The 129,252-nt window shown below is 36.3% G+C and overlaps 11 protein-coding genes across 12 annotated transcripts; 3 read left to right on the top strand and 8 right to left on the bottom strand.

The window, feature by feature from the left end:
* Positions 1-448: 448 nt before the first annotated feature.
* LOC146158206 (uncharacterized) lies at positions 449-4,454 on the bottom strand. The gene is made up of 4 exons (XM_083385567.1): positions 4,217-4,454; positions 3,587-3,748; positions 2,488-2,624; positions 449-1,214 (listed from the first exon to the last, which is right to left on the bottom strand). The coding sequence occupies exons 1-4, from the start codon at positions 4,400-4,402 to the stop codon at positions 986-988; spliced, it is 714 nt and encodes a 237-aa protein (XP_083241693.1). The 5' UTR covers positions 4,403-4,454; the 3' UTR covers positions 449-985.
* Positions 4,455-11,900: 7,446 nt separating this feature from the next.
* LOC146158205 (guanine nucleotide-binding protein G(I)/G(S)/G(O) subunit gamma-8-like) lies at positions 11,901-12,708 on the top strand. The gene has a single exon (XM_083385797.1). The coding sequence runs from the start codon at positions 11,901-11,903 to the stop codon at positions 12,105-12,107; it is 207 nt and encodes a 68-aa protein (XP_083241923.1). The 3' UTR covers positions 12,108-12,708.
* Positions 12,709-16,208: 3,500 nt separating this feature from the next.
* LOC146158204 (transmembrane protein 53-like) lies at positions 16,209-18,550 on the bottom strand. The gene is made up of 6 exons (XM_083384781.1): positions 18,524-18,550; positions 18,218-18,272; positions 17,485-17,631; positions 17,125-17,273; positions 16,730-16,939; positions 16,209-16,457 (listed from the first exon to the last, which is right to left on the bottom strand). Exons 1-6 carry the CDS (start codon positions 18,548-18,550, stop codon positions 16,209-16,211), a joined length of 837 nt encoding a protein of 278 aa, XP_083240907.1.
* A 3,453-nt stretch (positions 18,551-22,003) lies between these two features.
* Positions 22,004-25,696, bottom strand: LOC146158203 (transmembrane protein 53-A-like). The gene is made up of 6 exons (XM_083385735.1): positions 25,594-25,696; positions 25,060-25,114; positions 24,679-24,825; positions 24,186-24,334; positions 23,329-23,535; positions 22,004-22,635 (listed from the first exon to the last, which is right to left on the bottom strand). The coding sequence occupies exons 1-6, from the start codon at positions 25,675-25,677 to the stop codon at positions 22,378-22,380; spliced, it is 900 nt and encodes a 299-aa protein (XP_083241861.1). The 5' UTR covers positions 25,678-25,696; the 3' UTR covers positions 22,004-22,377.
* An 18,136-nt stretch (positions 25,697-43,832) lies between these two features.
* Positions 43,833-50,394, top strand: LOC146158202 (KIF-binding protein-like). Its single transcript, XM_083384773.1, has 12 exons — positions 43,833-44,064; positions 44,591-44,687; positions 44,955-45,061; positions 45,555-45,742; positions 46,046-46,246; positions 46,313-46,423; positions 47,027-47,169; positions 47,280-47,378; positions 47,691-47,830; positions 48,737-48,859; positions 49,664-49,777; positions 50,164-50,394. Exons 1-12 carry the CDS (start codon positions 43,865-43,867, stop codon positions 50,363-50,365), a joined length of 1,725 nt encoding a protein of 574 aa, XP_083240899.1. The 5' UTR covers positions 43,833-43,864; the 3' UTR covers positions 50,366-50,394.
* Positions 50,395-51,688: 1,294 nt separating this feature from the next.
* LOC146158201 (uncharacterized) lies at positions 51,689-60,647 on the bottom strand. Of its 2 annotated transcripts, none has more exons than XM_083383449.1 (10): positions 60,350-60,647; positions 59,674-59,752; positions 59,368-59,437; positions 59,014-59,146; positions 57,868-58,045; positions 57,440-57,611; positions 55,676-55,840; positions 55,188-55,304; positions 53,840-54,014; positions 51,689-53,448 (listed from the first exon to the last, which is right to left on the bottom strand). In XM_083383449.1, exons 1-10 carry the CDS (start codon positions 60,604-60,606, stop codon positions 52,971-52,973), a joined length of 1,824 nt encoding a protein of 607 aa, XP_083239575.1. In that variant the 5' UTR covers positions 60,607-60,647; the 3' UTR covers positions 51,689-52,970. The 2 variants fall into 2 exon arrangements, with proteins under 2 accessions (XP_083239575.1, XP_083239574.1); XM_083383448.1 differs by lacking the exon at positions 59,014-59,146 and adding an exon at positions 58,339-58,471.
* Positions 60,648-61,623: 976 nt separating this feature from the next.
* Positions 61,624-67,548, bottom strand: LOC146158200 (uncharacterized). Its single transcript, XM_083385391.1, has 3 exons — positions 67,255-67,548; positions 63,238-63,384; positions 61,624-62,532 (listed from the first exon to the last, which is right to left on the bottom strand). Exons 1-3 carry the CDS (start codon positions 67,503-67,505, stop codon positions 62,226-62,228), a joined length of 705 nt encoding a protein of 234 aa, XP_083241517.1. The 5' UTR covers positions 67,506-67,548; the 3' UTR covers positions 61,624-62,225.
* Positions 67,549-68,124: 576 nt separating this feature from the next.
* On the bottom strand, positions 68,125-78,859 carry LOC146158199 (fanconi-associated nuclease 1-like). Its single transcript, XM_083384421.1, has 13 exons — positions 78,300-78,859; positions 77,671-77,838; positions 77,382-77,548; positions 76,902-77,023; positions 76,408-76,550; positions 75,725-75,865; positions 75,491-75,582; positions 75,052-75,274; positions 74,741-74,871; positions 74,142-74,265; positions 73,319-73,519; positions 70,336-70,464; positions 68,125-69,549 (listed from the first exon to the last, which is right to left on the bottom strand). The coding sequence occupies exons 1-13, from the start codon at positions 78,852-78,854 to the stop codon at positions 69,418-69,420; spliced, it is 2,328 nt and encodes a 775-aa protein (XP_083240547.1). The 5' UTR covers positions 78,855-78,859; the 3' UTR covers positions 68,125-69,417.
* A 1,999-nt stretch (positions 78,860-80,858) lies between these two features.
* On the bottom strand, positions 80,859-83,611 carry LOC146158198 (uncharacterized). Its single transcript, XM_083383928.1, has 10 exons — positions 83,605-83,611; positions 83,365-83,487; positions 83,047-83,223; positions 82,888-82,956; positions 82,384-82,476; positions 81,893-81,949; positions 81,648-81,689; positions 81,318-81,374; positions 81,052-81,108; positions 80,859-80,905 (listed from the first exon to the last, which is right to left on the bottom strand). The coding sequence occupies exons 1-10, from the start codon at positions 83,609-83,611 to the stop codon at positions 80,859-80,861; spliced, it is 729 nt and encodes a 242-aa protein (XP_083240054.1).
* A 911-nt stretch (positions 83,612-84,522) lies between these two features.
* LOC146158197 (uncharacterized) lies at positions 84,523-94,738 on the bottom strand. Its single transcript, XM_083383925.1, has 13 exons — positions 94,594-94,738; positions 93,372-93,477; positions 92,805-92,896; positions 92,413-92,495; positions 91,743-91,825; positions 91,040-91,095; positions 88,185-90,170; positions 88,042-88,101; positions 87,901-87,925; positions 87,314-87,384; positions 86,824-86,935; positions 86,249-86,407; positions 84,523-85,914 (listed from the first exon to the last, which is right to left on the bottom strand). Exons 1-13 carry the CDS (start codon positions 94,683-94,685, stop codon positions 84,523-84,525), a joined length of 4,317 nt encoding a protein of 1,438 aa, XP_083240051.1. The 5' UTR covers positions 94,686-94,738.
* Positions 94,739-99,146: 4,408 nt separating this feature from the next.
* On the top strand, positions 99,147-107,709 carry LOC146158196 (high-affinity choline transporter 1-like). Its single transcript, XM_083384328.1, has 9 exons — positions 99,147-99,336; positions 100,462-100,610; positions 101,328-101,448; positions 102,228-102,376; positions 104,124-104,258; positions 104,719-104,872; positions 105,373-105,596; positions 106,047-106,193; positions 106,487-107,709. Exons 1-9 carry the CDS (start codon positions 99,162-99,164, stop codon positions 106,865-106,867), a joined length of 1,635 nt encoding a protein of 544 aa, XP_083240454.1. The 5' UTR covers positions 99,147-99,161; the 3' UTR covers positions 106,868-107,709.
* The last annotated feature ends 21,543 nt before the right edge of the window (positions 107,710-129,252 follow it).

Below are 129,252 nucleotides of genomic sequence, written 5' to 3'. Positions count from 1 at the left end.
CGCCGGCCGGATTTCAAACTTTGCTTTGAACTTTGAAATAAGAGATTTCAAGGATTTTTTTTCAAATTGAGTTTTTCATCTTATGTTTGCACATAAAATCAACTTACTTGGTATATGTTGCGTTGTAGTTAACTTTTATTTGAGTAATCAAATGACATCAAACGAGTTTCCGATTTCCGATTATTTTAAACGAGTTTTCCAATTTTAATTGTCTAAAGTTTTATTTTTACTACAATCACTTGACTATGAATTGATTTGCTCTAATTAGGACTTGACATGATATCTATTCAAAAGGAATGGCGTTGTACTTAAGTTATTTTACAAATGACATGACCGGGACATACGTCATTTCAAAGTGACTTGTTTACAACACTGGTTCTTTGTAGTTTACGAAACTACGGAAAAAAAACTTTGTTATTTTACTTCTTCTTGGCACATAAGCCTAAAGTTTAGGCCTTAAACAATAAAGGACGCTGTATTAATAACACTGTAAAAACGCATATTTACTATTGTTAAATATCTCAAAAATATACCAAACATGATTGCAGTATTGGGCGACCACGAAAACCATTCAAGTATAAAAATATTTTTTCAAGAAAATATTATTGACAAAAAACTACTAAGTAACAGCCAACACTCAGATAAAAAGGCAAATTTAAACTTACAAACAGAATTTATTAAAAATCATCAATTTTGCGAAACATTTTGGCGTGTTTTACTTCCCTAACCCAACGAAATAAAACCACGACATTATATTTATTGGATCTTTAATGGAATGTTGACATTTTGAAAACAGGTAAAATAAGTCTTAACAAAAGTGATACAATTGTTAGTTGTTTACGATGCTGGTGTTAGTCGTTTACGAATCAAATTTATAGGACAAAAAACATTTTTTTATGATAGTGTATAGCACTGCCGTTACATATAGATAAAAAACTTGCTAGAATTGCAAATATAATTAGGCTACATTAAAGAACAAACACAATTACATCCACGACTTGTCATCGAGATCAATTACAACGGTTTTACCAGAGACATGAGGCTCTTTGCATTTAGACATGATTTTTTCGCCGGACACAGAATCCTTGTAGTCACAATAGGGAATATCTTGGATGATTTTTGCTCCTGCTTTGCGGAATATGATCGCCGTGTAAGCCGATGTCAATTCAGCAAAGAAATACTTGCAACCTGCTTCTTTGGCAAGCTCCCACGATCTATGAAAATAAAATCAATTTATGGTTCTCTTAGAATTAAACAGTGTTAAACAAAATTTACAATTTAAAAAAAATTAAAGTCGTTTTCACTTTATCGTAGCCTACGTATTTAACCAGTGTGACATTACGTCAGGACGCTTAAAACATTTAATATACAAGGGACAAATCAAAACAAAAAGATTGCCCATTTCTGAAATTGAGTTTTTGCAGTTTTGTGTAAATTTTAGGAGGTTGAAGGTACACCAAAAGTCACAAAAAAATTGTTCAGTGGCGACAGAACAACAATTTTCAAATTAAATGCATTGGTACGATTCGAACAAATGAATCTTGATTGTAAAATGTAACAGAGTTTGGTCATATACCCTAAGGCCTAGGCCCTACAGCTATGAGTAACACTTATACCTACAGCTATTGATACGGTAAACATTATCCAAAACCATATGGTTCTATATAGCAATAAGCACTACAGCTGCAACCACGCGAATCTTGCCTGCCAGCTCCGCTTTTTGCATTTGAAATTAAACTTTTTTATGGGTGGCTGCATTCAGTAGCGTATCCAGGGGGTTGTTGGGGGTTCAGAAAAAAAAACAAAAAACGTCGAGTTAGACGCACGTAACGTTTCACGCTGTTCGCTGTCTGCGCTAATATCCGATGTGGGTGTAACAACGGAATTTTTGTAACTAAAGCAGATTCTCTTACAAGGTGGTCTAACTGTGATATTCAAAGTCGGCTTTTTATGTAACGATTGTTATCGCAAGATTATTCTCTTTAAGCAAAGACCATGTGTTTAGTGTGAAATTGACACAACTTATTTTCTCTTTACAGCAGCTTGTAATTTAGCTGACTTGGCACACTGCACGGCACAGATGTGCGATAATCGTGGCATAATAATACCAGGTAAACCGATCTTCATTTAGTATTGCAGGTGGCGAAATGCGTGCTTGTAATTTAGCGTGGTGAAACTTTACTAGACTGCGCTGATAGTCGAAACATGATTTTACCAAAACCAATCACGAATATTTCACCGTCTTTGGTTTAATTTTCAAGATGTTATAACTATATGAGAGCACCATCAATGCAACTCTTTTTTGAGAAAAATGCCTTAAAAATCTAGCGTCGTTTGGGAAATAACCAGCCTTGAACATTAACAAAACATTAATATTATCATTTTATGAACAATTTTTTCGACTGTTTCTGCATATGATGATCAATTGAGTTGTTCTCAGTTAGTCCAGCAACATTCGATACAGTAACGTGACAAGAAGAAACTTACTTTTTAAGGATTGCTCTTCCCAGGCCCAGTTGAAAACATTCTTCAACCACTGACACCAGTACTCCTTTCACGAACTTTTCATCACCCGCATATTTCTGGACGACTTGTTCTGGTCCAAATGACATGCACTCAAGGAACTAAAGTATGTATAGATCAAAATGTCACAAGGGTGGCTATAAAATTCATCTTAAGCGATATAATAATTGGTGATATATGAAACAAGTTTAAATGTTCTAGAAGCTTCCCTTGAACAAGGGTCCGCAAATACTCTTTAGCGCGTCTCTTTCTTTGACTCGAAATTACTACTCACAAATCTGTTCCATCGAATTTATTCGCTTGTTGTTTTAGGTGAATAGCTTTTCAAACACCTCCAACCGTATAAACACACAAACCACGTAAAGATTCGCGCAAAGCGTAATATAAGTTGCGAGTTTATGTCGGCAAAGTTTGCGAACACTTTACGTTAGTAAAATTTGTAATTATTGTTCACTCTGCATGGCAAAGATATAAAAGATTTTGCGTTTTAAGCATACAATTAAATACATTTAGTTTGTATAACTTTTAATCGAAGAAGCCGAATTGCTTGCGATACTTTGACGACAGAGAAAAAGCTAAACAAGATTTCCTCGAATAAAACAAACTATATGGCTAAATAGATTCCAGCTAAGTGTACAGTTTGGTTTTTCAATAATTACAGTTGGTCAAAAACAAATTTAGGGTACAGGGCCTCGTCTAGTTTATTTGTGTCCAACAAGGTAAGCTCGAAAATTTACGAGGCCTGAGTATGTGTCGTGTGACAACGCTAGACGCGATTAAAGTAAGTATAAAAACAAATGTTGGGTCGCCACCAACTATATTTGCGAACCACTGCTCTAGAATTCCGCTCTTACTGCAATTGCAAAAATAAAACTTAAAACAATAAAAGTTGCACACATTTTGCTGTGCTAGTATTTTTATATTTTGTGGCCGAAAAACAATACAATGTAAACTTTTGTATCATAATTTTGTGGGGTTGAATATATTTGGGAAATTTTACCTAAAGTATAAACATGTAGACAAGTATAGGCATAATATTGTTTTTTTCCTATAGTGGTCTTACTCTGTACATCTGCTCCAGTTGTAATGGTAGTTTCTTTCCTTCTCCCCATGCTTTTAATATTTTATCTGGCGAGTAAGGACCGGATGCCGTGCGAATTGCAACAATCTTGTTGTTGTCCTCAGGTTCGTACGCGCAGATTGACTGGCCATCTTGTACACTTGCCTGTCACAAAACGGATGATTAATGAGACAATTGTCTTACAGTCTATACTCCATAGATTGCTTTTGTAAATTGCCAAGTATTGGTCTTACACCCAAATATATATAAGCGACGTTTGTAAACTATGGCCATCACATTTGGGCTCGGTATTTAAGATACATCAACAAATTTTACTTATTTTTGGGTTAAATGTGTGGGCATTTGATACGATACAAAATGACGTCATTACTGTGGTCAAACTGGAAAAATTTATTCAATTTAATCGTGCAATTGTAAAGATAAATCACCTCCTTTCCGCCGAAAGGAGGAGTAAATGTGTCTTGATTGTATATGCAGCATACGAATCGACATATAAAACCCTGTCGGTACAGCATAGCTATGGTTTTTAATAAAATTAAAACTAGTCTTATTTCGCAGTTGTCCACATTTCTATTAAGGGTTTGAACCTAATATTTCCTGCATTTTATTTACCCATGAGTCGTTGGTAAGATCCAATGCTCCGGTTTCAGGAGTAACTCCTATCGTGGAACTGAGCGGTTCCCACTTCACGAAATGGTTTATCATGATTTGTTTCACCTCCTCGTAGTCGCTTGGAACTATTTTTCTCCAGTAAAACTTGCGTGTCGGGTTTTCAGTTGTTAAAAGCAAGTTAGACATAATGGTGGTTATAACAGTGGATGTCTTTCCGGGCCAACTGATTTTTTTCCGGGACAACTTAACAAAATTTGAGTAGGTTAATTTCAACAAAGTTTACTACGTTGAAATATCAATGGCGGTAAAACAAAACAAATAGCAGCGTCTAATGTCAACCTTGTTGTAACGCCTGGTAGAAGTCGCGCAAAATGTTTTAACCAAATCGGATTTGCAAATGTGACACCTACACAAACTTTATATGTATTTCTGTTTGGCAAAAAATTAAAAGTTAGCATTTTTGACTAGAAATACTCCTGCTTATGCTTGTATCCATTTGAAACACTGCTTTTTCGCTTTCTCTTTCTCTTTTTTATCTTCGTTAAAAACTATATGTTTTGCCTATCCAAAATGTGTCCCGTCCATAGCTTTCTAAATCTGTCCCGCGCAACATTTGCCGCCACTTTAACGTATATTCAGCATTTACTTCTATCAATAAATACCTCGCTTGTCGTAACACCTCAATCCGGATTGTGACCAAATTGCCCCAAGCAAAACAATTGGGTTTGCTTTGGCAGATGGCAATAAACTCCTTTTACAACTTGTAACAACAAATGTAACACACGTCACACGGTCGACTAAACGACCTGCGCGAACTTGGCGCGCTGGAATAGGTTTTGGGCAATATCTCTGAAAGTTGTGACGATACAGAGTTGAAATTTTTACACAGTCCTTGTATTGGTTACATCTTCCCAGCAATCACACTTTTAGCAAAAAATATTGAAAAAAAATTATATTCAAAAATATGAATATTAATATTCAGCGATATTAACCCTTAACTGTTGAGCCAACAAGTTCAAATTTTAACGATATAAACTAGGAGGCACCACCTTCAAAATGAGACATAAATCATGTTTAAATTCATTCGGACTGGGTGTTTACTGTTTCTTTGAAAATTTCATAATTGTTGGCTTAACAGTTAAGGGTTAATATCGCTGAATATTAATATTCATATTTATGAATATTAATTTTTTTTCAATATTTTTTGCTAAAAGTGTGATTGCTGGAAAGATGTAACCAATACAAGGACTGTGTAAAAATTTCAATTCTGTATCGTCACAACTTTCGGAGATATTGCCCAAAACCTATTCCAGCGCGCCAAGTTCGCGCAGGTGACTAAACGCAGGCTGCGCAACAGACAATTTTGAAGAGACAGCATTGAAAGCTTTAATACAAAAGGACTCAAATTACAACAAAACCTCTGCGAGCATGACAGTTCGTACTTTAACTGTCAGCAATTTACAAGGCCACACATATTTGACGTGAGACCCCTTTGCACATATAATCAGACACCTTATAAGAATGTTTAATACTACAGGCCTAGCGGCAAATATCACCACAGATGGCGGTCAATGGTGAGAATGGGTATCAATTATAAAGGTAACAAACATGTTTTTTGGTTGGGTTGATAAATGGACCACTGCACACTAATCGCCACTTTTAGTGATCATGATTAGGGACATTATTATTTTACATAAAAAGGAGAAAATTTAACCTACAAAATTAGCATTTTAACCGGTTAAATGTTGTTCGATGTAAATCAAAACAACATAATGACATAAGTTTAAATTGAACGACAATTTCAAATCGCTCATTGAAGTTTTTGTTTTTGTGCCTTTCATCAACGATTTTGACTTAAAATTATTTGACAAACTTCGACTTAGGCTAAAATGCAAATTTTGTCAATTTTTTTACTTTTTCGCCGCTAAAAAAAAGTAATCTGCCGAATCATGACACTATCGTTTTATTACTCGCATTCATTTTTTTCGTGACATTATCTTTGTGGATTTTTTTAATAGTAGGCTTTTTATACTTGGTTGTTGTTGTTTTTTTAGAAGTTATACGGTGGTTTAGGAATATTTAAAAATATTATGTCACATATTATTTAAAATGTAGAAAAATTTTATGTTGCATTTAAAGACACTATAGTTATAAAACCGTGTTAAACGTGGTCTACGGCTAATAAAAAAAATGCCTAACTCATCAACAAAGCGAACAAATTCTGTCAGGGGGGCGGTGAAAGCTTTCTCTGCCATTTTAGACATGCACATTTCGCTAAAGAAATGCATTTTTTTCTAAATTGCATTACCATGAATACGCAGCTTCTGTTATTTGCCCTTGGGCGGTCAATTCGTGAACAAAATATTTGTTGTGACAGAAATACAGACGCAACATATTTTAACGAAAAATAAAACAAACCTAAAGAATTGCACAACCTCACGAGCACGCGCTATATCTCAGCTTTGAACTTACATCTAACCTTAAACAGGCCAGGAACATACTAACATGACCATTCCCTCTGCTGGTTTAACAACTGTGCAAATTGACCCAGGCTTCGATTGAATAGACACGACAAAGCCAAAGTCATCTGCAGCCATGCGTACCGCGTTCTTGCACGTTAATAATTGTCGACGCGAGGTGCACTGAACTTGGTACCTGTGGCGAGCCAAGTTTAAAACACAATGTTTATCGACCTTGACCCTAGCTGTGAGGGTAAGTGATGTAACGCACAAACGAAAACATCGGTGGGTCATTTCGGCAGCCAAGTTTTAAGGGTTAAATTAAGTTCCTACTTTTGATTTTTTAGACAACCTTGCCACCTAAATTCAAGAACGCTAGAACCTAGCTTTACACTAAACTCCCCAGCCACGTTGAGGCTACATGCTTGTGGTATATTCTAGTCACTGAGCGAGTTCACGTCTGGCTTGCACAAAAGGCTATGACCATTGCCACAAACCTGGTTAAGCAACAAACGCCGCAATGCTAAAGTTGATTAATGCTATACACGATAATCCTGATCCATGTGGTGTATTATACGGTGCTGTTCGCCACGCGCGAAAGTAAACAAATATATCTGTGACAACGACATAGAGATGAAATCAACGATAAAAACTCTCTACCTGGATTGCATGAAATATTTCAGAAATGTCTCCACAATATTACGTCAAAATGGGACCCCTAAAACAAGTAACCTTACAGGAAACATAGGTTAATTATGAATGTCGTGCACAAATAAGCAACTGAAATCTTAGTTTAAATACATTCAAAAAGATGGCGGATTGGCCCCTAAAAAATGACACAAACTGGTTAAAAAAAAGCATCACCAACGCATAATTTAGAACAGGGCTCGAAAACATCTTCAGCTAAGGGAACCATAAAGGCCAAATATTCTTAGTTGTATTTCTATGAGAGCCAACACTTTTTTAACATCTAGTGATAGGTTGAAAAAAAAAATAGTAAATTGAGCAGGGTCGTTTATTTGTTCATATTTAAAGGACAGAACATACCATACTTAGCACGAAGAAATGAATTAGCTAAGTTTGCAGAACTTTGATTACTAAGTTTCGTTGGAAACAACAGGGCCTTTTGAATGTAAAGAGATGATAACAGTTGCGAAAAACAAATAAGATTCACGCGAGTATCCAACAAATTTGCCTCTATGTGTGTTAAAAGGAGAAATAAGTTAGGAAAGCGGTCGTGGCCGCGTGCAGTTTTATTCAGATTATGCTGAGAAATCATTATATTTATCTGCAAGCAATGTTCGTTCATCAAAAGAGCCATATGGCGTCACAAAAAAAGCCATATATGGCTCGCGAGCCATAGGTTCCCGACCCCTGATTTAGAAGCTAATGCAAGAAGGCCAGCACAGAGTTTGCAAATATTTCCTGTCGCGGAAGCTTAATTGACAGACTGCAAGGTCAAAATTCCACTTTTACGCACATTATCGCGCAACTCTTATCTATGTATGTCACATCTTTGATTAGAACACATCTTGCAAACGCCATAAACGTATGGTATAGTACTGTGTATTAATATATGTATAAATAATGTATATATTTTAGACATATTTCTGTCTGGGTACAAGTATGAGGCATAATTGGCCATGTATATTGGGGCGTTGTAAATGTTTAGTGATTAATGTATAGATAGCAACAGTTGATGTTTAATTTGTAAATCCGCTACGTTTAATTTGCAAAATTTCGTCTTACCATTAACTTAATATTACTGAACAAAATTTAAACTATTGGCAACAAAGCAGGACTTTGCTTTTTCGAAAAAAAATTAAGTTATAACTTAACTCGAAGTAGGGCTGCATAGCATGTTAAGATTAGACCACTGGTCCACATTTATTTCCCTAACGAGAGATAGCTGTGGTGTTTCGGCGCTTCATATTCCCATTATAATAAAGAATATATTTGGACTGTTTCAATGTAATTTAATGATTAGTAATCGGATAATTAAACCCATTCGTGCCGACCCCGGGAGATTATTTTATCTGTAGCTAACGAAACTGTACATTACTTTAAAAAAGCTAAATATTTTTCTTTATCGCCTAAATTTCGGCTGTTCGTGTATACAAAAATTTTAACAATGCACACTAGATTACTAGAAGCGTCAAAAGATTACTAGATTAGACATTTATAAAACAATCAATAAATTATATTGCTGCATAATAAGCTGACAATAGGGGTCAACTGATCTATAGCCTACAATTAACAGACAATTTTACTTCAATAAATTAGCTTTTCATCCTAGCGAGTGCAAAAGATTTGTGCCATACATTTAACCATTCACCCTGTACTCCAGCATTCCACTGTCTGCTTGATGTAAAATCCAAATGGTAAAGTCCATTTAAAACAATACACGGCCAATGCAAAAATCTCGCTTTTTTGTGTAAGAAGGAAATTACGCGTTCTGTTTTACATATTTTCGAAAGAGGGAAACACGGTCATATGGCTAACTAACATGTACACGATTAATATTTCGCTTAAACGACCAACGCGTTCGAGTTAGTATAGATTGTGATGTCGTTTAACAGATGGCACCTTCATCGCAGCCCTAACGTTCTCTTGACCAAACATGGCGTCCAAGTGAGAGAAAAGAAATGATGGGGCCATTTAGTATCCGGGGTGACGCGCATCATTTAAACAACCGTGTGGATTTATTTGGCTAGAGGTATGTTGGGGCTTGAGTAAAAGTAAGACTGCTTGTTGGGAATTACTTTGAGTGGATTGCGGCAAATTATTTCTATTTTTGTTACGGATGTGGATGTAATAGTGGGCTTTGGATTACTAGGGTTGCTTTTAACCGACTCCGCCCCGAAACACTGGTTACAACACTCAAGTACCTCCTGCATTTCAGGAATGTTGTGTGAAATCGTGGCCAGATGAAGTAGATATGCACAGAGAAATGGGCACGTGGAACAAGCTGCAACTGTACTTGACATTCCCAATTCATTCACCCTTTATTAAGTCGCCAACAGATTGGGCTGCACCGATGGTATTGGCATTTCATGACTGCAAAATAATAACAATTTGTTTGTCCAATGCAGGTTACGTAGCCACCATTTCAATTGGCCAAATCGTGGAAAAAAATATTTTGACTGAAGTTCACCTAAACGGATAAAGCTATCCAGCTGCCACGCTTTCTATAAGGCATATTCGAAAGAGGCGTGTCTGCGCTGATTTCCTAGAACTATATTTTAGAACTGATTTCAGAATTAGGCTGGTAATTGTGATAAGCAAAGGAATTTAATTAGTAAATTGGAGGCATGTTTTAACCTAAACTTTTCAAAATGGGAGAATACTGTCTTTGGGAGCTTATATGGGTTACGGGTTAAATAAACCGCATACGAAATTAACGCAATATACCTCTTTTGCGTCGTGCTATGCAGTGTGCTATACGTTATTGTGTTAATAAGTCTTGCTAATCAAAGGAGTCCGTCAATAGGTTACTTTGCGTTCATTAATGTTAAAATATAAACTGCCTTGTAAGATATATAAATGTCATGCAGATGTCAGAAAAACAGCGATACTACTGAACATGCACTTTATCATTGACAGTAGATTAAATCAGAATTTGGAGTACGTTGTGATGGCAATTTTGTATCTACATTTGAGGATTTTATAATGGTATTTTCATTGTTGCCTATAAATTGACCTTCTTCGATATACGGAACTTAACAAGCTCAGCTTAAGCCACACATAGAACGAGCATATTTTGACAGAGATATTCGTGTTCTGACTTGCGGAGTGGTGTCACTTTACGCAGCGCATACTTCCTGGTAAACCGCTTTTTGCGCGCCTTTTAAGAACTGGAAGTGGCAATATGTTTTTCAGCAATAACAATTCATTGACACTTTCTGAAAATAAAATGTCTATTCAGACAGAAGGGTTACTTTTTAGTTTTGTGTAGGCGTAGTAGCCAAAAATCTTTGCGGTGCAACTTTTTCAAGAGATTACCTCTAACAGTACAGGCGTTTTATAACAAAACACAAAATGTCCAGGTCAGTGCCGAGGTTGTACCATAGTATATGTTTATCGGTTTATATAATCCAAGTTTATTTTGATTGATGTTCAGTCTTCAGAGAGCCTGCTTGAAATCAAACAGTGAGAAATGAGCTTCCGACTTTTAAGTCCCGCTAAACGCCTTTATCGAACGGTCTTTCATACCGATACAAGTCTGTAGATAGCGGAAGTTAGATTGTAGGCAGTGTCGTGAAATGTGTAAAGTCTTCATCGAGCCGTCACTCGTTTTGTCCGTGTTGAACGGGTTTCTATTTAACCAAAAATGCCACACATTGACTCTTGTATTAGTTCCGCGTATACAACGTATTGTTACAGGACAGAATTGCGACGCGTGTTAGTCGAAAATGTTGTCTGAAATCTACGTGTTTTTTTTCAGTAGAGCAAACGGCAGTGTATTCGATGTGCGACGGTTATTTGAGTTTTTTTCGTGCCAGACAGTGTCTTGTTCAGACCGGTAATTCTCATTCGCGCTTGTCCTGACGCCGTAGTACGCTATGTAAACATTGTCGGCACGAAGCGTTGTTTACAGTTGCGTATGAAATGTGTAAAACTAAAACGGGACTGTATACCAATGTACTTGGGTACACTATGCACGGAGACGTTTCGATACGAACTTGTATCATCTTCAGTTAGTGTGCGGGACTGTACTGAAAATATTAGAATCTAACACAGTGATTTTTATACACTTTATAGGTGGGGAACACGTGTAGAACTATAAAAAATGCACACTTGGCGATCATTGTTTTTTGCGTATATTCGTATTTCCCTTGAACTGCTGCAAGTTTTAGAAAAACGCAAAGAGTGACTAAAAAGTAACAATTGGGTTGAGTTGTTCCAACTTAAAATTTAAGAAATTCTAGGCCTATATCCCGTATCAATTTTACTGGTGTGTTTTGGATGTCTATACATGTCAATATTAGATGTATAAAAGTGTATCTAAAAATCAGTTTAGTAAATATAACAACAAGTGAAAGACTGTATATGACAATCTGCGCAATCCTGGATCCTTCCCTGGCTAAGACTTTAAGTCATTTCGAAGAAAATTCTTTTTTAATATTTAACGCTGGTAACGTGAACGTTTATTTCTTTTCAGAGTTGCGTGCGAATTGACAACTTCCAAAAGTACTTTCTTGAAATGTTTAATTAAAACTGGTAAAATGTCAAACAACAAACGCCTACAAGCGATGGAGAAGCAAGTGCAGCAGCTGCGAATAGAGAACAGTGTTGAAAGGATACCAGTGTCGACAGCGGCTAAACAACTGGTAGATTTCTGCACCACGCACCAGCTGAACGATTACCTGGTTACCAAGCAAGGAGACAACCCGTTTAAAATTGGCAAGCAGGTGCATTGTCCTTTTCTATGACGGCCCTGTAAAACGGACCCTGTCGGCACTGTAAATCTGAACCACGATTTTTCCGGGTTTCGGGAAGAGGATTTTTATATTGCCTGCCAAAATATCTGCAAGTTTTAGCGCCTTGTCTGTTTCTAACCTGTTTTGTTTTCGCATAACTAAATTATTGGTAATTATCTTCAGGAAGATATTTTTTTAACAAAATGAATTGTTATATTTAAAAAACATCTTTTAAATACTCAAAGTTTAAACAATCCGTAGCAACTGTAACTCAGTTTACTGAGCAAACTAAACTTACAGTTCTGTTTCATAAACAAACGATCTAACAAATATAATTGCGCCTATAACCCATTAAAAACCGAAATATCGGTTTAACAAAATCTCGTAGCATTGCCACCTTTTTTATTGGCAATAGCGTGTTTGGCTATTAACCCCCAGCCCAATAAAATTAAATGATCGATTTTTGATGTTTGAAATGCATTTTTTATGTATACGGAAAACTTTGCACTGCTGGACACCTCTTGAACTTTATCACTACACTACTGCAATGGTTTTCGTAACAAAGAGTCCAGCCGAATCCGAACCGGAGTTTTATGAACCGGTTTCGGCCTAATTTGACTCGAACCATAACTGAACCTGTACTGTTTTTTTTTTTCAAACTGAATTTCATTGTTTAGTTGTTGAACCTAAACTGACTGTAGCTAAAAAACACATACTTACTTATTTGATCAATAATCGTATGGGACCTTTACTGTTAAGAGTTCTGTTCGAGCAAAATTAATTGGAACTATACTTAGATTATTTTGTAGAAAGCCCGAAATCATTGAAGAGATTTTCTGCCAAATGTAATATTAGAAGAAGTTGAGTGAGAAAATTCATTATAACACAATAGATCAAGCTGAATTATTTTTTTCTTGAGGTATGAACATCATGAAAATATTATCACCATATCGGAGAAGTTAAAAAGCTATAAAATTTAAGTATTTGTGTAGGCTCTTCGCTTATGGCAAAGGTGTATAAAAAACGATAGTTCTGATTTTATTTTGACATTAATCACATTCAAAAGTAGTTACGCTTATACAATATAAAACTGTTCATATGCGATCTAATAGTTTAAGCCAGTATTAGACACTGCACTTAGGACAGCCTTAAGAAACGCAATCTAGATGGTATCTAATTTCAATCAGGTCCTAATCAAATGTTCATTGATTGTATATAGCTGCTGCAATATAATATTTACAGTATTAGAATACTTTCTTCTCACAAAAACTGTGAACTTTTTCGTTTCGCTTGCCAACATTGCCGTTCCATTATGTTGAACATATTTTTCAAATACGATTTTCGCATAGTTGAACCTGTATAAAAATTAGTAAAATTAATAGCTCGAGGCATTCTGTGGCTTGACTGAAAAATCCACCATTCCGAGAATGTATTAGCGCAGTGATTTTTTCACATGCACCAGAAGTCGAGTAAATTCCGCCACTGGGCATGACAAACTATTAGCGCGCAACAGAAGAGCTGCTACTAATTGAAAAATTTTAATTGAAAATTCGGTGTTCCTATAGAGTTAGTCTGAGTATTGCAGCTTTAAGCATCCGAAAGCAACTTTTTAAATGTGCTGGAAATCCTATTTATGTACAGCTATTGCAATAAAAATCATGAGTATGTATACTACCATTTTATAAGTAAAATTTTGCCACAAAAATGCCAAATTTAGCCACAAAAGCTTACAAATTGTGCGCGAACTTTTGAATGCTGACACGCGATTTTTACTGGAGAAAGTTGAATACGGGTGATTACGAAGAGGTGAAAAACGTGGTGCTACATCACTTCGTCAAATGGGAACCGCTCAGGTCAATGTTGAATATCACCCCGGAAACTGGTGGTTTGGAGTTTTACCATTAAGATTGATTTACTTTACAGCATATTATTTGCCGAATGCCATAATATAAGACGATATGTATGGTTTGTACTTTCTTCCAAAAAAAAACAACATAAAGCGACGCATTAAAACAGTGCTTCTCAACCTATGGGTCGCGACCCAAAATTGGGTCGCTGGTTAATTTAGTTGGGTCGCCAACCACAGTAGTTTATATGTTTATTGAGATTGGTTCTGAGAAATATTTCTCAATTAAGAAAATTAAGAAAGCAATACAAATAATGTATTATAAAATAATTCTTAAAATTCGATATTCTTTATGCTAATGCCTATTTATTTGTTCGCTTACAAGAAGCTAGTTATTATTTTGCTTACAAGAAAAAACAATTGGGCCGCCAAAGCTTAGTCGTCATACTTACGCCTAATATTTGGGTCGCCGGGTAAAAAGGTTGAGAAGCACTGCATTAAAAGTACAAGAACAACAAAGTTATGCCATGCGTTATACCTGTCTTATTTTAATCATGTGCGATTATAGGCATGAGTTATTCATACTAAAGCAAAATATTTAATAATAGAGGCGAATCTTGATATAAAAGTCATTTATTGTTAAAAACAAATGTTCAAACATATTTAACGGTCTATCTCGATTGAGATAAGCCCAGATTTAACAAAACAAGTATAGGACAAAACAAGTAACTTAAGGGGAATGTATCCTATTTACGGTAACGATTTAGTGATTTTAACCAGTGGTTTTCCAACTTTATTCGCCTGCGGCACAAAAACATCAATAAGTTATCACGCCACACTTTCTACGAAACACCAATTTGATAATTGGCAATGGCGCTTTATACATGACAAGTCAATATTTAAACGCAATAATACCATGGGTTTGCAACCAGTTAGTGTAAATTCAATTCTCGCGTGACTGCTTGTTATTATAAGGTATTTTCCAAAATAACAAATGGTTACAATACAATTGAGAATCTTCCAAAGCACACTTGTGACCGGCGGCATAGTATCAAAATCACTGTTAAACTGTACATAATTAAGGCAATGTTGTTTTAGCGTTAACTGTCTATCGTTTAAGGGTGGCACGTTTTCAAATAAATCGCGAGTGCGTTGTCAGCTGTCCAACTCAAGCAGGAACGAAATACTTATTTTCTTGCAGTCCTGTCGGGCATAAATGCGATGCGTCATATTTTGATCAGATATCTTGCCGCCTATCTGCATTTCCAACTTTTACTCATATTGGAAGAACGCGATTAAAAACGAGAGAGCATACAACTTCACCATCGGATATGTGGTGTTATAAAAGTCAATGAAACGATACCAAAGCCCACGCCAGCCACAAGCGGCTTGCGTGCTTGATTTTCAGCTCGGTATATGACATTCATAATGGAGATATTGTACAGTGGTCTTTATAAAGGATCCACTTGGCTCGTTAACAAGACGATGAGCTGTTCTAGTACATTCAATTATTGACTTTCATTAACATGCCTGTTATTTTTTTAAACAATTTTCGTTCTAATTTTAATTATACTAGTTCGCAAGATGCCTCTCGCAAATATTTATCTGTTCGTTTATTCTTAACGCCTGTGCTATTTAGCAAATTTTATTATCATCTAACCCATTTTGTTAGTACAGAAATAACCAATTATTTCAGTTAGGAACTGAAAGTTAACAACTTGTGCAATGTGCTTTCCGCTAGAAACATTTTGCGAAACCAGGGAGTAGATTCAAGACGGAAAAACAGTGGCATTGTTGCGTCATCAACATAGAAATTAAATCACGGTTCTCGCTGTATCGTATAACATTGCGGGATGAATAACAGAAGACAATTATTTAATTAGCTGACATCCTTAAACAACGACACAAAAACACCACATAACTTTATCCAATATGCGTCTACTGCAGCAAAAAAAAGAAGAATAAAGTGCATCCCTGAGCAAAATCTATAGTAGGCTAGACTGTTTTTTACAAAGCGACCAAATGACGTAAAACACAGCTTTGAGAAAACATAATACGCTCCAACGAACAAAAACGGCTGTATTAAACAATCGTCATTCAATATTTACGACATAACAATATCCAATTTGTGTAGATCTCGAATTAAAAATGTAGGTAAAACCTGATATTATTAACAAACATGACAGAAATAACTGCCTTCACGATCGCACATTTAAAGAGCATATTGCAAGGCATCATCATTCTGGCAACCGAGAATTACAAATGAGCTATATGTTGCATTTATTGAAACGACACGACTGTAGAAAGGCTTCGCATTCTTCTTCGTACAGTTGTGGATACTTTCGAAGATGAAGAACATGTTTGGAGTCCTTAAAATCGACGCCTTTAACCGATGTATTGCCGTGTACACGAAGTTGCTTCATCGCAGCCATAACGTCCTCTCGACTAATCATGGCGTCCAGTTGGGAATAAAGAAATAAATGGGGCCATTTCATAGCCGGGCTGACGCGCATCATCTGAATAACGGTGTCGGTTAATAAATTACATACACGTTATGTGGGTGGGTGATTTGTTTGAAGACCCTAGGCATGGATTGAAGTCCCTAGGCGTGGAAACACATTTTAATACGGGTATGGGTGGGTATAGAATACTGGGCCACGGAACCAGACACGGGACTCAACCGAGTCAGTTAATTTGACAGATGTCAGCATCAAACTTACTATTTCGGACAGATTCCGACTATAAGGTTGCAACCATCACCGCAGCCCTGGTTCCAACATTCAATTACCTTTTTCATTTCTGGGATGTCGTGTGAAATTGTCGCCAGATGAATTCTATAGGCACAGAGAAGTGGCCACGTGAGTAGAGCTGCAACTGAACTTGATATTCCCCAGTTCTCCTTTAAACCAGCCGTTATTGAAGCGCGACCAACCTCCAAAGAAAACTCAGAAGGACAGCTGTCCAGGACTGCACCGATAATGTTGGCATTTCCCGACTGCTATTAATTAATCAATCAATTTATACAAGATCCCTAATTAGGTAAATATAGGTTTAACATCAATAACGAGAAACATTTACTTGCAAAATTAAGAGCTCTATGGTTTTAAATTCCTTTTTATGGGGCGAATCCCGTTTGCGTGATTAAAACGTTACGATAAATACCGTACTATATTAAAAATATACCTGTAACAGTACTTTTATAATGTTGTGGTAAATGTTAAATCCACCATTACTTAAAGCGTGAAACAATATAGGGTTGGAAAAGAGCTTGTTTTCTTTAACCACTTTCCAGTATTCAGTTGCTCTCTCCTTTCGTTTCGTTGAGTTTGGATCTAAATATTTTATAAAACTAATGTTAAAAACGGCACATGTTTTATCTAATATAAAAGATTTACTTATGTAGGCATATATCTGCACTGCTCAACAAACCTTATTGTGATATATGCGTAGTGTTATTTAAACAGGTTTTTTCAAACAATGTAAGATATATGGTCCCATCAGTCCATGTTTGACAGTATGTGAGTGTTAATTATAGGCACTTACATCGACTAAATTCAATGAGGCCGGGTAAACCACAGGTTATTGTGATGCAATCTTTCCTGAGGTACAAGTCCTGATATTTGGTCATCTGCCGTGTTTTAGCACCGACCCATCCAAAAATGAAAACCACCGGGGTTTGGTCTGTGGTGTCTGAAAATAAAAATATTTCGGCGAGATAAAACGTTTATTTGCTAGTTTACATTTTTATCCTTTGTAGACTTTTACAATGTACACATAAGAAACACATTGTATCAGCATAAACATACGCTTTACTTTAACGCCTAAAGCAGTAGTGTATACTTCGTAGTACCGGTACCGTCGAACATGCAATGCGCCTAATAAATTTAATTTACATCTTTGAAAACGTTTTAATCCGCAATTATTACAGCAACTAACATTAGAAAGACTACAATAAAAATATAGAAAATTGAAAGACTTAATAATAATTTTGGATTTTTATTGGTGAAACAAAGTGTAGCAGTTTGGCAATGTGATTGGGTAAAACTCCGGTCATTCTGTGAACAGCTTGGACGGCTGTATCGCTCAAGCTGCCATTGGACTTCCTCCGCGTGTTGTAAGTTCGTTTGTCGAAAGCCTGATTTTCTTGTCGTTTAATATCTCGCGTATGCTAATCGCAGTTGAAATTATTGACAATAAGTATTAAATTGCAGTTCGACAAAAATATATCATATCATTCGAATTACCCTTTATATTGAATTTTACATTATTAACTCACCTCTTGGAAACTTTATCCTAGGCTTTATGTCTTGAACGAGGAATCGCTTGGAGATCTATAAATATTAAATTGCAGCAATGAAAAAAAATCCTTAAGGCTAATATAACAATTTCCTGTTGGACGGAACAGCGGAATTGTGAAGATATTAAATACAAAAAGCGCTTAAGGTAGTTCAAAATATTTCATTATGTTCGTACTTTATACGAATACCAGAAAACTTGAAGCGAATTTTTAGCTTTTCCCGTGATTTAAATTTCGCGAAGCTTCTTAAACAATGATAAAGATACAGACATTAGAGTGGTTTACCTTTTTGAAGAAGAGGGCTAAGCTCATCGTAGCAAACCAGTTAGTCAAGAAAGCAGTTTGGATAAAATCGTAAACAAAATATCAAAATTTCCATTTAATCATAAATCTAACCAACAGCTGGAAAACATTAGACATGGATTAATACTGTTGAGCAACGCTTCACCCAATTCCACTGTTCGAACCAACTGGATAAAGAATGATACCTGATGTGCGATTTTATTTCCGTGTTTAAAATGTGAATGTAATTGTTACTACACTATAGCTTGTAATTCTTTCAGTGGTGGGTTGATAGCTAACGCTCAGATCAGGGGCCATGAACAAAAATCAGGAATGACGTCACAAAGTTATGTCAAAACGTGGCGTATGTTTTATAATAAAAGACGGAAAGCACCGGCGTGAATCGTGATAAATGCTTTTGTATATAGTTTAAGTTGTCTTAATGTTCATTTACGAGGGCGCGATGAGACGTATACGGCGCATTCTGGCTAATTTGGTTTTAGCAAAAGAGGCTAGAGCAGGGGTGAGCAACGTGTCGCCCGCGGGCCGCATGCGGCCGTTTACCATTTTTTGTGCGGCCCTTCACCTTCATCCAGCTATTTTTCAATAAATAAGGCTATATGAGTGTGCATCATGTTGGGACTTTTGTTCTATCAGTTTATCCTGTTTGAAGTGCTATGTAACCCACAGACTACACGCTGCATTATTGCAGTTGAACTTGAATGGGAGGCATCTATTACAAAACAATCTTCATTCATTAAGTTTTACTTGTGTCACGTTGTTATGATAAATAATTGTTCCGCAAAAATTACACTTGTCTGGTACCTTCAGACTTTTGCCACGCATAATGACTGAAATGTTATGTTAAACAACTGGTTTTGAATTAAGGCTGCTAATTGAGTTGTACTGCTGAGTGTTAATTGAATTGTACTCATTGCAATTGTAATTGTACTCATTGCAATTGTAGGAAGAGTTATTTCCGAATCCACAAGTAGACAGCACTGACAAAACTGTCGTAGTTGCAGCCTAGTAGCTCATTAGTTTTTCTAGTAAAGGATGAAAATATGAATTAGTGTTTATTTGATGTGCGGCCCTAGTGTAAGCATTACATTTCCTAACTGGCCCTTGTGTTAAACAGGTCGCCCACCCCTGGGCTAGAGTATCAGATCAGATTTCCATTCTTTCTTTCTCCGAGTTTGTTAGCACTTCGATAATAATAATAAAGTTGCTTGCTTTTTCTACTGTTTTAATAGGTGTGTGAAAGACAGCCATTATGGAGTGCAAATGCCAGATGTATATTTTACATATTTCGTTGTTAAGGATTTGTTTGAGGATTGTAGTTGGTTGTTCTTGTGACAAAAAATATATAACATTTCTGCCAATCTTTTGATTCCGGGAAATAAAGAAAGCCAAGTAAGTCTTGCTATAAAAAAGATGCTTTTCTATATACAACCTCTACAAATCACAGTACCCTTTCAGTTGTCCAGTGCTTTGTAAAAGGAAGCATATTGATATAGTTTGTTGATAATTTTTTTAATATTGTACATGAAGGCCCAAATGATGTTTACCTGCAATTCCATATTTGCTAAGGAAGGCTGTATAATATTGCTTGTTTAGGTTTTGCCTTCATTTTTCTTGCAGTATAAAAATGAAAACAACAAGCTGATTAAATTTTTCTAACTCAGCTGACTAAATAGAACACGCAATGCGCAAAACCTCTTTTCGACAGCGAAAACAAAATGGTTAAAAAGCGGCAGCCCTATAGTCGTTGCGACGTAACAATGAATAGCATTTGCAGTCACGAGTTACTTCCTGTGAATACAAAGCTGTTTACTGAACAGTACAAAATTTTGAAACAAATTGTTACAAATATCGTTTTCAATATGGTGAATGTTTTGGCGATATATTTCATACAGCACGGTTAAATTACAGACATATAAGCATATTTTGCCATTTCACCCTGACGCAGCTTTGGCAACCGTAAGCTAGTTCGCATGGTGGTTTAGGTAGGTTTTTTTTTGCAGTGTATATTAAGTCGAAGAGCAAATTTTTTTCGCGCGAAGTATGTTGACTTTTTAATTGGTCGTAAACAATCGTAACGCGTATAGTCCTATTTTCAGTTGCACATTGGCACGCGAAATTGACTAGCAACAAAATACCTCTTGAAGGTTCATGCTTTGTGGCGTCCCTCTATGACGTATTTTTTGACGTCAAACTAAACCGACGACAAAAATGACGGATCGGGTGACTGTTAGAGGACGACCAGATTTCAGGGCAAAATATGGAAACCCCGCAATTTGATATTAAAATAGCAACATAAAAATTACTTGTTTACATATTATATCAACTTAAATGCTTTACTCATTAATTATAAAATGATTGACCTTGACTATACTAGCATTGCTGTACCACTGATGTCCATTATCAGGAGGTTTTAAAAACTGTATAACGAACTCAAATAGGTCATTTTGGGCAACAAAAGGCTTGCCACTGCAGTAACGACAATTCAGTCTATCTGCATTGTAAGTTGGCGCTAAGCTTCGTACGACAAACCACTGTAACTATAGTTGCTTACACAACAGCTGTCCTGAAATGCAACGGAACTCTTGAATAATAACAGACAGATGGTTCGTCTGTTTGCATGACAAACGAACTCATCTTTGTTTTGGTGTGTTAAACTAGATCGGGCGTAACCAAACTTTTTATAGAGGGCCTGATAACTGTAAATATATGAGATTGCGAGCCGCATTTACAATTTTGCATTCATACAGTTTTACTTTAATATTAAAAAACAAAGCAAAGACAAAACAGACATTTCTATTTTTACCTAAGTTTAAAATTTCATTCAAACCGCATTACTACTACATATTGGCCTAATTCCTGGTAAATTTTATTTTCAAACATAAATTGAGTCAGCGGTGTTCCAACCTCTGCCATCTCGATTACAAAATCGCGTTATTTTTGTTTATCTCATTAGATTATTTGCAATTTAGCAAAGACAGCATACATACATGTAGGAAAGACAACCTATAATAAAGTACATTTGCATCACATTCGGGCTTTGTACTTTTAGTAGGGGCAGTTAATAAAAAAGAATCGACTGAATAGTTTAACAACATTTCACTAGTTACATTTTTAACTTGTCAGATATCGGCTCCGTTTCGTTATGTTGGGATAATTCAATAATGAATATATTGATACAAGGTAATAAATTGACTATACTATTAAGGATGTTCATTAAATCTTTCTTTGCAAAAATATGTTTAAATTGGTTGACCGTTGCCAAAGAACCGGCTTGTAAATATTTCTTCACTGAGTTGACTTCATCTTATTTGACCAATTATTTAATGTCGATGAAACAATGTTTGTCGTAACCATGCGCCTTTTTTATCTTATACTCTTATGACAAACTGTGATTTAATAGTTCGTTAATTTTTGTTTCATTTTTATTTTATAGCTGTAAAAACATATGTAAATCTCACAAAATAGTTTATTTTGAAATAGGTGGTTATGGCAGTCCAAAGAAGTCACTAATATATGGCACGTGGCCAGAAAAGGTTAAGAACCACTGCGCTTAGCCTTAAGCGAAAGCATGACTTTGAACGAAACCAACAAGTTATGTGCTCAAGCAAATAAAGTGGCTGCAGTAATAGTATTTAACACTGGCATTTTACATTTAACACTTTTTATACTTAACACGGGCATTTTATATACAAAATATAAACTGAAATTTGTGTATATTTAACGTGTAAATAAGTGGCAACACGCAATTAAGTTATCTTGTACTCAGGTCTCGGAAATCAAGCTGAATATTTTGCTTATCATGACGCCATTGACGCCACCATTTTGGTATCTAATCACAGCGGAGTTGTGCTGCGTTTATCGGAAAGACACGACTGTAGAAAGGCTTCGCATTCTTCTTCGTACAGTTGTGGATACTTTCGAAGGTGAAGAACATGCTTGGAGTCCTTAAAATCGACGCTTTTTACCGACGTGTTGCCGTGTGCACGAAGTTGCTTTATCGCAGCCTCAACATGCTTTGGGCCAATTATCACGTCCACTTGAGAATAAAGAAATAGATGCGGCCATTTCATATCCGGTGTGACCTGCATCATCTGAATAACGGATACAACACGAAGTTTATAAACCCGTATAAAACAGAATGAGACGTTGAATTTTAATGACTACAGCAGTGGTACTCAACCGGGTTGCCTTTGTTAACGCTAAGCTTTTTGTTAACGCTAAGCTGGGTGCCAAGATATATTTGCTACAAGTTTTTGTGTACGACAAAAAGTGCCAATGAATAAAAAAGTTTTTAACCTTGCTGCACAGGTAATATGTTGTTTCAATCTCGTTTATTGTAACATTACAGTTAATCAGCATAAAAACGAGCAAGGGTGCCGCGCACTATTTATAGTTTCTATAGGGTGCGAAAAAAAGTGGTGCGAAACACTAAACTATGGGTAGCATAAGTTGTTATAACGTAAAAACAATCAAGGCCTGCCAACAACCAGGCAACATTGACAGGCACAACCAGCTATAAAGAAACCTATACTATAAAGGCCTGGCCAAGTATTGTATAGATGTACAGATCATGTGACAAAATAGATGTATTAAAAATGTATTTAAGGAAACTTGATAAATTTGGCGGCTCCTATTTTTTTGGGCCATATGCGAAAAACTTTCGCGCTTTGCACAAATGTTGTTCATATCTAAGTTGTTTCGACAAAAGCGTTTCTATATAATTCGTCAATAAAGACGATAAAAACAGAAACGCTTGCTATCACTCTTTCAAATATTTAAATGACCTCTTTCATTTCTGGGATGTCGTGTGCAATCGTGCCCAGATGAATTCGATATGCCCAAAGAAGTGGCCACGTGATTAGAGCTGCAACTGAACTCGATATTCCCCATTTTCCCTTTAAATCAGCCGTTATTGAAGCGCGACCAACCTCCAAAGAAAACTCAGATGGACAGCTGTCCAGGACTGCACCGATGACGTTGACATTTCTAGACTGAAAATTATTCAAGAAGTTTGTGCTATGTATACGAGATGAACTTCATAACAGAAAAACATAACACTTAACAGGCAAAAATAATTAATTTTTTAATGTTGTATGTGGATTTTGAAAGTTAAAGGTCCCTTTTTCATGGTTTTAATAACTGTTTAGACCAGTGGTCGGCAAACTGTGGGCCGCGGCACAAATATGAGCCGCAGAGCCATTTTGGTGGGCCGCGAGTTACTTTCGAATATTTTAGTGTTATTATGTAGTTGTGGGCCGCGTGATAGCCGTACATTTATTGCACTTTGTTTTAAAAGTTCGTGTGGTCTAGAATTTAAATGCGTCTTAGCGTGGTTCAGACCCACGTCCCAAATGTGGTCTTAAGAGTGCCTGTCGAACTATATTTTTTGTCAACTTTAACTGTATGTTCGCGCATTTATTCTTCGTTTAATAGTATGTTTTACACATCTAGAACACTGCTTTGGGCATTAAGGCGCCGTATAATACTTCTATCTTAAAATCAAACATCCTGAACCCGCCACTGTTTCCGTAGAGGTTTTACATAGTGGGCTTTCAATAGCTCTGAAAAGAGTATTTTGGGCCGCGACATAAGTTTGCCGACCAATGGTTTAGGATATGCTATTGATCGAGTTTTTCAATACCTGTAATAGTATTTTTATAATGTTGCGGTAAATGTTAAATCCACCATTACTTAAAGCGTGAAAAACAATAGGGTTTGCAGAAAGCTTGTTTTCTCCAATCAATTTCCAGTATTCAATCGCTCTCTCCTTTCGTTTCCTTGAGTTTGAATCTAAATATTTTATAGAAAAATAAATAAATAAATAAATGTAAATTTTTGACACATATAAAACCACCATTATTCTTTAATCCAATAAAAAGGGTATACTTGTAAGCGACAACTGAATAGATAACTTGATTATGATACATGCGAAAACTAATAAGTCTTGATAAGTAACGAAAAAACAAAGGTGAGCTAAATATTTACGATGTAGGCCAGAATTTATCGTGAAACGTGCCAGTTCTGGCCCATAGGCCATAGTTTAGCAATGAATGTCTTACCATAAAAAGATTTGCAAGTCATAAAGTTATTAAAAAAGTCATAAGTCACATTTAGTTTTACTGAATAACACTTACATCGAGTGAATTCTATTAAGCCGGATAAAGGACAAGTTATTGTGATGCAATTTTTCCTTAGGTACAAGTTCTGATACTTGGTCATCTGTCGCGTTTCAGAACCAACCCATCCAAAAATAAAAACCACAGGGGTTTGTTCTGTGGTGTCTGCAATAAATATGGCATTATGGTTACATAAAACGTTATTTTTTTTCGTTTTACTATGTGTTCTTAAGGTTGTAACTTTGACATAGGACAATCTTGTTTAATAAACGTTTATACTGGTTTAGGCGCTAACCTTAACCAGCGAACCCTTTTTGGTGCCATTACCTCTTGGATGAGCCTAAATAATTGCTTAAACTCAAATTTATTAATAAATTTTGGTCTAGATTATTGACTCACCTGCCGGAAACATTATGTTGGATGTTATGTCTTGAATAAGGAATCGCGAAGATACCTATAAATATTGAATTGCCCAACAAAAAAAGTGTAACAAAAAGTGTAAGGTTTAGCTTTTATTTTATGGGCACTATATACTTTGAATGAAACGATTGGATCTAAGCGTGTATGGAATATAAAGGTTACCTTGTACGACATTCGTTTTAGCGTGCATGAAAAAAAAATAAGGACTGGTGAATCGTTTGCGGTAAATAGTGTTACACACAAATCTGAAATCATCGAGTTTAATAAAAACAGCTGCATTTTACGATGAACGAAAAAGCGAAATTGTGTGTGTTTTGAAGATTAAAAACGCACTTAATGTGGTTAACAGTCTTAACACTTCTCCCTCAAATAAATACCTTCAAAATGCTATAATCGAAATCAGTCGACTTATCAGTGAGTTTCAATGCAAGTAAGGCCAGGTTCTAAAACTGTAGTGAAGTGCATCCTGTTTAAACGCAAAAAATAAAGCTCTAGATCTAAAATGTGGCTTACCTTTTGAAACAACAAAACTAAGCTCATCGTAAAGTATCGAGCCAAGTATAGGAGCTTGGATCCAATTGCAAACAAAATATCCATTTTGTCAAAAATCTAACCGACACCTACGAATGTTGCACTGAATATGTTAAAAATGGAAATCACCTTGACCCTTGCAAGATAAATATCGACCTTAATTCCTGATCAGTAACAGCAAAATAATCTAGCAAAGCTAGCAATTCAGGTCAGACACATTAACCAGATCTTAAAAGATAAAAAAAAACTAAGGCATCGTCAGTATATCTTAATTCGAATGAAGGATTAAGATATACTGACGATGCCTTAGTTGGCGAAATATATATATATATATCTTTTAAGATCTGGTTAATGTGTCTGACCTGAATTGCTAGCTTTGCTAGATTATTTTGCCGACGCCTACGAAAACATCAAAAGGCGAATCATTGTTTATTCTGAGATAAGCTTCTAATAATTTTTATATTAAAATCGCAATTATATAAGAATATTGATAGGTAGTAGACTTTTAATACCTAAATATAACTGATAGTTACGCTTTGCAACCATCAATAATATCACATAAGAATCGTTACAGGCTGCTTTGACCGATGCCACTATTTTGCTAGTCTATTGGTGGCCAGCTAAACAGTACTGAAAATAATGTAGTAGTTGTAGCTGATTGAACATTACCAAAAGCAGTGTACGCCCAAAGCCCTCGAGCCAAATACAGTGCGCAGATCAATTCTACTTCGCGGCATATTGCCCTAATGAAATACAATAGAGATAAAATGCAGGAGATCAACCAAAATTAAAATATTAACTGTATGACAATTATGATCCATATAGTTATTTCCTATAGTTTTTGTAAATAACTTTCCTCGTTTAGTGTTATTCAAAAACTTAACACAATTTTTTATATCCTTCCCGCGATTGCCAAAGGCCTCTGCTCTACAATGGTGCTAGTCATGCCATGACTTGCGTTTATAAGGTTAGGCGCATTAAAAACAACAACAACAACAAAAACAAAGTTGGCCTAACAGCAATATCTTGCTTTTCATGGTGAAAAATGCTTTTCTTTCAAACAGCTTCCCAAGATACTTCATTTTATCGGGCTACTCAACCAAAACAATGATATATAAGTCTAAGAGACCAAATAACATGCCATTAAAACCACAAGTTGTTATGCTCCGTGGTTGTCATACTCGAGTCTGTGAGAAAGTTGGGTCTAAACAACATTATTTAACCACATTAAATTATGGATTCTATCTACTGGAGCAAATACGACTTGTTGAGATGTATGGATAATTAAACCTTGACAAGTTTTGTACAGAAGTACCTAGTTTATAGGAGTCATAATATCAGTGTTAAAGTAATTATTAATCTGTAATTTGTTTGGTTTCCTTATTAAAATATAAGGGGGTTTTCAATGAATTTTTACCAAAAAAAAATAGGGGCCAGTCCACGAGCTGAAAAAGTGTGAGAAACAGATAGTGTATCATTTTATTTCCATTTAAATGATTGAAAAAATATTCCTTTTAAACTTACTACTTTTACATAAATACACAATCATATAATTCAACCAGTTTTAGTTTCAAAACTGCAGCTGTACTACAATAACTTGAATCACTGTCAGCATCACTGAGCTACAAATGGCTTCCTGTGAGCTACAAAGGGTTTTGCTTGCTAGCTACTGTAGTGATAATTAAGTGTTTTTTCAACTCAGCGTTAAGCTTTGCGAGTCATGCTGTTCGTATTTAATAGCTGCTTTATAACGGAAGTTACGAATTCACGAATAACAACAGGACTTTAAATGGCTCGTGTGTTAGCATGACAGACCAGCTCGCGAATGCACTTCCATTTGTAAAAGGGGGAATTAGGCTTGCTGCAACATTAACAAACTATAATAAACACAATTTGTCTTACTACATGATAAAATAAGTATATATATGAAAAAGTTGAAAATTATGCCTACCAAATTAATTATAGATTGTGAGTTTCACTGGCAACAAATACAATAGCAATGGCGACTAAAGTTCGACAATGGCAGTTTTAGCCGAACAATGTGGAAATTTGCAGTGGGCAAAAATTTTTTCGCCTGAAACTGAATCTTCATACTCGGAATATAGTATCTCCTTTATAATTTGTGCGCCCGCTTCTTCAAAGATCATAGCCGAGTAAGCTGAAGTCAACTCCGTGAAAAAATATTTGCAACCTGCTTCTTTGGCAAGCTCCAACGATCTGTGTAAAACAAACTTGATAACTCTTGTAGGACTTAAAAGTTTTTCTTGAGTACGGGACAATTGTTGGTATAACATGTATGAAGATATGACGGTTGTTCTAACATATTATTCCTGATTCCTTTTTAAAGATATTTCCCAACGTAAATTACAGCTAAATCTTTAAATGTGTTTAACCAAAATCATATCTAAACTGTTAATCGTGTAACGTCGGTTTAAAGGGAATGTTAGTTTTTTGTCCTGTTATGCTTATGAAAACATAAACCTACTTGTGACTAAGAGCTCTACCCAAGCCTAACCGAAAGTAATCTTCAACGACAGAGAACACCATTCCTTTAAGAAACTTTTCTTCGCCAGTGTACGACTCAATGGGTTTTTCCAGACCAATAGACATACAATCAAGCAGCTGTAAAACAAAAAAACTTTATTGTTTCAAATTAATTCCAGAGTTCGCGCGTATTTAAAAAAAAATAGGCGATACATTGCGAAATTTAGAAACATAATAAATAGAAATTTAAACTGTGCGTGGGAATGTATATTGGCGTTTGGTACTTGGCACGGCAAAGCTTCCTAACCTATAGGAATACATGGGCCGCTAGAATACGAATAGAGTAATCTATCCAAGAGTTGCTCAGCAAATTCTGAAAGTAAAACTGCCCGTATTGTGCAGCGATAAAGTTGGAGCTGCAGTTGTGTACAGAAATTTGTAGTTAGAGGGCGCATTTTAGATGTGAAGTCTTGGGCCTACAGAGTTATCTGAATAGACATGGAAGTTTATGTACAAGTACTAATTGACAGACCTATAATGTATGGCCATTTGTATTTTACGAATGCTTGAATTTATGACTTTGCACAGATGTAGCAACTGTCAAACACGATCAATTAATTTGCTCAAGTTGTAAAAAAAATTGTTTTGTTGGAAAAAAACTTGACAGCTTTTCGCTCTTGCCATCCGGAGTATTTAACTTTTAGCATTTTTGGCTACTTACAATCTAAAACGCATTTTCCTTTAACCAAGACAGTTTTTGCAACACTTCGTGTAAAATATAGCCGTGCGTAGTCCGCCCGATTGTTCCAGATTTTGTGTACAATACCGTAATGTGCCGCCTAGGCCTTATATATATGTATCACAGTCCTAAAATATAGCGTCAATATATTCTTGGGTTTGAAATCGGTCCAAATCCACCCAGTCACCAGAGTCATTTAAGATGGCGTCAAAAAATACGTCATAGCGTGACGTCAAAAAACATTTAACTTAAAGAGGCTTTTTGTTGTCAGTAAAACAGTCAGGCGAATGTGCAATTACAATTAGGATTAAATGAATTCCGATTTTTTTGCGACGAAATAATATGTGCGGAGAAAATTCGCATTTCTTCATTACAATTTTGAGACACATTGTTCATACGAAAACGGTTCGCTAACAGCTAAAAACTGGCTTTTACCGTGATAATCTTAAAAAAAAGAATGCCATGTTTTACTACAGAGTTTTTCACCCTTTTTACGTGGCCACACAAATACTATTAGCGTAAGAATAACGACGAAGCTTTGATAACGCAATTCTCGAAACTTTCAAGAAAAAAAAAACATAAGCTACCAGCATAAATATGCTTGAATTTAATTGATACCATCCATGTCTTTATATTGTTTCCGCAATTGTCTCAAGTTTTGGAAAAATCCTGCTCTGATATATAAATTACTGCAGTCGGCGACCCAATTAAATCAGACGGCGACCCGAACTTTGGTGTCGACCTACGTAGGTGGAGAAATGAGAAACACTGTTCTATTAGACCAGGGGCCGGCAACCTTTTTGGCACTGCGGACCGGTTTAAAACTAAAATTTGTCGCGGACCGGCCTTAAAAAACAACAAATGTTTAGGAAAGGAAATTTGTTACAACTTTCAATGCGAGCTTTATGCTTGCTTTGCCGCAAAGAGATGCTCCCAACTAGAAATTAATAAACTAGCGAAAACCCGCGGGCGGCATCCGGCATGCCAAGCAATTTAATTTAACCCAGCCCGCTGCTCATTTCAATAAAATTTTTAGGCATTAACGTTCTTTCTTAAACTACACTTGTATACCATTATTACCAATTCCTATACTCTTACCAGCTTGTCAAACTAAGGTTATTTAACGCATTCTTTGAAAAGAAGTCACACTTTTGTATAGCATATAATAATGTATGATTCCATTTCCAGGCCTTACACGGCACTTTCAATAGTTAGCCTATACGTAATATATATAAACCATTTTTATAAAGTCTAAAACTAATTATTACACATACGTTTTTTCGAAACCTTTCCTGTCTAAATATCAAAATAATAAATTATTTTATTATGGGACATAGTTTATAAACATTGTTTGCATGAAATTCTATTGCACTTTAAGGTGAGCAAGCTTACAATTAAAACACGTGATATTTATGCCCATTTTTCGATATATTGTAAGTACTAGAAGTTAGGTTTTGTAATAAAAATATGCAATGTTGTGAATGTGCTATGTAACTCATATGGCCACAACACACTAGTTGTTTTGAACCTCACGAGAGATTGATACTATAATTGAGATTTTTTATCATACCAATCAACCATGGAGTAGTAGGCTATATTGAAACGAAGGTAAATGTGTTTTAAATATAAAAATGCGTTTAATTATTTTTGACTTTTTATCAGGTTTTTACCTACAGTTCGTGTTTAAACAAAATTTTAATCTGACGACACTGCTACGGACCGATAACCAACTCCTCGCGGACCGGCGTTTGCCGACCACTGTATTAGATACATTTGGAACACACTATTAGACATTTTAAACAAGGAAATAAGACGCACATAAGGTATCATACCTTCATCAAGTTAGCAAAACATACCGATCACAAAAAGCCAATATCCGTGTAATATAATGTATAAAAAATGTTGGCAGACTTATAGGGCCCTATAGGACAATTATCTCTAAATATAGGAATGTCCCGGCTAAAAAACATGTACAGTACCGTATATGGTAAGCCTAGCAAAAGAGAAAACTTTTGCAAAACTGATACAGCAATAAGTTCGCAGTCCGCCTATAACCGCCTACCCATCGTTGACTTGTTTTATTGACTTTTCATTACACCAGCGATATCTTCATTTTGCTAAGTTAAGCGTTTACTCGGTATGTATTTTGGCCATGATATTTTAATATTTGAGATCAACAGAGAATGTGGACATGAGTCTGTTAGAAGTATGATCTGTAGCTTTTAACCCGAACGGCGATACAAGTTAATAATTGTTCTTTCCATAGAACGAATGATTAATTAAGTTAAAGAAAAGTTGCACAACTGACCAAGATGTAAGTAACAAGTTAAGGCCACACAAAGGTGTCATCCGCCGAGCGTTTTTATTTGAATAGCCGCTGAAAGTCGAACATTCGTTTTATTGGCTAATGTTTTGACTTTTTATTTCGTTGATGAGATTTAGACAGATCCACTCCAAACTATACTAAATATTATTTTCTAAGACAAATATATATATTTTTTTTCGGTTCAATTCAATTCATGTGTTTTTATAGCAATATAGGCGTTTTAAGGATATATCAAAGTAAACTATTGAAAGAAATATCAGTTATTGTTACCAAAATATCGATGGTCATCTCCAGACCACCGGTTTCAGGGATGACCATCAACATGGACCATAGAGGTTCCTATTTGACGAAGTTATGCAACACAACATTTTTCACCTCTAATCACCAGGATTCAGCTTTCTCCAGTAAAAATCGCGTTTCGGGTTTTGTGTCGTTAAAAGCAAGTTCGACATGTCCTACGTTTATTATTAGGCGTGAAATACAAAGTTTAGCGTACAAGCAACCGAAAGCCCTTACCGAGACATCCAGTATAGGCTACTTAATGCATAAGTTAAAAAGTTAATTCTGAATAGCAAAACACTTCAGAATCACACAGAAAAGTAAGCTCACAATCTCACATGTATATTCACGATGCAAGTTTTATATACTTACAGTCTATTTACAAACTCATATAAAAGTTTCTCTCTGCTGGCGAAAGCTGCATAGCCCAGGCCTCAGGCTAACTAGAGCCAAAGCTAAGTTTTAACAGTGAACAAAAATGACGAGTCATCAAATTGTAACGCGTCATAACTGGGCCGTTTCGCACCAGTAGTTTTCATGACTGTGCAAGTAAAACGCCATGCCGTGCTACGGTGCTAGAGTTATTTTGTCAAACAACTAAATAATATGGATGTTTTTCGTTGGTATAAACACGATGTGACTTTAATAACTGAGGGTGGTATTTTACTAAAATCAAGTTGGTAAAATTACTCAATGTACCGTACTTAAAGCTATATCGGCTTGTCATTTACAGCAGTGGTTCTCAACCGCCGGCCCGCGTCAACTCTATTGCCGGTCCGCCAAACATATTACAATTTTCTATCTCAATTGCAAAATGAAAGATGTTAAAAGCTTGTCCATCAATTTAGAACTTCGCTAGTTCCGTAATTTGCAGCATTGTGACATAACATAGAGTTTATAGTCTACTTCCGTTCTCCGCAACCTTTTTTCCACTAGTGGAACACAAACAGAGCTAAAACAATTAGGCGGCACACCTACGAAATATATGTGGATCGACAATAGACGACATAAGCAAATATCCTAGGCTGCCTAGATAAAATAAAGCAATTTATAGATTTTAAAAGCGCCGAAGGCGTGGAAAATTTGCCGTAAGATATTCTTTTACATTCTAAGTTTGCGATTTACTGTCATTCTTAATTACCTTAGTCAGCCAAGTTTCTGAAAATCCTGGCAAAAACGGGTCAAAAAACAAGGGTATTTAATAGCATATTCGAGAATTAAACCTGACAATTTAGTGGCTATTTGCTTTTTTATGTTTTGGAGCAGAAGCAAAACTATAGTTCAAGATTAATTTCAATAATCACAAAATGCCAACAATACATTTACAGTGATATTTTATATGTTCTGAAGGTATGAATAAATAATCTCCATTTCTACTTTGGTGTAAGTTTGAAAACTGCTGTATATTTATACTCCTGGTAGGTGAGTTAGTTTTTACTGTGTCGAAATTTGAACGTAAAATCGGTTTTAAAAAAGTTATAAATATTAAGGAAAGATCAGAATGATACACATAGATTATCGTATAAGGTCAAAATTCCTTTCCATTCATGTTAATTCTACTGATTATTAAAAGTAGCCCTAAAAGTCAAATATCTCCAGAAAAGTCGCGGCACACTGGTTGCGGAGCACTAGTCTACTTCAGACTTTATCATACTTCACAATGCTGCAAGTGTTGTGAACCGTTTAAAAGTGGGCTACAGCTGGTTCAAAACTTAAGACCAGTTGTATGTAAAAGCTAATAATACTCTAAGTTGCTATTTTTGTTGTAATTACATTTTGGGTTGATTTTTGAAGGTCCACCGGTCCGCAAAATTTGTTTTTAAATTTTACCAGTCCATAAGCTAAAAAGGTTGAGAACCACGGATTTACAGTGTACATATAATGTGATATTGAATTCTATGCTAACATGCCTTAAAGACAGCGAAAATTTTCGTTTATTCAAAACAGTTAAACATACCACGTTTTATGATATTTACGTACCGGTACATAAATGGACGCCTCTTTTGGCTATAGGACAAACCATTCTAAAAACAACCCTAATCGCTGTTCGTTTTTTAAGTGATTTGTTATACCAACTAGGTTTAACTTTGGGACTTCGGTAAGTAAGGGTAAAATTATTCTTTATGCGTCATGCCTTCTTTACATGCCATGGTTTTCCCAAAAATGAGTTTTTTAAAAGGCCATAAATACTTTAAACTGTTTTAAGAACTCCGGAGTGGGGATAACACTTCTATATGATTCACCGTGGAAAATTAACTTGGTTTTAGTTTACGATTTATGTTCCATTACGTTGCCCGATTTATTATTAACATAAGAAGTAGATGAGTTAAAAGCCAATCTGACCTTTCAAAGTTAATACAATTAGGACAACTACACCTTCTTTGTTTATCGTAATTTTTGAGGTAGGCCTAGTTGGATGGACTCAAATTTTACACCAAACAAACCGAATTTTGTTTTGCGGGTCGCCCCAACGCATTACTACCTTCATCGAAACTTTATTACACCAATTTGCAATGACCAAAAGACTGTAGATCGGACTCTGATCAACAGGCGTTATAATAAAATTTTTAAAACCTACACGTTTTACCAACAAAATTCTTATCTGATATTTATTAAGGCCCGCCGAAACCTTTCTGAAATTGGCTTTGCCACGATTTGTAAATTTAGCCGATCACTATGCAAAAGGCTCTAGCTTTATTCGCAAAAGCTGTCGTATTTGGCAGAATGTACGATAAGGGTCTGGCATACAATGAACTCTTTAGATTAGCTACACATTTCCCAACCAGAAATATTTCCAATATCAGAAAAAGAAGCGAGCGAGGAAGATCAACTTATATAGATGAGTTTGCAGGGTTTTTGTTTTGCTTAGTCATGATTATGCAAGTGTGCGGTAAGCACATTTTACTGCGAAAATGGTCTGATGGTGTTAAGCATTTGCTCAGTTGAGTAACTTAGGGGGATACTGCTACGCTATCCTCAATATTGGAATTACTTTCCGTCATTAAAAGTAATGCCAGCCTCTCAAGTTTTGTTTTGACAAAGGTATTTCGGCTATAGGCCACGGAGATTGATAGCACTAACTATATGAAGCCACGTGTAATTTGATACTTGACTTCTTGTATTTCGAGGATGTACACTACGGCTTTGCTGCCTGATAGGTTATAGCTGTCCCAGGCGTTGGCAAATTGTTTTGCGAAGTCCACGCCAAGGTTACTCCCTTTTTACAACATCAAATTGATATCGATGTCATCACCATGGACCCGTAATGCTTAGACTATGAGCCTCGGCACGCTGGTTTGCCTCGAAAAAAGTGTGCGTTAAATATTTCGCTAGTTTAAAAATGTGTGTTACAAATAGTCATACAAGCAGGCATACAAAGTGCACACTTTTAATTGCAAAACTGATAATATTAGGACATTTACTTATATTCTTGTAGAAAGTGTATCGTCAATATATTTATTTTACCTAGCGGCAAGCTAAGAAACTTGAGAACTACTGTCGGAGACCATTAGCGTTCCTTTTTGGTTCATCTATCTAAGTCAATTTTGTTCAGGAAAAAAGTACAATCCGCAAGAACTAGCGTGGGATATACCAATAGGGATTGGCGATTCTCAGTATTCATTTCCATACCGCTAACTAGTATTTATTCAAAAAATAGCAGTATTTTAAAATGCTATGTTGTTAAGACGTTAAGCCAATGTTTGCTTTGATTTAAAAAGTTATATTCGGCTGTTAATTCACTATTTTCTGAGAAGTGTTCATCAAGGTAGAAAACGTTACGGTAAATCGCAAACCGTGTAAAGATTGATGTTGAAAATGAATAAAGAGTCATTCAAAACGTTAAAAATATTGCCTACTTTCACGTAGGCTTTGATATGTCTGCGATACGGCAAACTGAAACCTCCAAGCATTTTGATTCAAACATTTGTTATAGGGCCAGACGACTACCGGTATCATATCACTTCTACCGGAGTAGCGACTCCCGTCCATTAAAACAAAAACACGATATAACGACCTCTGCAAGGTGAGGGCTACGTGCGTCATTAGAACAATGAGAATGCGCTTAAAATGATTAGGGACTTTCTACACCATACAATGCTTTGAAACCCAGTCGCCGACCAAAAATAACTCGGCTCACCCGTGTCGTGGATTGCAAGGGTATATGATGTCTTTCCAACGAAAAAACAAAACAGTTTTAGTATGCGGCGTTAGCAAAATTGTCAATTTTGTAGCAGGTTTGATGATTTATAAGTATTGAAGTCGCGAAATAATTAACGGCCAAGATAAAATACATATAGATTGTCAGTTTGTTAAAAGTAAAAAAACACTTGTTACACTAAGAAGATGTTTCCGGTAAAATAGGCCTAAATCAACCGCTATTATAATTGACAAGGTACAGCTTGGTAATTTAGGAGGAGATTCACAAGGTTGAAACTAATATGTAAAACAAAATTGAATCTATACGTTATAGAGAAACTGATGGCAATAAACAATAAATCACCTTGATTCAGTGGCTCTTAACGTTTTTTAGATTTCAATTATATATTAATGAATTAACAAGTTATAATCTGTAACTAATGTTAAAATAGCAACACTAGTCTATGGTGGCCCATGACTGCCATCCTGTTTTTTTCAATTTTTTCAAAAAAAAAAATAAAAAATAAAAAATAACAAAAAAAAGGAATTAAAAAAATGTATACATACAAAAAAAAATAATAAATAAACAAAAAATTATAAAAAAAATTAATTAAAAAAAAATTATAAAAAAAAATTAAAAAAAAATATTAAAAAAAAATGTTATTAGAAAAAAAAATATTAAAAAAAAAATTACAAAAAAAAAAAAAAAAAAAAAAAAAAAAAAAAACTCGACGTGGCCCAGGAGTCCAATTCTGCCATTCCCATATAATATGCATTATGGTCGGACCATCACTGCCGTCATATAATACTTAAATATACTGATATACAATATTCTATTGTGTTCATTTTAATTTCAAAGCAAGCGCATGGAGGTTTGCTACTTGGTATATTGGCCACCTGGTGGGTTTTATCACCTTGCGAGAAGAAAATGAAGTATACATGAACCCATTCGACGAACCCTGAAGTATTTTAAGAGGCTATTAGACCGGCAACTCGCGATCGAAATTTGGTACGTTACGTAAAGTGTTGATAGCCTGTAAGTGCATTTACTATAAAGTCAATCTTGGGGTTTAGTAGACTGGAACAGCTTTTGGCAGGTAATCAATATTCATGCTTTAAATTAAAAAAAATTATTTGAAAAAAAATGATTAAAATATCGTATTTCAGCCATTACAAACAACTACTATGTCAAAACTGAACAATTATAATATTATGTATTTTTTAGAATAACTTATACAATCTTTATCTTTATAAAAAAAAGTCTTCCGTCGCAAGGTTATAAATCCCACCAGATGACCAATATACCAAGTAGCAAACCTCCATGCGGTGGCTTTGAAATTAAAATGAACACAATAGAATATTGTATATCAGTATATTTAAGTATTCTATGATGGCAGTGATGGTCCGACCATAATGCATATTATATGGAAATGGCTGTTCTGGGCCACGTCGAGTTTTTGTTTTTTTTCAATTTTTTTTCAATTTTTTTTCAATTTTTTTTTTTATAATTATTTTCCTTGATAATTTTTTTTTTATAATTTTTTTCTTTATTTTATATTTTTTTAATATTTTAAAAAAAATTTTTTTTTTAGTATTTATTTTTTTTTTATATATATATATATATTTTTTTTTTTAATTACTTTTTTTGGTTATTTTTAATTTTTTTGTTAATTTTTTTGAAAAAGTTGAAAAAACAGGATGGCAATCATGGGTCACCATACAATAGTCTACTGAACTAATAGTATACATTGTGATTAACATTACAAATTAAAAAATATTAATTATAAAGCTGCTACATTTTTCGCTCTTCGACTTTAAATGATCTAATGTCATGTTCAGTAATAACCTTATAAAATTGCAATGTTGTAAACAATCATTTAGAAATAATCTAAGTACAAGTCAAGTTTTTTGAAAAATAACAATTATATCGACCCTGTCAAGTCATAATTAGAGCAAGGCTACTCCAAGTAGAGTACTTGTCATAAAAATTAAACTATAACAATTAAAATAAGTAAAATTGTTCGATTGTGAGCGGGAACTCAACTAAAAAATAACAATAACGTAACCCATAACAAGCAAATTGTTTTATGTTCATAACTAAAGATAAATAACCCAACTTTAAAAAAAAATGTTAATAAAACACTTTATTTGTTTATTCCGCGAGATTTATCAAGTTAATTCAATTTGCAAAAAAGCTCAAGTTAAGTCAAGTCATTTAAAAATGGTTACAACACTGCCAGATTACTTCATTTTATGTGAAATCCCCTTGCGTCGTTTCGGCTTTGAGAATTACATTTCTTGCGTTTTTTAAGCTGGGCAAAGTGGGGTTGTAAAGCGAACACGTAAACAGGGCTATGTGTTGGCGGTTGATAATCAAACTAAAAGGCTTGTCCACCAGACCGCCCAAAGACGGCTATTTTAAGTTCAGGTTCCCGGCCGGCTCGCGCATCGACCACGAGAGCTTCGTGCAAAAGTTCGTCACTTTTACGCAAGCAACTCGTGGGGCCTTCGTAGAAAGATTTAACGAAGGGAGTTTCATCGTTTCAATAGCGGTCAACAACCGAGAATCGAAAGACGCGCTGCTTAAACGAGTCTATTCCGGAAAATTTTTGGCCGACCTTAACAAGATGATGGCCAACCACGTGGCCGTCAAGGACATTTTCAAGGACATCGATTTGCTCAAGGTCGAAGGCTTCGATGAAACTGTAGCAGGACTGGAACGGTTGAAGAAAAGCTGGCGACTGAACGTGGAAGAAGCGGTTGATCCCGGAATTCGTGAGGTGAAAATAGATTCGAACTCTGCAATGTTGATTCTAGGGCTATAGGACACTTATTGATTGTAAAATACAGACACCCGATATGTTGATTATGACCATTATGATCATTTTTTGTAATCAGGTAAAATTAAAAAAATTTATCAAATTAAGACTAACCCAGAAAATAAAGCATGTTTGGTTTATCTGTAATACAAATGCTTTTATTCGATCAAACTCTTTTCAACCGTTTGAGCCAATACACGATACCATGTCGTATAGCACCGGTACTCCTCCGATACCAGGTTGCTATCGATTGGTATAACGATTCGAGTCACCGTTTGCAATCTAACGCACCGACTTAAAAAAAAGTTGATAAACTACTGAAGGAAACTTCCTCACAATGAAACACATTATGGCCAAATATCTTAAAAAAATACTTTTGAACGTCACAATTTTATTTGTTTTTCTTGTTATAGTAATGACGTCATTTATTATCTGCATTTTTGTACAAATTATTGGATATTTGTGTTGGAATAAAATGTTTAGTTTCCGACATCACTGCTTCTAAATCCAACCATCAATTTTATTACATAAATATTCGGATAAAATGTGTCTTTATCCCCAAGCAAAGTATAACAATTACATATAAAAAGAATGCAGTGACTTACTGTAAATAATTTTAGCTATAAAATAACTGCAAAAATTCGGTGAAACTTGTATTATATTTTATTTTTATATTACAGTTTTGCATTTTTTTAAGAACGGATTCCTCGACGCTGCGAAGGATCTCCAATTACATGATGACCAAGTAAGTTCAAGCTCAAATATCAGCAACCCAAATTCCTGAAACACATGAAACAGCAACCGTTAAAACTTTGTTTGCTAAAAATGCAAGAAAGTGATAACAATATGTTGTCAATTTAAAATTTGTTAACGTATTATGAAGCTCATAAAAGCTGTTTAACCGCAAATTAACAACTACTTAACGAGACAATAGTGCTTACAAGTAGTCTAAAGTAATGCTTTTTTATTACTAGGCCTATTCGGGTGTTTACGCAAGTTGTGCCTGAGAAATAAATGCGTTACATTCTATTTGAATAAATGATTTCGAAAAGTTTGAAAAAAAGTTGATACGTTAACAAAAAAAAGTTGATACGTTAACGGTATGCGAAAAAAATGAACCGGCTAAACTTAACGTTTACCCAAGGTGAGTACTTGGGGAAACTTTTCGCCGCTTTATTTCTAATCCGCATTTAGGATAGTGCACAAGCAGGTCAGTCGAATCCGTGTAAAAGCTGCTGGCTGTGCGGCATGGACGAAAGCAACAACAAAACCATGGTGAAAAGCGCCGAGTTCGTACTTTCGACAAAGAACGACAGCAAATTTTCGATCTCGGGCCAGCTAAATTGCAAGAGCGCCGGAATTTACGTGGCAGAGTGCAAGCATTGCCACAAGCAGTTCGTCGAAATGGCCGACAACTTCAGCGGCAGATGGAGGGGCTACAGAAACCGCTGGGGCAAGATGCCGCAACTTGCGCTGCAGAGGCACATCAACCGGTGTCACCCGGCCGACATTACCGACTGCTATGACATTACTTTTGTGGAGGGCGGCGAACTTCGCACAGTTGGCGAAAGTTTGCGTAAGAACGAGGCTATTTGGATCCGAAGACTCGAGCCCCAAATAAACTTCGCGGAATAATTTACTGTTATAAGGGCTCGCTTTGTAGCTCACTATCTTTATGTTAATGACATGTTGTATGCCGTAGGATAAAAACGTTGTAGCTGTAGCTCCATAATTATGTAAATATGTTCTAGGCCTATGTGTCGTTATATACGAAGCGACAATTGGCGTGTTATGCTATCTCTTTCGTATGACCTTTACTTCAGTTATACAATACCATTAAAACAATTTATATATTTAGTTCTGACAACGTGCTTATATAGTTTATTACAAGAATTTTTCTGATGTATTTTCTTTGTCTTAGAAACATCCTGTTAAAATAAACCTGTGCTTCATTTGTGTAAGATGAGAGACGACAATATTAGGCGTGTCCAGCCAAGCAACAAGCATCGTGCAAGTTAAACCTTGTATCTCTAAATAACACAGCACAAATGTGGTGGGCTAGTAAAGCTCAACCAGAACAAGTGACCAAACAAAAGTGGGCTAAATCTGTTGTGGGCTTGGGCTACTGCATAAGTTAGGCCTACGGATATTTCTAGGTCGATTAGGCAAATCATAACGAGGCATTTCCAGTTTCAACAAAATTTATTTTAGATTTGCATTGAGCAACATTTCATCCGTATTTTATCTTCATGAGGGTAATAGATGGCATCAACTCAAGAAATTAATCTGCGGGCTACACCTGACCTGCGGGCCGGCGTTAAATGGTGACTCTTTGGTCTAGTGCAGTGACGTTCAAACTTTTATATGTGATGATTAGGGCCCGCAAAAGTCAATAAAGTCACATTTTCTCGTCTGTCTACGAATCAAAGAATAAAGTTGTTTTTAGCACCTAGAGGGGACTGTTTCTAAAAAGTTGATAGGTTAAAATAAAGTTAAAATTTACAAAAAAGTCAAAATATTCAATAAAGTCAAAATTTGTCAAATTATGGCTTTTAACAAAGTTTTTGTGTTTCTTGAGAGTAGTTTTTGAATAAACAGCAGGAACGTTTATCGCAAATTGTACATTTTTTTATTCGTAGTTACTCTTAAGCATTTAAATAATTCTTATAAAACACTTTCTCTTCATAAACGTGGTATTTTCAAAGATCAACAGTTTGGATTTTAGGAACAGCCTACTAACATTCTGTAGGAAAAATGCCTAAGCAAGCTAAATCTAACGCCAGAAAACACGACGCACTTTTTAAATCCATAAAACACCTTGACTATAAGCAATTTCGTTCGGTTAAAATAAAGTAAAAATTTGATAAAAATAAAGTTAAAAATGTTTTTTTATGTTAAGATAAAAATGGCCCTAGTGATGATTTTTCGATGGGCTCTTAACACTTTCTGGCCGCAACTTTTTGAAAACACGTGAACGTCACAAGGATCTTTCAGCTCAGTGGTAGAGAACTGGTTTCGTGAACCAAAGGTCGTGAGTTCAAACCTCACTGGTGGAAAACTGTTGAAATGTTCACTTTCTGTTTACAATGTGTTGCATCACAGTGTTACGTCACACTCGATACGATTCACAAAATGTTACGATGCAATTTTCAACATGGTAGAATGTTACCAAGATTGTGTTTAAGCATGTATCCCAGGCCCCAGCGTTAGTTAATTTAATATAGGTATATTTAGAAGTTTTTGTGTTAGGCAGAGTTTAAGTAAAAGATAGTCCAAGTTTAAGGTATCCGCTCAACACTTTTTTTCAAGCGCAATTACCTGCCGGGAAATAAAAAAATAAAAGTAAGTATATTTCCTTAGTAAAGTAAATTTTAATGTTTTCAACTAATGTGGCAAGATGTTCGCCAAGTCATTTTACAATATATTTGTGTTACATCACAATCAAAATGTTACGTCACAATCAATGCAATTTTCAACATGGTACAATGTTACCAAGATTGTGTTTAAGCATGTATCCCAAGCCCCAGCGTTAGTTAATTTAATATAGGTATATTGAGAAGTTTTTGTGGACCCCCGATTGAGAACCACTATTATAAACTATGCTAACAAACGTGTGCAACGTTCCAAATAAAGACTTAAGTTTAACAATGCCAAATTTTGGCAGAGTTCGCAAAATATCGCGTTTGTTGTCGCAGTAAGTAGAATATAGTCCAAGTTTAATTTACCTGCCGGGAAATAAAAAAATAAAACTATAAGTACATTTCCTTCATAAAATAAAATTTTAATGTTTCCAACTAAGACTATTATGTTTAGGAACTTATTGATGCCTGTTTACGCGAAAAATTTAGGTAGAGTTCGCAAATTTACGAAGAATTGAATTTTTATTTTTAAGCCGTTTGTTAGCGATAGTGATTGAGGCCAAAGCCTAATGACTTCTTACAACGTGTTTACCCACGCAATACTTAGCAGAGTTTGCGAAATATTGCGTTTATAACAGCAGTTAACAGTAAGCATTTGTTTTTTCAATGAGGATTTTTCTGACGTTTAAAGCAGTTTAGCACCGGGATTACGTATTTGCTTAAACATGACGCTTTTAATCAAGTCTAAGCAATTGCTGCTGCAACCTAAAGTTTTACGTTTGGGAGTTATTCTCAATTGACAAACGTCACAGGTTTTCGTTACTTAAAAGATGTATTGCATGCTTAGCCAAGTGTTGTGCGCTATAGTTAACCGACATGACATTTAAAAAAATATGTTTGCATTATTTATCTCTTTTACTAAGATCTAACGAATAACCGGTAAATATTCTGTTTCACCTGGGCAACGCCGGGTATTTCGTCTAGTTCACAATAAAAAACACAAAATCAAGTTCATGTGGCGAATTTATCAAAATAATATATGCCCATGCCCACCCACAAATCATATTCCATGTATAAACAATAAAGGCAATCATACATTAAGGCAGGGGCGGGCAACTTCTCCAGTCGGCGGGCCGGATTCCTGGTCGATATATTAGTTGTACTTATATAGCCTACATGTTTTGTCGCATAAATAAAATAACTCGGCCTGTTGGAGTAATTTTGTTACAGTAGCCTACAGCGATTGCTCGATGGGGCTAGACGACATGCCATTTAAAGTATAATTAAAAATGTTAGTTGCATGTTCCGCTCTACATAAACAAACTTGGCAGGATCTGTTTCAGAAGTTTTGTTATTGTTCCACTAAAGTAAATCTTTAGTTTTATATTTGTGATACAAAATGGTGTCAAAAATTATATGTGTTGTGGTATGCGGCATTTGAAGAAAGTTTTTTTTTTATTAGTTTTTACGTACAATAGTGAAAAAGCGCCTTAAATTTAAACAAGTGGCTTTGAGGCTTTTTGTCTAGATTGTTCTTTTACGTCTGCACCCATACGTGATGATGCACGGAGTTGAGAAAGGGTTGGGGTTAGCGTTTTGGTTTGGGTGGTCGCAATTTTAAATTTAATTCCCCGAATTTTGCATAATTTCCATACGGTTTATTTCTTAAATCAATTTAAATTACTTTGTTAGAGGTGTAGTACCCTCAGAAAGTGCCTAAAGAATCATAAGACTTATTGCGAAAAAATTGCCATTGATTAGAATCCTACCACTTTTTAGAGTAATGAAGTTGAAGAAATAGATAAATATGGGGAAATAAATATAATAATAATAATAATGTTACTTGACTCAGCCTAGCCCAAATGCTAACTCACTCCTAACCGAAATAATGTTAGCAATATACACCCCTGACTAAAATGTGGTACGATTCTATACCAGCATAAATAATGAATACGCAAAGTGGTACACATATATACTATTTTAGTTACAACTCCCCTGATAAACCTATTCATTGTCTTCGTTTTTCTGTCTATGGAAGCCTTTACCTTCTTTGACATATTTTTGTTAAAGACTTTTTAGAAGTTTGTTACTGTTATTTTTAAGTAAGTTTATGAAAAAGCTTCATAATATGGAGTCTTACATCAATGAAATGGAATACGAAAATTTTAAAAAGGCAAAAGCACTGAATGAAAACACAGACGATCCTGAAACCAATCCTTACAAATCAAAATATGAGGCACGGACTATTCTTCAAGATATGAGAGACCATTTTAACAAATTAAGCGAGGACAATGAAGATGTCGCCTTAAAGTAAATCATTTTAGAGTTAAATTATAATGTTTTTTTTGCTTGCACGATGCTACGGGCTAGTCTGTATTTCCTGGCACTTTTTGTCAAGATCTAGCGTGTGCATTGGCCAATTTAAGGTAATATATAGATGTAGAATAAAGATTTTTGTACACCTGAAGGCCAGTCCGCATTCAATGACAGGTTTACCCCCAATATATGTTTAATTATAGCAGTCATAGCCGCACATTTCATGTAAAATCAACATAAAATGGGCCAAGACAAAAACGCTCATACGCGATTACGGTTTTCTGTAAAGTACTACATTTTCAGCTGTACAAATTTTACAAATAACATTATTACAGCTGCACAAACTTGGGTGGAACTGTTATTACAGCCGCGCAATTTCATGGCAAAATCGTCTCCCCCAAGTAAAATCTAAAGTTTCCAATCTGGTGGTTAGTTTAAAGACTCAAAAAAGTGACAAAATAAAGGGTCACCAAAAAGTAAGCAGTGCTATAAATTAAACCAAAATTTTTTTAAAAAACAGGTCAATAGAAGGAACACTGGAATTCTACCTTGGAGTTAATTATGTTTACACAGAGGAGGTGTCTGCTGGGGAGGAAAGACTTCAGGCTATTTTGCATGTGAGTAAATTCTGGAAGAAGCTTTTTATAAAGAGAGATAACTGTATTCATAATTAATTTGATTTTGGTTTTCATATTTGATTTTAAACTAAGTAAACTATAAACCATTTGAAAAAAATATTTGATGCAAATATTGTGGTTTGTTTAAAATTTAATCAAATTTTGGTTTTGATTTACATTTGACAAACACTATAACTCTTTTTGTTACAGTTTGTGTAAATTAATCTTTTATTACCATTTATCTATTAATGTTTTTTTTAATTGAAGTTTTTCAGTGAAGAGCTTAGTGTATCACCGAATGTTGTTTCTCTTCTAATCGCCACCCACAATGAGCTTGGAGTTTTGTGGTCAAGTCGTCAAGATGGAACTGAAAAGTATACATAGATAGTAGATATATATATGTTATTTTTTAATTTTGTACAAAAGTCTATATTTCAAACACAGTTTTTATGGATTTAAATTGTTTGAATGTTGTGTTGAACCTCCTTTGATTTAAGCACTAATAAAATTACAAAAAAAGTATTCCTAACAATGAAGTATAATTTTAACATATGATTACACTTTATTTTAAACAGACAGATTTTCCCTCAAAATGAGTATTGCATACCCAATAGCCATCACTTCATGATGTCTATTACATTGCTCATTGTTAGAAACATTTTGTTGTCTTATGATTATTTATTAATTAGTAAAATTTTGAAGTATCTGCCTTTTATGCTGTGCACAAATTTTTGTAACACAAAACTTAAAATGCAAGCTATAAGGTTTTTTTGCCATAAAAATAGCTTTACTTAAAATGAACAGTAGAAAAGTAAAAGTCTTGTTAATATATCTCAATTGGCATATTCAACTGATTTTGTTTAACAGGGCTCATAAGCACTTAACGAAAGCTGAGGATCTTTATTTTGCTTACAATAAGTCATGTGATGAGTCTCCTTTTTCGCTTGATTATTACTTTTTGGAGGAGAAACCGGAAAATATTGAAAGAAGAAAAATATTTGACATTCTTCACACACATACCCTGTATTACCTTGCACAAGTCTTCAAAAATTTAGGTTTGTCTGGTATTTGCTTCAGTGTTGCTTAATAATTCTTTTGTTAAAAACGTAAAAATAATTATTTAGTATATTTTGTTTGTATTTTAGATACCGTATTACCAGTTATGTTTTTATCTTGTTGAGAATTGGGTATTTAAAATTTTTCCATATATTTTTCATTTCAAGTTATAAATAACTGATCATATTTCAAATCATTTTACACATTATCAATGTCACATCACATTAGTTTTAATTCAGAATATATTTGGAGCACTCACTGTGGTATACATTGTTTTTTTATGTTTTTAAATTATGTTCCAGGGAAAAGTGAAGAATCCGCTATGTACTGCATGAAAACGTTACGCAGACAGCTAATTTTGGAAGTTTACAAACCAATGGAATGGGCTTTGAACTGTGCCTGTCTTTCCCAGTATTACATTGCAAGAAACAAGTTTCAAGAAGCCAAGCACTGCTTGTCCTGTGCAAACTTTATTGAGCAACAGGAGAAATATGACCCTGAAGGTTGTTTTAATCAAATATTCCATCACTCTTTCCCTGTTACTTTTTGTAAAAAATCCCTGTTTTCAGATGAAAGGTTTAGCAGGCTTGAAGAAACTCGTGCTGATATCTCTCGGTGTTGGGTCAAATACTGTGTGTGCTTGCTGGAGGAATCAAAAGGCCAGTTGTCAAATGAAATAGGTGAGTGCATGGCAAAAAAATGACCTATGAAAACGCATACCAATTCAGTCGAATTAACTGATGAGTAATGATGATATATGTGTGTATCGAAACGTCTTTATAAGATGATTTTGACTTACTAGACCTATTTGGCTTTGACATTTATTTTCAAGCTACATTACTGATCCGTGTATAGGGTACCTATTAAAATGTCAAATTGGGCGGTTTTATACATGTATCCTTGTATTGTCAATTCACAATGTACAGCTTCAGTAATGTGTAGTTTGTCTGCTGAATAAAATGCTACCAACTGCAACACATTAATTTATCAAGTCCATGTACACAATTTATATTTGGACAGTAATTTATCATAGAAAGACAATGCTAAAAATAAGAAATACCTTTCAAATTTCCAAATGTTAATAGTGTTTTGAACTTATGCACCAGAGAATGAGTTACTAAGAGACATTTATCATTGGTATATTAATTTGAGGAGGGGTGTTGGAATCCTTTATTGAACAACAGTACAATCGTAAAGCAGAGATTTTTTCCTCACCTTTTAAATTTTACTGATATTCCTGGAAAACATGTTTTTTGTTATTGTTTGCAAACTGGATTTTATAGGTGAGCTAGATGAAAATCTAAGGGTCAGACAAATCGCAAGTCAAGACGCACAGAATGATGATAAATCGTTTGAGAGATTCTCACTAGAAGTCACTTCTATTGAAGAAACTGTGTCACATGACTACACCTGTACAAGTGATCAGGTTAAACATGCCTTAAATAAATCATTCAAATTTGTGTAGGTGCTTAATTAGTAATGTATTATCTTAATAAGTTTTGTTTATACCCCAAACTGATTTATGTTGTACCACAGGCGAAGAAAGTGTTCCTTGTTGGGAAAAAACATGCAGAAAACGCATTGAAGTTTTTTGTCCTGGATGGTTTTGTTACAGACTTTGTGGAATTGCACCAGGTTTAATATAGATAATATTATTTTTTAAAGTTAACCAAATCGTAATGTTGTTGCTGAAATGTTGGTTATGTTCATTAAATGTAATTTTAGCTAAATGTGAATGTGCCCAGATTGACAAATATAACAAAAAAAAAATAAACTTAATCAAGCAAATCCTAATTTAAAAACAGTTAATCCGAAATATCCTTAACACTATATTATTAAGGTATAAGTTATTGAAAACCTATATAAGTATTTTCCAGGTGTGGTTTTCAAATTCAAAAGTCCTTTCATACATAGATGTATTTAGGGATGTTGTTTTCTGCTTTTAAGGATATCAGCCACCTATACCAGCACCTCGCCTTCTTTGAATCAAGCGGCGATATAGTTTGCCGTATGCAGAAAAGAAGAGTCGACACGCTTATTCCCGTGCTAAAGGAACTCAATCCTCAGTACTATCTGGCAGTTTGTCGGTAAGACAAAGCAAAATACATGGGTTTAATACAGAGTTTCGGGGTGCTATTCTCCCTTAAGGTAAAATTTAGAATTTAAATAAGAAATCATGTTTAAGTTGGGGTTGACATATATCATGCAAGTTATGAGCAGAGCACACTTAAAAAAACAGTTCCTTATTAATACGTCACTCACAATGCACTCTGTGTGCTCTCTGTGTTTACTACGACTGCGTATATTGTTTTCATCAAAATATCATTCAACAAAGTCTGTTACTAATATAGCGACTGAAAAGCTTAAGATGTTTCTTTTATCTTGAGTCTGTTTTTATTGTGGGGAATTGAGTTTGAATAGCGGTTAAGATTTCCATGGGATGAAAAAAAGTTGAGAACCCCTGGTTTAATGCCACGGACAAAATTATTTTGGAACAACAAAATTGCCGATGTGCAAATATTAAAAGCAAGGATTAAGATTATTTATTGACTTGAATAACATGTAGCACAAATCTTGATAAATTTTTAACAGTACTATAATTCCCCATTGGAATTGCGAAATTATTTTTCCCTACAATGAAAGCATCATCATAATCAGGGTTTTTTCAAAGGTTTGGTTTGGGTGACCGCTAAGTAGTTTTAAGAGACCGCAAGTGTTTCATTTAAATACCAAAAAATAGCCATATTTGCTTAAACGAATTATTTATTATTTTTTGGGAAACCGCTGGAGAAATTTGGGGGACCGAACAAAACATCTTAAAAAAAAACACTGATCATAATCTAATTTAAAGTAAAGTGTCTTTTGAATTGATTAACTATTTTTTTAACAAATCGGAATTGTTGTCGGGTTGATATAGGGTTATCGGTTTAAAATATTTTTATTTTTATTTATTTATTTTTTTTCAATTTGGTTATTCCTTCCGTTTTCACTAGGCAGCTTCAGTTCGAAATCGGCGAAGTTTACAATGAAATGTTGTCAGTGAAACTGGAACAATCTAGAGACCGCGAAAACACTCTGCACGCAACAAAGAAAATTATCAGTCTGTGCGAGTCGGGGTATGCGATTTTTATTGTTTGCGAAAATATCGCTAGTTAACCGTTCGTTTATTTTCCTGCTTGCCTGTGTTCTGGTTTATTTTGTACTTGTATCATACATAGCTGGATCCAAGTAGATAATTATTGAACTCTTTAAGCGCAGCATAAATGTCGGATATTTCGTTTAAATCATATAGATACGTTGGAAACCTTGGATACTTTATTGTTCTTGAGTTTTTTATTCTATGACATCAAGATATTTCCACTTCCAACCAGGGCTGCGTAGTCGGTTTAAAATAACCAGAGTCATGACTCCGGCCAATAAAATTAGTGACTCTGCAGCCAGCATATCACACATTTACGTAGCTACATTAACGTTGATATTAAGCAATTCATGGGGGGGGTGGGGCATATAATAATTTATCCACTCAAAATACATGTTTGGAAAATACTCCACCATTTGCTATTACACTTTTACAATTACAGGTTTCTGTCGTGTCAGTTTCAATATTTCGCAATGCACATGTGGCATGCGCACATTGTACTCTGTAGTTTTACGTAGCCTTGCTCTAATAGTCCCGAGTCCGACTTCAACTCCGCAGCCCTGCTTCCAGTCAGGGAAAATCAAATGTTTTTCTGAAAATAAATTTCAGGCGAAGAACATTGTCTGTTAAACACCTGGCCTGTGGTTAGGTCATTTTTACTTTATACATCGTACACCTGGCTAATGTTTATAGTTTTCTGCAGAACATTTTTTTATTTGTTATACTTTGAATTGATATTTACCTGTCTTTTTAATAATGTCTTATGATCTTTGTATCGCAGAATCACATACTTTAAAATGTTCCTTAACACCTGCAAAGTAAATGGACTGTACCCGGAGCAATTCGACTCAGACATCGAACGGCCAGCACTGTTGGCGCACTTTTATCTCGCCAGGTATGGCTTGTAAATTCAATGCACAACTTTGAGAATATGCAACTTACAAAAACAATGCTGACTTTTTAACCTTATTTTCTTGAATCCTAAAAAGGACAAACCGTGTAGAAATTAATAGTTGCACTGTATAGTGTATATATATTCCCTTTATTGGATAAAGTTTGTCTATTTCTGTGGAAACTTTATGTAATAATTTGTTGTGTGAAACCGAAAAAGGTAGCACTATTAGCGGAGCTATGTTCAACTAACGTAACATTAAAATTTGCATAACGCGATCAAATAGTGTTTTTAGTTTCAAAAACATGTATACGCATCAAAAGCACAGGCCACTTTGAAAAAAATGTGCAAAAGGTTACAAACCGCAACTGAAATCGCTTTTTTCTCAGATTTTTTTCCAAAAAGCCAGCGGCGAGCGTCGGCGACAAAGTGCGTTTTTTGAAGGATAGTTTGGATAACTACTCGTTCATAGTGAGTTACGTAACCAGGAACGAAGGCGCCGAAGAGGTGGTAAAGGTGGAACTGCAAATCTGCCGTGAAATGGTCGTCCTGCTACCACAGTCCATGGAGCAACTGCTCAGCTCTGCTTAGATCATTTTTTTAGTTTTTTTTAATGTTTTTCGGCCCAATTCGATGACACACGTGGCATAATGGTTTAACTTCAAAATTCAAATCTAGCCGACCACTGTGACTTTAATACATAATGAATTCCTCTGCAATACGAAATGACCCACGGTCCACGGTCTATAATTTGGCTTTTAATTTTTAGTAACGCTTTCTTAAAAACTTCATTTAAAATGTATTACTTTTTTTAAGCAAGTTGTCTGATCGGCAACCGCCCTAACCTGTTTGTGCAGTATTTGTTGTTTATAACGTGTATCGGATAAGTATAACCACTGTGTATTTTAATTTATTATATTAAATTTTTTCTAGATCAGTAGTTTCTTAACTTTTTTTATTAGCCATTACCAAACAAAAAAAAGTATTGGCATATATTTCCGCGTTAATTAAAACGATTAAGTGTTATATTGAAGAATTACTGATCTAGATTAATGTAAGATTTTAGTTTTAAAACTTTGTATCAGTGTAGTTGTAGAAATACAAAGTTGAAGTTCTTGAATCCAAAGGTAACAGCATTGTTGCAAAAAGTTTGTCATGTATGTAGCTCATGAGCAAAACAACACTAGCTTTACAAATTATAGTGTATTGCACTTTTTGCAACAATAAACAAGCCATAGTAGTACAATTCCATGATAAAAAGTTATTCTGACTGTACTGTAAGAGTACATATATAGTTTCCCTGGTTCAACTGTCGTTGTTATTTACACCACTATGTTAAAAAAAAATCGTACTAATTAAAGAACTTCAGATTCACTAGAAGCAAAAATTAATTCGTGGGACATAATTAAAAGCAAGCGACTTGAAACCTATAGTTTTTTGAACGACCTGAATGATAATTCCACCCAACGATTTACTCGTCAATGCAGCCAGCGATTTAGGGCATTTTTTTTTTGCATATTGGTCTCGCCGTCACTTAGTAAGAAAAAATTGACCTTGTGTGACGATTATTTAGAAACCGAACAAAAAAACATCGCAGCTGATAAGTATATTTGTGGTAACCGAGATGGCAAAAATTTCAAAGAAAACAACGCAAGCTTGAAATGGGCATACCCGAAAGCAACGAATGCAGCGAAAACGACAACATAACCAAGATTATTCGCGCTAGACTGCACCACATCAACAATAACAACATATATTATAACGCAATAGTGTTTCGACTCCCGACAAAGTTAAGATTCAAAGTAAAAACAAGTAAAATATGTGACACAATGCGACGAAAGCCAGTTAAAAATAGTTTACCAAACCAGAGTAAAAGCAACATAATTACCAGGGATTCATTGTTGTGAAAAAAAAGTGTTTTTTTTTTACATTTATTAGTTGATTAGTGAGAAACAAAATTATTCTTTCCACAAGTAGGGAGACATTAAATCTTTATCACAATATTCAATAACCGTATGTATTTAAATAAATAATTTCTCTTCAGGAACTTGTTAATATTTTTTATACATATAGGCTGGTAGCTGCAAAATCCAACGCTTACAAACGCTAGGTGAAAGACGAAAATAAATTATGGTAACTTGGTGATAAGACATATAAGTGGCAACAGGGCGAATACACTAAACCAAAGTTCAGGCAAAATTACGATACACGGATTCATTTTCAAAATTACAACACAGAAGGTAAAGCGATTCAAAATGCCATACGTCGACACGATTTTTCCAACGACACATTTTAGCACCCGGGGGCTAATATTTTAAATGTCATGCGACGAATTAAAACAGGGATAAATTCAGGAAGCGTTAAACATAAGTACGAACAGGTGGCATTATCATGTGCTAAATATATGGCAATCACACAACACTTGATATTAAATAGTCGCACAGTAAAAATCCCCCCACATATTTCTTTCAGTAAGTGTTTTCTTGTTGTCTTTTTGGTGTATATTTTTTCACCTTCCGCTAAATCTATCAAATCTCTGTTGGAGAAACCACATTGCATTGAACAACGTTAAATCACGCTTACACGTTTTGGCACTTCAATCATTATTTAAGGGCGGAAGTTATTAATAGTGTACGAGTCTTGTTAAAGATTACAAACAGGGTGGCGGAAAGGTATAACGCGAGTAGCCAGCGTACAAGGAAATTTAAATTTTTGTTCTGTGTTTGTCATTTGGGAGAAAGTTAAAACCAGTGATAATTAACAAAACGTTACCAGCTAATGGTGTTACACGTTTTATACAGGCTTCATAACTTGGCGAAAAAAAGAACATCTAAAAAAAAAACATTTTTTAATGTAATGAACGATTTGTTTACGTGGTTACTTTGGATATTATGAATTGAAAATTAAAATTTAGGTATTTGGTATGCACGCAGAAAGAAACACGTGTGCTACAATAAAACGACCTTGTATCTGAAAGTTAACAAGATTTTTGTTACATTGAAAAAATAAGCGAAACGTGAAAGAATGAAAACGAGGAATAGCAAAGAACGACAGAAGTCCGACAAGTGCCAAGTTTAAAACATACTTGGAATCCATAAAATCATACCCGGTTCATACAAACGAGGTCAAGGAAAGTGAAGACAGCCATCTTCGCATTTTCGCTCCTGTTGAAAGCGATGATGCGGTTACGGACTGTTCAGTTACGATTGAAGCCGGTCGACTGACTGATCATCTCGCTGCCCCAGTGGCTGTACAGCGGCACCGGAGGCCGAAACATGCCTTCCACAGAAGCAGCCGACTCGGATGCGCCGGGAAATAGGCTTTGCATGAAGCCGGGGATCGGCGAATCGGTGCCGCGGTTGGCGGCGTTTTCGAGCGCGAATTGCGGCGGAAGGTCGACCGGGCTCCCCCTCTGCTGCTGCTGAAGCTGCCGGTTCTGGTTTTCAGGCTGTGCGACGGGGACCTGCTGGCGAACGTACTGCTGTTCGCGCACCCAGAGCTCTACGCGATCGCGCTGTATGTTGGCGTTGGTGTCGCTGGAGCCGTAGCCTGAAGTGGAGCCGGTCGACGTTGAACCACTGATAACGGCGCTCACCATGCTGCGCTGGCTGCTGTGGTCAGATCCAGGCTGTTCTGTCGCTGCTGATTCAGCGGCGCGCAAGTTGCTGTCAAAGCTGGTTTAAAAATGTAGGGAAAGGGCTGGTCAGCGTTTGAAAGGGGTTTAAACGGAAATGTTTTGATGCGGGACTATATGTTAAGTAGCAAGTATCTTGCACTAAACCGTACCAATTGTATATATATATATTTGACAGTTATCAGAGGTAGTATTTCTCTAATAAACAGTAAAATTTAAATTAAATTGAAAAGCCGTTGCAATATTTTCACTCTATGTGGCAAGATTAAGTACTGTCTTGTGTAAAAGTGTTTAGTATCTGTTAAAATTCTGGTTGAATAATTTCACATCAGCTTTAACTCAAGTACCAACATTTAAAAAATCCACTTTTTTCCTTATTAAAAGCGAAGAGCTTGCTAACAGATCTATGCAACGAAATTAGCGCCACTCACCCCATCGGAGGCTCGCTGTCGTACTCCTGGTGTATCTGTGTCTTGACCCAGTGGCCGACCCGTTCGTTTTTCTGGTCCTCGCTAACCATTTGGCGGAGTTGGGGGATCACTTGCAGTGACTTGCTGACTGGCTTTTGAGGAGGTGGAGGCAGCTGGGACGTTGAAGTGCTTGCAACTGGTAAACAAAGCAAACACAATACATCTTGTTACTTGCTTTGATTTTAGTTACTTCTTGTTTATAATGAATGCTATCTCCATGTAGAATAGTGAGGTAATTTATTCTAGCATATTGACCAATGTTTTTAATAGGTTTGCCATTTGGAAATTTTTCACCCTACTGCAACAAATTCATTGTTCTACTTTGATGTGTAAAGTATATTTTATATTTTCTAAGAACAATAAGATAGCTTCGCTTACAAGTCACAGAGTATTTTTTTAGTTTTGGTTGGAGTGGACTGCAACAATAAAAATTATATCTGACTTTATCTAAAAAATTCCATAAAATTATTTTGATGTCATTCCCAGGAATTTTGTAAGAAATTGTCAAGAAATTGTCCCCAAAGCTCTTCTTTTCGTTATACAGATGTATTTAAAGGTGTTGCTTACAGTAGGTAGCCACTTGGTAATTTTGGGACTATTGCTTTTTTCTGGCATGGTTAATACACATTAACGGAAAAATTTAGCCTTGATTGCTAACATGGCACCGTTAAAGTTTTTTTAGTTTTGTTTAGGCAGCACCGTTTAAACATTTTTAAGCTTTGTTAATACCAATCTGGTATAAACACATCATCATTTTTAACCACTATATTAGCTGTCCTTTCTAATTTAAATTATAAAGCTGTTTATACAGCTGGTTACTGCTTACAACAGTTGCTTTTTACCTATAAAGGAAAAAGGTGACTTGTATTGATTGATGAGTGTTTTCTGGTAAAGCTAAATCAATTTTATAGAACACATCAGTCCACCATCCACTCATAAAACATTAAAGGGTGTGATTAACCTTGAGTCCACTAAAAAGCCATGAAAAATATATGTCAGTGACTTTGTGCAGACGTTTTGACTATTCATGTCACTTAACCAATGTTTAATAACATATTCTTACTAAACTACAACAAACAAAGAAGTTGATCATACATCGACTTCTCGGGCAGAAGTCAGTACTCCTATGAAAACATTATTTTAAAAAAAAAAATTTTCAAAAATACACACGTATAAAAAACAGCAATTGTGAGTTTTTGTAAAAAAGCCTAAACAACCCTAAACATTCTTGGATTTTATTACAAAAAGCATTTTCCAATTGTTGGTTATAAAGTGCCTAAACATAATTAAAAAATTTATGCTTTGTTACCGTTTTCCGTAGCATCATTAGAACAGAGGAAGTGAATGAGGTGAGGATGGTCTGAAGTGGAATCTTTTAAAATATCTTTTGATTTGTTGCCTTTGTCCACAGCAGATTTTCTTGGTGCTGAAAAATGTGTAGTACAGTAAATAAAAGCTAATAGGTTTGCCTGAAACGCAGTATTATGTATGCAACAATTGTCTTTTACAGACAAAATGCGTTGAAACAATAACATGAGAAATACCAAGTACATTGGACCACAGGAACAAAAGTTGAAAAGATTACAAAAGTTTAATTTATTTAAATATAACCATACATTTCGTTACATCTGTAACCATCATTGAAGGTAAAAATTTGGATAAATTTTGTGACAAAATTCAACGAATTTCACATGAAAAAAATTTGATACATTGTTGGCCCAGTTGGCTTTACATATTGGAAAAACATAATTTTTTACATGTATTTTTATTGTCTATGTAATTGTACTGTAAACCTACATTTGTGAGGTTTGTCATGGTTGATTGGTAGCTGCTTACTACAACCCGGCTGCTCGCTGCTCTGTGCTGTCCCATAGTGATTTGCAGGTTGCGGAAAAGGAATTTCGCTAGCATCGTACGAGAGATCCCGCTTCTCTTCTTTCACTCTTTGTATTTTTGCCATTTCTAAATATATATAGTACACAAAGTAGGTTATATATAGTGTAGTGGTAATATTTAACTAAAAAAAGTAAAAATATTAAATCAAATCTGATAATACCTACCAAGGTGTATTATTAATCTCTCTAAAACTAGAGTGGTAACTTTCTTATCCAATACCTAATTCAGAAGTATTTTAGGTATGTTAAAACATTTTCTGATTGATGGGCTATTTTAGTCAAAATTAACTAAATTTTGGTATTTGTTAGGCCTGTGTTGTTTCGTGTGTTGTATTCAGGCAGGCAGATTGTTGCCAGCCTTCTGGTGACAAACATTTTTGCCAAAAATCTTCAGATTTTTTATGCTTGTCTAAAAAATTAAATGCTGTGTTGGCTCAACTAATGTCTAAACTGCGCCATGTTTAAATGATAAACAAGGCAAATAACAAGGAAAATAGTGACCAAAGAGTCGCACCAGAGGACCAAAAATACAAACTGTCAACATGTCTGTTTTTTTACTTGAACACTGTTTTATAAATAAGCTGTTTTAAGCAAACTCATGTGCAAACATGTAGCTCGAAACCAGTTTAAATGCGTGATGCATGAAAAAAGCATTTATTCATGGCTAAACTGCCAGAACTAGTTACGCATAACAGAGATCGCCATATTGCTCTAAATAACATCATTTATAGTCCAATTTATTTGAAACAGTTTGCCACGGTTCTGAGTCACACTGTAGTATGCATCGCGCTTTTATGCTGTTTTGCCTAACACATCAACAGAAACATATCAAAGCAAAAACAATTTTTTTTTCATTTACTTAATTAAAACAGAAACTAAATATAATTTACTTTGGTAGAGAAGTATGGCCTGGTACCCCCTGGATCCGCCAATGCGAATGTTATACTTGTCTATTAAACTGGAATTACAACTAGCAGGATTGCTATTTTAAGTCAATATAGGAGTATATACAAACACTGCCAATCAAAGAAAAAACTGCAAACACACAACAACTTTATGATCGAAATTGAGTGCTTTTTAAAATAATAAATAATCTTTATATATAGCACTGCCTTTTTCCACACCAAACAATGAGCTTCACACTTCACCAACTTTTTTCAGAACAAAATCAATTCCCACCAATGACAATGTGTGTTCCTTCCTATTTGTGCTTAAAAAAATATACTAGACTATATGCGTAAACAACGATAAGTTTTTCTTGTGAAACTGATCTTCAAAACTAAAAATTTACGAAATGTCTTTACCCGCCAGTCAAAGAACATCTTACTTATGAGTTGGGGCTGCAAGCCCCTGGGGGTCCGTGAGGAAGGTTTTGAAAGGGGTCCAAAATCATCTCTTATTTTATAGGCCAAATTAACAAAAAAAATTCTGCCGCGGAACTTTGTGAATTGGGAAAATAACCTATTGTAATACAAAAACCAGAACTTAGATTTTCCCTATTCAAGAGATAACTAATCCGATTCTGGTATTTTTAACTAGTCGGTGAAGTTATAATTAAACGATTTGGGTAAAAATATGCCGCAATTTGTTTTTATGTTTTTAGTGTGCTTTGAGAACCACTGTTGTCGATGAAATAAAAAGTGTTAACAACACATTTTTGGTATACCTGTGGCCTGGGCTAAATTGAAGCTGTAGTTGGTTTCTTGAACATCGTCGGACTGAGGTTTGCCGTTAATCTTGTCGCGGAGTCGCTTCATCTGTATGAAGAAGTGGACCTTGTCCTGGGCTCTTGGGAACTGGGCACATCTGGCACTTGTAGATGGCATAACAAATATGTGCTGAAATTTAAAGAACACTACTTAAACATAAGTTCGAATGAACATAAAACAAAATAAAAAAATTCACACTATTTTTAATCAAAAGGCCTGCCTAACCTTCACTTCAACTGAAGGCTAATTTGGGCTAAATATGCAAGTTGTTGAACTAATTTTAATATTTTAATTTGCCAGTCATTCTAATTTAAAAGATTTTAAGGGCATTATAATATATAACTATATTATATGCCCACACATTTATAAAAAAAAATAAGCTTACCGTATCTGTGCCAGGAATGAGGTTAGGTTGTGTCCCGAATACAAAGTCTTTTTTCTTTTGTCCGAACATGGTTTTGCTAAATATTTCGTAGATACCCTTTCCATTAAACACAGCAATTTTTGGCTTGTATTGCGCAATTTTTTGTATCAGCTCTTTCCCACCTTCACGAATTTCTTGGCTGAAAGTTACAATTGCTTTTAAAAAGTTCCATAGAAAACACATGCAACACTACTCACTAATATAATTCATAATTTTTTATAAAAATAATGCTATTTGGAAGTAAATTTATTGTTTAGCATTTGCAAAAACAGCCATTACTGTTTATCGTTATCTAGCTAAATACAACATTTTAAATACAAGGGGTTAAGTTTTTACACATGTCTAGGTATTGTGATTGTAAACAGGTCAAAAAAATTAAATTCACGCTTTTTTTAAGTTATGAATAATTTGTTTTAATGTCAATCACAATACCTCGACAAGTCTTTCTGGGATGGAGTTGTTCGCTGTACAACAGTGGAGAAGCCAATGCCAAACTCCAACAAATCCAGATCGTTATCTGAGTTCATGTGTCTGTCTACCAGGCCAGACATGTTTATGCACTTCCCTATCGAAAAAAACTCTCAATGAACAAGTAAAAACAAGCCACAGTTTTACCACAGTAGACACTGTTACACACAAACAAAATATCCCATACACTGGTTTAAATCATGTGGAATCTTTAAAGTTTTATCAGTTCTGTGGGGTTTTTTGGTTAGATGCACGAGTTTTAAGATGTATTGTTTATTTATTGTCCCGATTAGGAAAACATTCTGATAGGTTACATTATTCAGCAAACCGAACAATGTGAATTACACCAAAGGAATATTTGTGTGTGACAGGCTACTGTGGCACTGCAAGCAACATAAATTCAAGGCATTGCTCTGTACAGAAATACCAAAATATAAATCTGGTCACTGTTTCTCATAATATGGTTCACAATTTTTAAGACCAAATCAGAACTAAAGGCATAATGACTAATCAAGAATCGCAACCGAGAAGTTCAAAAACACTGAAACAGTATACCAAAAGAACAGTATGCTGAACCCTATTATCTCATACAGAGCAATGCCAAAAAAGTGCTGCTTGCTGATCATGATCAAAATATACCTTGACAAATCCTTGCTGCCCGGGGTGGTCCTTTCAACAATATTAGTGAAGCCTATTTGGTAGTCTAGTGCCATGTAGTCTTGCATGCCAGTTAATGGCAATGGAATAAGGCCAGCTAAGTAAAGGCACTTCCCTGTTAAATGCATTACACATGGCTTGAAACAGAATCATTATGAAAATAGATTTCTTTATTTTAAATCAACTTTATTGTTTGCTAAAGAAAGTTAAAAATATATACGTTGTAAATTCATAGCATCGGACTGCATTTCTTTAACTACATGACAGCAAAATCACCAAAAATCAAGCAACGTTGGGTTTAAGTAAAATATAAGCTGAAAACACTGGGTTTCTTACAGAAATGATTTCCTGGTCCAGCATAGTGGTGTCCCTTATATGCAGCAAACAAACCAGGGTTGATTCCAATCTAAAATTAAAACAACATATCACTAGAATTAGTTCAAAATACAATAATTCACAGACAACTAAGGTGATGGTGCCCTTTAAGTCGCAAGCAAATCTCAAAGACTATTAAAAGATAAATTGAACGATTTTTTGGGAACAGAACATCATTTTAAAATGTAGGAAAAATGTTTATTTACTAAAATATATAATATATGGCTGAATTAAAAATATATATACGTTTGTATTTTTGGTATTTACAATTAAAATATCCAATCCAACTTTAATTCGGTCGGGTAGTAGTCGTTGCATTAGTTCTTCTTTTGTAACACCTTTAAATCTGTAAAAAAATTAACCATTTTATGAGTATATGAGAAAAAATGACTAGATGGTATACTGTTATGTAAAGTACAGCTGGCAAGTTGCTTGTACAGTTATTTAAGACAGAAAGACAAAAATGTATTTACAATGTCACCCAGCACCTGTCTAACCAAAATTATTTTGATAAGCTTTCTGACTTGAAAAATAACATAGGTGTGCTTAATCACCCAAAACTACTCAAATTAGTAGCTATAAGGTTTTTTTTGGCGCTGGTCTAGAATCCTACCACAGTTACGAAATCAACGCACAAAATTTGAGTTAGGGTGTCGGTTAGTGTTTGAGTGAGGGTAGGTCAAGTATTACTATATTCTTAATTTAATAATAATACTTGACCCACCCTAACCCAAACGCTAACCCGCACCCTAACCCAAATAATGTTTCGTTGTGGTAGGATTTTAGACCAGCGCCTTTTTTTTAGATAGCTATAAACATCATTTTTGATTTCTCAATGTTTTATTCTGGAAAAGTCAGAACAAAATCCTGGCATGATTTTCAAATCCAGCAGACAATTTACAGAAAAACAAACTTTCATATTTGAATTGATTCAACATCAAACCTGTCAACAGTTCTTTTTGTCTTTTTTAAGGTGTCTGTTAGTTTAGATTGCTTAAGCGGCGTCCCGTCTTCAGTTGAGGCTTCGTTTTTAAGCTTGCGAGGTCTGCCTCGCTTTTTTGTGTGTCCATTTGTTAATAAGTGAGGCTTTTGGGTTGCGGAGGTGATATCTGAATGAGCTAACACCATTGGCGCTGTGTTGCTATTATCCATCATACAAAAACTTTCGCATTGTTGTGCAAGCAGCTTTTTATCAAACATTACATGCTATTTTTAACACTGGAGAAATTGGGGCACCTGGTATCCTTTGAACATATTAGGCATTGGTTTTAAAGAAACAAATCTGCTTTAACAAAAACTGTTTTTATATGTTGACCAAAGCAGTGACAACTTGAATAAAATGATTATCACAGTGTTGCGTTACAATAAACAGGATGTTGTCCGTGCCCAACTTATGAAAGATTTAGTTCGACTGCAGATTTTTTCAAGAAAAAGCACATAAACCAACAAACAAAAAATAAACATGTACCCCAATGCATTTTTAACCTTCGGTGAACCGATCACCCCCGATTTTATCGTGCAGCTGCGTGATTCTGTCGAGATATGCGAAACTTTTCTGTGCCACTTATGGCAATCCAACTACAAGTAGTGGAGATAGTTGAGCAAACCTGCTTTTTCATGCTGTTTGTTTATACAATAACGATGTTATCCAACACGCAACATTTAGATTAAATTTCATACTTATACATAGTTACGACCTCTCCTTAATTCATAATATAATAATTCATTCGTTCACTAAAACAGATATTCGCTTCTCTTTTGCCTACGTCATAATCTAGGATAAATACATATTAGGTTGTCATTACGTCAGGCATTGAAGATAGTTAACGAAACGGTTTCCGCCTAATGGACATAATTTTGTATTGCGGATAAAGTTTTTCAAATTTTAGCAATATTCACTTGCACTAGCGCAGTTAAAAACTGGCCTGTTTATGTAGATTTTGTGGACTTTTGACTTAATCAAAAAGGTGAGCTTTTTGATTTTATCATGTACCATTGTTAATACATTTGCTTTAAGGTTCGCTTTAAATCGCCAAACAATGAACTCAAATATTTCGGGACAAAATATTAAAAAAAAGTCCAGACTGAAAGTAAGAATAGGCGACAAGATACTAATCGTTTTACAGTATTTCGCGAAAACAACCTTAGCAATCTAACGTTTAATCGCCAATCAGGAAACCAACACAAACAACTGGCGAAGAGTTCGCTCAACCGTAACGAGGTAACCAATCAAAATGTATTAAATACGGGATAAAGTCAAATAACAACAAATGTTTTAGGTGGACATTATTGATAGCAGCACAAAAAACATGTGAATAAACTTGTATTATAAATCATATTTGCCACAACAGTACTGGTAAAATGGCCCACCTTTGTGATAAACAAGACAAACATTTTAATATACTCACTTTAAAAGCAGCATAAATAGGTTTTGATATTCATTTCAATCTTTAGGCAACTTTCTTTAAAAAAATTTTTGGCATTCCTTTTTTTAAGGCTAACAAAATACAACAAAACAAAAAATTCTGTAAGGACATTTTTGTTATTTTTAAAATCTACATTTTATATTGATTTTCGTCATAATTTATTAAAAACTGACAAATGTAGTTAGACTAAGCATAAACTCAGTCCACTGGATAGCAAAACAATGTTAGAACTCCTTATGAACAACTTGTTTTCAAGAAAATTGTAAAACACTTATTTTTAAAGTTTGTTGTTTAGGAAAAGATACAATCACAAATGCATACGTGTTGTATATAATGTTGTACAAAGTAGTAAGTCATCAAAAACGCACTCTTTGGACAACGTATTAATGAGTTTTATTGTAATTCTCTTCTAAGTTCAGGTTCTGGTTCTTCCTCTTCTTCCCAAAGACGTTGAGCCGTTCTTTTGATCACCATTCCATTTTTATCGATTGCAAAGTTAACGTTTATGGGATTGTCAAGCGCTTCAGCGACTTTTTCTTCACAATTTTCTAGTGTCACCCAACTAGCAGATTCGTGTTCAACTTCCTCGAGTAACTCTGCTTCTTCTTTTTCCCGCTGAAGATCACGTTCAATAACTTGTTGTATTTGCTGTTCACTGCGTTTCTGCTGTCTTGCTTTTATGATCTCTAGTTGTTTAAATCTACAAAAATAAAGTAAGTTTTAAACACTTCTAGTTACCTTGTGTAACAGTAATGACTGTCTGTACAAAGGTGTATTTTTGTAATTATTGCATAACAATACATGATCAGACTAGAATAACTGTCCATATCATAAAAGAGATAGTCAGAGTTGTAAAGAAGTCATTTTGAAATGACTTAAGTCCCAAGTCAAGTCATTTGAAAAATAAAAGTCTAAGTCTAGTATTTTGCAAAAATAGCAAGAACCAGTCCAAGTCACCGGTTGCCCAAGTCAAGTCATTATTAAAGGGAAAGTCAATTTCAAGTCATGTCATTAAAATAAAAGTAAACTGTTAAACTATTAAAATTGGAAAACTCGTGGATTACAAGCAATTATTTAACTAAAAGAATAACACAAACACAATATACAACACTTTAAGTGTTTAATGTGCGAAACTTGAGATAAATTTCAGTGAAAAACACTTAATTTAATCCCAAGTTATTTGACAAAATGACTTAAGTCTAAGTCAAGTAATTTATCCGAAAGACTTCAGTCAACTCAAGTAATTTTAGTCAAAATACTTAAGTTAAGTCAAGTAATTTAAAAACATTGACTTAAGTCAAGTAAATGACTTAAACACTGGAGATATTTCACAGCCACAGGCCTAGGTTGTCGACCCCTGTTATGTAAAAACAGGGTAATAATTGTTTTACATTATTTGACTTACTTTATTTCTTCCAGTCTTTTGTTTTCAATTTCATTGTATTTCATACATTTGGCATGATGAGCCTCCTCATCCCATGGAATTGTGTAAATTTCAGTTTCGTTGCTTACTGTCTGGTGTTTATGCAATCGTTTCTCTTGCAACGCTGCCCTGAAAAACATAACAAAAAGATAAAAAAGATTTCCTCTGATAATCAATTATTTTGTTTTCCAACATTCCCTGACCAATTGACATAGTCATATTGACTCATGGGGTAAAATTTGATTTTTTAAATTAATTTAATAAACTGTATCACATATAAGCCAACAAAGTCAGTTTATTTAGCTTGAGTCATACTCATATGAATTCTTATGACCCCGATGAGTGTATGCACAGTATCAAATTTGAAATCGCTAGGGCCCTAAATCAGTGTTCTCAAAAAGAAGGTGCAAGGAGGAAAAATGGATTAAAAACCAGTTTAATCAGTTATATGCAATAAAAAGATTATTTAACTGTACTGATTGGTATTATAAAAAGTTCACCTTAGGTCCATTTAATTTAAGTCTATATTGTTTATTCACACTTACAGTTACATATATTACTGTATTGTTCCTTCACAGTTACAGCCATTTAAAAAATACACACCAATGCAGACATTTTTACACAGGTATAAAATTAATGGCTATAAATGAAATGTTAAACAACCTCAACTTTCGGTTGATTAGCGCATCCAAATTTTGTAACAAGTCTTGGCTTTTGGTGCAAATGTATCTATTGTAATTTTACATACTGTTTCTAATTTTGTTGACTCTTTTCCTGTAGGTTTGATTTTCTGTCAGCAGGGTACAGCAAAGTAATAAATAAACAATGTTACTTTGTGGTTTTTGCTGGGGAGAAACTGACAGTGTTTGGGCTTGTAAGGGAAGAATATATAAAACAAACTTTGAGAACCGCTGCCCTAAACTGTAAAATGTAAGGAGGGATAAGCACATTATATATATGTGGATCGCTATATCCACCAGAGTTGGATCAATTGTAATTGATGTAATTAAATACAGCACAGGTTTTAATGTAATTGAGGCATTTTCATTCTGTGTAATTCTAATTGTAATTGTTATTGTAATTGTAATTGTAATTTGCTAAAATTTTGGTTCAATACATTGATACTGAGAAAATTAAAGTTTCATTGCCTGTAATTAATTACAGTTTTTAATGTATATAATTGTAATGTAATTGAAACATTTAAGGAAGTAATTGTAATGGAACTGAATCAATGTAATTGATCCAACTCTGATATCCACCTATGTTTAGTTACGAAATGCGGTAAATAAAAGCTCTAAATTGAGAGTTGGACTCGGGACTTGACAGAATCACCAAAGTTGGTCAGACTCTGTAGTCCGACGTAACTTTTTTTGATAAGATTCTGGTTGTATTTACCTGACTCTGTATCCCTGATAACATGTTAGTGTAAAAGGTGAAATTAAATATGATATAGAACCTATAAAGAGTACCTATCAGATTATAGCAAACGCATGGTTATCAGCATTTGACTAAACCAGGGCTTTTTAATAATTCTAATGTGCAATCCATTACTAAAAAATATCCATGACATTTTGGGTTAAAACTCTTAACAAAAATCGTTCAAACTATTTTTATCTGGTTCAACCGAATTTGTTTAAGTGATATTTATTTTGAGGATTTTGTTTTGCAATAGCCAAGCCATTGGTATATTAAAATAAAGAATAACAATTACAAATAAAACATCTTGTATAAAATAATGTAGCTTTACTTGTGAACACTTGGGTTGAAAGCCGATATATTCCCCTGGAAAGTAATACTCTCAGCCACATTTGTAGCCATTATTTTGTGGCACATTGTTTAACCCCTAATCAGAGCCGAATTAAGGCCTTGATCGACCTGTTAATTTCCTAAAAAAATCCTATCAAAAATATTAGATTTGATGTTGCATTTGTAATTAATTCATGCCATAAATAATATCAAGTGTACATGTTGAATAAACTGACACATGCACAATTATAAAAATAAACTAATAAAACTATTAGCAATATTGACTTCACAGATAAATGGCTGCATTTAACCAACACACAAAATCAAAAAAAAATATTCTTTTGTGTTTATCTAAATATAATAAACTAAGTTGGATAGGTGTTACTTACAGTGCAGTGGCCACATTGCAAAGACCTTATAAAATTGTGCAAAAAGCAGTAAACAGATAATTTGGCAGAACTTGCATTTCTGTAGAGAATATAAATCCGGAGGCACTAGGTTGTGGGTCCAGCCTCTGCAACCGATTTATAGTGGCAGGCAAAAAAAAAACAAAGGAAGGTTTCAACAGGCTAATAAACTGTATTTGACAATTTTTATGTTCAAATGTTGGGTTTATAACGGTTGTTAGTCATGGACGGCACAGAATTTTTACTATTAAAAAAGGGTAAAGTTAAAGTACTTATGTTCGGTTTAAAATGTTAATGCATTCAGTGATGGCCATCATTTAAATTTACTTCATGGGGGAATTTACTTCATGGGGGTAAAGTTGCTATTCCCATAAGTTACTACATCTTATTTCTTGGGTGGGCCTAGGCCAGGTTGGAAAGTTTGGCGATAAATCCCCGCGCAGTAGCACTTTCAGCCGCAGTCACAGCCGCACATTTTATAGAAAATGTGTTCAGCCGCGCAAATCTGACTCGAGCAAACGCGCAAAACTTCAGCCGCACAAACTTCTGTATAAAACTAAATTACCTAAAACTAAATAATACTGCTAAACTATAAATAAGGGCTTTAACAAACTTTACTATTTACGAGAAGTATATTAACATAATAGAAACGTTAGTATGGCTCATGTAAAACTGATGTCACATTTATTCACTCATCACTCGTGTATGACCGAAAATGTGTCACCGTAAATCAGGCCTGCACGACTAAAATGGTACAAGGGCCACAACAAGCACAAAAAAAATTGGCGGGCCGCATACTGAAGTTGCATAACATTTTTTAACGCTAGTTTATAAGATGTATGTAATGTAATGCATCATATAGAATCCCCTGCGAAACGCTAAAAACGCGGCATTTTTGTCACGCATCAGTGGATGTGTATAGTGACGTCAAAATAGGCAATATCGAGTAATATTGCATATTAAATGCTAAACTATCAAACTTTGTAACATATTTAGCTGAGCCCGCACACCAACCAAAAATTGCTCAGTGCTTTAAGTGTTCTATGAAAGCTGTAAACCTGTAAGTTTATTATAATGCCACAACTTACAACTTTGGGTAGCCTGGTGGTTTATTTTCAGCCGCGCAAGTTCAAGTCGAAATTTTATTTTCAGCCGCGCATTTTTTCAGCTGCAAAACATCTCCCCCGCGCAATATTCAAAGTTTCCAATCTGGGGCCTAGGAATGCAGTCCCATTAGCCCCCGTTTTAATCCATAGCTGTCCATATGATTCAATATGTACCAGTCTGGAAAGTATGGCAAATCTCAACAAGATCTATGACACCAATATATAAAACTGTTGCTACTACGCATAGTAATAATACTCCTCTGGTAATTTTAGTTCTTTACCAACGTTTCGGCAACCTATGCAAGCCGCCTTTCGTCAGGGTGAATTGTACGAGCGTCAGTGTCATTCACTCTGACGAAGGCGGCTTGCATAGGTTGCCGAAACGTTGGTAAAGAATCAAAATTACCAGTAGAGCTGTTTTTGATTTATATATGGCACCAAGTCTGCATTTCAAGGCACTTTCTGTCAAGAACTCAGTGCCACTGTCAAAATTTCATATGTGCAATCATATTTTTTGCACACTAAAGGTTTGGAATACTAGCAATTCACCCGTTTTGCAATTCAGATGTTGGATTTACTAATTCTAGTGTCAACAAAAAACTTGAAAAAATCGTGCATGTTACAGAATGTAGATTACTTTAACAAATACAAAACACTATATAGTCTATAGGCAATACAAACATGGCAAAATTGGAATAAATTATTCAGCTAAAATATTATTTCAGAAAAAATTATCTTACGATATGGACATGATTGCGGTATTGTAGCTTTCGTAGATTGGTGTGGTCGCTTTGATGTCTTTCATAGTGGGATAAGTTTTCGCGAAATACTCTGGACCTTTCGAAGGCGCACGCGGCATTCCTTTTGGCTTACGGAATCGAACTTGGATGAATACAGGGGATATTGATGGGGCAGCAGAAACACATGCTTTACAAGGCGCATGGGTAAGCCTCGTCGTTCGTAGCAGCGTCTTTGCACATAAACTTGTCATTTTTTGCCTTTAAATGTATGGAAGATGAGACGTTTTGCTCTTTCCACACACGTGACAAAAAATAAAAACACAAGGGTATCGCTTGAATGAGCAACACAAATCAACCATGGAAAACTATTTCATTTAATTAACAATTTCGCTAAAAAAAACAAAAGTTAGAAACTAATAAATTATTTTCGCACAAAATGTAACTATTATACAGTTATTGCTCGTATAAGGACTATTCGTATCCTAATCGCGACAGAAACTTAATTATTGACGTTATTTAAGGCTGCTTTGTTTAGGTACGGCACGCATTACAAATACAAATTCAAATCTATCGTTCTCAATCCTTATTTATGTTTTTAAACCCAATTTTTTGAAAAGCCAATTAAGACATTCGCAACGTCTGTGTTAGTTTTACATTAACAAATAACTAAATCATAGAATTACTGTAAGCAATTAACTGCCTCGTTTGCCTTCCCACCATTTTCCAGTAGAATATCTTGCGCCTCCATAGAGTACGATTAATCGCATTGAAGAAATTCTTAGTTGTTAAATGTTATGCTCAACCGACGACTGACTTTTCAGGTTTGGGATTCATTAGTTTTAAAATGAGAGACAAAATGTCAAGCGAAATTTTATTAACAGCCAGTTTTACGCAGAAAATAAATACCTGTAAAAGGCAAACGGTATGTATGGCACGGTTTAAACGTTTAAAACTTTACAGCAATAATGAGATGAATAAAAACTGCCACAAACGTCATATTTATCTGACGGTATAGTGCAATTGCCAAACAACAACTGGATAAATTACGTTTCACCCATATATACAGATATGGTGTTTAAAAATGTTTCTTGCAAGTATAAACATCATAAGTTAAATACACAGGAAAAAATATGGGTTTCTGTTTTTCACGGTAAAACATACATGTTTAAACTGTTATCTCGAAAAACAAATTAATATGAATATAATGAATATAAAACAAAGAACAAAATTCCTTACAAAAATGAGTCTCAAAAATAGAACACATGGCACATGAAAAAGATGGCTATATTTTGAAATATATTTTTTCTAATCGCAAGGCATAATTTGTGAAGAAAAAGGAACTCAGACAAACACTTGGCAAGCATGTTTATCAATAAAGCAGCATGTAGCGCTATGAAAAACATATGCAGGACGCACTTAAAAATTTGGGTCTTAAACCCCACGACTTAACATGGCCACACAACAACTATTTCACCCGTACTAAGCGCTAACACATCCTTATATATATTAATAACTCTTAAATAGTACACCGAAAAACCATCGCAGACTCGCCGAATCTGTCGATGCAGTGAGGTTCGAACTCACGACCTCCGGTCAAGCCGGGAACGTCGCTCTACCAAATGAGCTGTAGTTCGAACCTCACTGCAGGCCAGTTGTTTTTCTGGCTTGCTCTGCTTGCATTATAGATCGACAGATTCGGCGAGTCTGTGATGGCTTTTCGGTGTACTATTGATACGGAAGCCGTAATCGTTGGTCATAAAGCAGCTTCCGAGGGGCTAGATCACAGTTGTTACTAAACACATGTGTGTGTGTCTTTCATTAACTCTTAAATATTATTATAAATGTTGTGCGTAATCTATTAACAAAAACACGGTCACAATTTCTGTTGTTTAACAAAAGTTATTCGAAATCTACCAACAAGAAAATATTGATTCTCATTGCTATTGTTAGTAAAAAAGCATTGTGTCGGAAGTGATAAAAGTAAACTCACAAGTCAAGTTCACGCCAAAACTTATCAAAATAATATATATCCCGTCTAAGTTGTCTAAGGCTCTGTTTTTACCGCGGGGCCAATAGTCTCAATGGTAAGCACGGCATTGAACAATACGAACAGAAAAGGGAAAACAGGACGAGCCAAAATATAAAGCCGGTTTATTTTGCTGTTCAATGCAACTTGCGACTGGCGCCTGCCGAAACGTAACATACTTGGACGTTCGCACCAAGTCCCACCAACTCATGCATCCACATTTTCTGGTTGTTCTGCAGCCGGTCGTTGGGGCCCTTCACTTCAACAAACTATAAAAGACAAGGTAAAAAACGTTTTTACACTAATATGTGTCGTTTAGTAGAACTAGTAAATTCCCTTAGAAACTATTTTGCCAAAATGTATTCATTGATTGTGATTATTTTATTATGCTGAAAAACATAGCATAAAAATGAACAGTTAATATCAACATGATTGTATATAAGGCGCTGTTGTAGAAAAAAATATGATTGTTAGGCTTGCTGATAAACAAAAAGGCCAAACATAAAACAAAACATCAAACAGCAATTCAAAGCAATTTGTTTAGGAATTTAATTAGGTTGGTTTTAGCAATTTAAACACGATTTGTTCCTATTACACTATTTACAAAAATAGGTCTAAACGGAAGATAATAGTAGATTGAAGAACCAATAAAGGTTGTTTCTCGTTACCCAGTGTTGTAATGATTAAGTCGATTACTAGACTTGCGCTTAAGTCATTATTATCAAATGACCTGACTTGCCTTTTGGACAAATTGCTTGACTTGACTTAAGTCTTTTGAACAAATGACTCGGGTTAAAATAAAGTGTTTTCATTAGGCTTTTTTAATTGGGTTATTTGTGGTTTGCACATAAAACTTTTATTTGCTTGCTATAGGTTGCGTTTTGTGTTATTTTGCTTGAGTATTCACTCATGGGACGAATTTACCAGTTTGAATCGTTTAACGTTTATTTTGTTTGACAAGGAATTTACTTGGAATTGATCTAATTATGGCTGGATTTGTTATTCATTCAATAAAAGCTATTTTAGAAATGACTTGTTTGCTACGCTGTCGTTACCTTGTATTTATGGCTGGTAGAGCTCCAGACAACAAGATCGGGCAAACCGCTTCTGGTGTGACGGAAGTCCTTACATAAAATACCGACGATACCACTCAAAAGAGGACCGCCGAGACACGTCGCCAAGTTCTGAAAGAACGCAGTTTGTTAACTGTGGTTGGAGATTTCTTGTGCCACTTTAGAGGTGGTCAAACTGCGGCCAACAATTGTATTAAATGTAGGTTTACTAAAACAACAATCAATGAAATATCAAGATGTTTATTGTAAACGATTTTTGACCCACGAGGGACATTGCCTGGTTGCCCTTGGAGCCGTCCCCGTATATGAAAATGTTTTAACAAAAAGTTCCTGTAATGTAATGTAGCCAATACAACAGATTAACCCGTGAACTCTGGCGTGAAAAAATCACCCAATTTACTTGATGCGAGTTTAATAAACTACCTAATTTGAAATGCTTTTTGCGGGATTAACATTTTGCCCAAACCAAAAAATGACGCACGCATTTAAAATAGAAAAAAGAAAAATGGTATTACAACGCGCGCCTTTTTTAAAGAACAAGAAAGTTGTGTAGGCCTGTCGTACAGTAGTATAGCTAATCAAAGTTAAAAACGGAAAGAAATAAAAATAAATTAAAAATAGAAAACAGAAAACTACACTGTTAAAAATATTGGGTACTTCATTGAAAAAGTTTTGGGTAGTGCAACAGTTTACCCCGAAACAGGGCCAAAATATTTGGGTACCCTTAAAACCTACCCAAGTGGAATTGGGTAGCGTGTTTTTCATAAGAAATTTCCCTTTTTTGTTGGGTAAAAAAACATGCTACCCAATTGGAAGAAAATGTTTTTTTGGGTAGTAAGATTTCATACCCAATTATTCATGGAACGTTTCTACCCAAAACAGGAAAATTGGGTATTAATCACAAGTACCCAATTCCAATTTCTCGAATTGGGTAATCATAACACCCTAAAAGAATTAGGTATGAGCTTTTATACCCAAAACGCATGTACCCAAAATCGGTGAATTGGGTAAGGTTAACAAATACCTAATTAACAAATTGGGTACTCTTAACTTCCTAAAAACAGTGGTTTCAGCTTAGCATAAAACAAGACTCCAAAGCAAATTTTAAAACGTACAGTTTGGTTTATTTACAAAATCAAGTCAACTTAAATACACAAAAATCGGTGAATTGGGTAAAGTTAACAAATACCTAATTAACAAATTGGGTACTTATAACTTCCTAAAAATTAAATACACACAAGCAGACTGTTTCAAGGATTCTAACCTAAATTTTGGACAAACAAATTCCTCAAATGAACCAAATGGGGATACTATACATAAAGGGCGAGGAAAAAAATAATGGTTACTTCATTCAGTTTGGGTAGTGCATGAGTTTACGCCGAAAAACGGTAAAATAATTTGGGTACCCTAAAAAACAACCCAAGTAGAATTACTCAATATAATTTTGATTTTTTCTTGGGTAAAAAAACATGCTACCCAATTAAAGAAAAATATATTTTTGGGTAGTAGGATTTTATACCCAAATTCAGAGCCGAGATTTGTACCCAAAATAAATAAATTGGGTATAGTCAACATGTACCCAAATAATATCGGTAGAATGTTGGGTAAGGACTGTTCACATAATTGGGTTTGGGAACTTTGGGTAAGTGATATTATTTTAAAGTATAGGCACATACAGACTACGGCACTATAATTTATTTTTAACTTCATGTGTTTTTTTACAGACAAGCAAGGATTATTATCAGCAGTGTCCACTATGCTTAACAACGGACCTTATCTGGTCAGGTGAAGCAAATTAACCAAACGCCATTGAAAAACAAAGAACTATTCTCCTGGTAAGAAATACGTTTATAGCTCCTGTTAAGTGATAATATACAATAAAATAACTCCAAACAATAAAGACTAATGTTGCCTAAAGTTGATACTGTTAACATTACTTATTTTATAATTCATATATGTTTAGATTAGTAGAATATATTTGTCTAATGGCTTTTGAGAAGGATCACAAAACTTAGTTTGCATTAAGTGAAGGACATATTTTGTTTTTGTAGAAAAAGGCAACCACATATCATGTTACGAGGGCTGTCCAGGACTCCCAAATAACCATTTATAGCAGTGTTTGTCAGTGCAGAAAAAAACTACTGTTGTAAAAATCTAACCCCACTTCTGTATATACCATTGTGTGTTTAATATGGGTGATGTCCCCACATGTACGTTTAGCCCTTCATTTTTATAGTCTTTTTGGTGAAACGTTCTTAAATGTTAGTGATACGTTGATTATAATTATTGTTTGCAAAATAATGCTATTTTCATTGTAATTTTAAAGTATTTTTCCTTATGTTGTTTTTTCTTTTGTATTTTTATTTGTCAAGTTCAATTTGTTACAACAGTGTTCTTTCTAATACACTTTCTTATTTGCTTCTTAGAAATTGTGGTGAACGCAAAATAATTTGGGTGAATTCTTTTTCTACCTAACAATGTTGAATTTCTCGACAAATGTACCTTGAATATTATGTATGGCACGAACTAAAATTACCCAATATAGCAATTGGGTGGAACAAAGCGATACCCAAAAATATTTATTGGGAATCCCCACGAGCGTACCCAGAAAAGTAAAGTGGGTACAACCCAATATTACCTAAGAATACCATTTGGGTGGAACAATGCGATACCCAAAAATATTTATTGGGAATCCCCACGAGCGTAACCAGGAAATTAAATTAGGTACAGGCTTATGTTACCCATGTAATTTAGGTAAAATAATGTGATACCCAATAATTTAGATTAGGTAGATATCAGTGGTACCCAAGGTATTTTGGGTATTAATTACCCAAAAATATTTATTGGGAATCCCCACGAGCGTACCCTGTTTGACAAAAAAGTACCCAATGATTTTGGGTATTGAATACCCAATTTTGCTAACAGTGTAGCTTCGTAGTGTAAACTCCGAAAGCAAGATACTCACAACGGCTTGCTTGATCGATGGAAATATATCCCAGTTCATTCCGGTGCAAGTTACGTTCTCCTGAGTTCGCCAGGTTTCTTCTATCTTGTCGGGAACGCTAAAGTCGTCGCCCTTCCACCGCGCGATGTCGCCCAAGCGCCGGTCGATGGCCGACTTGCGATTTGTGTAAAACTCGTCGCTGTATAAGTCGAGAGGGTGCGCCTGGCAAGCGATAGAGAAACCGAGAACAAAACAATCAGGCCATAGTGACACAAGGTATGTTTGTTTACAGACGTTACATTACTTGAATTAATAAATTCGAGGGGAAAGTTAAAAATCACAAATTGTAAATTTAGGCCCTTGAGCTAATTCACCTTTTTGTTAGTTTTACATACAAATTAAATAAACTGTTTTGGTCTTCAATTATATAAAACTGTATTTAAAAACCTTGGCAAATCACAGTTGTTTAACACGGTTTTGCTACAAATGTACTACATTTAAACATAGCTATTCGTTGCCGTACACAACACCAATCAAAACTGACTTTTTAAATTAAAATATATAAAAAAACAGGCTATTCATATGATTCAACAAACTTTATTGTACTAACCCTCCTCTAATAATTTTTTTTCAGACTTCATTAATTTGAATTAAACTTTTGTTGTAGAGTAACAAACAAAGCACACATTTAACACGTTCGTTTTTTGGTGAATCACACGAAAACCAAAATCAGTAATTTTAGCGTCTTAAAAATCCCTTCACTAAAATAGCATCATTTTTTAAGTTCTAAAGCGGTAGTTTCTTGACCTTGAGTAAAAAATGCAGCAAATTGCCTCAACTTCACCTGGTATTTAGTCCGAAAGACTTCTGGAATACCATCCATGAAAATAATGTCCCACATCAACAAGCAAAAGAAGCAGGCGAAAGTTCCACCTTCTCGGTGAATACCTTTGTCGTATCCCAAGCTCCTGCAACAAACAAGCTACTATCATATAGGGGCGGATACGCGGAATCAGGGTGGAGTCACCAATAACATGTCATCGGTGCCACTCAGTTTTACAGGTAATTCTGACAAATTTCCCTAAACCAGCGTTTCCTCGATAAGAAAGCATATTTGTGAGAAAATGGAGCACTACAGACTGAAATGTAACTATTCATCTTAACGGTAAAGCAAATTAAAGCTACATAACATGGTCAATAACGTCTTTGCACATTGAAATGTTAACATTGTTGATAATAATTATCATCATTAGTTATGGCGTCATTTGGTACTGAATCGAAGGTAAATACAAAGAATTAGTCATACCAAGATAACGGGCGAGTTGTCAAAGTTGTCATATTTTTAATTGTGATTTTAAAGTGTACGGAATGCAAACTTAACCTATAGGTGGTGGTACAGCTCCACTACTGCGAACGCGGCGCCAAACGTCGAAAAATACTAACTCGTAATGGCGCAGCGCGTATTCCTCCACCGAACAAAGAATGACGTCATCCGCGTCATCGGAGTTCTGCCACATGAACCTGGCCTTTCCCGTTTGCATGCGTTTCGGCAGCAGGCGACCCACTATCGTTACCTGGTAAAGCAAAACATATTAGTCGGTCACAAGTTCATGTTGTAGCCGTTGTCCCGTTATATGTTAAAAAGTTGTGGAATGTAATTTAGTTAACCGCAATCAATACATATAATAATCAATCTATCCAAATTTATATCGCATTGGTTAACCACGATCTACACAAAAGGAAATTCAAACTACCTCCTCTGCCACTTTGAACTCATTAAGTTGAAATAGATTATTGCACCCAAGAGCTTTAACTGCATCCTTTTGTTGTAGTTTAAGACCTCTCTCGTGCAAAGCAACTTTATGCCCCACTCTGACGTAGGGGTCATTAGTTAAATGTTGCAGCAGTTGCCAAGCTGTTGTTATATCGTGCAGATGCTGGTCAAGATTTAAGGCAAGTCTTTCTTTCCAATAGCCCCTGTGAGTGCCACAGCAGCAGAACTTATTAAGTAATTCAAATTACTATTTACAACTTGCATCCAAAAATGTTTTACACAACAATTAATTAACAAAAATAACGAAAAATATTTACATGCTACTCCAAATTACATTTCAATGTAGAAGTTGTATTTAAATTTGATTGTATTTAGCTTACAAAATTACAAAGTTTTAGTTAAAAAATATATATTTATACCTCCGAGAAACACAGAAATCCTTTTGGTCCAATAACAGATTCAAAATGTCAACCGCCTCTTTGTATCTTTTCAGTCTTTGCAAGATTTCAACCTAAAATGTATTATTTCTTATAATTAATTGTTAAGGTGTTACTCCATGATTGTATTTATTTTTCAACTTTAACAGACAGACTTAAAAATGTTTAAAAGTAAATCGATATACAAAAAAACTACCAAAGTTAAAAAAAAATTACCTTCAAAGACAAAATTTGAATGTAAACTGCTGAGGCAGTGAATAACCTCAGGTATGTGGGAAGTTGTAAAGCATAATCCCTTGAGTTTTGTAATAAGGATTTGCTTCCATCTGATGCCCTTTCACACAACTCCAAGGCTGTCTAAAATGGAAGTAAAAACTCTATAGATACTCCACATTAAAACAAAATTAAGTGTCAAAAAAGTGCTACTTTTATTTAAAGTTACAAGTCAACCTTTTTTTATTCGTTTAATGATAGTTAGTTGTTTTAAATATGTAAATTTTTAAAATTGTTATTAAAATATATGTTTTTAACTTTTAAAGCCGAAGGTAGTGTTGCTCATATATTTCAGCAAGGCAAGCACACCAAAACAGTAAAAAAAAAATGGTGCTATATTTTTAACAAAACCGTACCATTATGAAATAACAAGAACCCTATCAAATTACCCTAACCCCTACTGCAATACAGTTAAGTAAATACTATAATCGTAGTTATCTCATCACAAGTGTACATCCAAGTCAGGTATGCTTGGCTGCATATCAATTTGTAATAGAAATAGGTCATTTTGCAAGAAATTAGAATTTAGAAATTGAAGACTCTCGAGGCACATTAGCTTGAGAATCACTGAAATAAGAAGTTGTTTATTATTAGATTAAGATAGGATAAGTTTGTTGAAGATATACCATCCATTGTGATGCCTCAGAAGCAGCCATAACTTCCAACTTGAATTGGTAGGCAATTTCATATTCAAGTAAAGAGGATCTGGACTTAAATATAGGCTTGTGATAATCAACAGTATATTCTGCATATTTCACTCTTCCCATACCTGTATGATGCACAATAATAACAATTGACACAATTCATAATACCAACAAACTTATTACCTCAAACTGTGATTATTTATTTCAATAATTCTTTTAAAGTATGTTTTTGTCTGACAACACTCAGTAAAAAAAGTTTATAAATTGACTATCAACCGTTGACATAAGTAAATGATGAGGTGTGTTGTCGATTATAAAAAATGACCTCCTCATTGCAATATTCAAAGATTTAGGTTAAAGACTGTTAAATTTGGCAGAAATGTGTAAACCTACATTCATTAAACTATACATTCATGTTATTTATACCGATATGCAAATATTTCTTATTAAATATTAACTGGAACAGTGTATCCTACCAGCTAGTAATATGGAGGAAAGTTGTTGTTGTCTTCCATAGTGTGCAGCTTGGCTTTGTCCCGCGATTGTAAATTCTGAATCATCAGATGTTCCTTTTGTAACATCAAATACCAACAAGGCCCTAAAATATTTTTTTTAGCAATCATGAACTTTAACCTTAAATATATTTCTTAATTTATTATTTAAGATGTTGAGTACTTCTAAAACATGTGATTAATTCAATTCTTGGGATACATTTCAAAGAGATTTTGTATAGGCATTATATTATGGGCATTTTATGTTAAAGGGTAAGGATTTCAAAAACTTTTCATCTACCAACAAATAATGCATAATTGTATGTAAAGGTTACTACATGTTTATTTATTATACTTTTAAGTTGTATACTTTTGTTAATTTATCTGTAAATAGCTCAGCATGTAACATAATTTTTGAACTTGAAAATTTAAAATTTGGCAACTGATTTAAGTATAAAACCTGACCTGTTAAAAACTTTTTTAGGTTGTGGGGCAACTTTAAAGCAGTCTCCAAGCTTACGAACAGTTTTTGTCAAAAATAAGGTTTCCAAATTGGTTGTAGAGCCCAAAACGCATCTTTGCTTCTTGCACATTATCAAAATTGACGAAACTATATTTTCTTTATTACCTGCCTAATTAGAACATTCAGTTAGCCATGAAAAACAAAACAACAAATCACAACTAAGGTCTAGGCATGCAACAAACACAGAGTGTTGCGTGATTTATATTGTATTCAATACAAATAATGGTAAACCTTAATGTGGTGGGATTTGGCGATGTCCTTCACTTGGGGTGCTGGTAATAATGCTAGAGCCTCAGGAAGTGAAAAATGACCGTCATGCTGGCTTGTCATTAGGAACTTCTTAGATGAGAGTTCGCTTAAGACAGGTGCCAGGTTGCTTGCTATTTTGGGATATGAAATCTACATCAACAATCATAATCCAAATAAACTTTTAAATATACATAACATATATTTAATACAATTATAGCCAGAGTTCAACACATATAGAAAAGGTGGTGCATTTGTCTTTCTGGAATCCAGCAGCACATTAAACAAAATGCGCAATTTAATGGCCAAATAAGATAAAAAATCATACGACTGGTATTGTTTAGCAAAAAGTGACACTATTTTAATAAATAAACAAGTAAATGTATATTCTGAAAGTAATATTTTAGAGTGCACTCTAAAGCTAAAAAAATAATTTGGTTAGTTTGTAGGTATGAATAATGACTCTAAAAATACCAATAAGAATGTTCACTCTGACTAAACCAAGTCGGTTGAATACATTCCATAGCATAGTCTGAAAATTATGAAACAAAAAGTTTACTTTGTAATGAAAAATGAATTTTAGTTAACTATTTGGTATTTTACGTCCAAATTACCTTTCCAGCAGGCAACCAGGCATTTTTTCTTTGGTACAATCTTACATAAAGTTTTTGAGCTGCCGTAGATAGACTTTTAAATTTTAGCATCCATGATTCATCTTCGCCTTCAAATAGCTTAATATCATCCGAATTATTCAAGATTGTGTCCAAAATAAGCAGAAAGTCATTTAAATAATATGGAGTAACTTGTTCATTGTCAACAGAAGTTTCATTGTGATTACTGTCGGATGAAATCGCTGCACTAGGTTTAGGTTTGCCTAGTCTTCCCAACACTTCATTAAGGTTTGGTTTCAAATCTTTACCAGCTAAATTGTTTTCATGAGCATCAGCCTTTTTGCTGTTGGACTTATTTTTACTTTTAACCGTCTTTTTAACAAAAGGTGTTTGAAAATAGTCTTCTTCATCAGAGGATATTTCTATTATTTCTAACTTGGACTTTTTTGCTTTTAAATTATCTTTTACTACTTGTGCTTTTTGGCTTGTAGCTTGTGATCTTTGAGTTTTCAAAGGTTTCGCCTTGGAATCAAAATAATTTGAAATAGACCTTTTCATTTTACTTCAAGATTGTTTCGAGACCAACAAATTATAAACAATCATATTAATCAAATGTATTGTTTAATATTTATTTCAGTAGTAAACACCATATAATATTATAAATATAATCATGTATTTTTTCCATACACATCTTGTACTGAATATAGCACTATTTTGTGCAAAACTGTCAAACATGAATAAATTTATAAGAAATAAGATATTACTGTATCAATTTCTGATTTTAAGATCTATCTGTTCCAATTATATAAACCTAAACACTTGGGATGCTCAAGGTAATATATTGGAAATATTGGATTCTTTAAATTCCGCACTGTGGAAAGTATGGCAAGTGCACCCGCGAGTTTTTTTCAAAACCTTTTAAACGGGAACCCATAAAAAGTCTGAACTGCGATTTTGTCGAGATCTGCCATACTTTCCAAGACTGGACTATAGCTAGTTTAAAAAAGAGGCTGCGATATACGGATAGCATGATTTACGTTGGCGGGCCGGGCCGTAGGTTGCCCACCGCTGATTAAGAGTATAATATTGCTTTTGTGCTACAGGCCTCTAGGAACCTTATAAGTTATAACTATCAAATTCTGTAAGTGCATAAAATTGTTATTTTTCCTAAACACTAACACAATAGTTTGTAAATGTTATTGATGTAAAAAAGAAAACAACATCATTTGCAACTTGGGTGTTTGCGTTAGAGGCAATTATACTGAAAAACACCTATTTTGAGAACAACATAAAAAACCTTACTTTTGTAACGTGTATGCACATAACGTAAACGCATAATGGCATATAAATATTGATAAGTTAATTAAAACACTTATTATTTAGACTAAACCGAAAACATTTTTTTTTTAAATTGCAAAGAAATAAAACTTGCCGCGTTAAGAGCTAGACTTTAGCCAATTTGCCGTTCTGTCGGGTCCCTAGTACGGCCCCGTCTCTTCCAACGATATTCCACTTTCTACCTAACTAAAATAAAGTGGATAAACTGCAAACCATTTATAGAGGGATCATATATCTCACCAATATTCTATATGCGATTTTTCATTTACATTGCGGCCTTAGCAGTGTCGAATTTAAACCGACTGCGTGAATTACCCAGTCGCGATAAAGGTGAAATGGTCAAGCATTTTTGTTATTTATTTATTTTCTTCTTGTCACAGAGTATTTCGACAAAAATATTGAACAGTATAGTTTGTGAATGGAAAACAAACGATACCTAAATTTGTGTTGCAAATTAACCAATTGCTATAATCAAGATCTAGCAGCCTCTTTAATTAAATACCTATGGCAAACATAACATTCCGAGTTTTGTCACACATAACCACTTGACTACATTTCACACAAAAGTCAGCGATATTTCCTACAATTGAGAACTCCACATTGGACTTTACAAGTTTATTTACAAGAGTGGCAGCTATAAAACAAGTCACACCTTCCATAAAAACGTCAAATCAAATCTACTTTACTAAAATCTCGCTACATTTAAGCAGTTGTCGAATAAAAGCGAACTTTCCGTTTACATTTGAACAAGATTACAGGTACAGGGCAGTAAAATCGAAAATTAAACAATCGAGATACAGTTAAAATCCAACATTACGACAAAATACATAGTTACTACATAGAAAATATCAAAATGAAAGGATCAAAATGCAGGAGCAACGATCATTTGGGAGTACTAGCAAGTGAGCTATTTACAAACGACCATGCGCAAAGGAATTTTTATCTGTCGAACACCGCAACCTAATGCCCGTTATATTTGTTTAGTCAACATTTAAATTACAAATATAATTGACTAATCATCAACTTTAGTAAAAAAGTACTATTCCCGTTTTTCGCAAAAAATTTTAGTTCGTAAATGTAACGACACGATGTCGTCATTAAGTCTAAGCAAATTGAGTTAAATGACTGGCGAGGAAAATAAACAAAGTAACATAGTGAAGAAGTAAGAAGATTTATTTACAAAATGTGAGGATTTTGAAAACCGAGTTGGGTCGCCTATATCTTTCACTTACGACGTCTTGAACTCCTTCTTAAAGCTGGAATCTCGTTATCTAAAAACAAAGAACGGGTACAAATAAACATACAATTTTGTTTTTATACGATTTATATTTCATTAAAACTATAGCTTTCTAAATATAATCGGTTTCAGATTAAAATGTTATGCACTTCAATTCTGTTTATATAAGTGTTGATTTACCCCTTGCAGTGGACTCCTTAACTGAAACAGCTTTCGCTTTTTCTTCTGCAATTTTTTCTGCAAATAAGAAACAAATATTTATTAACATTAAATTCGGGTGTTTGTTAGTTTGATAAACAAATCTAAGAAAACAGTGTAGTTTTCCCCCAAGAAAAAGTAATACCAAAGTTACAAATTAGCTTTATTTAAAGCTATATATAAATAGTATGTTTTAGAAAAGCATTCTTATAATTTTTCAATAATATTTCTAAAAATGGTTGATTTACCTGTTGCTCGAGACTTCACAACTGGAACAACTTTTGCTTTGTCTTCTGCAAGTTTTTCTGTAAACAAAAAATATATTTCGTACATTTAGCACCAGTCGAAACATAGGTTCAATTTAACAAATAGTTAAATTGGCCAGAAGTTTTTTTAGGTTACTGCATTAAAAAGGTGAATCCAACAAAACTACTATCAGCTTGGAAATATATTTCTGATCTTTAGTTTAGAAATGTTGCCGAAAGTTGACAAAAAATGTATTATAAACATCGCAAAAATCCCTTTAACAAAAACCTTGCATGTGGAAAATGTATTTAAATTTGATCAACATTACACACCTTTTCTAGTTGTCTTGTTTCTGGCACTTTCTTTCGTGACAACTGAAAACATAAAATATACAACTATTGGAAGAAAGGTGTAGTGACGTCCAGGCGGGAAACAAGTTTTTTTGTGAAAAAACAGGAATGGAATACATTTTAGAAATTTACGAAATTTTGTTATATAGTTACAAAAAAATACAAGAAAAAATTTTTTTTTAGCATTATACACGGTGTAGTAAAAGCAAAATCGCAAATATAATTACCTGGCTTCACTTCCTTGTCAAGCTTGATCTTTTTCGCTGAAGTTTCATTTAATTCATCTGGAGATAAAAAAAAGTTTAAATATAAAACAAAATCAAACGAAAGTGCAAAGTGGTTTGTCCCCTTAAATCAGGAGTTACTATTTCGATCCTGTGGGACCCTTCTCGGTGCTATCCAATGGCGAAACGTTTTTCTGGCTTGAACTACGCAACATTTTCCATAGAAATAAGCAGACGTAAAAGACCACCGGCTTCGGACAACACAACGTGGAATGCCGCCTGCCAGCGACGATTCACAAGTGTTAATGACTAAACATAATTATTAAGTTATACCATTCAATTTTAAAAGGTTCTGTGAATTCGTAACTGACAATTAACGCTCTATAAATACTTATTTATATGGACCTTTTAAATGTTTTTTTTACAAGCACAACAAAGCCTGGTATAGAAGAAGAATACAATTATGCAAACTAAGCACCGCACATACAACTCACCAGTGGATGCTTTCGTTTTGCGAGTTCTTCTGCCACTGACGACCGGTTTAGTTTCCGATTCTGCTGGAACAACCTCGTTTGAAACCTCGGATACTAAAAACAAATAGGCTTTAAAGCAAAAATTCACTGGGATTACATTTACCTAACATAAAATTAAAAATAAGCCATCTCGGCCAGGAATGCAAATCTACTACAATTAAAAAAAAAATTAACTGTTGGTATACTCTACTAAGCCTTGAAATTAATTAACTAAGTTCTTTGTATTTTTCCTCGTTTTTTTATCAAACTTCATAGAGATTAAAAAAACAGCGGTTAAAATAAAAATTAATCAAACTCATGACTGCTTACCTAGAATTTAAAATCATGTAGTTTGACATGTAGGTCAACTAGCCAGGCTTTTTTTTGTTAGAAAAATTTTGTTTTTATTATGTGGTATAATTATAGTCAGCTGAGAAATACTAGACACTTATCCGTTTAAAAAGGGGAGCTATTTATTACAATTACCTTCCCTCGGAGACTCCCGTTCAGCCTGCACGACAGGTGCAATTTCTTTAATCTCCTCTTCAACTTTACCTGCAAGATATTTAAAGCAATTTTAAAAAAGCCTTACATGAGAACAAATCGCTGCTGCCGAACAGCAGCCCAGTGCTTTATTTAACCTACCAACTGTAGTTCTTGTGCTACGAGTGCTGTTGGTTCTGGTCTTCACCGTTTTTGTTTTGCTTGCTGTCCCTTTGGCTTTTGCTTTTGGTTCTACTGTTACGTCTTTCACCTCAGCCACCTCGATCTTTTCTAAAACGGACGATCCGGTCTCCTGTGGCTTTTCCTCAATGGCGACTTCTAGGTAAAAAAACAAAAGTAGTGAACAATGTCAGGTGGTTGGAATATTTGTAAGTATGCAACAACTGAACAAAGTACAATCAAAATCACCTATACCTTTAAAGAGAAGAGATGTACTTTGTGGCTAGTCATATATCTTACCTTTTTCTGGGGATGTCTTTCTGGTTCTTCTTGTTGACCTAGTTGAAGTTATCCTGTTGTTACTTTTGACAGGACTCCGTGATTTGACTTTCTCAGTTTCAATAGTTGCCTTAGCTTCAACTTCTGTGTTGTGTAAAAAATATTAACCTAATCAATTTTTGTTGTTTAAGTAGATTTTTTTAACAACATTAAATGTACATATTTTTCTAGAAATGATTTATAAACAACTTATCAGTCTACCTGGCATAACCTTCTCGGCGATTGCAGTTTTTGGTAACTGTACTTCAACATCTGTAAATGAAACACAATTATGTTAATTATACCAAAACAAATTTGTTGTTTAAATTAAATAATTCCTAACATTTATTTTACCTTGTTTAATAATCCTTCTACTCCTGGTTCTTTTGCCTTCAGCTAAAATATAAAAGCATATTCAAAAACAATGGTTCATCACCAAATAAAAGAGCGATATTACAGTCTTAGAAAAAAATACTCTCTTTTAATCATCCTTAACCTACAACTTTTTGAAACAAACACTAAAAACTTACAAACTGTTTCTTTGACTTCATCAAGCTTAATCTTCTTAGCAGAAATTTCACTCTTGGTCTCAGCTAAAAGAACATATGTTTTAAAAAATTCAAAGAAAATTAACTATGGTAGTAAGAGCCCTTTGTTACCACAATGTAAAAGTTGTACCATTTTGAATAAAGAATATGTTCAAAGAATAGGCTACCTAAATATTAAAACTACAATGTTTTTTAACCAAGCAATTTTTCTACATTTTGGATCCAACAATTAAATTACATATAAAACATATCAAAAAGGTGTTTTTTTTACCCTGTTCAGATTTGCTAGATGCTTTTGATGAACGGGTTGAGCGAGATTTTCCTTTGGAAGCTGGTTTCTTTAAGGTCGGAGCCTCTGTCTCTGCCTCTACAGCAACCGGTTCGTTTTGAGTAGAAGCTAAAAAATACAGCCGTTTAATATAATTATTTAAAAATTAAAAAGCACAAGCTTAGGTAGTCAGGTTTATGTACTTTAGATTAATAAATATATCGAATTAGATAAAAAATAATAATACTGCACACAATAAACGATTTAGAAAAAAATAATTTAGCATTAAAAAAAAGGTTTACTTGTTATAATATAAATAAGGAATTACTTACGTTCTGATTGAACCACAATGGCACTTTTTCCTCTCTTTCTTTTTCCCCGTACTGGAGCTGGTGTTAATCCTCCAACAACAGTTGGATGAAAGGTGACTTTCCTTTTGTTAGCGCTGGTCACCAACTCCTCAACCTTCTCTTGATGAACTTCTTTCTCAGGCTGGGTTTCGACGACTGGGGCTTCCACTGAAGGGACCTCAGCAGTTGGTGTCACTCCATTTCTCCTGGACTTTCTCACAGCTGGTTCTACCTTATTGGTTTTCTTGGTCATTTTTGCCCTGCGGGTTGTTGCCCTATTTTCTGCAAGACTTTGTATTGCATCGGATTTAACGTCAGCACTTTGTTGCGCAACTTCAATACTCGCCACTACTTCAGAAGTTTCTTCTGTAACTTTATTTGTTGTCTGCTTTCTGTTGGCCTTAATAGATTTCACAGGTGAATCTTTCTTTTCAGGTGATTTCTCCTTTGCTGGACTTCCAACAGTCTTCTCCCCAAACAGCTCATTCAAGCAGAAATCATCCATGACTGGTTGATCTAACTTTGCTCTTTTCTGTCCGTCCTCTTTTTGGTAATAAAGTCTGTTCAAGTTGAAATTTTGTTTGAGGGCTTTGGACTTAGCAGCTCGTGGATTTTGGAACAGCCTCTTTGTGCCAAAATGCTCTTCAACTGGTTCTTCAGGCTTCTTTTCTTTCGGAGTTGTAAGCAATCTTTTGGTGCCAAAATGCTCTTTAACTGGTTCTTCAGGCTTGTTTTCTTTCGGAGTTGTAAGCAGCCTCTTGGTGCCAAAATGAGCGTTGACTGGCTGCTGTGGTCCTACTTTGGGTTTGGGTGTTGTCAGTAGGCGTTTGGTACCAAAATTCTTTTCTACAGGCTTGACAGTTTGCTTCACTTTAGGCGTTTTTAAGAGGCGCTTGGTTCCAAAATGAGATTGGACTGGCTCTTCTTTCTTTTTTAGCTTAGGGGTCTTCAGGAGTCGTTTGGTGCCGAGTTTTTCAGAAACTTCTGTGTTCTTTGTCAGTTTGGCGGATTGGAATAGACGCTTGGTTCCAAAGTGCTCCTTCACAGGGGTATTCTTTGCTCTTCTAGTGTTACGCTGAACTTCTTGAGTGGTTTCTACTACTTGAGGCTCGATGTCCTCAGTGTCGAGATTGTCTGTAGTGATTGATGTAATCTTTTGCTGCATCTTGTTGCCGAACTGTGGAGATGCTCCCAGGTCTACGCTTCGACGACTGGATGACCGGCTTCGCTGACTTGACAGACTGCCAGGTGAAACGTACATCTCTCCAACTGTTTCTGGAGTCTGCAAATCGATGCTGGAGTTTACATCTGGTGTATCGAACATTTCCGGCATCCCGGTAAAGCTCTCATCCATTGGAATGTTTTTCTGAAAATTCAACATAAACAGTAAGCCAAGGCTGGGTGCCATACATATTTATAAAAAAATTGAAATACATTTCAAAACTGTTTAAAAACAATTTATGGGCTTTTAAATACTTTATACCAGGACGTGTTTTGAACATAATATAAAACAAAGTGGTATAAATGTCATTGTATAACAAAGAGTTAAAAAGAATGTTTAAGCACAGCACTTTTGAAACACATTGTTAAGCTGTACATAAAATTATTGAAAGACTTTTAGAAAAACACTGGGTTTTTTAAAAACTTTACAATGCACAAACCAGCAAATCATTTCAAGATTCAATCTTTGTTGTACACACCTGAGATGCAGCCAACTTAATGTTCTTAGGAGTTTTAGTTGACTGGAAGAACTTGCGGGATCTTCCGATGTACATGGTGGCGGGTGAATCTACATGATGGGTGTTGTTCAGTGCACTCAACATCTCTTCTCTAGTGCTCCTTTTCTTGCTTTTGGTTTCCTAACAGAGATAAAAAAAATGTATTACTTGATACCAGGCCTGGATAAAGAATGTGTACTGTAAGTGTTGTAATATAATATAATATATATATTTAATTAAAAATAGGAGTTTGACACAGGGCTTCTTGAACTGTTTTTAGGGATTTTCATTAAGGCTACATAAATTTCATACAGACTATTTTATCAATAATTTAATTGTATCTATTTTTTCGTCTGATAAATATAGCAAAACTTATGCAAAACAAAAGCCCTAAAATAAAAATTACATAAATGTGTGCCAAAGCAGACAGCATGAAAGGTGCGAAAAATGTACTGATACAACATTTATATGAATTATAATGAACATTAATCTACAGTATATTATATATTATTATATCAATAATAATATTTGTAAAAAAATCATTGTCGCTGACATACATTGTTTTTCTTGGCCATATTTGTAGTTTGCTTTACTGCAGCTCCTCTCTTTACAATCTCTGACCAGAGAGGTTTTGCATTCTTAACCCTTCCACTGCTTCGACGGCGGTGCCTTTTAGAACATAAAAAAATGAATTTAGGTAAAAATATATATATTTATAAACATATTTAATAGTGTTTATCTACTTACACAATCACCAGATAATATCATAAACCTAATGAATGTTTGTAGCAGTCTATAACCAACAGCAAAACTTGTTTTTATTTATTTAATTTTTTTATTTAAATATAGGAAACTTAACAAAGAACAAACTTAAACTTATAAAATGAAGAATATTGCATATGTTTTATAATAAACAAAGTTTCGTTGGTATCATAATTTGTAAACTGACTACAAACTGGTGATGATAAAAGCACCGTGCCAAATAAAAAATCGCTCTACAAAATCATTCTTCATGACATAGTCAGTAAAAAACATATTCAAACATACAAGCTTGTAGCAGTACGGTGAGTAGTTGGAATCGGTGTGTTATCACTAGACTTTCTTCTCCTTTTTATCATCTGAAAAATTTAACATTTCTATTTAATAAGATTATGGATTTGTTGGCCTACCATTTTTTTTTCATGGCACATTTGACAGTATGTCAGCTACAAACTTGAGATTATCATCAGTATGTAAACATTTCAACTAGAGATAGACCGATATATCGGTTTACCGATAATAATATTTGGCTTCTACCGATATATAGGTATCGGTAAATGTAGGCCGATACTTTTGCCAATATTTTAGCACAAAAATATGATATAAAAATATATTTTTTTCCTGTACAACAAACAACTTTTTATTTAAAAAATTTGGTTTATCATCACGCAAGTTAATATGCAAATAATAGTTTAATAATTAATAAAGGTACATAAACCAAAACATTATTAGGATTTTATTTTCAGTTAATTCAAGTTTCAAACATGTCCTAGGTATATAAAAAAATGGGTATCGGGTATCGGTTGAAAAATTATAAAAAATCCGGCATCGGTCCAAAAAATTAATATCAGTCGATCTCTAATTTGAACACTTACCGGCTTGTTGTCTTCACTTTCAGGCCTGAAATAAAACAAAATTTTTTTTTGTTTCAAGTATTTATTTGAAAGATATAATAATGAAACTACTTAGTATGTTTTAAATGATTTGTTGCATGTATGCATGTACTAAGTATTTACTTTTTAGGCGTAGCAGGCTTCTTAATCTGAGCAACAGGAGATTTGGAACTTTGCTGAGATCTATTGAAAAATATTATTTGTTTAAATCATGTATACACAATTATACATTCATGTACAGGAATAAATACCAAGCTGTTACTTACACTAGTTTTTGATCAACAGTGGCATTGAGCACGTTGTGTAGAAGATTGTGTCCTTTTTTCGCAGCTGCCTTGAAAGGAGTTGGTGTCCTGGTGGTTACATTGACGTTTGATTTTGGAGTTTTTGGGCTTTCCAAGATTGATTCCTCTACAGTTGCCAAGCAACTACGTCGCATTGACTTTCTCCTTAAACTTGCCGGTACATTTGGTTCAACCAAATCAGGGTTGGAAGCAACAGCTCCTTTCTTTACAGGAGTGTTTGGAGGTAGATGCTTGAAAAACTGCTCGGGGCTAAGCTGGGGGCCGAAAGAAACACGGCAAGACCTACGCTTTGGTTTTCTCGGCTCGCTGAAAAGTAGCGGCGATGACTCAAAGGATTCTCGTTTTTTGAACTTGCGCTGTTTGACTGGAGACGAATTATTCTCAACTTCCTCAACCTCGGGCAGTGGATCCCAGACTTTTTTATTGGAGAGCACAGGAGACTCATGCTCATCTGCATCCTCTACCAAGGTAACAGAGCTGCGTTTAAGCTTGTTCAAACTGCGACGAAGAGGTGTGACAACAGGGGTGCGTGGGCTGCCGAAAAGAAGTAGGCTCTTTTTGCGGCTGTATCCTACTGATCCAGATGACCTCCGCCTGGTCTTCTTTTGCTCACTCTCTGATCCTGGAAAATTGTACGGGTCATCCTCAGTAGTTTGCGGTGTTGAGGGACCTACAAGTGAAATGCTGGGGACCTCTTCTGCAGGAGTGGCAAGAGGAGACAATAGAGAACTGCTGGTGTCCTTATCCATAGCTTTGTCTCCTTCTTCCACAGATGCTGATGTATCCAATATATCATCTTCAGCAGCTGATTCCCCTAACAAACTCTTGTTGGTCTTATTTCCAATTTGTGCAGTGTCTGGTGTTTTAAGCACGCTGCTTCTTCTTGATTTAGACACATTCAAGACTTCTTTAACTGGTGTCTCTTGCTGAATAATAGGGGTCATAATATGACTACTTCTTCGGGATTTTGTAGAGGTGACAGAAATGTTTTGATCATCATTCTCATCAAGCATATTAGGTGTTGAAAAGATGGCAGCGGATTTATTGACGCTGCTTCTTCTGGATTTTCTTGAACTGACAGAAATATTGTGATCGCCTTCTTTTCCTGGTGTTCCAATGAAAATTTCATCAATTCTTTTGGGGGTCGAGGCAATGGCAGGGGATTTGACAGCACTGCTTCTTCTGGAGGATTTTGTAGATGCGACAGACACATTATGGTCGTCTTCTATACATTCAGTACTCTCAACGTCACCAATCTTATTTGCAGTTAAAACGGCAGATTTATTTAAGCTACCTCTTCTGGACTTCCTAGACATGATGGAACTGTTGTGAACGTCTTCTTTGCCAGGTGTTACATTTATAGGGTCGTTAACTTTATTTGGTGTTGAGGCATCGATGGGGAACTGAATACCACTACTACTTCTTCTAAATTTTGTAGAGATGATGGAAACATTTTGAACATCTTTTTCTGGCGATTCCTCAATTTGAACAACTCTATTTGACGTTGGGGTAGCAGCTAGTGAATTAACACTGCTGCTGGATTTTATATATTGGACTGGGCAATTTTCATCAGCTTCCTTACAAACAGAACTCTCACTGTCGCCAATCTTCTGTGGTGATTTCTTTGAGCTTAAACATTCTTTTCCAGGTGTTCCATCGATGTTTACAACCTTGTTTGAAGTTGGTGTGTCAACCAAATTTGGGGGAATTGTAGATGAACAGTTGTCTTTTTTCTTTGGTGTTTCTTGCACAAGTATTTCAACATTATTGTGTGTTTTATTGGTGGGTGGGGTTTCAATAATGCTACTACCTTGTGGTTTAGATAAATGCGCTGACATGTTGTCTTCCTCATCTTTCTTTTGTGATTCCAGTAATGCTAAGCTTTCCCTTTTGCTCTTTTTGGCACTAGCACTAACAGATCTTCGTTTTGATGATTTTGGAGTACTTCTGTCAAAATTTATTTTCATTATTGAAGTTAAAGTGTGAATATACATTATAAAACAATAAAGCATTTGTAATTGTTGTTCACTATGATACCCATTAGTTGAATTAGGGTTTTCCAAACACAGGCCCGCAATAAACAAGATGCTATATCAGTGGCCGGCAAACTTTTTTATCGCGGCCCAAAGTAATCTTTTCAGAGCTATTGAAGGCCCACTACGTAAAACCACTACGAAACCGGGGGCAAATTTTGGATACTCGTTGTTAAGGTGTAATATTACACAGCGCCTTGATGCTCAAAACACTGCCGCCATGCCATAATGTGAAACATTCTATGAAACAAAGAATATACGCGCAAAGCGCGGGAAATTTTGCAGTTACATAGTTAAAGTTGCCGAAATAATATAGTTTAACAGGCTCTCAGGAGTAGGACCATATTTGGCACGTCGGCCTAAACCATGCACGCTGAGACAATAAAAAATTCTCAGCCACACAAGCTTTAAAAAGAAAGTGCAATGAATGTACGGCTAACACGCGGCCCACAACTACACTAACACTAATCTATTCAAAAATACCTCGCCACCCACTAAAAATAGCTCTGCGGCCCACAGTTTGCCGACCATTGTGCTATATCATTACTTATTGCTCAGCTGAGCATTGTTTTATTAAGTAATGATAAAGCTTTTCTTTTATCCAACCATTAAGGTTTTACATTGTGTTTCATGATAATCACATAACAGTAACCATGATATAACAATAATCACATAAAAATCAACAATAGTTTTAACAAATCTAAACCAAATTATAAAGTAACCACAGATGCTGGCAATCTTGTATACCCCAAATTTCAACAATACAATGCGGAATTAAGTTACCTTTGAGACTGAATTGCAGAAAGTTTGTTTAAACTGGATTCCAGCTGCACCAAATCCTACAAAACATTATATAAATTTAGATATAGTTTGAAATAAATTTTGAAACCTTAAATTCACCCATTCGATCATTTGTGCTAATATCAATGCTCAATAGTATAGGAAATAGGGGTGTCCAATACTTTATTTTTATTGATTAACAAAATTAAAGGAAAATGTCTGACCATTTAATTTTATTTTAAATGAGGTCATTAATATGGTTTTATACCAAGCTACAGCAAATTTTAAACGGAGATGTGATAAGTTAATTCTTGAAGAGTTTTTGGCGTTCATTCTTATTATTACTGGCACCTCATTTTTTTGCTGAAATAGGCATATCACTTTTGTCGTCAGTACAACAGTGGTACCATCATAGTATAAATGATGTATGAACGCAAACAATTCGCAAATGATTTTCAGATATTATTGAAAATCCCTATTTTAAGAGTTGGCGAAAAAGGCTTATTTTAAAATCAGAAATCAAATGTTTGACAATTTATGTTAGTTAGAATTTGATTATTCTAAATTGCCGGGCACGCATTTTTAAAACTTCAGTGAAATGAACAATAGAATATTTTACAATTATTCTTACACAAACATTACTTCATAAACTTAACGTGGGTTCTGTCTCTTGGCTACCTATTGCAAATGCTAGACATTAACTTACTTTTGGTTTGTCTCTTTTCATGCTTGCCTTCATATCCTTGACCAACATTGAAAATGGGGAATCCACAGGGGGTTGTTGCACAGCTTAACATTAAAACATACTTTTTATTAATTAGCCATCCACACAAGAAAAATCTTGTATTTTCACGATGTGTGATTTCCTGGCACAATACTCTTAATAAAGTATTGATTTTTGAAAAATCATGGCTAAAGTAATTGGGAATAAGGTAGACATATAAATTTTCAACTTAATAACAGACTTAACATGTTGGTCACCACCGCCCCTCAATGTACCTGCTAAGTGAAATTTTTTAAGTATTGAGGATGACCCTTACACTTACAGTGGCGCACATTAAAGCTTGTTTAACTGATTTCCCCATTGTACTTCTTAAATGTTTAATTGTGTTTTCATTTATTTTTGTTTTGCGTCTGACAAATTTTTAACAGTGTATTCGGATAATTCTCATGTCAAGAAATGACTATTAAAAAAGGTATGACCTAGCTTGACATCAGCAGACTCAAAGAAAGTAAAAAAAAATTGGGGCATTTTTGTCACTTTCTTTAAGTCTGCCGACGTCAAGCTAGACTCATGAGCATAAATCTGGGCGCCTATGCACATCGTAAATATTAGAGGTTTTTTGGTGCATGGCTACCACCATAAACTAACAAACCTAAAGGACTTTTACGTTTTAAATCTGCCACAGCTTGATTCTTGGGCTCCATGTCCTTCTCAACTTGATCAGGATATTCAAATCTAATAAAACAATTGAGATACAATTAAAATCCTGGCAGGTGAGGGAAACTTGTGTAAAATATATAATATTTTAAAGCATTTTTTGAATGTGCATGAACAATATTTAAGGAAGACGAAAGTATCTGGTGGAATAAAACATAAGTCCAGTACAATCTACAATGCAAACACAAATCAAGGCAAAGGCAACAACACAGAACCAAATCAAACAATTATTGTATGCTTAACTTTAAAAAAAGTAGTGTATCACATTTTTATGTGTTTCATATGCCCATGTTCACACATTACTTCAAATTAGAATAATTTACTCACCTAAATGCTCTGTCTACAATTGTTAAAACATCTTTGTGCTTGATGACTGTTTCCTCATCCAGCACTTTTCCATTGACTGAAGTAGTATTGGTCTAAAAATGAAACAGTAAGTACCACAGCCAATACAGTTAAACACAACAACAAATTTTAACTGAAGAGCCATAAAAATACATGAATATACTATAATCCTGCCCTGCTAAAGTTGTACGACTAATGATTATGACATTCCTATATTAATCTAACAAGTGGCTTTGGAAAGGTTTTTTTATTTAGTTGATATAATTTTTAACCATGTAAGGCAATTCCAATCAAGCATGCAATGTGGTTCAACCTGATAACATTGGCTATATCAGTGGTTTCGCACTACCTAAGGTATGCAACCACAGTGGTACAAAAACACATTCACGAAGTTGGTCATATTTAAACATGTCTTGTTAAAACATAAAAGATCTTATAATTAAACAAATTTAAGTTTACTGCTGTTATACATGTTTTAAATCGATGTAACATTAACACAGTTAAAAGATACATGACCGTGAAAACAATTTCTTCGAAATATTGTTCTACCTTGCTGAGGTTAGTCACAACAAAGTTTCCATTTTCGTCTATCACAGCTTTGCAATGCTGAGCTGAAACCTGGGCAAGCTGGACTCGCACATCACAATCCATCCCACTAAAGAAACAAAACAATAATAAACATATATTTATTTGTATATATATATATATCCTATCTGGATACGTGGCGAGCAAAGCGAATGCAACATTTTTTTGCAGCATATCCAGAGTTTTGTTAAAGTTAATGGCAAATTTTTATTACATAGGCCTCATCGTTGCGCTAGTACAGAACAACAAAGTTGTTTTAATTTCTCGCTTAGGATTACCGTTTTCTTATCGTATTAAGTGGCCCTATAGCGTGTTTTAAAATTAATGAATTGTTACTTCACACGAAATGGTATGCTATACGGCGTATAAAATTTTAAATTTACGTAAAAAATGGCTACAAAAGACTGATAATAATTTACATCGGCGGGCCGTATTTTGTGAGTTTAGCACGTTGGTTAATATATCTGCAGGTGCGAACGGATATTAGTTTCGCACATTATTGTAGTGAACTGTACTAATGAGACAGCGCATCTTTATAATAGTTTTTCAGAATTGAAATTTACAGATTAATGCGCATGTAACTTTGTCAAATTTCAGGGCGTTTTGACGGCCTGCCAAATATCCAAGGCATCTAAAAACGCTCTGCACACCCACATTCTGCGCCTATGTATGTATATATATATATATATATATATATATATAAATCTAAAGGACATCCTAAAGTTAGGGTTTGACTTAACTATCTTCAGTAAGAAAATTAATGGAAAGTATGATAGTTTGTATAAGACAAAATTACATACACATACATCACTTAATAGTTAAGCACAAAGGGCCACACTAATTAAATTTGTGGCGAACATGTTCAACCAGTCTACAAAGCATTTGCTTTTTAACTGAAAATTAGAGTTAAATAGCTTTGCATCGCGTACAAACACAAAAATACGTTTACCCTCAAATCATCGAATATATTTTTATTTAAGACAAAAAAAACAATAAATATAAATACTTGTTATCTGTAAAATGTGTTTAACTAAGTTTTAATGTTAAGGCAAAGAGAGTAACATAAAAACGAAATATATTACCAATGTCAACATTCAAATAAAATTTCAGCACATTTAAACATATTTTGACAAGGACATTACATGATTTGTATAGTAGATAATGAAGCATAAAAAGAACGACATACCGCCCAAATAAGCAAGTTTCACTTGTGAGTGGAAACTGTGATCCATCCGATCCATTTCGCCGAATAACAATGACTTTTCCATAAACAGGCATTTTCTATCACTCAATGATTCATAAAATACACTACCTGGAAAACTATAGGCTACATAACCTATAGTTGCAAATACAGATTCTATTTATTATTACAATAAAAGTGGGTGCAATTGAAATGAACCAAGCAGTAACAAAATAAATGGTAATTGAAAAAACATTTTCAAAAAAATCGCTTACGTACAATATTACTAAAATTTGCGACGAGCTACTAAAATTGTGTGAATTTAACCAATTTTTCATGGTTGGAAGAATTTTATGGCAATTTTGTCAAATGTAAGTGCAGTTCGACCACACCGAAGAGCGCAAATAAATGCCCAGCACAGCCTTACCTTCAGTTTTAACTGCCATAAAATTTGCGTTTCTTTGCAAACTTCAGTCACAGATTTTATGTGAAAACTTATTAGCAGTGCTTATAGGTTTTTGAAAGAAGTAAATTGATTACATCTGTGAAGGTTTAAGCTGCTTAAACATTTCACGCAAAAAATTAAAAATTTCTATTTTTGATATTAGCCTCGGCTTATAGTCAAGGCATACACCAATTAGTGGTTATAGACTGATTTAAAAAGCTTCATTTAACAGGTAAACAGCCTTTAACTTTAAATGGGCCATCTAAAATTTTTTGCATTTTATAACATCATCAAAACTGAGTCGCATATACTGGATTTGCAAAACATTTTCGCTAAGTGACCTTAATCTAACAGTGCACTTCGAAACAAACAAGAAAGCAATATAAGGATACAACAAATGGAATGACAACCATAGCTGAAAATCTCGTCATATAAACAGTCACTTTATTAGTAAATTCCAGTCAAACTTTTAAAAAAATGCCAACCTGTTGTTGCTGCATAACCTGTATTCCATTCAAGTCTGAGTCTAAATAACGTGGAGAATACTGCAAAACACATTAAAAACATACCGCTTTTTATAATCACCTTAAAATACAGCTTCCAAATAATATCTAAAAAATATAGAAAAAAATCGGTCAAGTGCAACCACAACAAACAGCAACGCTTTTTGAGCTTTTCTCGCAAATAATGGTTTTAAAATCCCGCCAACAAATTATAAAGCTTGTGACGTCACGCTTCTTTTGAATGGTCGTTTAGACTTCACATGATTGGCCTAAATAGTTCTGGGTCGTCATGCATGGATAATTATTTTCGCCTCGTATTTAAAAAATATGACTGGAATTTTAAATCCCAGCCATATTACTAACAAATGAAACAAAAAGAATGAGCTTTGCAAAATGCGTCAAACAGGACATTAACTTTGCGAAAGAGGCAACGTTCTATAAAGTTATATTTCCAGTCATTATATGTACATTGCAGCCTACAGCCTACGTGTTCCGAAAGAGTTTCTTTTTAGAAATGCTTGTTATTTTCGGAATATGGATTATTTACTTTGTTGAATATGATACAGTTACAGTTAGGTCTACTCTTTGTACTCAAGGCATGGTAGATTCTCGTCGTTTAAATATACACATACAATCAAAATATTATAATCTTGATGTAACTATTTTTAGAAAACATGGGCGGACGTAATTTTTTGTTGCTAGAAGTGGGCTATGAAAATTTAGGTGAATTATAACGTGACGTCATGAAACAAGTATCCCCAAATAACTACTTGGTCTTAATAGAAGTTATGCTTAATATGCAACTAAAATTTGGCCTAAAACACCCACGGAGAGGGCACAACGCGTTCGCGCGGAACATATACGTTTATTTGGTTAAATAAAAGTTTGAAAGCAAAACAACCCCGTTTAAAAAATCGACCATGGTGTAAAATAACGATTTGAGCAAACAAATTTTAATGGTCAGCGTGGTGCAACAACACTAAAATATATTGTTACAAAACTATACGTCGAAATTGATTGCGCAAAAAGCGGTCCCGTTTAAACTGATAAACTATCATTTTCGGTCAGGTGTGCTAAACAATAACCATAGCGTTACAGTTACGCGCTTTAATAATGCATTTTTAATATTCCATAAAAACGAGGTAAATCTTGCTCCAAAGTCGAATGAGACTCGCGCAAAGATGGAATCATTTTAGGTTGAAAAAGGCGAATAATATTTTTTGGAGATGCCATATTGCCATGGCTGTGTGGTCTCCTCATCAAACGTTAAAAACGAGTAATAAAACGAAATATACGAACATTTCTCGATAAGAGTCAACTTTAGTTAGGCCTATATGTGCGAACAAGTTCAATCTAGGTTTACTTATTTTATGACCTCAAATTCCGTTAAAATTATCATGCCAAAAATGTAAACTCGATGATTAATTCGCCATTGCTTACCATGGCCCTATAAAGTTGCAGTTAAATGCGTTAACATAATAGCAGACATTTAATGCCAGAAAAATGTTTTAATAGGTTGTTTGCCCTTAGCGGTAAGCATCTGTAGGCATAATGACTCAAGGCCTACCACATTATGTTTATGTTTAAAAGTAGCCTATATATACGTAAAACCTTTATATTATTTGTCAGTGTGTAGTCCCAAACCTAGCAAAAGGCTTCAGTTGAGTCTCGTAACTTAAACTTTATGTCATTTAATCCGAGTCCAGATGAATTGTACGCTACATGATAATTAATCAATGCCCATAGGTATTAGAAATACTATATTTTGCGATAACTGTAGGCTTTTGTCTCAGCCCACCGTTTGTGCGCTTGCAGTCAACTGTGCAAAACAAAAGCATGCAAGCAAAACGACAAGAAACTTTTTCCTTTAGTTAAATGCACTTGCTTCTCCTTGGTGTAGATTTGCTTCTCCTAAGTGCGAAGACGCGGTTTCAAGTCAGTGACATGATTGATTTAGTTAAAAACAAATGTTTGATTGTGTTCAGTAATAGCCTTTTGGTACAAAATTAAAGGTTGCTAATATTGTATTTTTTGCAACAGTAAATATTTGTGAATACAACGTTGTTGATTACCAGAAAAAAATAATAATTTAAATACACTGTATCATAGGTTCTCAAACTGTGTGTTGCGACGTCTCGTTGTGCTGTGTTAAAATGTTTTAATTGCGTTGACAATAATTCCGCATAAAACCTTAACTGCAGTTATAAGATACTTCCAGATATTATAATGCCCTAACGACCAAATAACGTATGCATTTGAACGCAATATTACAAACTGGTGTCAATTGATTATATGATTTAACAATTCCAGATTTTTTGCCCCGCCAGGTTACGAAGAATAGTCTGTTGAGGGGGCTACAACACATCAGTAAGATATTAATTAAATTTATGCAGCCAAAAATCGATATGCATATACTAATGCATGTTGTACGAATCATAATTCTACTAAGTGCAATTTCTGTAAAAATAGAAGACTATTAATGCGAGAGTGTCTTTGATGTATTTAAAGCAGTGGTTCTCAACCTTTTTTTCACTGCGTACCACCTCGAGCTTTTATGATCTTGTTGCGTACCAACAAAATGCCGAAAAACTCAACTTTACTCAAAATGTATATAGGATTATAACAGGGGTGGATTAGCTAATTAGTTAGCTCGGAAATTTCGATGCAAATGCGGCCCACCTCAAAAAAGTTTCTCTTTTTTAACTTGCAAGATACTGGTAGTCAAGTTTTGTGATTCTTTGTTGTTTTGCTACGATGTCATAAAAGAAATATGCATAGATGTTCCGGAAAGATAATAGTTCCTATCGTTAAAGAAACATAAAAAATTTAACTATACAATCATTACGATGAAGGTATAGTTTACAATAAAAAAAATGTTACTTAAAAACATACTGCGTACAGCGTACCACCCAAAATGACTTCGCGTACCACTAGTGCTACGCGTGCAACAGGTTGAGAACCACTGCTTTAAAGCGTCACCCTTTCTTTAAAATTAAACGTTTTGACAATTTAAACTAAATAAAAGCAAAGAAAATTCGGGAGAACTCTATGGGCCTAGTATGTTATTGGCAACGAGGTATTTAAGTCAGTGACAACAGGGTCAATAAGAACTATTACATAATTGCAACTCGTGATTAAATCCAGTGCATTTTGATTGAAAGTTAAACAACCTGCACATCACACTCCTGTGTAATACAAGACTTCACGCCTAAAATATTGTCGGAATTTCGTGCTTTTTTGTTTTTTGATAAGCAGTTAATTTTTTTGCAAATATTTATTTTTTTTAACTCGGTGCGTCGCAATCAATACACTCAATAAACTTTTAAAAGGGCGTCGCAAGAAAAAAAGTTTATGAACAACTGTTTATTTTTTACCCACAACCATAAATGTGCGTTTGTCTAAACTAGTGTTTTTATTCAGCAAGAGATCGTCAGGTTTCCCGCAACAAATATGTTATTCTGACTATTGTTCCATGTAATGCCGGTCAATTCCGATCTTTTTTTGTGTAATGCCGGTCTGTTGGTATAATGTTCCGCAAAATTATTTTAATGCATTGCCGGGGACTTATAATGTTTTACAGAAGTACCAAAATATAATATTTTACAGAAGTACCAAAATATCCTGCCATGACAATAAACATCCCTGGGCTTGTGTCCATTTGCATTTTCTACCTGCTTATTTTGGCTGTTGGCGTTTGGGCGACATGGTACAAGCGAAGTGAAGGCGCTGGGAAGACGATTAACTCGTTTTTGGTGGCAAGCAGAGACATTGGACTTTTTGTGGGAATCTTTAGTATGACAGGTAACTTCTGCTAAATATCATTGAATAGTGGTTCTCAACCTTTAAAAAGTTCGCGTGACAGACCCTGACAACGTTTCAGATCTGTGGTTCTCATCCAGGGGCGTGAGCTCTGCAATATTTAACTTTTGAATGTGAATTTTTTGGTTCCATGTTACGTTTGGCGTTTATTCTGCTTTTAAGCTGTCCTCTGCTCTAAACAAAACTACACATATAGTTAAAGAACTGAATAAATGGCTTTTGATTTTGCGATTCGCGAGCTTTAACTTTATTTTTTACTTTTTACGACCGATTTAGTCAGTCTATGTTTAGGAAGAAAAATGTGTATAATTAATAAATATCTAAATAGTGCACAGGGGTTATGGCACTATATGCCACCCCTAACACAAACTATGTGTGTCTTACCAACTTTCATAATAAAACCGCCAAAAAAAATAATTTCCTTTATACTTTTTTTGGTCCTGTTTTGTTAATATTTTTTTACCAAAAAGTCTCTGTAAATACCATTGCATGTGGTATATTTCTAATAAGATAATAAGAATACACATAACACATATCTACGAAAGTACAGCGGCCTTATTTAAATTTCAGATTTAAACTTATTTTTTATACTGATATATTATATGACAACAAGCTAGCGCAGGGGGACTGAGACTTTTTTTGCGTAAATCTATAATGTTCTTGCAAAGTGAATGTTGTATTGCGTGTCGTCACAGCTTTTCAAACACCAATAACCCAATGTTAAATTGTTGCGCTGCGGGCGACATTTTCTCGGTTTTATGCAGCTTTGGTCAGTCGTGAGTCATTTCTTTATTATCTCCTGCACTTGCTTCTGAGCTTATAATTGTGGGGAAGATCTATTTCAGCTATCTCTTTGTTACTCGTATATATTGGTACATATGCGTTAAAATAGGAGCGGGTTTCGTTTTCATTTTAGCATCAATTAAAAGCATATAGCTCAGCGTTTCCTTCGTGGTCCCTATAAAACCGGCTTCGCGGATCCCAGGTTGAGAATCTCTGCTATAGAATTAGAATATTCAGCCTCTCCAATGATCATTCAAATTTCACACAAGCAGACTGTTTGCTTATTTTAAGAGTAACTCACGTCTTCGCAATCTTTTATTTCAGCAACCTGGGTAGGGGGCGGCTATATCAACGGAACTGCCGAGTATATCTACACCCCGGGTTTTGGGCTTCTGTGGACCCTAGCCCCTTTCTGTTATTCATTGGCACCTTTGTTTGGTGGACTCTTTTTCGCCAAAAAGATGAGAGAACAGGTATTGTTAAATAATAGCCTAGGAAAAATAATTACGTTGCCAGCGTTTTTCCACAGCGTAAAATCGTAAAGTAAAACGATTAATACTAAACCGGAAAGACGTAGGCCTATTTATGCTACACAAGTGGGTTTAGTTATCTTCCCTTTAATCGTTTTTTATTAATGTCTTACGAATAAAGAGAAACATTAACTAACAATGTGGATAACCTGGCTCAGAACTTTTAAAAACGATTTACGATGGACACTTGTTAAGACATATCATGGATTTTATCTAGACAGACAAAGATATAGGCTATGTTAAGTGCGTGTTTAGCGATTGTCAGTAATGCACCCCAAGTTAAGCGTGTTTAAAACTCGACATTTAAAATTCATCTAAATATAAATATTGGATGTTGTTATAGCTTTTCATTTTAAGATCGGTTTCTGAATTTTGTCGACTCAACAATGTTTATTAAAACAAGCTCAAGAATGTGACACTAAAAGTTCAAGTATGTGGCACTATATTATTTTCTAGCACGTCAGCAGCAGCTTTCACCTTGCAACGCTTCACGGGTTTCGAAACATTTCAGCCGATCTTTCGCCCGCTTGAACGGTTGTCACGCACACGAAAGAGCAGAGCAGCTTAAAACGACCTCAAAGTCACTTATTTCGCGCCTTCTTTTGTCGCATTTTTTTTAACTATTTTTTCTCCTAAGTTTAATCCTTCCCATTTTTTTAGAACTACTTGACCATGCTGGATCCGTTTCAACTTAAACTCGGAAAGAGGATGGGCGGATTCTTGTGTCTGCCCGCCTTACTTGGAGAATTGTTTTACGGCGCGGCAATCATGGTCGCCTTAGGTTTGTAAATTGATAAAGCACAATAAAGTTTTTTTTAAAGTTCGGTCGAAATAGATTTCCAAACATTTTTCAGCAGTTGTAAATTACACGACTCACTTAAGTGGAAAATAGTGACAGTTGTAACAGGTCTAGGTGTTACGGCAATTAATTATTGATATTTTCTCCCAAACACCAACACTAAACTCATTATTTGGCAAATTTCGGAAATGCGAAAAAAATAACCCCCTTTGGTTAATAATCAAAAAATGCGTACAATAGTTAGTGCTGATAAGTGAAAAAGTCAAGAAAAATGAAAATAAATGAGAGGTGAGACAAATTTAAACAAAGAAAAACAAAACGATTTTTCGTATTAGGTTTACAACCAATCGCATTTTTTTCCCTTTTTCAAGTTTTTTACTATTTCCTCTCAAATTAGATTAAAACGGGATCCATCCCTGCTCAGCTCCTATTCTCTCTTGTAGAATCACGTCAGCAGTTTTTAAAACATTCGACAGCGTGATGACATTTTTTGGAGGAGTTTAGCAGTCTGATAAAATGTTTGCTAAATGTAGACCACGCAATATTACAATTGTGCAACATTTAAAATAAATCTAACAGCAAATTTGTATAATCAAGGAAGATACAAGGTGATATTTATTGCTTTTTAATGTTTAAGGGTTGCTATTCGTGGTTAACCCGCTTTTAAATGTGGCTCTAGGTATATGCCTGCTGGTTGTCCCTGCCCAATAGGATATTCTTTGGGTTATTTTAGGCAAAAACATTTGAATTTATGTGTACAGGCGGGACCTTAACAGTGATAGCGGGCCTTCGCGAAGACGTGGCGATTATCGTGTCAGTTTGTATCGCTGTTCTCTACACTTTCGTCGGCGGAATGTACTCAGTGGCCTACACCGACGTTGTTCAGCTGATTTGCCTGTTGCTTGGTCTGGTAAGCTTGTTGCCCATAACCGCTGTCTTGTTGAGTACACCCAGAACAAACTTGCTTAAACGTATGGCTAATAAACTATGTTTGGTATCTTGTGTTATCCTATTTCGACATACTTTAGCAAATGCGCCACACTACAAATTCAGCCAGCTGTGCACAGTAATATAATGCACTTTTGTCATTAGAGGGTTCGCAACCGGAATGCTCCCTCTATTGTACCCCGCCTCAAAATAAACACAATAAAAAGATCGACGACAGTAGATCACGGAGTTTTACTAAATGCCTAGCAATCGACATTGAATAAATAACAATTGCGCCAAGACTGTCAAGTTTTTACTCCACTGTTGCATTTCTTATTGTATCAAAGATAAAATAAATTTTGGTTGTGATTTTTTTTTTTATATTTTGCCAGTTTTTGCGTTTATTGTTTAGTAGACTAAAATTAAGCGTATCTTGCCTAAATGTAATCTGGCGTTTGACTCAATATGGCTTTGGATTTGCGTGCAGCCTGGGCAACACAGTCTATAAAGCAGTAACCTTCAATACAGTCCTTTTTAATAAAAAAATATGTTGAAAGCGTCCATGATAAATTAATGCAAGAAACATAATAGTTACACAACTGTCAAGTCGAAAAATAGGCCTAACGCTTGAACGGATTCTTTTAGGGCGATGTTTGCAAAGCTTAATTCCGAAACCGTACGTTCATATGTTGGTACACGCAATTTAGTGAGTATAATATATTTTCAATATTCATTTCATTAGTCAGAAAATTATAAGAAACGCTGATAAAGATAACTATAGCTGTGTAACAAATTTAGTGCTTTTTTTGGAACAAAACCGGAAGTGTAACTAAATGCTTTGGGCAAATGCTCAACTAGCAATCTAGGGTAATGACTTAATTGCAGGGGTATTAAAGTACCAACTAATTTGATTGTACCCCATTGAAATAAGGCGCTGTTAGCATTAAACGCTTTTCGCTAGCGGTTTACTTAAACGTACCATTAAACACATTTCGCAAATATCTCTATACATTATAGACTTGCACGTATTCGCGTTATTACATATTGAATTGATGCTATTGAAGGCAGAGGCGGTAAGGATTTTCATAGAGGTTGAACTTTTAGGAATGACGTCACAAAGTTACATAACGCCGTGACGTCAAAAAACAATTATTCTTAAAAACACCCGTCAAAATAGTTAATTTAACAAAAAAATTATAGCGGCGTCTTTGGGCTGAATAGAATTTTCTTAAAACAGACAAAACGCAGTAAAAGTAAAAGTAGATAGAAGTTGGGGGGAAACGCATTTGTTTTTACATTTGCATAGCAAGGGTTGGCAAAAAATACTGTTTGGGTGGGGCCATGGTCTTATCCCTGCACCCACCCATGACCGGAAAAACAAAAAAATTCTTTGTTTCGAATTCAATGAAAAGCCCTTTTTATATAAATAAAATTTGATTTTTTTGTTTAAACAATCTTTAGTGTACGCACAGTTATCCAAGTTAACTTCGCTTGTCGAGGTTATGTACCCAAACTATATTATTTGCCAATAAACTAATATAAAAATATTTACATTTCGCATGCATTGGCCTTAATGCGTTTACTGTTGCGCAGTGAAAATAACTTTCTTCTTGTTTAATTCTTTATTTTATAGAAGTCGGTCAAATCCAATTATCGCATACTATTTCATAAAACATTTATATATTTTATTTTAGAAACGAGCTTTAAACCCAGAAATATTTTATATTTAGGTAATTGCCCTGCCGTTCGCGTTTAGCAATAAAGCTGTGTCAAGCATTACTGAAACAGCTTACGGCAACAGCAGTTGGCTTGGATCATGGGACAGCAACCTCGCAGGAAACTGGATAGACTCGGTTTTTCAACTGGTTCGAGCTTGTCTGGTTAACTGTTGATAGGTTATGTATTGCATTGCTTTATATAATGACATAATGACACATAAGACGAAAACATTTTTTGCAACACCAAACTCATACCAACTAAGTGAGGAATGACATATGATTCAGAGGTTTTTGCTGGCTTTAATCCCTAAATGCAAACAAGTTTCACGTTTTATTTTCTTAAGTTTATACTAGGTTTTTCCCATATTAATCGTTACAAACTAAAGTCGCCGTGTAACATTTTCATTTTTCCTTATGTCCACAGACGTAACTTGTGACGTCATATCTAAAACATTTTTTTTCACGGCCAACCCAAACAAAAACGCTGGATCTGTTCCTCCCTATGTACGAAAATTTCTTTAAATTGGTTTTACTCCTTCCGCAACCCGACAGAATAAGGTGAATTAACTTCAACGATGTTAAACTCCTCGTGCTAATATATATTTAGGTAATCGGCGGCATCCCTTGGCAGGCATACTTCCAACGCGTGCTTTCCGCAAACAGTGCCAACACTGCCCAACTGCTCTCGTTTGGAGCTGCGGCAGGTGCTTTACTTTGTTCCGTGCCGTCCCTTCTCGTTGGAGCCGTTGCAGCATCAACAAGTAAGAGAGCCACAGAATCTTAAACGTCAGTCAAACTGTCCAGCCTAAATACGTCACTATAGGTTACACGTAATATGTTATTATGATTAAAATATAAGGCTAAGATCGACAAACTTTCGTTTGACAGAGTGTCACAGTGCAGAGGGTGACTTTTGATTGTAAAGACGTCAAAAAGACGAAAGCGTAGAACTTACGAAAAACGAAAACAATTTCCATTTTAGTCTGTATGTATATGTTACAACCAAACATGTTTAAGAAAAATGAACCGTGGTTGGGGTTAAATTGCTTAGCGGGCTGGTTACGGTCCATGGGCCGTGTTTTGCCCAGGTCTCTTATAGGCGTTAGTTGTTATGCCTAGCTAATAATTAAAATCAGAAATCCTAGGCTGAGTACACTTTAAAATTGATGTGTGCTTTTTCATCGTCTCAAAGCCACAATTCTCTGTTGCGTTTATGTAAATCGATTTTTCGAGTACCGTTTAAGCTCTGTTTGATTGACAGATTGGACTGCCACGTCATACCACCCGAGCGGTCTTTCTCCAGCTGAAAACAACCAAGCGGCGCTCATTCTTCCGATTGTTCTCCAGCATCTTTGTCCCCCGGCTGTTTCTTTCATCGGCCTCGGCGCTATTTCCGCTGCAGTGATGTCATCAGCCGATTCTGTGCTGCTTTCCAATTCCAGTTTGTTCACTTGGAACGTTTACAAAAAAGTTTTTAGACCAAGGGTGAGAATTATCAATTGAACACACTAAGTTTTCCGGGTGTCATGGCAAACTAAATCGTCATAATGCCGTATCACTTAAAATATAACTTAAAACTATGACCCTCAACTTAATTTGAATGAATGGTAGTCACGGGAATTCGTAAAACGGCCTGGTCATTCTAACCAAACCCCTTGTGATACAGAAGAAATAATTCACTTGTTAAATAGCAATAAACAAAAAACTTGAAACGACCTAAAAAATCAGACAGGGTTTTCGAATAATATTACGAATGCTTTGGTTTACGTTAGATTTCCATGTTTGAAATCATTTTAAATTTGAATATTAAGGGTTGGTATTTAGCGTGCTTTTGTTAATAACTTACTCATCACCATCACCACTAAATCACCATCACCACTATGGATTAATATATTTGCAGAATAAATAGATTTTTGGATTCTTAACTATTTTTAGGCATCAGAGAGAGAGCTTATGTGGGTAATGCGTGTTTCGGTCTTGGTGGTTGCCGCTTTGGTCTGCGTACTTGCCATAGTCGTCCAGTCGGTCTACGCTCTATTCTACCTTTGCACGGATCTTGTTTTTGTTCTGCTCTTTCCCCAGGTTGGTTGGTTGGTTGGTTGGTTTAACTGGAAGACGCATATGTTTATATGTATAGTTGATTTAAACAGCGCATTTTTGTAACTATATATTAATCTGCGTGATATTGGAAGTTATAGACATTTCGTTTTGACATCTCTCGAAATAAAATGAATTCCAATTGTAAATAAATGTGCAAGAAGGCAACAAAAAAACGAACTTCAGGATTTTACCCAGATTTTTGTTTTAAAGAATTGTGTATTATTTTTTTATATGACGAAGATGTCCACAGCAATAATTCTAACGCAATTTTTCAGTTGCTTTGTGTCTTCTACTTTGATCCGAACACTTACGGATCGTCGACTGGATTCGTTTTGGGGCTCATCTTGCGGATCGGCGGAGGCGAGCCCTTCATCGGACTCAAGCCCTTTATCCCGTATCCAGGTAACACTGACACCACCGCCAACTTCCCTCATAAGACCTTCTCAATGATAATCTCGCTCCTGACCATACTCGTGGTGTCCTACTTCGCTAAGTGCCTATTTGCCAGGGGATACCTGTCGGATAGATTCGACTTCTTTAAATGCAACCTGGCTTATGGAGGACGCTCAATAGAGAATGTAGAGAATGATCAATTTCCTAAAAAAGAGGAAGAAGGAGCAGAGAATTATGGCTTTGAGACGAGTTCGAAAATGTAAAGGCATACTTCAATTTTAAAGTGCACTCAGCTTAAGTTTTCAGAATGCATTTCGAGCTATGCTACTTAAAAGTATAGACATCTCTGTTATTCTTACTAATTGGTTTGTGGTTATTTTAATTTTGTTTTATGCCTCTAGACGTTTGACAAACTATTTCTCGTACGAAATCTACTTAAGTTTGGAAATTCCCAGAATGTATTTTTTTAACAAGCTTTGATGCGTATTACTTATTTTTTAAATGTAACAACACTATAACCAACTATACTATAACCCATTAAAACTGTGTTACTGTAGTGTTTGCCAATTCGACATATAAATCTCACATTTCATCAATTTGTGAACCATTATTATAATTGCTACGGTAGATTTTAAAGGTATCTGTCATAATTCTCTAACTTATCACGAATACGCCCATACGCAAAATGTCTATTTAAATATTGTTGATTTAATTCAATTAATATTGGCTTACCTAAGACTGCGTAAATATGAACAACACGTTAAAAGGATAACATGGGTTCATGGATTAATTAGTTTTGTAAATGCTATAGCTACGGAGTTTAGTTGCATATGGGGATATAAATAAAATATTTAAGACCAAAGCTTTGATGGTGTGCAATCTGAACACCAAAACAAGTTTATGTGAAACAAAATAGGGAAAAACAAGTTTATGTAAAAAACAAGTTTATGTAAAACAAAAAATAAGTCATCTCGTTGTTCGTTAATCTGTTATGGCGGAACAACTTTTTGCAACGTGAATTCTTTTACATTATACGACTTACGCAAAAGTGTTTTTCTAAAAAGGTATTTTTTTCATTGTCGTATATCAGTGCTCCGCAACAATTAGTCCAGTCACTTGCTTGCTGTGAATAAACAAGTTCAAAATTCACGATAGCGACACACGATCAAAGGATATTGAAGGCTTGAAATGTCATTCAGTAAATAAACAAGAAAAAGTGTAATAAATAACCAAAATCTTAATAATCAAGTTTTGTTAACGAGGTGTTTAAGAAGTGTATCGTTTATTATTTAGACGCCGTTTGTCATACTATTCCTATGCAGCCGTGGTTCTCAAACTTTTTTAGGCTGCGGTGCACTAAACAAATAAATGAAAACAAATTTGCGGCTTACTTTTTACAAATTTATAAATTTGAAACCTACAATCACCCTAAATATACACGGTTTATGGCCTAAGATAATATTAGCTGTTATTTTAGGGATAATAGTGTGTTTTCAAGTCTTGCCTGTTGCGTGCCTATATTGCTTATACAAACAAAGCGTTCTTTAATTACTAGAATTTCCACAATCTCTCGTGGCTTAAGAATAACCGATATATAGCCATACGCTGGCTTACCAAACAGCTTGTTTAAGCCAGGGGAGTCCAGAATAATATGACTTTTGATAACAATACCAGCTGAAAAATATGACTTTTCTGATAGAACCGGCTGACAAAATTTGAATCCTACCACTGTATACAAGTGTAATTTAAGAAAAAACGTTGAAGGTTTAAAAGTTTTATTGAAATGGGACGCGGGCTTGGTTAAATTCCCAGATGGGAATAGCTCTTTGAGCAAAACACTCTTAAAGTTCGCATTGAAAAAAGTTGTAAGAAATTTCCTTTACTGAATATTTGTTGTTTTTTAAGGCCGGTCGGTCCGCGATAAAAATTTTTAGTTTTAAACCGGTCCGCATTGCAATAAAGGTTGCCGACCCCTGCTCTTTTTGACCGGTCCGACGCAACGTTTTGTGTTTCTCGTGCGATCCACTATATATAACAAAATGTTGTTTACTCCTTATTTAGTATTCACGTTTTACATATCAATGATGCAGTTCAAGGCTCTGTGCCTTGTCTGTTAACTGTTAACGTCGTATAGTAATCTCACTTGTTGACGCTGCAACGGCACGGCTCCTACAAGTTTGATGGAACGTCGCAAATAAAAGCACCAGCCGCAGCCGCACACGAAAGTAATCGGGCGGTAAAAACAACGTGAAAACAAAATATATATATTTTTTTAGATTTTATTTATACATATTTTTTGCCCAAGATTCGGCTCGTTGCAGTTCACAACAAACGAAATGCTAGTTTACCACCACTGTAACTATACAGTGCGTAAAAGTTGCCTTTAAAAACGCTGCGCTCAAAAAAGCAAATTTTCTTATTCATTAACTGAGCTAACAGCGAATAAGAATTAGTTGAAACCATAGATTTAGAAAGTACGCCAAAATAAAAAAGGAAATTTATTACTGCCTGTTTTTTTACCATTTAATTGGTTAACAAACACAGGTTACTGTAAGCAACATTTTCAGGTGTTTTCACGGAGGATAAAAAACAAAGCTATAGGAAACAAGCTTACAAGACCAGACAGGACGCAAGTCAGCTGAACAACGTCGGTGTAGGACACCGAGTACATTCCGCCCACCCCACGAGAGTGTAGAGGACCGCGATGCAAACTGCCACGATGATCGCCACAACTTCGCGAAGCCGGCTTATCAGCGTTGAAGTGCTGCCTGCAGGCTGCTCAAAACGTATTTACGTATTATTATTCTTCCTCGAATGGTTTTATCTTCAGCTGCAGCTGAGTATTTAAAATGTCAAACACTAACTATAATTAAACATGAAATATACAAAATTCTGAAAAAAGTTATGTAGACCTACGGCGACCATGATTTCCGCCCCATAAAAAACATCTCCAACTAAGACGGGAAGACTCAAGAATCCGCCCATGTTTTTTCCGAGTTTTAGTTGGAATGGGTCGAGCATGGTCAAGTAGGTTTAAAAATAAATCGAGTTTACGTTCTGATTAGTCTCGAATTTTATACATTTTTTACGAAGCAGCAACGCTGCTAGTTTAGTTTAGTGTAAGATCAACTGTCCGCAAATAGACCGATTCAGTTCGCTTTGCGAAGAAGCAATGGTAACTTTAGTTGAGGTGAACCAAACCGGTTGACATTTACCAACACTGAAAGGCAGGGTATTTCTATTTTTTACTTTATTTCGACCGACGTGTGAGTGGCAGCCTTGCAAGCAACGCAAAATCGTACTTTATAGGGTCAGTAGAGGATTTTCATAAAAAAGAAAATTTAATTGAGTTATGCACCAAAATAACAAAAATTGGAATTTAATTTATGAACTCACTAATGACTTTTGTAATATTTTATCTCATACAGTAAAATATAATGTGAGAAAATTCATCCATAAGCCACCACACGGCGTTTTGAACTCACTGTCATAGTCTGGTAGACATTCTTGATTCCGTGTTTTACCCCCGCAGTTAGCCCAACAATGGTTATACTTTTGTTTTATATTGTTCATACCTGTTCTCTCATCTTTTTAGCAAAAAAGAGTCATAACCGAAAGGGGCTTGGGTCCACAGAAGCCCAAACCCTTGGGTATAAACGTACTCGGCCGTTCCATTGATGTAACCGCCACCTACCCAGGTTGCTGAAAAAATAAAAATAAATTATAGATAATCGTTTTACTTCAGTGGTGGGCAACCTACGACCTGCCATCTCTTTTACAAATTGGGCACGAGGTAAGTATATATTTTAACGAAATATAATTTTTTGTATGACTTTCTGGAATGTTGGCGTTGTGGGACAATATTGTCAGCCTGAAGGCGTTATATATAGCCTACCATCGAACTCTCAGCAATAGGTTTTCGTCAACGTATTATTAACCTTCCCCTCGTTTATTTATAGTAGCACTTTCAAGACTATTATTGACTAATTTACCTCCATTGTCCGCAACATAGAAAAAAAATACTTCCATAAGAAATAAATAAATGATTACACAAGTTTTAATGCATGCCCAACATGCGTTATAATAAATAAATTTAATTTCGTTTGTACAGCTTAAGTATAGATACGTGACGCCATAGAATAAATCGACACACATCAAAGATAGTTTTAGGATATTTGGCGGCTGTCGGAAAACAACTTACAAATGGCATGTAACGCAAAAAGCTTTATTTTGTCCGTTTTGTCCGTTAGGTAATGGTATAGTATGATATGAAAGTCTATTGCAAAAACGCTCTATACTTGCTACTTGTCATTTGTCACTAAAAATAAGCTTGCACAAAATGTTGGTCAACTTTTAACCGCTCACAAAACATCACACTGCCCTGCCACCACATCTACAAATGTACCTTAATTAAGAGACAATAGACACATTTAGAAATACCCACATCAAATAACAGATTGTTTAGTGAATAAATGCACCGAAGGCTCTAAAGCAGTGGTCGGCAAACTTTTTTGTCGCGGTCTAAATTATTCTTTTCAGAGCTATTGGAAGGTAAAACAGGGGCGGCTCCAGGGTATTTGGTTTAAGTTGCAAATCTTCAATTAAAAGAATACGTGGCACATAGGCCGTAAAATAATTTGAATATTTCTTCTCGAAATAACAGCATTTATAGTATAATTTAACCAGAAAATTGACTGTAAAGTTTTGAGTCGCACGACGCAAGAAATCATAGAAGATCGCGTTTGGGCTAAATTTAAGTAACACTGACAAAGGTATATAAAAATTCTTACATTTGACGTCACAAGTAACGTCATAGTTCAAGTAATTTAAGGAACGTATTGTTCTTATGCAACTAGACCAAGTTTATCGTGCGAAACGCAAAAACCAATTGCGTATATTTGGTTTTAATTAATTAGCAAAACGTTTACCTTAGACTAAAACGTATACTTAATGCATGAAAGATTAATACTATATCATCTAGCAATCACGTTAAAAGTTCGCACTAAACGCAAAAATGCATATATTACGTGAAACGCTACTCATGTTATAATAGCCATATTTGCAATGGTAAATGAAAAATTACAATTACCTTAACTAGATATATTTTAGTAGAAATTGCCGATTCCAGGGAGTCTGAGTTCACACAGCGTGTAGAAAAAGTGAAATATTACATGGGCCACTAAAAATGGCTCTGTGGCCCACCGTTTGCCGACCACTACTTTTCCTTATCTTCTAATTTATCTTCTAAAAAATAAGTAAAATAAGTATTTTTTTGCATAATTTGTCGTTAAATTATCTCCCGAGTATATGAATAGTCTCCTTTTATGCCTTCGTGCGTTACAAGAATAATTAAAAAAAATGTTGTAGTTTTAAGGCCTAGAAGTTAGGTTTGTTAAAAAATAGTGCGAATATGACTTTCGGCTCTTAAAGTACGAAAATCGACTGGTAATTATACAGTGTATTAAAAAAGCAAGTAAAATACTCAGTCGTAAGGCAAAAGCTTTGGTTGGTTTAGTTATTAACATAAACAGAGGTTACAGAGGTTACAGAGGTTACAGAGGTTACAGAGGTCTGGGCGATTTCGCAGTGCCGTTGCCAATAGAAACGGTGCACTGCGCGCGAAAAAAGCGCGCGTCGCGTGACCTACTTAGAAACTTGGCGCAGTGCCATACACAAGAGTTTAGATTATTTGTCGCTTAACAGAGAAACGTGTATTACAGTATGAAAAGAATAGCAGCAGGCAGTTACTTTTAACATTTATGATGTTTGCCAAATCTATTTTAAGTTTAATCTACGTTAGGCTTAAAGCTATTATATACTGCACATCTGCAACAAGAAAAATGTCTATATGCACCAACTTATTACTCGGGAGGATTAAAGAAGCTAAACAAAGGAACCCTTGGGAAAACGACCTTTACAGGTAAATGTAATTCCTTAATAGGCCTTATAAATTAACTTAATTTTGGGAATGTTTGAAGAATAATTATTTTTGATATATAGTGAAAATAAGTTTATTGTTGAATTAATAACTATAGTACAGCTCAACAGATACACGTACCATCATTTCTAAACTGCATTATAAAACGTAGATATGAAATATTCTTCGTTAAATGTACAATGCATAACGTTGCCCTTTTTAGTGACAACCTATAGCTTAAATACGTTAACTAGGCCTGCATAACATACAACCTCTGCAGCAACCTTTCAGAGCACCCACCCATGGCGTAAATGTAAATATTTTTCTTTCAATAATTCAATTCGATTGTGAATAATTTCGTCTTGGTCTGTCTTAAAAACGGCATAATATGCGTCCATTTAAAGGTAGCAGTTATATCTCGTTTTTGATTATAATATCACATTACAATTGTGCATTAAGGGCTATTTTACTACTTGAAAAAACGTTAAGTTGTAAAATAAAATCAGTTGCGTGTTTAATTGTATTTTCAGACACTTTTTGATTTAGGTAAAACTTTTTTTAAATTGGCTACTTTTAGCATTTACTTATACGATCGTTTTTCTCGTAAAGCGTTAAGCAAAAAAACGCTCGCAGTTTCTGTATGGAAAAGAAACGGCGCGCGCAAATATAGCGAAAAGCCCCCGTCGTGAGACGTAATTAGAACTTGTCGCTGTGCTTTCGTTCGATATGCGATAGGTTTTATTAACATGTTCATGGAAACGTGAATATTTCTCCACAAGCCCAAATAATTAGAATATCGGATCTTTAGATTCGAATCCAATTTTGCAGGTTTATATCGGGTAATTCAAACCGATATAATTTATTCGTTTTTCCCAAGAACGGGTTGCTCCTAATTGTACATTATAGTGGCAAAGTTTGGTAAAAAATAAAAAAAAAAATACATATATAGTTTTACAATTTTCCTTAAATGTCCTCTTGAAGTCTTGGAAATTGTGAGGACATTAAGCTATTCTGAATTACAATTAAACCTGACAATTCTATTTCCTCTTTTTAAAACAACATGCAACGCAACTGTAAAATTGTTAAGAAAATATTTTAGGATACTAGTTACACAAAAAAATTGCAATAGTTACATATGAATTAATTTTGAAATATTTTAAATCACAATAAAAATAATAATAATAATAATATTAAATACAGCTTGATTTAAGACTTCCAGACTACTATGTAACAATGAATATCAACATTGATCGTCTCGATGGCAACCAGGGTTTGTTTAAGTGGTAAACCGTACTTAGCCGCGCGATTTTAAAGTATTCTATTTGAATAAGGTAAGTTGCTCCACCACGGTGGAATATTTTTTAGAACCAATCAATCGCTTAGCCAAGCTACCCCCACTGTATTGCATTCATGTAGCAAAATCCCCAAATCGCGTAATCGCGTCCTTTGTCAAATTAAGAGATGGCGAAAATGCATGTATAGCCCTGGCCCACTCTCCCATAACCAAAATCAGCTCCTCTCTCTCCTTTGCAAGTCTGCCCGACCCCCGTGGCTTTCGCAGGTGACGCTTCCTCCAACTTACCGTAGGGCGCTTCTCTCTTGCGTGTAGGCCGCCCTTTGAAGTGGCACAGCGCGCGATATGCATTGGGATCAATGTTGAGTTGGCTTTTTGAGCGTTAATTTTTTGTTAAAAATGTCGCGGTTGAAACGAACGGGGCGCGACAAGAAATTTCGAACAACGCGAAGTACCACGTGACCACATAGCATGGTGAATACTTACCAGCGCCTCTCTGGCGACACCCTTATATAGGTGGTGAAGTCATACAATCGTATATTGAGTAAACTGGCGTTTTTGAAAGTTGGCCTTCGCATAAAGCCTTAGCCGCGCGATTTTAAAGTATTCTATTTGAATAAGGTAAGTTGCTCCACCACGGTGGAATATTTTTTAGAACCAATCAATCGCTTAGCCAAGCTACCCCCACTGTATTGCATTCATGTAGCAAAATCCCCAAATCGCGTAATCGCGTCCTTTGTCAAATTAAGAGATGGCGAAAATGCATGTATAGCCCTGGCCCACTCTCCCATAACCAAAATCAGCTCCTCTCTCTCCTTTGCAAGTCTGCCCGACCCCCGTGGCTTTCGCAGGTGACGCTTCCTCCAACTTACCGTAGGGCGCTTCTCTCTTGCGTGTAGGCCGCCCTTTGAAGTGGCACAGCGCGCGATATGCATTGGGATCAATGTTGAGTTGGCTTTTTGAGCGTTAATTTTTTGTTAAAAATGTCGCGGTTGAAACGAACGGGGCGCGACAAGAAATTTCGAACAACGCGAAGTACCACGTGACCACATAGCATGGTGAATACTTACCAGCGCCTCTCTGGCGACACCCTTATATAGGTGGTGAAGTCATACAATCGTATATTGAGTAAACTGGCGTTTTTGAAAGTTGGCCTTCGCATAAAGCCTTAGCCGCGCGATTTTAAAGTATTCTATTTGAATAAGGTAAGTTGCTCCACCACGGGTGGAATATTTTTAGAACCAATCAATCGCTTAGCCAAGCTACCCCCACTGTATTGCATTCATGTAGCAAAATCCCCAAATCGCGTAATCGCGTCCTTTGTCAAATTAAGAGATGGCGAAAATGCATGTATAGCCCTGGCCCACTCTCCCATAACCAAAATCAGCTCCTCTCTCTCCTTTGCAAGTCTGCCCGACCCCCGTGGCTTTCGCAGGTGACGCTTCCTCCAACTTACCGTAGGGCGCTTCTCTCTTGCGTGTAGGCCGCCCTTTGAAGTGGCACAGCGCGCGATATGCATTGGGATCAATGTTGAGTTGGCTTTTTGAGCGTTAATTTTTTGTTAAAAATGTCGCGGTTGAAACGAACGGGGCGCGACAAGAAATTTCGAACAACGCGAAGTACCACGTGACCACATAGCATGGTGAATACTTACCAGCGCCTCTCTGGCGACACCCTTATATAGGTGGTGAAGTCATACAATCGTATATTGAGTAAACTGGCGTTTTTGAAAGTTGGCCTTCGCATAAAGCCTTAGCCGCGCGATTTTAAAGTATTCTATTTGAATAAGGTAAGTTGCTCCACCACGGTGGAATATTTTTTAGAACCAATCAATCGCTTAGCCAAGCTACCCCCACTGTATTGCATTCATGTAGCAAAATCCCCAAATCGCGTAATCGCGTCCTTTGTCAAATTAAGAGATGGCGAAAATGCATGTATAGCCCTGGCCCACTCTCCCATAACCAAAATCAGCTCCTCTCTCTCCTTTGCAAGTCTGCCCGACCCCCGTGGCTTTCGCAGGTGACGCTTCCTCCAACTTACCGTAGGGCGCTTCTCTCTTGCGTGTAGGCCGCCCTTTGAAGTGGCACAGCGCGCGATATGCATTGGGATCAATGTTGAGTTGGCTTTTTGAGCGTTAATTTTTTGTTAAAAATGTCGCGGTTGAAACGAACGGGGCGCGACAAGAAATTTCGAACAACGCGAAGTACCACGTGACCACATAGCATGGTGAATACTTACCAGCGCCTCTCTGGCGACACCCTTATATAGGTGGTGAAGTCATACAATCGTATATTGAGTAAACTGGCGTTTTTGAAAGTTGGCCTTCGCATAAAGCCTTAGCCGCGCGATTTTAAAGTATTCTATTTGAATAAGGTAAGTTGCTCCACCACGGTGGAATATTTTTTAGAACCAATCAATCGCTTAGCCAAGCTACCCCCACTGTATTGCATTCATGTAGCAAAATCCCCAAATCGCGTAATCGCGTCCTTTGTCAAATTAAGAGATGGCGAAAATGCATGTATAGCCCTGGCCCACTCTCCCATAACCAAAATCAGCTCCTCTCTCTCCTTTGCAAGTCTGCCCGACCCCCGTGGCTTTCGCAGGTGACGCTTCCTCCAACTTACCGTAGGGCGCTTCTCTCTTGCGTGTAGGCCGCCCTTTGAAGTGGCACAGCGCGCGATATGCATTGGGATCAATGTTGAGTTGGCTTTTTGAGCGTTAATTTTTTGTTAAAAATGTCGCGGTTGAAACGAACGGGGCGCGACAAGAAATTTCGAACAACGCGAAGTACCACGTGACCACATAGCATGGTGAATACTTACCAGCGCCTCTCTGGCGACACCCTTATATAGGTGGTGAAGTCATACAATCGTATATTGAGTAAACTGGCGTTTTTGAAAGTTGGCCTTCGCATAAAGCCTTAGCCGCGCGATTTTAAAGTATTCTATTTGAATAAGGTAAGTTGCTCCACCACGGTGGAATATTTTTTAGAACCAATCAATCGCTTAGCCAAGCTACCCCCACTGTATTGCATTCATGTAGCAAAATCCCCAAATCGCGTAATCGCGTCCTTTGTCAAATTAAGAGATGGCGAAAATGCATGTATAGCCCTGGCCCACTCTCCCATAACCAAAATCAGCTCCTCTCTCTCCTTTGCAAGTCTGCCCGACCCCCGTGGCTTTCGCAGGTGACGCTTCCTCCAACTTACCGTAGGGCGCTTCTCTCTTGCGTGTAGGCCGCCCTTTGAAGTGGCACAGCGCGCGATATGCATTGGGATCAATGTTGAGTTGGCTTTTTGAGCGTTAATTTTTTGTTAAAAATGTCGCGGTTGAAACGAACGGGGCGCGACAAGAAATTTCGAACAACGCGAAGTACCACGTGACCACATAGCATGGTGAATACTTACCAGCGCCTCTCTGGCGACACCCTTATATAGGTGGTGAAGTCATACAATCGTATATTGAGTAAACTGGCGTTTTTGAAAGTTGGCCTTCGCATAAAGCCTTAGCCGCGCGATTTTAAAGTATTCTATTTGAATAAGGTAAGTTGCTCCACCACGGTGGAATATTTTTTAGAACCAATCAATCGCTTAGCCAAGCTACCCCCACTGTATTGCATTCATGTAGCAAAATCCCCAAATCGCGTAATCGCGTCCTTTGTCAAATTAAGAGATGGCGAAAATGCATGTATAGCCCTGGCCCACTCTCCCATAACCAAAATCAGCTCCTCTCTCTCCTTTGCAAGTCTGCCCGACCCCCGTGGCTTTCGCAGGTGACGCTTCCTCCAACTTACCGTAGGGCGCTTCTCTCTTGCGTGTAGGCCGCCCTTTGAAGTGGCACAGCGCGCGATATGCATTGGGATCAATGTTGAGTTGGCTTTTTGAGCGTTAATTTTTTGTTAAAAATGTCGCGGTTGAAACGAACGGGGCGCGACAAGAAATTTCGAACAACGCGAAGTACCACGTGACCACATAGCATGGTGAATACTTACCAGCGCCTCTCTGGCGACACCCTTATATAGGTGGTGAAGTCATACAATCGTATATTGAGTAAACTGGCGTTTTTGAAAGTTGGCCTTCGCATAAAGCCTTAGCCGCGCGATTTTAAAGTATTCTATTTGAATAAGGTAAGTTGCTCCACCACGGTGGAATATTTTTTAGAACCAATCAATCGCTTAGCCAAGCTACCCCCACTGTATTGCATTCATGTAGCAAAATCCCCAAATCGCGTAATCGCGTCCTTTGTCAAATTAAGAGATGGCGAAAATGCATGTATAGCCCTGGCCCACTCTCCCATAACCAAAATCAGCTCCTCTCTCTCCTTTGCAAGTCTGCCCGACCCCCGTGGCTTTCGCAGGTGACGCTTCCTCCAACTTACCGTAGGGCGCTTCTCTCTTGCGTGTAGGCCGCCCTTTGAAGTGGCACAGCGCGCGATATGCATTGGGATCAATGTTGAGTTGGCTTTTTGAGCGTTAATTTTTTGTTAAAAATGTCGCGGTTGAAACGAACGGGGCGCGACAAGAAATTTCGAACAACGCGAAGTACCACGTGACCACATAGCATGGTGAATACTTACCAGCGCCTCTCTGGCGACACCCTTATATAGGTGGTGAAATCATACAATCGTATATTGAGTAAACTGGCGTTTTTGAAAGTTGGCCTTCGCATAAAGCCTTAGCCGCGCGATTTTAAAGTATTCTATTTGAATAAGGTAAGTTGCTCCACCACGGTGGAATATTTTTTAGAACCAATCAATCGCTTAGCCAAGCTACCCCCACTGTATTGCATTCATGTAGCAAAATCCCCAAATCGCGTAATCGCGTCCTTTGTCAAATTAAGAGATGGCGAAAATGCATGTATAGCCCTGGCCCACTCTCCCATAACCAAAATCAGCTCCTCTCTCTCCTTTGCAAGTCTGCCCGACCCCCGTGGCTTTCGCAGGTGACGCTTCCTCCAACTTACCGTAGGGCGCTTCTCTCTTGCGTGTAGGCCGCCCTTTGAAGTGGCACAGCGCGCGATATGCATTGGGATCAATGTTGAGTTGGCTTTTTGAGCGTTAATTTTTTGTTAAAAATGTCGCGGTTGAAACGAACGGGGCGCGACAAGAAATTTCGAACAACGCGAAGTACCACGTGACCACATAGCATGGTGAATACTTACCAGCGCCTCTCTGGCGACACCCTTATATAGGTGGTGAAGTCATACAATCGTATATTGAGTAAACTGGCGTTTTTGAAAGTTGGCCTTCGCATAAAGCCTTAGCCGCGCGATTTTAAAGTATTCTATTTGAATAAGGTAAGTTGCTCCACCACGGTGGAATATTTTTTAGAACCAATCAATCGCTTAGCCAAGCTACCCCCACTGTATTGCATTCATGTAGCAAAATCCCCAAATCGCGTAATCGCGTCCTTTGTCAAATTAAGAGATGGCGAAAATGCATGTATAGCCCTGGCCCACTCTCCCATAACCAAAATCAGCTCCTCTCTCTCCTTTGCAAGTCTGCCCGACCCCCGTGGCTTTCGCAGGTGACGCTTCCTCCAACTTACCGTAGGGCGCTTCTCTCTTGCGTGTAGGCCGCCCTTTGAAGTGGCACAGCGCGCGATATGCATTGGGATCAATGTTGAGTTGGCTTTTTGAGCGTTAATTTTTTGTTAAAAATGTCGCGGTTGAAACGAACGGGGCGCGACAAGAAATTTCGAACAACGCGAAGTACCACGTGACCACATAGCATGGTGAATACTTACCAGCGCCTCTCTGGCGACACCCTTATATAGGTGGTGAAGTCATACAATCGTATATTGAGTAAACTGGCGTTTTTGAAAGTTGGCCTTCGCATAAAGCCTTAGCCGCGCGATTTTAAAGTATTCTATTTGAATAAGGTAAGTTGCTCCACCACGGTGGAATATTTTTTAGAACCAATCAATCGCTTAGCCAAGCTACCCCCACTGTATTGCATTCATGTAGCAAAATCCCCAAATCGCGTAATCGCGTCCTTTGTCAAATTAAGAGATGGCGAAAATGCATGTATAGCCCTGGCCCACTCTCCCATAACCAAAATCAGCTCCTCTCTCTCCTTTGCAAGTCTGCCCGACCCCCGTGGCTTTCGCAGGTGACGCTTCCTCCAACTTACCGTAGGGCGCTTCTCTCTTGCGTGTAGGCCGCCCTTTGAAGTGGCACAGCGCGCGATATGCATTGGGATCAATGTTGAGTTGGCTTTTTGAGCGTTAATTTTTTGTTAAAAATGTCGCGGTTGAAACGAACGGGGCGCGACAAGAAATTTCGAACAACGCGAAGTACCACGTGACCACATAGCATGGTGAATACTTACCAGCGCCTCTCTGGCGACACCCTTATATAGGTGGTGAAGTCATACAATCGTATATTGAGTAAACTGGCGTTTTTGAAAGTTGGCCTTCGCATAAAGCCTTAGCCGCGCGATTTTAAAGTATTCTATTTGAATAAGGTAAGTTGCTCCACCACGGTGGAATATTTTTTAGAACCAATCAATCGCTTAGCCAAGCTACCCCCACTGTATTGCATTCATGTAGCAAAATCCCCAAATCGCGTAATCGCGTCCTTTGTCAAATTAAGAGATGGCGAAAATGCATGTATAGCCCTGGCCCACTCTCCCATAACCAAAATCAGCTCCTCTCTCTCCTTTGCAAGTCTGCCCGACCCCCGTGGCTTTCGCAGGTGACGCTTCCTCCAACTTACCGTAGGGCGCTTCTCTCTTGCGTGTAGGCCGCCCTTTGAAGTGGCACAGCGCGCGATATGCATTGGGATCAATGTTGAGTTGGCTTTTTGAGCGTTAATTTTTTGTTAAAAATGTCGCGGTTGAAACGAACGGGGCGCGACAAGAAATTTCGAACAACGCGAAGTACCACGTGACCACATAGCATGGTGAATACTTACCAGCGCCTCTCTGGCGACACCCTTATATAGGTGGTGAAAGTCATACAATCGTATATTGAGTAAACTGGCGTTTTTGAAAGTTGGCCTTCGCATAAAGCCTTAGCCGCGCGATTTTAAAGTATTCTATTTGAATAAGGTAAGTTGCTCCACCACGGTGGAATATTTTTTAGAACCAATCAATCGCTTAGCCAAGCTACCCCCACTGTATTGCATTCATGTAGCAAAATCCCCAAATCGCGTAATCGCGTCCTTTGTCAAATTAAGAGATGGCGAAAATGCATGTATAGCCCTGGCCCACTCTCCCATAACCAAAATCAGCTCCTCTCTCTCCTTTGCAAGTCTGCCCGACCCCCGTGGCTTTCGCAGGTGACGCTTCCTCCAACTTACCGTAGGGCGCTTCTCTCTTGCGTGTAGGCCGCCCTTTGAAGTGGCACAGCGCGCGATATGCATTGGGATCAATGTTGAGTTGGCTTTTTGAGCGTTAATTTTTTGTTAAAAATGTCGCGGTTGAAACGAACGGGGCGCGACAAGAAATTTCGAACAACGCGAAGTACCACGTGACCACATAGCATGGTGAATACTTACCAGCGCCTCTCTGGCGACACCCTTATATAGGTGGTGAAGTCATACAATCGTATATTGAGTAAACTGGCGTTTTTGAAAGTTGGCCTTCGCATAAAGCCTTAGCCGCGCGATTTTAAAGTATTCTATTTGAATAAGGTAAGTTGCTCCACCACGGTGGAATATTTTTTAGAACCAATCAATCGCTTAGCCAAGCTACCCCCACTGTATTGCATTCATGTAGCAAAATCCCCAAATCGCGTAATCGCGTCCTTTGTCAAATTAAGAGATGGCGAAAATGCATGTATAGCCCTGGCCCACTCTCCCATAACCAAAATCAGCTCCTCTCTCTCCTTTGCAAGTCTGCCCGACCCCCGTGGCTTTCGCAGGTGACGCTTCCTCCAACTTACCGTAGGGCGCTTCTCTCTTGCGTGTAGGCCGCCCCTTTGAAGTGGCACAGCGCGCGATATGCATTGGGATCAATGTTGAGTTGGCTTTTTGAGCGTTAATTTTTTGTTAAAAATGTCGCGGTTGAAACGAACGGGGCGCGACAAGAAATTTCGAACAACGCGAAGTACCACGTGACCACATAGCATGGTGAATACTTACCAGCGCCTCTCTGGCGACACCCTTATATAGGTGGTGAAGTCATACAATCGTATATTGAGTAAACTGGCGTTTTGAAAGTTGGCCTTCGCATAAAGCCTTAGCCGCGCGATTTTAAAGTATTCTATTTGAATAAGGTAGTTGCTCCACCACGGTGGAATATTTTTTAGAACCAATCAATCGCTTAGCCAAGCTACCCCCACTGTATTGCATTCATGTAGCAAAATCCCCAAATCGCGTAATCGCGTCCTTTGTCAAATTAAGAGATGGCGAAAATGCATGTATAGCCCTGGCCCACTCTCCCATAACCAAAATCAGCTCCTCTCTCTCCTTTGCAAGTCTGCCCGACCCCCGTGGCTTTCGCAGGTGACGCTTCCTCCAACTTACCGTAGGGCGCTTCTCTCTTGCGTGTAGGCCGCCCTTTGAAGTGGCACAGCGCGCGATATGCATTGGGATCAATGTTGAGTTGGCTTTTTGAGCGTTAATTTTTTGTTAAAAATGTCGCGGTTGAAACGAACGGGGCGCGACAAGAAATTTCGAACAACGCGAAGTACCACGTGACCACATAGCATGGTGAATACTTACCAGCGCCTCTCTGGCGACACCCTTATATAGGTGGTGAAGTCATACAATCGTATATTGAGTAAACTGGCGTTTTTGAAAGTTGGCCTTCGCATAAAGCCTTAGCCGCGCGATTTTAAAGTATTCTATTTGAATAAGGTAAGTTGCTCCACCACGGTGGAATATTTTTTAGAACCAATCAATCGCTTAGCCAAGCTACCCCCACTGTATTGCATTCATATAGCAAAATCCCCAAATCGCGTAATCGCGTCCTTTGTCAAATTAAGAGATGGCGAAAATGCATGTATAGCCCTGGCCCACTCTCCCATAACCAAAATCAGCTCCTCTCTCTCCTTTGCAAGTCTGCCCGACCCCCGTGGCTTTCGCAGGTGACGCTTCCTCCAACTTACCGTAGGGCGCTTCTCTCTTGCGTGTAGGCCGCCCTTTGAAGTGGCACAGCGCGCGATATGCATTGGGATCAATGTTGAGTTGGCTTTTTGAGCGTTAATTTTTTGTTAAAAATGTCGCGGTTGAAACGAACGGGGCGCGACAAGAAATTTCGAACAACGCGAAGTACCACGTGACCACATAGCATGGTGAATACTTACCAGCGCCTCTCTGGCGACACCCTTATATAGGTGGTGAAGTCATACAATCGTATATTGAGTAAACTGGCGTTTTTGAAAGTTGGCCTTCGCATAAAGCCTTAGCCGCGCGATTTTAAAGTATTCTATTTGAATAAGGTAAGTTGCTCCACCACGGTGGAATATTTTTTAGAACCAATCAATCGCTTAGCCAAGCTACCCCCACTGTATTGCATTCATGTAGCAAAATCCCCAAATCGCGTAATCGCGTCCTTTGTCAAATTAAGAGATGGCGAAAATGCATGTATAGCCCTGGCCCACTCTCCCATAACCAAAATCAGCTCCTCTCTCTCCTTTGCAAGTCTGCCCGACCCCCGTGGCTTTCGCAGGTGACGCTTCCTCCAACTTACCGTAGGGCGCTTCTCTCTTGCGTGTAGGCCGCCCTTTGAAGTGGCACAGCGCGCGATATGCATTGGGATCAATGTTGAGTTGGCTTTTTGAGCGTTAATTTTTTGTTAAAAATGTCGCGGTTGAAACGAACGGGGCGCGACAAGAAATTTCGAACAACGCGAAGTACCACGTGACCACATAGCATGGTGAATACTTACCAGCGCCTCTCTGGCGACACCCTTATATAGGTGGTGAAGTCATACAATCGTATATTGAGTAAACTGGCGTTTTTGAAAGTTGGCCTTCGCATAAAGCCTTAGCCGCGCGATTTTAAAAGTATTCTATTTGAATAAGGTAAGTTGCTCCACCACGGTGGAATATTTTTTAGAACCAATCAATCGCTTAGCCAAGCTACCCCCACTGTATTGCATTCATGTAGCAAAATCCCCAAATCGCGTAATCGCGTCCTTTGTCAAATTAAGAGATGGCGAAAATGCATGTATAGCCCTGGCCCACTCTCCCATAACCAAAATCAGCTCCTCTCTCTCCTTTGCAAGTCTGCCCGACCCCCGTGGCTTTCGCAGGTGACGCTTCCTCCAACTTACCGTAGGGCGCTTCTCTCTTGCGTGTAGGCCGCCCTTTGAAGTGGCACAGCGCGCGATATGCATTGGGATCAATGTTGAGTTGGCTTTTTGAGCGTTAATTTTTTGTTAAAAATGTCGCGGTTGAAACGAACGGGGCGCGACAAGAAATTTCGAACAACGCGAAGTACCACGTGACCACATAGCATGGTGAATACTTACCAGCGCCTCTCTGGCGACACCCTTATATAGGTGGTGAAGTCATACAATCGTATATTGAGTAAACTGGCGTTTTTGAAAGTTGGCCTTCGCATAAAGCCTTAGCCGCGCGATTTTAAAGTATTCTATTTGAATAAGGTAAGTTGCTCCACCACGGTGGAATATTTTTTAGAACCAATCAATCGCTTAGCCAAGCTACCCCCACTGTATTGCATTCATGTAGCAAAATCCCCAAATCGCGTAATCGCGTCCTTTGTCAAATTAAGAGATGGCGAAAATGCATGTATAGCCCTGGCCCACTCTCCCATAACCAAAATCAGCTCCTCTCTCTCCTTTGCAAGTCTGCCCGACCCCCGTGGCTTTCGCAGGTGACGCTTCCTCCAACTTACCGTAGGGCGCTTCTCTCTTGCGTGTAGGCCGCCCTTTGAAGTGGCACAGCGCGCGATATGCATTGGGATCAATGTTGAGTTGGCTTTTTGAGCGTTAATTTTTTGTTAAAAATGTCGCGGTTGAAACGAACGGGGCGCGACAAGAAATTTCGAACAACGCGAAGTACCACGTGACCACATAGCATGGTGAATACTTACCAGCGCCTCTCTGGCGACACCCTTATATAGGTGGTGAAGTCATACAATCGTATATTGAGTAAACTGGCGTTTTTGAAAGTTGGCCTTCGCATAAAGCCTTAGCCGCGCGATTTTAAAGTATTCTATTTGAATAAGGTAAGTTGCTCCACCACGGTGGAATATTTTTTAGAACCAATCAATCGCTTAGCCAAGCTACCCCCACTGTATTGCATTCATGTAGCAAAATCCCCAAATCGCGTAATCGCGTCCTTTGTCAAATTAAGAGATGGCGAAAATGCATGTATAGCCCTGGCCCACTCTCCCATAACCAAAATCAGCTCCTCTCTCTCCTTTGCAAGTCTGCCCGACCCCCGTGGCTTTCGCAGGTGACGCTTCCTCCAACTTACCGTAGGGCGCTTCTCTCTTGCGTGTAGGCCGCCCTTTGAAGTGGCACAGCGCGCGATATGCATTGGGATCAATGTTGAGTTGGCTTTTTGAGCGTTAATTTTTTGTTAAAAATGTCGCGGTTGAAACGAACGGGGCGCGACAAGAAATTTCGAACAACGCGAAGTACCACGTGACCACATAGCATGGTGAATACTTACCAGCGCCTCTCTGGCGACACCCTTATATAGGTGGTGAAGTCATACAATCGTATATTGAGTAAACTGGCGTTTTTGAAAGTTGGCCTTCGCATAAAGCCTTAGCCGCGCGATTTTAAAGTATTCTATTTGAATAAGGTAAGTTGCTCCACCACGGTGGAATATTTTTTAGAACCAATCAATCGCTTAGCCAAGCTACCCCCACTGTATTGCATTCATGTAGCAAAATCCCCAAATCGCGTAATCGCGTCCTTTGTCAAATTAAGAGATGGCGAAAATGCATGTATAGCCCTGGCCCACTCTCCCATAACCAAAATCAGCTCCTCTCTCTCCTTTGCAAGTCTGCCCGACCCCCGTGGCTTTCGCAGGTGACGCTTCCTCCAACTTACCGTAGGGCGCTTCTCTCTTGCGTGTAGGCCGCCCTTTGAAGTGGCACAGCGCGCGATATGCATTGGGATCAATGTTGAGTTGGCTTTTTGAGCGTTAATTTTTTGTTAAAAATGTCGCGGTTGAAACGAACGGGGCGCGACAAGAAATTTCGAACAACGCGAAGTACCACGTGACCACATAGCATGGTGAATACTTACCAGCGCCTCTCTGGCGACACCCTTATATAGGTGGTGAAGTCATACAATCGTATATTGAGTAAACTGGCGTTTTTGAAAGTTGGCCTTCGCATAAAGCCTTAGCCGCGCGATTTTAAAGTATTCTATTTGAATAAGGTAAGTTGCTCCACCACGGTGGAATATTTTTTAGAACCAATCAATCGCTTAGCCAAGCTACCCCCACTGTATTGCATTCATGTAGCAAAATCCCCAAATCGCGTAATCGCGTCCTTTGTCAAATTAAGAGATGGCGAAAATGCATGTATAGCCCTGGCCCACTCTCCCATAACCAAAATCAGCTCCTCTCTCTCCTTTGCAAGTCTGCCCGACCCCCGTGGCTTTCGCAGGTGACGCTTCCTCCAACTTACCGTAGGGCGCTTCTCTCTTGCGTGTAGGCCGCCCTTTGAAGTGGCACAGCGCGCGATATGCATTGGGATCAATGTTGAGTTGGCTTTTTGAGCGTTAATTTTTTGTTAAAAATGTCGCGGTTGAAACGAACGGGGCGCGACAAGAAATTTCGAACAACGCGAAGTACCACGTGACCACATAGCATGGTGAATACTTACCAGCGCCTCTCTGGCGACACCCTTATATAGGTGGTGAAGTCATACAATCGTATATTGAGTAAACTGGCGTTTTTGAAAGTTGGCCTTCGCATAAAGCCTTAGCCGCGCGATTTTAAAGTATTCTATTTGAATAAGGTAAGTTGCTCCACCACGGTGGAATATTTTTTAGAACCAATCAATCGCTTAGCCAAGCTACCCCCACTGTATTGCATTCATGTAGCAAAATCCCCAAATCGCGTAATCGCGTCCTTTGTCAAATTAAGAGATGGCGAAAATGCATGTATAGCCCTGGCCCACTCTCCCATAACCAAAATCAGCTCCTCTCTCTCCTTTGCAAGTCTGCCCGACCCCCGTGGCTTTCGCAGGTGACGCTTCCTCCAACTTACCGTAGGGCGCTTCTCTCTTGCGTGTAGGCCGCCCTTTGAAGTGGCACAGCGCGCGATATGCATTGGGATCAATGTTGAGTTGGCTTTTTGAGCGTTAATTTTTTGTTAAAAATGTCGCGGTTGAAACGAACGGGGCGCGACAAGAAATTTCGAACAACGCGAAGTACCACGTGACCACATAGCATGGTGAATACTTACCAGCGCCTCTCTGGCGACACCCTTATATAGGTGGTGAAGTCATACAATCGTATATTGAGTAAACTGGCGTTTTTGAAAGTTGGCCTTCGCATAAAGCCTTAGCCGCGCGATTTTAAAGTATTCTATTTGAATAAGGTAAGTTGCTCCACCACGGTGGAATATTTTTTAGAACCAATCAATCGCTTAGCCAAGCTACCCCCACTGTATTGCATTCATGTAGCAAAATCCCCAAATCGCGTAATCGCGTCCTTTGTCAAATTAAGAGATGGCGAAAATGCATGTATAGCCCTGGCCCACTCTCCCATAACCAAAATCAGCTCCTCTCTCTCCTTTGCAAGTCTGCCCGACCCCCGTGGCTTTCGCAGGTGACGCTTCCTCCAACTTACCGTAGGGCGCTTCTCTCTTGCGTGTAGGCCGCCCTTTGAAGTGGCACAGCGCGCGATATGCATTGGGATCAATGTTGAGTTGGCTTTTTGAGCGTTAATTTTTTGTTAAAAATGTCGCGGTTGAAACGAACGGGGCGCGACAAGAAATTTCGAACAACGCGAAGTACCACGTGACCACATAGCATGGTGAATACTTACCAGCGCCTCTCTGGCGACACCCTTATATAGGTGGTGAAGTCATACAATCGTATATTGAGTAAACTGGCGTTTTTGAAAGTTGGCCTTCGCATAAAGCCTTAGCCGCGCGATTTTAAAGTATTCTATTTGAATAAGGTAAGTTGCTCCACCACGGTGGAATATTTTTTAGAACCAATCAATCGCTTAGCCAAGCTACCCCCACTGTATTGCATTCATGTAGCAAAATCCCCAAATCGCGTAATCGCGTCCTTTGTCAAATTAAGAGATGGCGAAAATGCATGTATAGCCCTGGCCCACTCTCCCATAACCAAAATCAGCTCCTCTCTCTCCTTTGCAAGTCTGCCCGACCCCCGTGGCTTTCGCAGGTGACGCTTCCTCCAACTTACCGTAGGGCGCTTCTCTCTTGCGTGTAGGCCGCCCTTTGAAGTGGCACAGCGCGCGATATGCATTGGGATCAATGTTGAGTTGGCTTTTTGAGCGTTAATTTTTTGTTAAAAATGTCGCGGTTGAAACGAACGGGGCGCGACAAGAAATTTCGAACAACGCGAAGTACCACGTGACCACATAGCATGGTGAATACTTACCAGCGCCTCTCTGGCGACACCCTTATATAGGTGGTGAAGTCATACAATCGTATATTGAGTAAACTGGCGTTTTTGAAAGTTGGCCTTCGCATAAAGCCTTAGCCGCGCGATTTTAAAGTATTCTATTTGAATAAGGTAAGTTGCTCCACCACGGTGGAATATTTTTTAGAACCAATCAATCGCTTAGCCAAGCTACCCCCACTGTATTGCATTCATGTAGCAAAATCCCCAAATCGCGTAATCGCGTCCTTTGTCAAATTAAGAGATGGCGAAAATGCATGTATAGCCCTGGCCCACTCTCCCATAACCAAAATCAGCTCCTCTCTCTCCTTTGCAAGTCTGCCCGACCCCCGTGGCTTTCGCAGGTGACGCTTCCTCCAACTTACCGTAGGGCGCTTCTCTCTTGCGTGTAGGCCGCCCTTTGAAGTGGCACAGCGCGCGATATGCATTGGGATCAATGTTGAGTTGGCTTTTTGAGCGTTAATTTTTTGTTAAAAATGTCGCGGTTGAAACGAACGGGGCGCGACAAGAAATTTCGAACAACGCGAAGTACCACGTGACCACATAGCATGGTGAATACTTACCAGCGCCTCTCTGGCGACACCCTTATATAGGTGGTGAAGTCATACAATCGTATATTGAGTAAACTGGCGTTTTTGAAAGTTGGCCTTCGCATAAAGCCTTAGCCGCGCGATTTTAAAGTATTCTATTTGAATAAGGTAAGTTGCTCCACCACGGTGGAATATTTTTTAGAACCAATCAATCGCTTAGCCAAGCTACCCCCACTGTATTGCATTCATGTAGCAAAATCCCCAAATCGCGTAATCGCGTCCTTTGTCAAATTAAGAGATGGCGAAAATGCATGTATAGCCCTGGCCCACTCTCCCATAACCAAAATCAGCTCCTCTCTCTCCTTTGCAAGTCTGCCCGACCC

Source organism: Ascidiella aspersa, chromosome 3 (assembly GCF_963924565.1).
Source record: "Ascidiella aspersa chromosome 3, kaAscAspe10.2, whole genome shotgun sequence".
In the NCBI taxonomy this organism is placed as follows: domain Eukaryota; kingdom Metazoa; phylum Chordata; class Ascidiacea; order Phlebobranchia; family Ascidiidae; genus Ascidiella; species Ascidiella aspersa.
The sequence above is the reverse complement of the archived record's forward strand: the minus strand, read 5'-3'. Positions and strand labels throughout refer to the sequence as shown.

Excerpts from the sequence above, each read along its gene's own strand:
- LOC146158206 (XM_083385567.1), bottom strand. The coding sequence starts at position 4,402 with ATGTCTAACTTGCTTTTAACAACTGAAAACCCGACACGCAAGTTTTAC. Across the intron at positions 3,749-4,216 it reads ATCTTACCAACGACTCATGG|GCAAGTGTACAAGATGGCCA; the intron begins GTAAATAAAATG and ends GTTTTGTGACAG. Across the intron at positions 1,215-2,487 it reads GGAAGAGCAATCCTTAAAAA|ATCGTGGGAGCTTGCCAAAG; the intron begins GTAAGTTTCTTC and ends TTATTTTCATAG.
- LOC146158205 (XM_083385797.1), top strand. The coding sequence starts at position 11,901 with ATGTCAAACAACAAACGCCTACAAGCGATGGAGAAGCAAGTGCAGCAG.
- LOC146158204 (XM_083384781.1), bottom strand. The coding sequence starts at position 18,550 with ATGAGCTTAGCCCTCTTCTTCAAAAAG. Across the intron at positions 18,273-18,523 it reads TAGCCCTCTTCTTCAAAAAG|ATCTCCAAGCGATTCCTCGT; the intron begins GTAAACCACTCT and ends TAATATTTATAG. Across the intron at positions 16,940-17,124 it reads TTATAAAAGTACTGTTACAG|CAGTCGGGAAATGCCAACAT; the intron begins GTATATTTTTAA and ends ATTAATTAATAG.
- LOC146158203 (XM_083385735.1), bottom strand. The coding sequence starts at position 25,677 with ATGGATATTTTGTTTGCAATTGGATCCAAGCTCCTATACTTGGCTCGA. Across the intron at positions 24,826-25,059 it reads CAACATAATGTTTCCGGCAG|ACACCACAGAACAAACCCCT; the intron begins GTGAGTCAATAA and ends TATTTATTGCAG. Across the intron at positions 23,536-24,185 it reads TTATAAAAATACTATTACAG|TCTAGAAATGTCAACGTCAT; the intron begins GTATTGAAAAAC and ends AATAATTTTCAG.
- LOC146158202 (XM_083384773.1), top strand. The coding sequence starts at position 43,865 with ATGAAAAAGCTTCATAATATGGAGTCTTACATCAATGAAATGGAATAC. Across the intron at positions 44,688-44,954 it reads GACTTCAGGCTATTTTGCAT|TTTTTCAGTGAAGAGCTTAG; the intron begins GTGAGTAAATTC and ends TTTTAATTGAAG. Across the intron at positions 47,831-48,736 it reads TACTATCTGGCAGTTTGTCG|GCAGCTTCAGTTCGAAATCG; the intron begins GTAAGACAAAGC and ends CGTTTTCACTAG.
- LOC146158201 (XM_083383449.1), bottom strand. The coding sequence starts at position 60,606 with ATGTTTGATAAAAAGCTGCTTGCACAACAATGCGAAAGTTTTTGTATG. Across the intron at positions 58,046-59,013 it reads GGCAGCAAGGATTTGTCAAG|CCAAGAAATTCGTGAAGGTG; the intron begins GTATATTTTGAT and ends TGTAACTTTCAG. Across the intron at positions 57,612-57,867 it reads TCATTCCTGGCACAGATACG|CACATATTTGTTATGCCATC; the intron begins GTAAGCTTATTT and ends TTTAAATTTCAG.
- LOC146158200 (XM_083385391.1), bottom strand. The coding sequence starts at position 67,505 with ATGACAAGTTTATGTGCAAAGACGCTGCTACGAACGACGAGGCTTACC. Across the intron at positions 63,385-67,254 it reads ACCGCAATCATGTCCATATC|GGCAGCGTTGCAAGAGAAAC; the intron begins GTAAGATAATTT and ends TATGTTTTTCAG. Across the intron at positions 62,533-63,237 it reads AAAAGACTGGAAGAAATAAA|ATTTAAACAACTAGAGATCA; the intron begins GTAAGTCAAATA and ends TTATTTTTGTAG.
- LOC146158199 (XM_083384421.1), bottom strand. The coding sequence starts at position 78,854 with ATGAAAAGGTCTATTTCAAATTATTTTGATTCCAAGGCGAAACCTTTG. Across the intron at positions 77,549-77,670 it reads CCAAATCCCACCACATTAAG|GCAGGTAATAAAGAAAATAT; the intron begins GTTTACCATTAT and ends TGTTCTAATTAG. Across the intron at positions 75,583-75,724 it reads TTCAAATTTTGTCTTTGAAG|GTTGAAATCTTGCAAAGACT; the intron begins GTAATTTTTTTT and ends AATACATTTTAG.
- LOC146158198 (XM_083383928.1), bottom strand. Across the intron at positions 82,477-82,887 it reads ACGGGAGTCTCCGAGGGAAG|TATCCGAGGTTTCAAACGAG; the intron begins GTAATTGTAATA and ends ATTTGTTTTTAG. Across the intron at positions 81,109-81,317 it reads TGTGAAGTCTCGAGCAACAG|AAAAAATTGCAGAAGAAAAA; the intron begins GTAAATCAACCA and ends TCTTATTTGCAG.
- LOC146158197 (XM_083383925.1), bottom strand. The coding sequence starts at position 94,685 with ATGCCTGTTTATGGAAAAGTCATTGTTATTCGGCGAAATGGATCGGAT. Across the intron at positions 90,171-91,039 it reads TCTGCAATTCAGTCTCAAAG|AAGTACTCCAAAATCATCAA; the intron begins GTAACTTAATTC and ends AAATTTTGACAG. Across the intron at positions 86,408-86,823 it reads ATATGGCCAAGAAAAACAAT|GAAACCAAAAGCAAGAAAAG; the intron begins GTATGTCAGCGA and ends TATCTCTGTTAG.
- LOC146158196 (XM_083384328.1), top strand. The coding sequence starts at position 99,162 with ATGACAATAAACATCCCTGGGCTTGTGTCCATTTGCATTTTCTACCTG. Across the intron at positions 100,611-101,327 it reads CCAAAAAGATGAGAGAACAG|AACTACTTGACCATGCTGGA; the intron begins GTATTGTTAAAT and ends CCATTTTTTTAG. Across the intron at positions 102,377-104,123 it reads TTTGCCTGTTGCTTGGTCTG|GTAATTGCCCTGCCGTTCGC; the intron begins GTAAGCTTGTTG and ends TTTTATATTTAG.